Genomic DNA, 139,363 nt, shown 5'->3' on the forward strand with positions numbered 1-139,363 from the left:
CATGTTTGCTGAGGAAGTAGAGACAAGTTTACAAACAGCTTTGATGAGAGCTTGCCCATGTACAGTGTGTCTGGGGAGGGGATTTCTCTTTTCTCCTACAAAAGAAGAGGATACAAACTATTGTTGATGGCATGGTGAATTTAAAGAGTGGGTGAAGTTAAGAAAACTTTTACTTCTGCTTTTGGAATCAAGTATTGCAAAATTTCGTTGCTTCAGGTTTTTGGGTGCAAATATATTTGTCTTCCTAATAATGACATTTGACATTCCATTTTTTAATTATTAATAAAACTATATACTGAACAAAAATTAACATAACCTTATTCAGAACAAGTCCATCAGCACTTCTTTCAGCAGACTTACAATAGTTGCTTTTGTTTGCAGTATCAGTATCTGTGAATCTTGGATTAAATATTTCGCTAACCTTTTTCTTGTGTGATGGATGTGTGTGTTAATGTGTGCTGGGGAGCCTTTCAGAATGTCAGAAGTTAACCACCTTCCATGTTCTATTTCTAGTGTTACTTAGCTGCTGCTGCTGCTTGCAAGCTGAATTAGAAGCAAGATCATTGCATTTCACCACCACTGGAGCTAAGGGTACAAAATTATTTAAGTTCTCAGTTGGCCAAGTTCTCAGCTTGCCAAGAAACAAGTCTCTAATGGTTGGAAAATGTGCTGATGGATTCCTCCCCCCCTACCCCCAATTAATTGAACTTCACAAGCTAGAATATATTTCTGAAGTGAATTGAGAGCTTATTATTGGAGGAGATTCAAGTACTATAAGGAGAAGTTCTTCTAAGGGAAGAAGAAAAACAGGAGAAGGCTTGCTTTTACATAAGTAAAAGAGAAGGGCTGATACCTCCTCCTCACACCCCCAAACAAGATGAGAATGGTATTAGATTTTGCATCTCTGTTTTTAATTGCAAATTAATAAAAATGGCAGTATAATCTGCTTTCACATCTCAGGGCAACAATGACAGACTTCATATGTTGAGAAATTGCTTCTTTCAGTGCTGGAGGCAGTTGACGTTTTCCTTACAGTTGTCTTCATTAAAGTGAGTATTGTTCTCCAATATGCTGGGCAAATCTCTTACCTGCTACTCAGATTCTAGCAGATCATGGTGTGATCCGCTTATCTGTTATACCCTCATGCAGGTGCAGTTCCCTTGTTAATTCATAAGCTGCTATCTTTACAGGTTTGTAAATGTATAGTTTCTTCAATCCGAAGAGTTGCTTTATTTTACAAGTGTTTTCTACATACAGCTTTCAGAAAGCAGTTGTCTGTATCAGTCGTTCAGTCCACAGGTGTGTGTAGGATCTGGTTTTCTTGGTGCTTTCTGTGCACTGAAAAAGTGTCATTTATTACTGTAATGGCTTAGGCTTTTATAGCAGGTCTTCCAACCATGGAGGAGGATATCAATCAGACCCTTTCTTCATCCTTGTGGAGTTCAACTTGTGAACTTATGCTAAAAAAATGAAATAAATGATCTTTTTCTTGCTTGGGTAACTTGGGATCTGTTTAAAAGTGCTGAAAAGAGAGTAAGTTTTGATTTGGAGGAACCTTTTGGCTTATGTATGATTCATTTCTAGAAAGTAGAGAGAGTAAAAGGGGTAATCCAATTTATTCACATTCATTTTCAATAAAGAAAAGAAAGGTGATCATTCAGCTGAAGTTCTAAGAAAATTAATTTAGGAGGAACTTGTCCCCTGTCATTAGAAGTAGGTGCATGCACATGTACATTTCTCTGTGTGTGTATGTATGTAGAGATTAAAAAAAAAAACATTCACTTTGTATGTCTGTATAGCTACTTGTGGGTGTATTTGCGAGGGGTTTTGGCCATTGGTTTGCATGAGAACCAGTTACAAAACTTTCCAGTCATATTTCTAGAAACAAATTGGCCAAACCGCCATTTTGTCAAGCTGAGTGAAGTGTGATCATGTTTTCAGTCGGGGGGGGGGGGGGGGGGGGGGGGGGGGAAGGCCCTAACATAAGTATAATGTACTGTTCTAGGGAGGTGGGCAGTTTGGGGGATTTTAAACAAGGGGACAAAGCAAATGAAAGAAAAAAGCATATTTAGATTGGCCCATTGTTTGGACTAAAAGACCCATGACGGCAAGAGATGTTGCATTATAACTTTTTCTGGTTGAATTTCTTGAAAAAAGGCAAAGCTATTGCATGCTCCCCACAATGACAGCAGTGACAGTCTTCAAAAGTTAATCTCTAAGCTAATTGATAACTTTTACTCCCACTTTTTTTTTTCTCCCTTGAATTACCATGTTGGACTATTTTATCCTCTTCCCTGTGAAGTTAACTGTTAGTTTTCTTCCAGATGAAGTAATTTAAAGGTATTGTTTTAAATTCTCCTGCAAGCAGGGTAAGGGAGAACAATAACACTAATAAGGTAACACTTGATGAACATTCTGAAGTTTTACTAAATATGAACACTGTCATTGCTCTTTATATTTTTTCTGTATACTGGCTTTCTGGAAAAAAACAAAACAAAACAAAAAAACATATCCGTAAGGTGACAATAACAAATTTTATGTCCATTTTACATTACAGGCAGCTAATTAGATTTATTCTTTTAAAACAATAAGAAAGCAGGCAGGGAATATAGCCTATTTTTTACCATTATTCAGTATTAACAATGGAGAAGAGAAGGTGGCTTCTAAAGTTGGGTACTTAATGCAAATTCATTCTGTTGCATAAGCTACAGAGCAATAGAACATAACACTGTCATTAAAACTGACTCATAGCATTCGACAGAAGGTGTGTTTCAAGCTTTAAAAGTGCTGAGAGAATTACTGCAGTCTAGTAAATACCTTGCAGTGGGAAAAAATACTTTAGCTGCAATTTGTTGCAAAATGCTGTTGTGCAAATTGTCTTGAAAGTATTTTGCTTTTTTAAAAAATCTGAGCATGCAAGCAGAGAAGTGGAGTTGTTCTAAACTACTAAGTATTTTGATCAGTTGAAAAATGGATGCAAATAGACCATGAAATGCATTTAACATCCTTGTTTGAAATTCCAGCTCAGGATGGAGACTCTTATATTACTTGGTTGTCTTTTTAGTTCTGTTCATTGGGGGTGGGAGGGACATCTCCTATACATTACAAAAATCTCTCTCTAGCAGTAGGTATTCAGCTCTGCAAATTGGTGTTTTGGTGGGTTGGGTTTGGTTTGGTTTGATTGGCGGGGTTTTTTTGAGATATGAGTAGATGGGAATAGGAAATGCATATCTAGCACTAGAAGAGGCATAAGTGTTAAACTTGCATTTAAATTGGTTTAGTATGCAGTTTCAGCAGCCAAGAAAGTGGTATCATCCCAAGAAGATTACAAGAATTATTTCTGACTTTTTTGTCTGAGTAAATAGTGTATCCCCCATTCTACCTGTGTTACAAAGGAAAGTGGAGATGATTCTTCCAGTGTTAGAAAGGCGCAAGGAGAATGTTAGTGGAAAGAAATAATACAGCGCGGTTAAAACTGTAATCTTAGCTGTTGCCTCCCTGCCTGGGGGGCAGTGGCTTCTTCAGTTGTGTGTGCTGGGTTAGGGATGGGGTCAGCGTGCTGCTGCTTTGTGATTGCTGCCTGTGGTGGATGATGAAATGTCTCGATATGTGCCCATTCAGTTCCAGTTTCTTGATGACGAATATTTAGGCCTGTCATTATATGTATGTGGTTTTGTACAAGTTGCTTACTGTAAATAAGAGACGGGTGTTTCATCTTTTTGATTGAAAGAGTTTTTCACCTCGGAAGCTCCCTAGCAGCCTCCGTCGCTAGGTACAACTGAACTTTGGGAAGCTCTCTTTAATCCTCTGAGACACGGTATGCCCTGTACTGTTGCCAGCCCTTATTTTCTTAGGTTATTTTACTTTCCTTTTACAGGAAATAAATAATAATGATTTGCTGGAAGTAGACTTCTGTGTTCAGATGTCCCAAATTACTTCTATTTCCCTCAATGTTACAAGACTATTTGTACAAGAAGTAACTAGATATATTAGAAACAGGAAAGTCAGTTATGCAAATATTGACTTTTGACTGCTGCAAGTCTGTATTTTTTTTGTAAGCTAATATAAATCTCAAATCTCATGATGGACTCATTGCTCATGCCTGAAGCATCTTCTTAGATTTTTGTTTTCTTCTTTTCTTTCATTCCAGCACTTCCCCATATGCCAGCCTTTCACTGTCTTCTTCCGTGACTCCCTGGAGCAGCTTCCCTTCCCTTCCCGTCCCTCCCTCCCTCACCCACCCTTCGTGCCCTTTGCCAGGGGCATTGCCTTGCCTCTTTTTTCCCTTCTCCTCCTCCCACCCTCCCCACTCTGTAATTAAACTTAGAAGGCTCAAAGGACAGAGAAACGCATGAAGGATGAAATCAGGATTATGAGTTTTTTTTATTACCTCTCCTTTGATAGGCCTGCCAACATTGTTTACTGTTTAGATGCATCTCCCTTTTCTTAAGACCTGTTTTTCAGGTCCTCTTTTGGGTCACTTACGTATCCAGACATGCTTTTGCTGCCATGGGAATCTCCCATGCAAGAAGCCAGAGAGCGTACCACAGAGAAGCTCTATTGGCACTTGTGAAGCAGTCTGCTTGGGAGAAAGGCCATGCACCTGCCATTTCCTATTTATGTTTAAATATTTTTCCATTGATACATAACCTTCTAATCTGGATGATCCTTCACTTTAGATTATAGTGACTAACTTGTAAATACTAGTCTTTCACTTCTTTTTTTGAGGTAGCTCATGCCTTTCAGTAGAAAACTCTTCTATTTAGTTTAGAGACATTTTTGCCAGAAGAATAATTATGTTGACTAGGGCTGTGGCATTCTTTCATTGGGCTCTTATTTTAAATACTAAACTTTTTGACAAAAATACTAGTTAAGCATGGTTGGTTGGATATGTATGTTTTGCCAGTATATTGATGGTGGTGGATGAAGGTATAGAACAAGTACAGGCTGCATTTGTGTTAAGGACGTTTGTCTGAACAGTCATACTTTTAGTTATGAGGAGAGTTTTCATGTTATGTGAGATTTAAAATATCTTTTTTTCTTTTAACTATTAAATGGAAACCACTAGGCTGAAATTGCAGGAGAAGCTATTACTTCATTTTATTTTTTAAAGTCATTATGGAGGCTGGCATTGAAACAGTGTTGTTTAATAATAATGAAAAAAAAAATTGTTACCACATCCTGTTTCCAGAGATGAATCAAATTGCCTCCTAATGTTTTTGAAGTTTTTTCCTGAGTCATCTGATGAGATTTCCATGTACCTCAAGACTCATATTTTACTATAGCAATTCTGTTCATGCGAAGAACCAGTACCATAGCATGGTTTCAAACATTATGTCTTTATAACTTATTTTATAACAACACCCAGAGGCCTTCAACTTAGCAAAAAAGTTTCCTTATCAAAGAGCTTAACATCTAATTAAAGACAAGACCCAAGAATGCATCTAATAGTTGAAATAAACAGGAGAGGAAAAGTGAACATCGTAAGTGATTACAAGTCTTTGCAGTTAGGTTTCATAATAGGGGTTTTGGAGTCCTTTAAATTTGAGAAATAAAAAAACAATTAGAATCTCATCTGTTCTAATAGACAATCAGAGGTACCAAGTTTAGAAACGGCAAATAATTTTTCTGCTGTAGCTTAAATTCGTTGTGTAAGGGGGAAGGGTACACAGGGAGAATTAATCTATAAATTCCAGTAGTAGTCTCGGTCTCTTGAAGTCTCTGCAGTGCTCCAAGCCTGGTTGCAGGGTTCGCATTCAGCCTTGCTGTGATCCACCTCAATCCCTGGATAATAGGTACAGGATAGCAGACTGTTAGCCTTTATAATTATGTTACTAGTTACCCAGTTTATCTTTATTGAAGGTGGTTCTCCTGCTGGTTCCCTTGCAGCAGAGCCGCCCCCCGTGTTGGAACACCCTAGTACAAGTGTGTGTCTTCCAACCTGGAGCTCACTTGCAACTTGGCCGTTTGAAGCACAGTGGGGGCTCACTTGCTTCTTTCTGAAAAAGAACTTCTGCTTTAGCTAATGCTCTAGTTGTTTTAAATCCGCAGCCACTAGATGTTATAATTTTTAAGCTGCCAAGCTCTGAACTATCCTGATCGTAGTAGTTCTATTTCATGCTGTATGAGATGAAACTGGATCTTTTGATCATTGAAGAGATTTTTTGAGTACAAATATTCAAAAGCAAATAAAAATCGCAACAGCCTGTTTTCCCCACCACCACCCAGTTTCACTGTAATTTCAATGGAACTTAAATTTTGTGTTTAAGTAAAACAAATGGTACATGAGTGAATATGAATAAGTGTTGCTCCCAGCGTGTTTTTTCTTGTATACAGATGAACTTTAGTATCCATTCACTGATGCAATTAGCAGTGGTGGAGATAAGCATACGATCTTGTGCAAAAGATAATATTCTGGTCTTCATTGCTTTTGCCTGACTCTATTTTCAAGTTGATTTTTGCTGCTTTTGGATGAGATCACTAAATTAAATTTGTGGGTTTGTTGTGTGTGTGTTTTTGGTGTTTTGTTTTGTTTTTTTTTTTTTTTTCTCCGCTAGAAAGCCGGTTACACGTTTTGCAAATTGACTTGGTCACCTTAATACGCATTCCAAATATGTTTGCAGTAATTTACGTAGCAGACTGAAGTTCCCCTACCTGAAGGTGTTCTAGGTGGCTCAGCATGAGGGCGTCTGTCATAACAGCACAAGTTGATCACTCTGTTGCTGTTCTCTGCAGTGGGTTTGCACTGAACACAAAGTTTATTTCAGGGTTTTCAGTTTAATGTTCAGAGTCCTCGCTAGAATTGCCCTTGGTACCTGATACATGGCTGCTTCTGTGGCGCTGCATTCCAGAAGACTCAAAGCTTTCATCCTCTGTTTCAAGGAAGTTTATGTTAATTGAGAGAGGAATTGTTGGGATTTTTTTTTTCTTCTTTATCTGGAGTGTGGATCTTTTTTATTGAACTTCAGCCCAACACTCCCCCCAAAACCCCCGCTGTACACCGTTTGCCCACCATGAGGTTTAATCACTTGTAATGACTTTTGTGAAGGAAGCTGCGATAATGAAAATCCTTTGAGTTGTTTCTTTAAATGCTTCCTGCACATGTGCTTGCGTACTAATGTGAATTTATTCTTGAAATGACCTGTCTTTGGGTGTTAGGACAGTTAGTAATTAAGTGGCTTCTTTTTGTCCTTTATTGAAAACTTTTGGTGGCATTCTTTGCAAGGTTAGCTTTGTAAAAGATGGATCAGTAGTATTTAAATAATATGCCTCTGACTATTTGCCTGGAAAACACATCAAGAAGAAATGATAAATAATTTGATAGTGTAATTAGAATATAATTCTGTCCATTTAGCATGTATTGTATTTTCTTATTAATTTAGTATTAAATTTTGGAGGGGCTCCTCCCTCATGTTTTTATGTTTGTTTCATATATCTGGTATGTCTTTTTAAAGGAAGAAGTGATTTCTTGGGGTTTTTTCTCTTTACTTCAGATAGTGAACTAGTAATCTGTATTTAATGATATGTTTGAAGATTACAAGGAAGAGTAGTCATTGTGGTTATTTTGATCTGCATTGAAATGCCCACAGAATTTAGTTTCAGCATTCATTTGCTATTTATAAATACTTTATATTCACCTTTACTTTTCTGTTCTCTTATAAGAAAGCTCCATCCCAGCCAAAGCCAGTGGAGAGAGTAACATCTGACTTTTAGAATGTGAATGGGAGTTATTTTTAGAACAATGAAGACAAAACTGGGTTGGTAGGAGGGAGAAAGTTTGTCAGATTAAAAGAATTTCAATCTTTTTGTGTTAGGAGATAGTCTTTTTAAATCACCGGTGTGCTTTGTGTGTGCACATAGGAAAGATTTGGTGGCTGATCCAGTTAGGAATGCATCAGAGGACTTGTTTCTAAGTGGCCAGGTCTTCTTCATCTGTTTTGTCTGCTGACAGCATAGTGGTATAGGATTGCCGGTGCAGAGCTAGGGGTTGCTGCCATTGTGGAGAGGAACCTAGCAGTGCGCTTTTTGACAGTCGGCTGCCAGAGAACAGAGGGGCCAGAGAGCATGATGGAAGAACTGGAGAGGCCCTTTCTTTCCAGAAATACCCTGCTGAGCTCAACCTTTAGAGCAGTCCTTCAATTGACTGGCTGCGCAGTGCTTCGAACGTGTTCCCTTTTTTGTGGTAAAGGAGGAAGGCTTGCATGCTCCATGCTTTTTTTTTTTTTTTTTTTCTTTCTAAGCATGAATCTTCAAACATAAATGTGGGAACTGAGTCATAAAGTGAGTCCTAATGTGCAACTCTTTGAAATAGTAGCTTTTTTGGTAATTATTAAAGATTAAAAAGCTATGCCTGTAATATTATTTTATAGCCTGGAGATTTAAAGTCCGTGGCAGATTGTCAAAGATAATATGGGACTAAATGGAAAGCAACCTGACAAATGAATATAGGATATTACTGGAGACTGGTGTTCTGAGAAGAGAGAAGGAAAGATTAAAATCAAAGAACCAACTTCCAAGGAGACCTCTACGAATATTGTGTCAGATAAAGAAATATTAGAATATCTTCCTGTGGAAGAAGCTATTATGAAATATGACCATCTTTTATCTAAAAAAAAAATTTTTTTTTTCTTTGCCCCCCTTTGCCTAATGGTATTTCAGTAAGCAGAAGTGTGCTTTTACTTCAACTACAAATGTTGGGCACTTCCATTTGATAGAAGTGAATGCAAAAGTATCAGGCTCCTTGTGCCAGATGAAACTGCAAAGGCTTTGGATTTAACAGGTTGCTGTTGAGAGTGTTATCCTCTGAACTCTGGTTGTTTTTCTTCAGAACTGCTACAGGTATGGCGAAGACCACCCAGCAGCATGCGTAAGGACCAGCATAAACTGCGTAAGAAGCTGTCACACCCACAATAGACAAAATTGTTAAGGTTCTTATCGGAGAGGAAGACTAAAATGGAAGCAAAATTGTCTTTCCTGTCCTTCTGTTATGACTCATGGGAGCTGCTTTTGTGCTCAACACTTTGATAATCAGTCTGCTTATTTGTCACTGTGGTCTTAGAAGCATCCTGCTAAGCACCCACTCTTTTGAGTTGGCCACAGCTGTTAGAGAAGCGCATAAATCCTGCATTTTAACTAGAGAAGTGAATTTAGTTCATATATCCAGGATGAGCTGAATTTATTTTTGAGTCTGTACTTGCATACAAAAGGAAGAGCACTCACAGAAGAAGATAAAACAAACCAAATCATTATTGGTGCCCTGGTCTTCAAGCTTAGTTTTGCTTTAGGAATTTAACCAAACAGGTATCTTTAATAGTTGGGAGCTGATTCAACCCTTTTTCTAGTTGTGTGCCTGCTGTGGGATGGGAACTTTGTTCGGGTTCTTTCCCCCTGCACCCCCAGCCATGCTGCCATGGAGGCGTGCTGCCATTTAGGCCAGTTAATGTGACGATGACTTCTCTTGATGTGTAACTCATCCAGATGAGCTTGCAGCTTTTAGCTATTAAAAAAAAAAAAAAAAAAAAAGGCAAAACAACTCCTCCAAAAACCAAGAACAGTGAAGTCAAGTTCCAGTGATGATATTAGCAATGTCAATAAAAGCTTGCTGGAGCTGAATTTTAAAACCTGTGAGCTTGTGCAAGCAACCTTGGTGTTTTGCTTTTACATAATTTGTTCAAGTTTGACAGTTTTCTAAATTTTGTATTTATTTTCACCAGCTGTTCTTTTCATTCCTAATTTTTTTTATGAGCAGAGGAGGATAGATTGAAGCTTGGAGTATGAAAAATGGCTTGCATAATTGCAAGTTCTTGCTGCTTTTTATCTCTTCTTCAGCTTTTTCTTTTTTCAGCTTCTACATTGTGGGTTTATTCATATTATGAAATCTTGATGGCTCTTCCTCCAGAACCTTGTCCCATTGGAAGGTCTACTGTCCCTCCGTAAAATGGGAAAATAACAAGCGGTAGATTTTTCCAAATGCAGTAGTGAGATTGACAAAACTTCACTAGCATTATGATTGTATGTTTTTCTTTCTCTCCATTCTTGAAGTCAGACTATTACTACTAGCTTCCTCCTCATAGCTGTTGAAATACTGAATTGGTTCTTCCTAATCTGTAATTCCTCATAATACTCCTAGCACATCCTTCTGGCTCAATACATCCTGAAAAATTTCTCCCATTTTCTTAACGCTGTCAGTAGTATATTCTGCTATAACACTGAATCAGGTGCTCGTAACTTTAATTAGGTTTTTCCTGGAAAATCTCAAGAAATAGAACTACACATATAAAGGGGAGGAGAAGGAAGAGGTGCTGTAGCAGTGATACATCATGACTGATAGAGGCGGTTAATGCTTCCTTTCATGTGTGCACCTTGTACAACAGAAGACGTGCCAGGGTTTGGATTAATGCGTAACCATCAAAGGCAGATACTTATATGGTTATGTTCTTTACATTTGTTTACTGACCCACTGTTTTGTTAGTAAACTGATGAAAATGTACCCAGCCTCTAGAAATTCTTAGTTGTATCTTCTCAGTGAGTAAAAATTATAAACAAATAAATAAAAAGATTAAGTTTAGTTCTTGTTTTAGGAGAGCAAGAGGGATGTATTACCTACTGACAAGAAGCTTGTTTAAAAGCTAATGAATGACTTTGAAGTCAATTAGAAGTTTGTAACTGACTTCAGCAGGGTGCAAATTGCACTCTTTCTGTCTTGATGTATGAAGTGAACTGTATAGTTGATATATGATATACTGATATATGAATCTGACTGTGTATTTCTAGAACAGTTTTATTTCTCCAGATTTTGTGAAGAAAAATGTCTACCTCGAGTTTTTTATAATTCTTGCTAAATGTCTCGACTGTATAAAAAGTGCTCCCCTGCCTTCCCCCCCCCCCCCCCGCCCCACCCCTGCTGTTGATGATTATGAAGTAATGAATAGCATTTTTATTTAGGATTGATGCCTTGTAGCGAGTGGTTAAGTTGGATGCTTTGGGGTGGTGCTCTAGGATTCTTAATGGTCATGAAGGGAAAAGGAATTGGGGAAGAGCTAGGGGGTTTCCCTGTTGTTTTAATTTAAATGCAAATGATCAGTTACCATAATGGTGTAACAGTCTGTATATTCATTCCCAGAATTTTTATACAGTTTTTGGTTTTTACATATAAGCCTTACATGCTGTTGCGAAACAGCTACATTTGTATTAAAGTCTCACACTGGTACAGTTCTGGATTAAGTAAAACCAGTTTGTTCTTGTTCATTTCCTGATGTTTCATTTTGCTGAATTGGCTTTGTGTTTTGTAGAACGCCATGGTAACATTGAGACCATCTCAGAGATCTGTTGGTTTAATTCAGAAGTTGTTGATGTGCTGTGAATCTGGCTGCCTCAGAAAGGGATGTTAGGAGAATGAGTGCTATTTCCCTACTGAGAACCTTTGAGAGGTAAAGAATGGCCTTATTTCCTCTTCTGCAAGGGTTATCATTCTAGCCAGCAGGCAACTTATTAAAACAGACCTATATGGTGCTCAGTGCAAAGAACAAAATTGTGGTTGCTATTAATAAGGTTTTCCTTGCTATTTTCAGTGTTCAGCTTGAAAGAACCCAGCCTGTCTCCACTAAGTTACAGAATAATGTAATTCTTGCTATGGATAACTTTCTTAAAATTACTTTTTTGGTTAACACTCCTGGATTTTATTTTTTCTTTATTTTTATTATTACAGTTACTCACTCCACCATTCACAAGAGTGTTGTTCATGGAGTTTGAGTTCAGGTTCCCTGCAAGAATCAGTGATTTTAAGAACAGTCCTAACAAGGCCAGTGCCTTTCGAAAAGCAGAAAATCCCAGAATGTTCAGTGGGTGCTGCCATGGAGCAGGTATTTTTAGCGGTTTCTTTTCAGTGTTTCAGGAGCTTTTGAAGGCAAAGATCTCAAACAAGTACACACATCTTGTCTAGGGATTAGATGGGTCTAGCTGGTCTGAGGTCACTAATGTTGCGGGAGAGAACTAGTCTGAATTACTGCCCTGCTTGGAGGTGTGTGGCAAAAGAGCTGGAACAAAAAGTGTTTGGGTATGAATGCATACTACTGCTGCATGCCGCTTGTCTTTTCATTAGCTCTCCTTTTCATTTCAAGATTAGGTTCTCATGAAGCACTCTCAGCAGCGTTGTGCACGACGATGACGCTGGAGCTAGCACAGAATAGATGGGTCGGTCACTGTGGTGCAGTTTTCTTTTGGGATTCCCCCTGTATGTGCATCTGTATTACCTTTGCTGTCAGTCATGATGCACTTTGGGGAGAATTTGAGAAGCTGATTTGTGCATTTCTTTGGGCCGGTCGAAGTGCATCACTGATGGTGAACGAACATCGATAAGTGAGTTGACAGGCTTTTACCTTTAGGGAATTACATGTGAATGCTGCTCTAGGTGCCATGCGTCCAGGAGCACCAGTGTAACAAGCAATCAACTTTCTGTGGCTCTTACTTTTAATAAAGTGAAAAGGAGAACTGCATGATCGGTGGGGAGAAAATGATGTGTAGTGCTGAATTTCAGAAAGGAAGGTCAGCTGCTTGCAAATCTAACCTTTATTTCCCAATAAAAAAATACGGTACGTCCTGAATACACTTGCAGAAGTCTTAGGAAAAATAAAAATAGTGGATCACAAGCTGCAGGCCTGTATAGCTTTAAGTAGTTTATGAGAAATTTAGAAATTATGAATGAAGGAAAGAGGAAACTGCATCTAAATTTCTTGTTGAGTTTTTGATACATTATCTCATAAGCTTCTTTGCTGTTTTGTCACAGATCCAAAAACTATTGTGTACAGTGTAAGGCAGAAAGGCAATGTACGGTAATAACATAAGTAATGAATGTTATCGCAAACTAATTTCTAGAAAGACTTGTCAATAAATGATGTTGGGAACCAAAGTAGCAGATTTGGTGATGTTATTGAAAGTGTTAATAGAAAACGGAATATATGTTTTCTGACTGTTCCTTTCTTTCCAGCAAGTATTTTTGCTGTTAGGAACGTGGCTCACCTTTTTTCTTGTGTCTTGTTTGTGTTATGGCATTAATGGTTATTTCAAGGCCTCCATAACGGTATTGCTGTCACTCAGCTGTGGCGTGGGGACAGCCGGCTGTGCCCGTGAGCCTGGCACCGGCCTGTTTCAGTAGAAAGCTGAAGCAGCTTAGTGCAGGCTCTGTTCTCATGCCGATGGGTGCAACTGAGCAGATGCTCCTGCTTTTCCAGGAGCTCATTTTTTTTTAGTTCATTACTGTAACCAGAAAGCCTGGACAAACAGCACGAAGGCTTTTGTGAGAAGGTGATGCCAAATGCGATAGGGGAGGAAGGGAAAGGAAAGAGTATTTTATACAGTTCACAAGTGAAGAAAAAATTAGTTAATTAAAACAGTAAATTAGGCCACTGAAATAACCCATTAAGGAGTGGGTAACTTTTAAAAACAAAAACAAACAAAAAACCCTACCCATCCCTTTAATTTGGAAGTTTGGTTTTTTTCAAAGTTTGTTTCCAAAATGCTGCTGTTGATTAGCTCTAAAGTTGCTTCTAAAATAACAAAACCCCCCGAATTATCTCCCTATGTCTTGCTGAGGCTAGCATCACTGTGATTTCCCTCCACCCTTGAGTGTCCTTTCTGTTATGTGTGACGTAGTCAACACAGGGCTTTAGGCCAGCACCCCTAGCTTCTAGTGAAATAGCAACAAGGCTTCCCGTTTGTGTGAGCTGAGCCCAGTATCATTAGGTCACACTAACCCATTACACGTAAGTTAATGAAATGAATTAAATTCTGTCCTGCCATCTTGTTTCTCATGAGTAGTCCTGTTCTCGGAGTACTGGAAACTACCTATTTCCAATTCGTGGTGAAGCTATTTTAGTTTTTTTTTCTTATTTTTGAATGTGGGATGTATGCCTTTAATGTTCAGGGAAAAAATGCAGTCTGAATTAGCAAAACCAAACTTCGGTGTGTTTAGTTTATCAGATTCCTAAGATTATAGGAGGGAAGCGGTGAGCCTATAACAAACAGACACAAAAAACTTTGTTTTTTCCCTGAGTATAGTTGCTTGACTTGATGGATTACTTCAGTGTGTGGAAAACATGGACAAAAAATGTTTGAAAACATTTTTTTCTGTTTATTACATTTCCATTAAATAAGCTGATAATGGAAATAATTTTCTAAATCTGATTGCTAGTCAGCCTAGTAAATAAATTCTTTTTTTTTTTTTTTTTAAACAATCACAGAAAATAGTAATAGAAGATTATTTTCTGTTGGTTAGTGTTCTTTCTACCTTATCCTTTTTGTCATTACAGTGGACAAATAATAAATTGACTAAACACAATTTGTTTTTATACCTAGCTGTCAACATACACCAAACTGAGAACATAAGTAATTATAAGTGTATTTTTACTCACTGAGGTAGTTCCTATCAACATTTTTGTTTGCTTCTGTCCTGTAGAAATTAACTTCATGTAAGTTGATTATTATTGTAATAGACATCCTAAGTATGGGATTACAAGGCCAGCTGTTCTGTCAGATATATGTTCTCAATAGGTTCCGTCCATTATACATGCTGCTAAGCTCCCTTGATCGTAAAATGAAGACGTAAATTAATTTTCTGTTAGACAGTATTGGTGTGATCTATATATACCACTGCGCTCTCTTACTGAAATAAAACAAAGTACTAATTACATTATTCTCTTCTTTCCCCAGGAAGCTACTGACTGCCTAAAAATTAAGAAAGGGTGTGAGAAGTCTGGTTGATCAAGGTGGAATTTTTTTTTTCCAAGAGCTTTTTCACAATTGCCTTTTGCAAAATCTTTGGACGCTCCCCATTGTGCCATGTTTTGTGGCTCTCACCGTAAGAGGAATTTGTCTTGATGAAGATTCCTAACATTGGTAATGTGATGAATAAATTTGAGATCCTTGGGGTTGTAGGTGAAGGTAAGTAGTATCTTAATAAAAAATTAATTAGAATTTTATATAGGTTTGACTTAGTTCTCTTGATGGTAGTAAGTTTTCATTTGCAAAATATTGGTTGTATGCAAATCTTAAGAAACATCAGTTTATTCTCTACAGCTCCTTCTAATTCCGTTCTCAGATGGAAGGAGAAGTTTGGAAGATGAAAGAAAAGGAAGAGAAATGGGACAGCTTTGTGTTTTGGGGAGGGGTTGTTTGGTTTATTTTAAAAGTTTACTATATTAATTTCTCTGTAGTGATAGTGGGGAGATGCAAGTTAGCAAACTTCTCTGCAAGTATATTTAAAAAAAAATAATTTCAGCATTTTAAAATCCATTTACTTTCAAGCAATTTTTATAAAATTGTTTCAGTGCACAGAAATTTAGTATGGTACTTGTATGTGCAAGTTCTGCATAATAATACCGGGAACAATATTATTTTTATAGCCAGGAAGTGACTGAAGACTGTTTTATCTTGCTGCTTTTTTGTCTGCTTTGAGATGGTTTATCTCTTTTCTTCCTTGTTTCAGGAGCCTATGGCGTTGTACTTAAATGCAGACACAAGGTAAGTAAATTGCTTTAAGTCAGAGATGAATGTTCCTATTTGGGTGAAACAATGACTTGATGAGAACTGAGATGTTACTGTGTACGAGATTCGGCAGCTGGGCTGGGCTTTTTCTTGCAGTCAGTTACTCAGTTTTTTAATTGCAATACTCTCAGAGGAAATGGCTACATCTGGTACCAAACCTCCATTTTTTGGTGTTTAATACTTGTCTGAGATATATGAAGTATTACTAACGTTTCATTAATCTAAACTAAGAGAGTTGGTTTTTTAAAAAAAAAAAAAAGTAGTTGTTTTGGAATGCAGTTTATGCTCAGTCGCAATTAGAATGTCACATTAATTGCCAAATACTACTGTATAAGCGCTTACCTGTCTTGTGGGGGAAGGGAGTGGGATCCATGTGGAATTTCTACAGCTGTTGGACAATCAAACTGCGGTAAGAAAGCACTGACTTTTATGCTTGTTGGTTTTAATTTGGAAGTAAAAAAGGAAAGAAAAAATCCTGTTTCAGACAAAAATGAAGTCTGGCAACCTGTCTACACTATTTTAACTACTGTGTAAGCTGGATGTATCTGAACTTGCTGCTCATCAACAGGGAACTCTGATATGAAGTACTTGGCTGTCTTTGAAGCTGCAGTGTAGTCATGTAACAAAATAACTTCTACTTCTCTGAAGCAAAACATTTCAGAATCATAGAAGGATTCATTTGTAGTCATCCAAGAATATATAAAAGTTTTTGTATGTAGTTCATACCTTTTTCTAGAAAAAGTTAACACTGTGCAAGAGGGCCTGCGTTCCTGTGGTGGCTTTTAGCATGTACACAGAAGGATTTTTACACTGGACATATATTTGGAGTGGTTTACACTATTACACTGACTTAAAGTTTAAAAAGGATCTTTCCAAGTTCTAATTATCTCAAGCTGATGCCTTGTCAGGCTTGGGGGAGACTATAACACTCAATAGAATGGCTTTGGTAAATTGGATATTTTTAGATAGTTATGGAATAATAATTCAGAGCAAATAGTTTGAGAGCACCTCCGTAGTGACAATACAGTTTATACTAGGCAGCTCTCTTCTTTATGGAAGGTAACCTCACCAAAACTTAAGAAGTTTCTAGGATTTCCTGCAGTGCTGAGTGAAATTTAAGCTCTGCATGTCTTTAGTCATGTCCCCATCCGAAAGAGTTCAGTACTCTAAGAGTATAGTATAACAGCAGGGTAATCTGTGGTCTGAGTTCCTATAGGAATACCTTACAGTGTACTGTACAGATGACTAGAAAGGAAAGGCTTTCCTTTACCAGAGGGAGGGGAGGTGCTTCTTCCTGCAGCTTACAGTGTAATGGCGCTGACTTGCTTGTGAGGATCTAAATTTTTAGGTGGTCACACCATTTTTTTCTGCAGATTCAAGCTTAATCAAAACAACTGTATTCAAGTTCTAAAACAAAGTGGTATTTATTAAAGCTTTGAGCAAGGGGGTTTACTAAGACCTAGAGTTTCCAGTATTTGGAGATCTGAAGAAAAGGCGAGGTATGTTGCTATTTTAAGTTTACTGATTTATGATTCTCACTTACCTTAAAACAAGGTGCACCCAGCCTCTAAGAGCAGATGACTTTAGGGGCTATCTGTTTTACCAAAAAAGAATAACTATCTAAAAGTTAAACTTTGACATGCGTCTTTTTTTCCCATCCTTCCCCTGGCTGTTTTTCATCTTAACTTTTTCCTTTTACACCTTGGTAAAATATGGTGAGAGAGACCTGTCCCCAGCTCTTTTGCAAGGTACTGCAGAGATTCAGAGCAGACACATCCTGCTTGTTGCCTAGATATACAAGGTTTGTTAAGAAAACATTTGATAATTGCCACAAGAGTTTAGTTCATGTTTAATTATAGGCACCATAATAAATAGAATTATTTACTAGTTTCTACAGTTTTGATGGATTTAATTATTTTTTTATTTGGCTTATTCCTTTTAAATATGGAGGAAAAGTGGCTATAAAGGAACAGAGTTGAAGGGACAGTATAAATTGGAGCTTCAAGATGTGAAAAGATGCTGCCCGTTTGCTCCAGATTTTCATTTACCGTAAGACAGAAAAGATCCAAAATACAGACAGAAATTTTAAGGCTCTGATAGCAATCATTGACTAGAATGAGCATAACAGAACTGAAGTTGTAGAGAAGCACCTTTCTAATGGGAAGGGGAAGGGAGGAAGAAAAGGGGAGAAGATTCAAATTCCTGTGACATCAAAGATGTTATAAACTAAAGGGGCGGGGTTTAGGTGAGGCCTAAACCCAGTCACTAATTAGCTTAAAATGGAAATTTCTACCAAACCATGATAACAAAGGTTGTGCGTTAAGAAAAACTACTTGAATACAAAGGAAGAAAAAAACGTATTGCAGGATGGTATATGTAGTTGTTCTCCTTGATCAAGATCTGTTTTTTAATACAACTTTCCTACTTCTATAGGAAAACAGAGATTTAATTCACTTTCATGAAGTCTTAACAGAATTACTGGGAAATGCAATGATATGTGGTTTTTTTTACTGTTTGGCTGCTGATGGGCATACTTTTTTTAGTACGAATGAAGAAAGTAAGAAGTTCTTCCACATGATCTGTCTGCAGGTAACACAGTTGAACTTTGAGTGCATAACATAGTAAGTCTATTTAGCACCACCTAAGAAGCCCAGAAACAGCATAAAAACTAGAGAATGTTGCAGTATTTTTAACATCTGTATGGTATACACCAGGCCGTCCTTGGTTATGTTCCCTCAGCATGTATTGCTTTTCTTTTTGTGCAAAGCTAGCAATTATGTCTAAGAATTTGAATGTAGAAGTATTCATATTCATCTTTGTAAATAGTGGTAACATGCCAGGATCAAATTCTCAGCTACTGTAGGTCAATGTGTCTCCATTGTAAGAGGGTAAATCTTGTGTGAAATGAGGAGCTGGCCCCTAATTGCAACAATTTTCCAACATATAATCCACTAGTGCTTCAATAAATATGTAGTTTTTTGCCCCAGTGCATTTCATTGGCGTGTGTATATGGATTTAAATCGGAGAGAATGGCATAAGGAACAAATACCTTGTCATTATTATATGTGTTTTTTTCTTTGCTAAGGGAACATTATTAGAAAAGCTAAAGTAGCTCCTCTAGAATGACTGTGTTTACATTATTATACAGCATGTTTTTATCACAAATCCTTTATTGCTAATTGTGGTTTGTGCATAAGGATTACTTGTTTATCTGTTTTTTTTTTTTTTCTGATGTGAAGCTAATACAAATAATGTTGAGATAAAGCAGATCTGATGTTCTGAAAAGCTTTTTTCTGTTGTGGTTTTTTTTTTTTTTTCCTTTTAATGAGAGGACTTTTCATAAGGAGATATACTGGAGTACGTTGTGTTTGAAAGTACTGGAAATACATTTTATATTCACAAACTATTAAAATAGGCGGTCTTGGCTTATTTGCTGGACCTCAGCTATGTTTTCTGAAAAGAAAAGCCACTTGAACAGTTCAGTCAGAGATCATGGCTGAGGAAAAGAATCTTTGCTTATGTTTCAGACTTGTCAAATATTTGCCTTTTAAATAAAACCACTATCACCTTTACTTTGCAACGTGGGCCTGCAGCTTCATGCAGAGTTATCCTTTGCTAATAGGGACTTAGGCACAAGTATTAGGAGGACTCTGACATCAGATACAAAGCTAATAGGGCAATATTGTGACTTAAAATCAATAAAATGATAGGAAGGTGCTGTGGGAGAGCCATAGGTGTCCAAAGACAGGCACACTGAAGGAAGAAGCCTAGAGGAAAAAATTAAACTGAAAGTGTGAAAAGGGAAGGTATTGATATACTGAGAGATAATAAACTGTGTATATAGGGGAAACATTGAAAATTGTAGCTGCAAGTAGGAGGAGTTTGTAGAAATGAGGAGAATACATCCTTGGATGACCAAGATAAGTGGAGACTGTGTCTGGGTAGGCAAGATGATGACACTGGCACAGGGGGTCATTTGTTAGGATGAGGCAGAGCTCACCACAGGGCCAGGCTGGAGAGGAAGAAGGGTTCATACTAGCAGGCAAACAAGCCAAAGGTGTTCTACTAATGCTTTGAAAGCAGTGATTCTAACTTCTTCTTTAGCTCCCATCCGCCGAGCATGCATAGTGGTTTGCTTTATCTAACCAGGGTTTTATCAATGTTCAGTTAAATGTTTGAGAAGGACACAGGTGGAAGTCTGTAAAAAATAACGTTGTTTTTTCCTTCAGAGCAGGATTTCATTATTATCTGGTAAATAAGGAGTAGACTGCATCTTAATAAACGAGCATAAAACACCTAGACACCTAAAGCTGATCATTATATAGATAACAAAGTGTGGTAGCTGATGGTTTTCCACTTTTAGACCTGCTGGTGTGGGGAGCTGACAGAAACTTGCAGGGAAAACACACTGAAAATATGCAAAAGGGAAGATGCCTACATACATATATCTGTATGTATAAATTTATGGGTTTTTTTTAGGTTAGCTAGGTGTGCAGGAAGGTGTGTGGTGATGCAAATTCTCTAAAAGCATGGTAGAAATTTATGAATTCTCCTAGGCTTATCCTTTCTCTTGCTACGTGCTGTGTGTTATCAGAGTCCTTGGAGCCTGAGGGGATACAGTTCAATGATTTAGAAATTTAATGCCAGTTGTTCTTATATGTACAACATCTCCTGCCTAATAAGATGTTTTTTCTGGTCTTTTATTTTAGAAGCTTGTCTGGTTTTGGTTGTTCTTTCTGGTATTGGTATTTTATACCTTTTTCTTTAGGAAAAACACCATTGAATTCCCTTATTAAAAACAAACAAAAAGAAACGTTAGTTTACAGACTTATTTGGCCACTTCAGTACATTGAAGAATAATGAAGAATAACCTTTTTAATAGGTTTAATACTTCCAGGCAATTTCCTCTTAGCCTAGTATTTAATTTTGTCTTGTTTGAGCCTTCGGTAATATTCTTGCATTGTCTTCTGATAAGTTTTGTGTGTGTCTCAGAATATCCGAAAGAAATATTTACTGACATCTTAAATAAACGTATAGTTTACTCATTAGAAAATATAGTGCGTATGCGTATGTAGCAATCATTAGATTTCATTTGAGTGTATCAGCCTTTTCCATGTCTTTTATCACTAGATCCCCTACTGACCAGCAGGGTCACGGTTTCCTCAGTTTTCCCTTTGAAACCAATGTTTTTCTGTTCCTCCAGGTAGCCCATCTCTACTTCTGCACTCTTTGCAGTACTTGTTTGTATTTCAGCTCAGTCAGGAATTCCCCATTTACCCATACTGGCCAGCTCAAGAAACTTTTCCCAGCTTACTGCGTGTTGGAGTGGGCCATTCCTGTGCTTTGAGGAAGCCATCCTTGTAGAACAACCAGCCCTCCTAGGCCCCTTTACCCTTTAGGGCTGTCTCTAAGCAGATCCTTGAACAAGGTGAAATCTGTTCTATTGAAGGTCCAGGATTGTAATTCTACTGTCCCTCTTTCTTAATTCTTTCAGGATCTTAAATTCCACTATATTATGGTGTTTTACATCAGGAGATGCTGGTCAGTTGTAATCCCAGTAAGAAAAGCACTCAGACTCTGTAAAATGTCATTTGAAGTGCTATTTTTTTATAGCGTTAGCTTTAATAAAGTAAAAATGGTAAAGGTAATCTTACATCCCTTTAGATGCTGGGAACCTTGAGTTGTGCAGCATCAAATGGGCTTCTGGTCGGGGCGCAGCACACTGTGCACACTGTGTCTGTGAGAAGCGGTTACCCCATTTTCATTATTCAAGCTATTGGAGGATTTTCTTACAAGAAAACTCTATTCATCGTTTCTACTGTCAAACAGAACGGGTGTTGATGTGCAAACTTCTTGCTGTGCTTTTAGATTAAAGGCAAGGCCACGCAGGTGATGTAATTGCGGGTGCTGAGTGGGAGGCGCCTCTGTTACGGTGAGCTGGCTGAGTTTGTCCTGCGGCCAAGGGACTTGCGCAGCACAGGCCTGGGCTTCCCCAGGCGAACTCCTCGATGTACAGTCGTCTTTTGGTCAGGGTGGCTACACATTGTCACTGCCTCTTAGGTTATCATCAACCTTCACATTCCCAGTGGTTTATTGGTCAGTTGTGTGAAGAAATTGCCTTCTGCATCTTCCAGAAATCTCCTGATTGTCTCCACTGTGCTGTATTGCCCTTGCAGCAGATGTTGTAGTGCTCTAAGTCCTCCGTGGATACTGGACTTTAATGTAAGACTTCCCTTAAGAAGGCTTTATCTATTTTGCTCTCTTGATCAGATGCTTTGAAGCAGATGTCCCTGTGTTGTTCTGTGACCTGTGTTGTTCTGTGACCTGTGTTGTTCTGTGACCTGTGACCCTAATGTCACCTGTGTTGTTCTGTCCTCTTAACCCTCACACAAAAACTTTTGACTTTTTTCATACCTATTTCAAAGCAAATATCCATGCATTCAAGCTTCCCTTTCCTTTGCAAGAATCTCCTTGCCTTCTTAGCTCATCCTCCTCAAAATATCCTGACTCTGTTCGTGGTCATGCAAGCTATCCCACCACATCTGTAATCCTAATGAGTGATTTCATCACCTAGGATGACAGGTAGTTCAGATAACGCATATTTCTATAACTGCACTGACTCCTAGTTCCTCCTGTTTGTTTCCCGTGATGCTCGCATTTTGTGTGCAGGCACCTGGGACCTGGTCATGCTGCTCTCACAGAGGGAACGAGAGCTTCATACTCATAGAAAATTTGGGGTCTCCGATGTTATCATAAAAACGGAGTTCTGAATTTGCCTGCTAGATGTTAGAATCCCTTCTCCGACTCATATATCTGCTGATGATATTAACATTGTCTTACTCTTCTCACTGGACATCTGCTAACCCTTCTTTTTATGTTGATCAGTTTCTCTTTAGTGTCAAAATTAAAAGGTAAGTGTACTTGTTTGTAAAAGTTGTGTTTATCTTCAGTGTGTTGTGTTTTCTGACATCCTTGCTTTAGATCTGGCTTTCGAGGTTCCTTAGCTCTCCAGCATGTGTTAAGGCAAGTGCTTGGACTGAAGAATACAGTCTTCATTGCAGTTTATCTTCGACTTTTTTCTGCTATTATCTTCTGTACTGAATTGGATGCAACTCTTTTTTCTTTTACTTCCGGATTGGACTGATTTGACAGTAGTTCTTGTTTGGATGACTGAGAAATGAAATGATGAGTAAATGAAAAATCTGAGTTCCCAAACTAAGTACAGATTGCGGTATGCATTTTTTTTTTTTTCCCCGAACATTGTAATCTTTCGTATGACGGAGGTAGTGTAAGCTGATTTCAGATTTTGACTACTCAGCTAGAGAATAAACTAGCACTGTCTGGTATTTGAACCCCAGAATACTAGCTGTGCTGATTGAGAAGTTTCTGGTTCTTGGTGTTTGTATTTCACTAAACTTTTTGTAATACTGTGAGTTAAGGAGAGGTATTTCTATCTGCTTTTGACAGAGATAGATACTAGGTATGATATTGCTATTCAACATTTTAATGACTGATCTGAAGGCAAATACGAAAATAGTGCTGCTAAAAGTTACGGAAAACAGACTGCAGTGGTAAGCAATAGAAGATAATAATGCAGAGCGCTTAGCATTACGTGACAAGTGATTCAATTCAGGTAAAGCATATTTTAAATATTTGTATTTCTTCATATACAATTGACTTTCAAAATTAGAACCTTCCAGCAAAATTTGAATTATGCTAGGAGCATTTTGAGCACTCAGTTTTATCATTTCAGAGTAAAGCTGAAAGCTGAGTAATGCGTAGACTTTTTCCAATTTACTACTCTGATATACGCAAGAATGGTCATTTTGAGTCAGTTGAGTTCAGCTAGCTCAGTATCTTAAAAGTGACTTTGTTAGAGGTAAACAATAGATTAAGAACAGGGCAGGCATGTTGTAATACTCCCTACAGTATTCACAGTCTCTAATTGGTACAGTGCTACTGGAAAGTCATTATCACCAGAATATTCTAGTACAGATTATGCCAGCAGTGTATTTTTTACTACCTTATCCTGTGCTTGAAGGCATCTCTCCTTTAAGTCTTCTACTTGCCTGTGCATACTGTTTAAAGTATTAACTGATATTTCTGTATACTGTGTAAAGTATTCTGTCTTTACACATTTTTTAATATATCATCAATTTGCATATAACTATCCTTCACCTAAAACCAGGTAAAAAGTACAGTGCCAAATCCTACTGATTTATGTCACATATTCTCTCACTGTTACTATTGCTGTCTCGTTGCTGCCTCTATTTGGTTATGTCCTAAAAATTTTGCTGATCTTTTTCTTTGAGTTTTGTATGCAATTAAAAGCAACATTGCTAATTTTCACAACTAATCAAATGTGTTTTGGCTCTGTGGCAAGATTTTTGTTTTTAATCATGGCCGAAGGCAAATCTCTGGGCAGCATACCATTTTCTTTCAGTCATGCCAGCTTACCTATGGAGGATTATTGCACTTAATGCTGTTTTTCCTCAGGCTAAAGCACCAACTCAACGGATGTGTTTTTGTGCCAAAAACATGTGTGAAATGCATACAGTGAACATGAGACCTGTATTGAGCTTCTGAAGTAAAGTGTGCCAGTAGTAAATGTTTGCAGTAGTCAGAGTTAAGATCTGTCTTGAGTATCACATGAGGAAAATAGAGCTATTAGGCAAGCTGCAGTGCTGAAAATCATATTAACTCTTTAATAACCGTTTGCTTCAACTTCACCATTAGGCAATGAATAACCTTTTGAATTCCTTAGAGAATTCTGGTTTGAAATATTAGGTATATAGTATTTCTTTCATGGGCTTCCATACTCTGCTTCCATGGCGTTCCCTTGAGTGCAGCAGTGAGAGGCGAGCTTCATCAGTGCTAATTCACTTCGGCTATCAGTTTCCTATATGTATATATAAATGACATCAATGGACATCTATAACTGCTTACTATGCAGGGTAGATGCTAATGTGGTATTGGAAGTTTCTAAAGCTTTCATTTTTCATTGATGCGTTGTGGCATTTGTCTATACCTGAACCTGAGCCTCTTCCATAGCCCTCTCAGTTCCCTGTGGCAGGGGGAAACAGGCAGTCAGATTAGCATTATATTAATAAGTTTTAAATGTCACTGATGTCAATGAAGTCCTGATTTATACTAAACTAAGTGGAAGATTCATATGTGTACTGTTATTGTTCCAAAGATCAGATAGTTGTGCAGACTGGGGGGTAGAAACTAAGTTGCTGAGATCCCACCAGTTGAGAAGACAGCTGACTATGTGGTCTCTGCTCCCCTCCCACCCCCAAGGTGGGCTATAATATTCTCTGTATCACAAGATTGCTGCCTTTTATTTCTTTTCTTCACAATCCTATTCCCAAGTCTGTCTCTTTCTGCCTTCTTTTTTTAAAAAGAGTTGTTTCTTAAGTTATCTCTTAATAAAAACCATTAAAGCATTAATTTTGAGGAAGCTCTCCAACTCTCAAATGATTTACCAGCTCCAGTGGAAAAAAAAAAAAAAAAAAAAAAAAAAAACAACAGATCTCTGGTGTTGTCCCAGTTTCACAGAAGTCTGAGTCCTGGGAGTAATTGAAGTAAACACTTGTCTTTCACACTTTTAAGGCTATATAGGATGAGAGGATAAAGTAAGGTAGTCCCAGGTCTCCTTTTGATTGCTTTTGTTGTATTATGTTGTCTTCTGTCTGTTACTTCTGCTATAGATTGCTATGGTATGCTCTATTTCAAGGATTTTTTTTTTTTAATTTGTTTTTATATGAGCCCTCGCTATCTTATTCAGTCATGTACAATGATTTCTTTAAGAGGACCGGGCCAGGTTGTACAAAGTAGGCATGAAAATAAATGCATTAAATGTAATGGTTTTCATTATTCACGTTGATCAGTCCGTCTGTAGCCACGTCAATGGAACGGTGCTGCTTTCATGTCCACAGTTGTGGTGTTTCCCTTTGATTCTTCTATGACAATCCAGGCTGCTGTATGAAAGGTCCCTTGTAGGATACTCCATTCCCTTACCTCCTCCTTTGTCCTTGTCGTGTTATGAGCCCTGCGCAGATGTGGGCGGTATTCAGTATTCAGAATTGGCGTTCCCTCCCTCCTTTCTCCCCAAAGGCTAGTTTAGAAATGGAAGGTGCAGGGGAAAGATGAGAGAGAGAGAGCTTTCGGAGGGGAGAAACTAACTTGCTGTGGAAGGGGATACTAAGATTTTTTTTTTTTTTCCAGGTGTGTTGAATTTAAAGCAGTACAGTGCAAGGGTGTTACTTTCAGTGCCACAAATAAGGATGCCTTAAGTTGGCTTGGCCGTTATAACGTTGGGTAATGGAATTTCATGCAGCACAAAGCTGGGATGCAGAGACACCTGATGCTGCAGAAGTTCTTCAGAACAAGAAGGGGGAGGGAGAGAAACAGGTGATCACCCTTATACTCCAGTAATGCAGGAAACTGAAGAAGGCATAGAAGCCTGAGTTAAAAATAATGAGTGGTTCATCTTACCTTGGGGAGGATATGTGAAATGTATTACTGATGGTTTTCAATTTAAATTAAGTCAAAGATAAGTAATTTGTAACAATCACAGTATCTCAGATCAGTATTTCTTTTAGTCACACAGCTTCTTCCAGTTTGTCGCACTAATGGCTCTAGATTAACGAGATGTCTGTTGCACTTCTCTTTTTCTTCTTAAAGAAACTCTGTCTTTCTTTTACATAGTATGTTGCATGAATTCCTGCTATGGGTACTGGTTTGACTAAGTGAAAGGTTACTGCTTATGCCGCGAATAACGCTTTTCCTTGGAATATTGCCAATAAATAAACATACTCCTTAGTAGTTGCTGCATACTCCCATCTGCAAACGGATTATATGTCATTACACTTGTAATAATACAGGAATCATTTAGACCTGCAGCAGTGTGTTCTGTGGCTGCCCCTAATGGCTTTCAGTTGCAAACAGCTTGTAGTGCTGTATCTCATTCTACTGCACTTGTAAGTGAAATCTTATTTTTAAGTGTAGATGTGATGAGCACACAAAGCAAGAGTATCCATACAAATTATTCTTTCTTGCAAAAAGTTGAAAATGCTATGCTGAAAATGAAAGTTTAAGAACCTGACTGCAGTATTTCTTAGAAGCAGTAGCAGAAGAAATTGAAATCGATGAGGATTTGAGACCTCATGTATGGTCTTGGGTCATTAGGAAAGTAGTGGTGCAGGCTAGGGAATTTATAGTTAATGCAAATTAATATATGGGAGAAGGAACAACATATGGCTAATTATAGGACTGCATCTGTAGTAGTATGAACTTGCTTGAATATTGGATTACAGTGTAGCCTTGTCATCAAATTGCGAATTACTGTGTAGCGTAATTGGTGCAAAGAAAATTGTATTGCTAAATTTTAGGCTAATTGTTTTCCTGTGAGGGATTCTTGTGGACTTCTTAAACTTTTGTAGGACATGTGAGCAGCTCTAAGAGTATTAGGTTAATCAGTGATCTCTGAAAGCTCCATCTATCTAAATAAAGGCCAGTAAAATAGAGCACAGTTCAGTGTTTGAGAAGATCACTAATGTAGATTATTAAATGTACCATGGGTAAAAATGCATCTGGATCACCTAGCGGGCTTTCAAAATTATTTGTAGAAGCCACATTGGTCTAAAATGTTACTACACTAGTGTCTTGAATATACCAATTACATTAACTTATTTTCTTAATTGTTTTTATGAATTTAAAACCTTTTTTTTAAGCCAGGACTCCTGGAAAAGCAACATTTGACAGTGTAGGTCAAACATTGACAATAATAGTGAGAACTTTCCCAGCATTTCACTTCGTCTGAAAGCTATAGGCTCTTCTTGGCACACGTATTTTTTCATCAGTAAGGACTACAGTGTGTTTTTTAAATAGTAAGGTGTCCTTCTGAATGTCCTGGTTAAAGTAATTCAGTTTTCCATGATTACTCAGTTCTGTGTAACTCCTAATTGGTGGAATGCCCTCCTAAAAATGTAGAAAACTTTATATTTTTTTTGAATAAACAGTCCTGAAATATGTAACTTCTTTTCAAGTATAGCACTACTTACTTCTCATTCAAAGCCTGGACAACAATAAATGGGGGAGAAAAGGAAAGTCGTTTCCATTTATAACATTACAGCTGTTTGAAATGTGTACAAATGTGTAAAATTTCGTGCAAAGAACTTAATAATTGCACTTATCGTATGTGGTGTTTGATCTCAGCTAGAAGCCTAAGGGACTAGACAAGCCTGGCATCAAAGCATGGTGATCAAGAAACCTTGGAGACAGTGGGAGGCCAGACTGAGCTCTAGAACAGAGGCTGTTTTGTTAAGACTGCATAATGCTCAGTCTTTCTTCAACTGACAGCAGTTGTTACAGGTTTGCACAGAACTGGAAGCATTCTTTATGCTATCTAACCCTTATACATATATTACAATTCTGAAACTCTCCAGAACACATACTTCTTTTTTGCTATATTTAGCTGCACCTGGACAATACAGCTCAGTGAGCCTTCTGCTTGCTTTTGATAAAGAATAGTCCGATTGCATGCTAGCTTCTCTTGTTCTAAAGGGTATCATCAATTTAAGCTTCTTCTAGTTTAATAGGAAAACCAAAACACCCTCTGGATTTATAAAGTATTTGCATTTTTATTATATCATCCCTGAATTATTTTAGCTTAGACGGCTAAATTTGGCCGATCCTCATGCAAGTCCCTTTTAAATCCTAACACCTTACAACATAATGGCTTAACTTTGCCCATTATGAAAAAATCACCCACTTTATGGAATCCTATTTTCATTTTTCCAGATGTGTAGCAAAGTGAGGATTTGTTTCTGAACAGCACAGGCAACTCTTTGTTGGAAACAGATACCAACAGTGCTTTCCGGTTTATAGTTGCTTGCGCCTTAAAAACTTTGATAAAGCATCTTCTATTTCTTCTTCCATGTGAATAGTAATTTCTGTAGAGTACTGCAGCATAGAAAGATTAGTATAACAAAATCGAGTGTAAGTCTTGTGGAACGGGAAAGTGAATATTTGCAGGATCTTGAAGCGGAATGATTGTACTCACCGACACCCATTCTTTCATGATTCCATTTGCTTGTACCCTCATACCCCTACTCCTAGAAGTATAAAGGTGTGTGTGTGCCCACGTGGGCAGTATTTCCAGCGTATAGGATGGAGGACGAGGGTAAGTAGCTGTCAAATCCCTGCTACATCTCTGGAGTTCTTCTTGGTGGTGATGACAAACTAGTTCTTACATCTTTTGTATGTATTTTATGTTTAGAAGTTGTCCGTTGTTATGGGATGGTCCTTAGCCTCAATCTGTCTTACTTCAACTTCCATGAGTCTGTTATCTGTTTTTCCTTGTTTGGAATTTGTGTTTGAAAATTGTGTCTACAATCTGTTTCCCTGATGGGCTAACAGGAGAAAGGCTGGTATATGTATTAGCCTTTCAGTACTTAAAGGGGGCTTATACGAAAGATGAGGACAGACTTTTTATCAGGCCCAATAGCGATAAGACAAGGGGTAATGGTTTTACACTAAGAGAGAGTAGATTCAGATTGGATATAAGGAAGAAATTTTTTACAATGAGGGTGGTGAAACACTGTAACGGGTTGCCCAGAGAGGTGGTAGATGCCCCATCCCTGGAAACATTCAAGGCCAGGCTGGATGGGGCTCCGAGCAACCTGCTCTAGTTGTAGATGTCCCTGCCAGTTGCAGGGGGGATGGACTAGATGACTTTTAAAGGTCCCTTCCATCCCAAAGCAGTCTATGATTCTATGTTATAAGCTGCAACCTTGTTGCCGTCCTGTTGTTAGGATGCAGGGTCTGCCTGTGAGTCAGCTGTGCTGCAACCTTCTGGGCTTGGCATAATGTTTTACTCAATTTTACTATTGGAGCACCATCCTGGGAACAATTTTCTCTGTTATCAATAGAAATTATTCTTGAAACCTTGTTGTGCAGTTTCTTCTCGTGCTTGTGCATGCTTGTGTGCGTATTCTCTCAATGCCTCCCCCAATATCCTATTCATACTTACCCTGATCTGTTACATACTTCTGCAGCAGAAAGAAGGTTCACAAATGCGTATGTCCTCTGAAAAGTTTGTTGTTATTCTGTTTTCAGTTCTTAGTATAGAATTGTGCTGCCTTGTTGAACAACTAAGTATCGGTTGGCCATAAAATGCTTTGAGAGAGAAAGCTTAGTTTGGGTGCTGCTGTATCTCCTAATCTTTCAGTCCACAAACAGTCTTTGTAATATTGAGAAGAACTCCTTCCCAAGTATGTGTTACGAAGCATATTTTCACATGCAGTTCTAATAACAGAAGATTACCACAGGTTCCAGTGTGCTGAAAATTAATTGTGAAGCGGTTTTCTTAGACTTAACCTTGGCTGAACAAGGTTACCATCATTATCAAATTTCCTTTTGACTGTAGACAGACTTTTTTTTTAAATTGTAAGGTTTTCAGGTACAACAGAGGTAGGTGACATTTATAAGAGTAATCATGCACTGAGGTGTGGAAAGATGAAATTCTATAGGACCAAAAAAACTTGGTTGGCTGGTTACACCTACCTCTTCTTTTGACAGTACACATCTTGACCAGGAGGCAAGTTATCTTCTTGAAATCAATTAACATTTCCAACAGAGATGGAGTAATGCCATGTTTATGCACAGAAATATGTTACAGGCAATGCCATCTGCAGAGTAAAGCTGACTAGCTGCTTCTTCTACGGGATCAAATTCCCTGTGACTGTTTGTGTGAAAAATTCATCCGAGTGGTGCGTACTTTTTTTTTCCCCCCCTCAAAGCATCAGCTAGTGAAGAGTGATGTTAAGAAATGTATACAGGATACTATCTGGTGGAATTGCAGCCTGGGCTCTGAACCTGCTCTAATTTTTTAAAGTCTTCGTGCTTCCACTGCTATAAATGTTGCTGTAGGGCTAAGGAATCAAAACTATTTGGGGAGCAAAAGAGAATCAGTAGGAACTTCACTAGTGACCTTTAAGAAGGCTTAAGCGAGGCCAAACATCTATCCCATGGACTCTAGCAGGTTTCAAAAAAAACAAACTGGGTGGGGTGGTATTTCTATTTAGAAATTCTGGGATGTAGTCCCCCCTTCATCCAGGTTCCCCAGATCACATAAAATAGAGACTGCAAACTGGATCTCTCGGATGATGTCAGTATCAGAGAAGCAAATCAAGGGAGATCAGCCCCTCTGTGGTATTTCTCACTTTCTATTCAATATTGTTCTCAATGAAATCGCTAGTTTTTAATTTATGTTACTGAAGATAAGCTTCTGTTGCTTGACCAGCGTCCTTCCAGTTTCATGTGTGTACGTGTACAGAGCCATGCGCAATTGTATACGCACACACATCTGTTTAGTTAATGAGTTACCACAAGTAGTCTTTTCTGGTCAGTTTTAGAATCTGGTACCAGCCCATTCTTTCTGTTGCCTCTTAGCACATTTTTATATGTACTAGTTAGCACACTGTTATGCTGGTCTTTTTTATTTTTATGAATATGAGAAGAACTGAACACTTGTGCCTCTCTGAAATACGAATGACAATGATTCTGTTGTTTCATCAAAGTATTCAGCAGGAGCATACAAGTCTTTAAACAAAATCTGAATAAAAAACTTCACAACTGAAGTCTTGTGATTATATTTTCTCAGCTTTTACTGGTCTCTTTGTCTTAAGATCATGTTTCAGGAACTTTCTGAAAAATTATCCTCATTGCTAAAGCATCTTGGGCTTTTTCCCTAAGCATGTTTGCGTGACGGAAGGCAATCTTTTACCAGTTCTGAGCTATTCAAGAAAAAAAGTGAAAATGAAGGGTCTATTTAATTTTGATAGCTCTATCTCTACAGTAAACAATAAGTCCCAGAACTTTTCGATTGTAGAACATGCCTTTTGTGAAAATACCTGGCTAGGAATCAAATTATGAGGGCATAGCTTATTCTTGCAAAGAATAAATCTGTGGAAAGACAAAAGTAAAGTAATAATTAGGTCCAGGGATCTTTTGTCCATGGCTTGCTTTGGTTTTTTTTCCTCTTGATTTTTAGGTTAGAATAGGTTAACAATTAACTTTCTGCAAGGCCACCTTTTTCTTTTTTGAAGAGGTGGCAATAGTTGACTATTCATACTGTACTACCTGTACAATGAATGAAACCTGTGTGAGGAGACTGATTCATTTTTTTTCAATGAGGATTTTAACTGGATTTAGAGTAACTAATGATTCACTTGTTAATGTTCTTTTATATTACTCGTCACACCCAGAGATTTGGCTATATAATCTTATATTGTAATGTTGTTTTAAAAAAAAAAAAAAAAAATACTCGCATCCGGAGTCATCTTAGAATGAAACCAAGTCAGATTTAGTACATTCAAACAAAAATGCTAGTCAACAAACTGCAGTTAGAGCTACTGTTTATGCTCTGTACCAGCAGAAGGCTTGCTACTATATCAGTTTACAAAGGACAGAAGGCATCCTTCCTCTGAAGAAGCTTTGTTTTTCATATCTGCATCTAGTTTAGACCAAGTACTGCAATGAAGCTCTAAGCCTACTTTTACAGTTTTAGCTTCTGGATTTTTGCAGTAATCTTAAATGTTTTGTATCCCCCTAATCCCATCTGAAGTAATAGTACTGTTATTAAATATTAATGAGAAATTTTACTAAGTAAAAGATTTGAAAACTTTACTCCACAAAGAATCCTAAAGCTTTTCTAATTGTTATTTTTTCTTTCACTTCCATTTAAATGACTCTTTATAGTGCCTTGGAACTGAGAGAAATATAGCTCTAGGAGATCAATATATAACATACATTCTAAATCCATATTTTTCTTATGACAACCTCTCATGTTAATCTTTGTGCTTTTACTCAAGGATCTTATCTGAAACGTTCTCCTGGAAGCTTAACATAAGGAAAGGAGCTACTTCTAATGGGGCCTTCTTTGCAAGTTATTTAAAGTTTTATTGATCTCAGATAGTACCTTCAATTATACCAGGAAAAGGAAATGCAAAGGTCGTAGCAGAGATATTTATAGTTTCATGAAGATACTCACCAGGGAACATGTACTTTATTCTCTAATGTGCAGGTTAAAGAAGAAAGATGAGCTTCAGAAATTCTGGTCTTGCTGCTAGCTATGCCAGATTGCTTTGTGGGATGTGAGAATTGATGCTGCACAGTTACATTGGCAATGGAGATGTTCTTACTTCAGTAGCACAGTTGGGAATACTTTATTTGTGTTTCTAGCACGGGTATTACCAACACAATCCAATGGACTGTGACGATATTAATGTAGCAATGGAACTCAAAGAATACTGATACAGAGAAGGTAACATCTCTGAAGTTACTGGTGTTGATCACTATTTCTGAAATGCACCTTAAAACCACATGCATGCATATAAGTTTGTGCATGCGTGAAAAAAATAAAACCTACAGAGAGACGGGTTGCTAAGTCAAGTAACTTGGGTGGAATTAATCGCACCCGCTGTTCAGTGCATAGGTCTTGCATAACCAGTCTCCCAATTTTATATAAATTGAGAGAATCCAACATCCAAAAAGCAATTCTTACCATCTGGAAATGATTAAAATCAGTAACCTTCTGGCCAAATCTTCTCTCCCTCCCCTGCTTTTACTAGCTGTGGAGAAAGCCTTGACAACACACATTCGATATGTAACTCTTAGCTGGCTAAAGCTAAATGAGATGGACTCTACCTTAGGAAATATTTGAGGTTTTCTGTAGATTTACTGAGTCTTTTTAAACACAGAATATACTTGTCCCCAGTTTAAATTTAGCTTTGAAGATTGCTGTTTCTATTTTAGACCTGGAGAAGGGCTTCAGTTTCTGTTGCGTGCACCAGTAGTTCTAATAAAAGAATGCTACCTTTGCCCCTCAAATACTGCCTTGCTTATGTACACTGTGATAAACTTACTTTTTTGCATGTAATTTTCTAGACTTCTCAAATACAAAATTCATCATATAACACCATATGGGTACCCACGCAGTTGTCACACAGCTGTCAGCTTCTAGTATTTGAGATGGTGTAGCTAGTAACCTGTTGCCTTCATCCCCCGTGCATGCCAGAACGCTGTGGAATGAGACTCATCTGTGGTTTTAGTGGGTTTGCAGCTATTTCTGAATTCTCACCATTCCTCTGCTTTCAGTAAAATTGGGTTGCAGTAATATTTTAGATGTTCACAGATTCATTTGCTTATTTGTTATGCTGGTTTTAATACTAACTTCTAAGTCCAGGTACCTTATCCCAGTTCTCTTTTCCAATCTACTTTCAGTCTGCATTTGTCTGCCTTCTTTTCCTAGTCTCTTTAGCCTATGTATTCCCTGGCCCTCAGCTCTTCATTCTGCACTTTTTTATCCCCTCTCCCCACATAGTGTTTCCAGTGTTTGGGACAATAAACTTGGTGAGATCAAGGTGCTGTTTTCCTTCCCCTTTTTCCAAGAAGTATTCGTTTGTCACGTTTGGGCAAACTTTCACAGTGTACCTAAGTTCTGCATATCTTTTTTCCTGGCTCAAAAGCGCATGTGTGTGTGCAAGATCTAAAAGTGGGATGTGTTACATAGGCTTATCGGTAGGGGCAATTTTTGTTCGAATAGCTTTTTTTAATCTTCCTGAAACTTGTGTGATGTTTAGACTTTTTTCTCCTTTTTGAGGTAGAAGAGAGAATATACTGATCTAGTCATGAGTCTTTGGAAGCTGTAGAAACTGCCTGAAATAAGTCCACAAATTCTCTGTCTCAATTTAGCTTCAAAACTGAAATTTCATCTTAGAAATGCTGTTTTTATGAGGACTTAGCTGCCATTTCTTCTTCATCTATTAGTAGTAACAGAAGTCTTCCTTGGGTGCAGATTCCTGTATTTCCTTATGTATGTTCTGCTTCTCGAGTTAGCTAAATTACCATGCAACTTGTGTAGAGGCAGCCCTCCTGTTCTTCTGACCTCTGCAACAGCGATCAGTAAAACCCGTATGTGTTTGAGGTATGAATCTTGCCTGCTGTCTTTTTTTAAGCGGTTTGGACTGAATTTTAATCCTTAATGCTATTCTATAAAGAAGAGCAAATCTCTAAAAGGAATGCAGTTTTAAATGCTTGGCAGAGCAAAGTGGCAGTTTTCTTAAGAGGCAAGAATTTCTCTCTTATTATCCAAAGAATGCACAGTCTGTATAATCCTAGAGAAGAAAAGCCTTTCTTTCTCTGCAAACCTGAATGTAGAAACTTTGAGAAGAAATGAAGGTGTCCACTGAAACCCATATCAATATACAGACTGGAAAAAACTTTTTTAAAAAATAGCTAAATTGAAAGGGAAGTAGGAAGGAGCATTGATTTAGTATTCTGTAGAGCATCCATCAGGCTGGTGGGGAAGGAGTCGGAAGTGAGGAGAACTGATCAATAAAACATCAGGAGAAATGATCCTGCTCTACTATAATGCTAAAACAATTAAAAAATGAAGGACAAGAAAATAGTACCAACTTGTACCTATAGAGCTTTCCCTGTTATAAGATTGCCCTAGAATTTTGCTTTGATAAGAGCATAATGTCAGCAAAAATATCCCTTGAGGAAACAAAAACTAGAGAGCAAAAAGATGTCTTTTTGTAAATGCCACAAAATCCTTAGGAGGAAAAAAGAATTATTTTCTCTCCTCTTTAGAGGCTAGAAAATACAGGTGGCGTTTCCCATTCAAATTTATCATCCCTTCCCTAGAGAACAACACAAAAATATTGTCATTAAAGATCTGAAAGAAGTGAAAGGGATGTTTGTGAGCCTTAGTGCTACTTGAGGGGAAAGGAGATACCGTATGACAGAGAGGACATGGAATGGCAAATTCTTGTGGTTAATGTAGACATTTGTGAAATCTTCCATAGCCAAACCTATCAACAAGCTGAGACCAGATTACCAAAGGTGTTGGTTACATTCAGTAACTCCTTTTACTTACTAAATTGCATGGACAAGACAGTGTTACACTATTTTGCCTGCCTAAAATGAGGGGCGGGAACAAAACAGTTTTAAATTTAAAACTTTTTTTTTTTAATTGGAAGCACTAAACATTAAAACTTTCCATCTTTGGGATTCTAGATAAGAAGAACGTTGTAGCTTGGGCTTTCCCTCAGATGCAGAAAGCGTATCATTACTAACATATACGCTCTTTCAAATTAATGTATTAAACCCCAAAATAACCTCAGTCATGGCTCTTGCTTCTGCTCCAGAGCAGATCTGGAATGGCTGCTTGGTATCTGAATAGATGATTACCACCTCTGGTGGTTTATGGCCCACTCCACAATACGGAGGAGTTGTTGCTGCCATTTGCGCATGAGAGGGAAAGTTAAAGTTAGGGCAAACCTCGTGTGTAAATCTGTAGCATGGAAATGACTAGCTGCTGCTATTTTTAATTTTTTTTCTCCTTCAGCACCAAGATAGGCAATTTTTCTCGCTAAGATAACGGTAAACTGAGCAAACTAGGTTTGGAAAATCCTATTCTAGCTTGTGCTCTGAAACAAAAATTTACTCAGTATTTAAAAATTGTTAAAACAGAATTAATACTGGAGGTTTATGATTGTTGCGTACAAGCACTTCAAGAAAGATGGGCTCAAAAGACAAAGAGGGGTGAGTATTTCCTGTGTGTGAAGGATATATGGATGACAGTGTGGTTCAGAATTAGAGGTGAGACCAGAAACTGTGGCATTTTATTGGGACTTTGTTGTAGACCACCTGATCAGGGTGAAGATGGAAATCTAGTCAATAAATAGAGGGAAGTTCAATTTATGCTTCTTTGGGGATGAAAGGTGCGCTTTAGTTGCCTAAGCATAATCTCCTACTGCTATTTGCAATACCTGGGATGCTATGCCTTACCTCTAGATTCTCCTCTAGGAGGTATACGTCTCTATAAATCCTCTGTCATTTCTGCCAATACCATGTGAGTGTTGTAGATCCCTAGGAAATCTTATATACTACTAGATGCCTGTGTTTAGACTACTGAATCATGTCTTGAGTGAGTGGTCACCTTAGAGCTCTCCAGCTCTGCTTGTTGTAGCAGAAGCTTGAACACCCAACTCACATGCAGGTATCGGAATTTAGATGTCTTAACCTGAAACTGAATTCCACCTGAAGAGTTTTGGCCTCAGGAGCCTGCTTGACAAGTCTGCCTTTGGTTCATAGTGGGTCTTGTTTTACAGAATAAAAAACTGCCTGTGCAATTCTTGATAAGAAAAAAGACAAAAATTTAAAATGTGAAAGTACCAAATAAAAAATAGGTTGTATCAGTTGCAGAAGTAAATATTTCAAAATTAAAGCTTGAAGTTTAGCCAATCATGCTGAGACTATTTTGATGCTCGAAGTTGGAATAATAACACTGAAGACTTTCATATTGATGCATGTTTTAAAAAAATAAACAAAAAAAACCCCAAAACAAAACAAAAACACAAAACCAAAAAAAACCCTAAAGAAGTATTTTCCAATAAGTTTTGCCTACTCTTGAGTTATGCGGTGCCCAGGGAAGGAGCATTACATTAGTAATAACAAAGAATTAAGAAATACAATGTGATTGCAAACATCTTACTGACCTCTGCATTTATGGAGTCAGCAATACCTTAAGAGAAGCCATAAAGGTAGTACAGGTTGCCTTCCTGCCTTTTCACTTTGTTATCAGTTGTATTCCCAGTGTCAAGATTATGCTATAAGTAATTAAATAATACTGGTATCTGCCCAATGCAGTATTATGCTATTTATAAACAGCTTTATTTTTATTCCCAAATCTTTCACAATTTCCAGACTTACAGGCAGAAATACCAAATCGAATTGGAAAAAGATTGTGTACAAAACCGAAATGACTACTACTGACTTTTCAGAATCAGAAAAAATTTATAGCCATTTACCGAATGTGGGTTCTGTTTTACACCTAGGGTTGGGATTAAACAATATTGTCAAATTGTAAAATTATATAATTAGTGCTACAATAGTGCTACAATAGGATGAAATGAAGGCCGGATTATTAAAAAATTGATACAATAATACTAGTTTACCATGAAAAGCCAGAATAGCTGCATTTATAGTATTTAAAGGCTACTTTTTAGTCCAGATCCTTTTCATTACACTATTGTACAAAATCTTTGGGAATACATATTTGCTTTTTTTGCTTGGAGAAAATTGTGAATAAATACGAAAACCCATTTGGAACAATGGCAGTTTCAATGCTAACCACTATCATCAGCCTAGTAGTTAGTGGAAAATACTGAGTGGATTCACTTCCTTCAAGTGTTCTTTTCAGGGTAGTATTTTAGGGTTGTAGGACTGTTCAAATGCTAATGTTAAAACCTTGGGTTAAAGAAACTGCTAATTCTCAATGTTTATGAAAAGCCAGCATTCAGCGTAATGTAAAAGAGGATGCAGGGAGAATTTGCAGAGAGCTAACTTCAGTCTAGAGAGGTGAGCCCCCCTAGGCTTCCTTGGGAGTCTAAGGAAGTCGCTTCCTCCATTTACGCAGAGGTGACTGGGAGCGCCTTAACTTAAGTCCTGCTGTGAATCACTCTGTGAACCGCTGCCGATCTTAAATGAAAGTGGGAGGGACTAGCCTGCAAGGCTAAGGTTAGTCTTTGTAACATTTGTGGAAAGTGGCAGGGCAGGACATAAATTCAAGTTTTTGAAGACTATAAAATGCATACATTATAATGCACTCTTCTCAGGATTCAGGTGTGTGACCTAATAACTGCTCAAAGCAGAGTCAGCACCAGCAGGTTGCTCCAAATCTTGTCCTCGTGGATTTTGAATATCTCCAAGGCTGTTCAGAATATCCCCAGGGATGGGGACACTCCAGATCGGTTGAGAGGTGCCTTCAAGCCCCAACCCTCCTGCGAGCCTGTAACCTTACTGCAGTCTGGAGAGCCTCTGCCACCCGCGGAGGAGGGACCCTTTCAGACGGGCCACTCGTTTGGCTTACGGACTTGTCCAATGGCTGGGTGAGAAATGCTTGCTGTTTATGGTTCCCTCAAATTACACTTGATTTAAACCAGATAAGTAAAATTGGTCATGCAAGCATTTATTCGTAACATTTGAATAGACAACACAGTTGCTGCAAGTGTTTATGAAAGACATAGAGAAAGAAATGAAAGAAACTGTTTCAATCTGCTTGCATTTTTTTTAAAAAAAAGTCTCTTTCCATCATTGTACACGCTTACTGGTTGTTTTCTGACAAACCGGTAGCTGCAGGTTTCAGCCCTTTCTTATGCTTCTTTCCCCAGTGGAATAGCTGAGCTTTTATAGCTGTGCCTCCTTGGAAATCTTCTAGTGGGTTCAGAGTGGTTTAAGTTTTCTCTAGTCCTCCTGTTGTTCTTCCTCAACTAGGAGGCAGTATGGCCATCTTCTTTAAAATGGGCATGTGAAGTACATAATTCTTGGTTCCATTAAGAGTCTTTTCCTGCACTTAGCTGATTAGTAAATAACATTCTGCTTTCAAGATATAAAATTGATTTGTGGTGATTCATTCTAGATGCTTCTTCGCAAGTAAACTGTAACATGTATGTGTTGGAAAAATTCCAATTTATTTTCCAGTAAATAAAGGCCTTGTGAAAACTCAGACATATACTGTTCTGTCATTATTTACCAGAGGCTTTGCCTCCCTAAAATTAAATAGGACTTTTGGATTAGGAAGTAATTTCCTGAAAGTTCTCCTATGCTAAGAGTGGTATTTCATAGATAAGCCAAGTGTGGGGTTTTTTTAACTGAAAATTTTTTTCAAGGGAGAAATACAAGACTAAAACAGAGAAACACCTCCTGAGGGAAATTCTCCAAAGTATTTTAGGTGTACGAGAATACATGGTGCTATGACTTCCCAATGTCAAACTGTTTGAAAAAAGAAATTGAATCCATCATCTTGCACATTTCTTTTGTCTACAGCGAATGTTCTAAGATCCTCCAGCAGATTTTGAAAGTAATGTTTCAAAACTGCTAGCACCTAATGTTGGAAGTCTTGAGAAGACGGGAAGCTGTGTTCTGCTCTGATAGCGCTGTCAAAGGTAGCAGTGTTTTAGGGCAGAATGCAAAGGGAGTCAGGACAGTGTCTGGACAATGTCTTAAGGACCTGATTTACTTGCAGGTAACAATGCCTGTTACCTCTCAGAATTTGCGTTGCGAGGTAGCTTGGCCTAAGTTTAAAGACCTCTGTAATGAAATATGTTACATTTATGATACACTGATCAATACTGACTAAAATGTTAATACTTTATGTTCTTGTTTTGAGAATAACTTTGAAAAATGAATTTGTTGGGTTTTTTTAAAGTTTCATTTTAAGGGACTCATGAAAAATAAATGCTTTACTGTCTTGTAATGGTTTCATGGGCTTCTGTTGCCTCACTGGTGATTACTTAATATTCTGTGATTTTTGCTAGAATAAAGATTATAGAAAGATCTATTCTAAACACTTAAATGTTGAAGAACATAATAATGCTTATGCAAGTCAAAGTAAAACTGTACTACTTTGTTTAGAAAAGACATTAACCGTAGGATATGTTTGGCTGAATTTTGTTAATTTTTTTAATGTGTGTCTTTGTTGTGGCAAACTAAATTATGTGAATATAATTATGGACTGGTGAGGATCAAATCACAGTTTCTTGCTTGCTTCTAAATTATTTTTATAAAATGTAAATATTATCTATACATGATAATATTATCTAAACATGAGCCAATCACAGAACATGCAATATCATATCTTAATATGCCACTTAATATTTCAGCATAAAACCGCCTGAGTAAAGGCAGCAACATGCTGCTTCTCCAGGCACATGCTCAGTATTGACTATCACTGTCTCTGCTCATGTTTGTTGATTTTTATAAATACTTATTCTTTTGATGGCTTAAAGAATCCATGCTTGAGAAATTCTTGTAATTGTATAGGGTGAGGCAGTAAAATTATAGCTGAATGATGTAACTTTCTGAAGGACATAATCTTATCTATTTTTCAAGAATCTTTTTATGTACCTATGCTTTATGTCACATTTTCCTTGATATGCAAAAGAAAAAGGAAGGAAAAATATCCTAACAGAAACCTTTGAAACAAAATAGGGGCAAACATTTGAGGATATTTTTTTTTGTCACGGAATATTTTCAAGAACAGCACACAGTTTGGTAGGATGTGTTTCTCTTTCCAGAGAAGAATGGTTATAGTTCTAAGATCTTGAGTTACGTTGAGGAGCACCTTTCTCCCTGAGCACTCTCATCATTAACGTCAATGATTTTTCTAGAAAACAGAGATACATCCCTGCACTGTTTTGGAAAAGCACTGTCACGTCATATATATTGTGTAGAGACAATGGAAAAATAGGGGACCTCTATCCTTTAAATTAAATAAAATGAAATGCTTTCGAATTGGGGAACTCTTCTGGTTTGATACTGGTGGCAGGAAATACCAGGTGCTACAGTCTTGTGAGGAAACCTGGGAGAGAAATCTGTGGGTGGCTAGCAGATGAGCTGTCAGAACTGCTCAGCTCCTGTAAGGTTACTCACCTCTCATCTGTGGCTAAGTGGACAGCCAGTAAATCCCGTGTTTTCTCCAAAGCAATTCCCATGCATATTTTGAGGTAAAGGATTGAGCCCTAGCATGAAGTCATTCCCGTCTCCAGGACTGGAGATGTCCTTTTCCTGTGAACAGCTATGTCCTTCCTCCTCTATATTAAAGCAAACGGAACCCAGATGGATTAAGAAATTTTTGTCTTACCCTTATTAAGCAGTATTAGCAGATTTGTACATGGAGAAGAGACATATTTTGCCCCATTTTAGACACATGTAATCCTGGAGTCTGAATCATCAGTTAGTGTACATCCGTAACTTTTACACAAAGTGTTTTCAGTAACATTCATCTGTTGTTGCATACTTAACTGTAAAACAGTGCTTTTCCTATAGTTTTGTAACACAGATTGTTTATAATATATGTGTTCAATAAGCAGAGGTAGTACCAATGCTAAGAGATATTAGACTTGTACATTTGCAAATTTGCTGTTTCAGAATGTAAAGTGAAATATTGAGGCCAGAATTATTTTTTAGTAGAGCAAGATAATGAGATGCTTAGTAATAAATGTAGCTGAGTGAAGCAAAACTACAGCTAAGTGAATACAAATTTTCATACTTCATTATATAAGCTAGGAGAAGTGAGTAGTAGAGACCAGAAAGGATATTCTGTGTTCCATAAAGAGCACAGAATATTTAGGATTACTTGATTTTTTTCTTTCCTTGGCATCATTGAAGTCTCAAACATTGAATCAACTAGTAACAGCTTATCTACCTAGATGATACATTAATTGGATATAAGAATTTTCCATGCTAGGAGTTGGATACTGAGCTATTGTCTGAGGAGGGTTTCTGCAATCAGACTGAACATTGTTTTCAGTACTGTTCTGTTTCAGAGTACAGTCTTGAAAAAAGCCTTTTGAAATGCAAAAAAAAGATATTTTAGAGAATGCCAGTTTTATTTTGGAGAATTGCAATTTGGCCTGTTTTTGAGGAGCAGTGAACCAGATCCACAAAAGAGCTCAGATCTCCAAAAGGACTTTTAAGTAAAGAGTTAAGTAACAAAGTCTAGATTTGATCTGTAAAGAACCTTTCAGATTCCCACAGGAATCTGAATTTTCATTGTTGAATTCCATCATTGCTCAAAGCTCTGCTTTTCTTTGTATCCCCGATTCTGTCCGTCTTCTCAGGGCTTAGCGATGTGGTGTCTGTTTGCTTTGCACCTAGCACGTGTCAGTCCTTGTCGGAAACTTGAGACTGGGCCTGCATCATCTGACAGCTCTACCATCTGTCTCCTAATCCAGGATGCATACTCTTACCACCCCTACTATATGTCTGCTTAATTGGTCCATATACAAAATGTATTCCATGTTTTCCAATTTCATTCTGTATTAGTTTGTGTAAATGACGGTTATGTACAATGGCTGATCAAAGGCTATGCGTGCTAGTTCACTGCACAGTCTACATATGTTGCTTGTCTGCAACATCATACAATGCATAGGAGATTGAGGTCTTACTGCTTTCTTCCTCCAAGGAAAGATGTTTTATATATGGCTGACAAATTTGAGATTTTTTTTTTTTTAATTTTCTCTTTTTAAAACTTGCATTTCTCTGTAAAATTTGGTTGAAACTGGACATCTAGTTCAAAATTACTAGTGGTGATGGCAAATGGAGAGACAGACAAACAGGGCATTTGAGATGGATTCTTCCTTTGGAAACTAGTTTAAAACATGATTGATGAGGAGCTACTATTTTTTATGTCACCTCGAATAAACTATTTAGTTGGTTTAGAGCACTCGACCAAGAAATGGGCAATATGTACTCACCTTCAATTTTCCATTCTGCTTGCTGGAGCACTCCCAAACCCTGCCATTTTGGAGGTGTTCCACATTACAGGGAAGTTACAAACCATTTGACAAGCAGGTGCATTGGATTTAAAAATCTATGCACAGTAATCTTCAGTGTCCTTGTATCCATTTCAGCTTTGGCTTGACTGCTTCACCAGCAGCTGATTCCCAGAGAATGCCATTTAGACAGGATGAGGTCCTCCGAGAAACCTAGCCAAGAATGTGCCTCCCAACAGAATGTTACTAGTGCAACTCCTCAAAGCACCTCTTGTCTAGTCTCATTTTGGTGTTGCTTCACTTCAAGTTGTTTAAATATATTATTTGTTGGTTTTGTTTTTTTTTTTCAAGATAGGGAACATGTTATGTATAAATTCTTGATTGCTTGATTATGACAACATTAGTTTAATGAAATGATACAAGTGATAAAGGTTTTCAAATGAAAATTTCTTAAACCTTATAGTATTTTGAATTGTCTGGATAACTTTTTCTTCCATATGTGTGTTGCTAAAGTCTCTATGTTCCTGTTCTTCAGAGAGCCACTCGTGCTTTAAATACTGTGAATAGTCAAAATCCTACAGGATGTTTGATAGCATATCTTGCATAAGTCTTTGCAAGACTGTGACCCAAGAGCTTTTAAAACTTAATTTCCAAAATAATCACATTCACCATACACATCAGGGACAGCAGCATATGGCAGAGAAGCCACATGGACTGGATTTCTTGAATGGTGAAGAATTGCTGTCTGTGTGAGGCAACAGCTTTTAATTCCTACATTTCTTTCAGTGTACTTAGCCATTACTTTGAGAACAAAAATACAGCCTTTCGATGGTTGCCGAAACATCTACAAATTTTTCTTTTCCTTCATGTGAAATAGGAATATGATGCTAATGGATAAATTTGGCTCGTCTGCAAAGTGGTGTATGCACACTGTCTAAACACAGGCATGTTACAGTCAGCAGAGGCTCTTGAGAGCAATTACGGTGTTCCTTTTTTGAAAAACCTTTCAGAGGCTTAATTAGCCAAAGCACCTAACAGTAGATACCAGAAGTCAAATGAGCTAAATGTACTCACCCTCTTAGCAGGGTTCTTTCATAGTGCTAGTAACTATTACTACTATAGTTAGAGTTAATAAATATAACAATACTATAACTTAGTAGTAATAATATAATTAGTAAAATAGTCTGTTCAGTTTAGTTTAACCATTCAGTTTATAAGCTTCCCGAAACAAAAATATATAGGAACTATATTTGGCATAAAAGCTATAGACAAGCCTTTCAGAATCACTCTGAACCTGAAATGCATATTGTCTCCTCAGTTCTGACATCCCTTTATTTTCTATTCTGTAAAATTGGTTGAGCAAAGACTAGTGCTTGGACATTTGTAGTATCTCAGCTGAATTTATGTGAAGTATCAGCCTTCAGATTAGACCAGTGTATATGAAGGGTAGGTTTTGGTAGCAGAAAAGCAATGCAAGTTCTCTCTAAGAGCTAGTAGCATGTGCTGCTTCTGCAGAACTAACCTTCTTCAATGCAGGGTAGATATAGTTTGGTCACTTAAATCAGTACACAACATAATGCTTCCCAGTTTTTCTGATAGATATTATGAGTGATGATTAAAGGATATTTTTTTAAAAAACATGAAAATTATACACACACACACACATATATATATTCTTATGTTTATTTTGGACAAACCACAGGGTTCTCAGCCTGGTGAAGTTCACTCTACATTATAATGCTTTCCAGCCAACAGATACGATATGAATATGCAAACTCATTTTTATTGATTTTTATTCATAGTAGTACTGATTTTCATTTAAAGGCCATTCATTTCATTCACTATCTACAGTAGTCTTTCAAGGTGCTTTTATTTTAAATGGGATCAGATGTTTTACAGATTCATGTGTCATGACGATTTGAAGTGAAAAATGGAGTAGACATTAGTGTTATTCAGTACTTGGTTATGCACATGTCATCAGGCATTCCAGAAGGGCTTCACTTTTTTGTTGCTGTTTTCTAATCCAGCCTTTTTATTAATGGTGGGATATTGTTATTCTTTTATTAAAACTGTGAAGTTTGGAAAAGGCGTGTAAGCTAGATCTAGCTTGTCGAATAACTCAGGTAACCTACTGCACATCTGCTCACACGCCCTTACTCTGTGACCTTAAAGCTTCTTCCCCGTCGTGTTACTAAAATTCAGGTGCTGCATCATTGTATGAACAGACCTGCACTAGTCGTGTCACGTTGGCTACATTTCGGCCATGTGCTAAATGCATTTCTGCTCACATGACCAGAGAAAGGTCTTCATTTAAGAGAAAAATGTAACCTGTGATGAGCAGGTTTGGTGAGAATAGAGAATACTAGAGGAACGCAAAGGCAGGCAGGCATTAAGAAGTTATCACCTATGACCGTATAGTAAGCACAGATTAACACTTTCAAATGCCATTAGTGATTCTGGATTTGGATAGGCTTCCCTTCAGACAACAACTTTTTTTTAAGGAAGCACAGAGAATTTACTTTCCTAAAATCATGTTCTTTGTGCATATTTGAACTCTGAAACCAAAAAGCTTTTTGGCAACAAAAATTGCAGGTCTTGTTGTAAGACTTATACACATGCTAGTACAGTATTTTCACTTCAGCTCACAAAGATAAACATTGGTCACGCTATGCTTTGGTCAGACAAAAGATTGTTTGGCTTTCAGAATAACTAACCAACAAGAGCCACAGGAACAACAACTCTGAAAAAGTAATTGATATCTGGTACAAGGTATTTAAATATGAATTTTTGGCATTTAACTTTGTTTTTTCATGCTGGGGTTCCTAATTGTGATGTATTTGCTACACATGTTTTTGTACTGCATTTGGCCTGATCACTGAGGTATTTACCAGTTTTTTAACTAATGTTGTTTTGCATTGTGAAATTTCTCTGAATGATTTTTTTTTTCTTTGTCTGATGCTCAGGGGAAAAAAAAAAAAAAAAAAAAAAAAACAAGAGAAGACCCACAACAGATCTTGCTCATTTCCCTTTCTTTGCTTTTGTTTTACAGGAGACACATGAAATTGTGGCTATCAAGAAATTCAAAGACAGTGAAGGTAACCTGCTGCGTAATCTTTCATGTCAATATCTACGTTGTTAATATCTCTCATATCAAGTCTCACATATCCAGACGTGATTTAAAAATTATAATGATTTATTAGCTCTGTGAATATTCAAGGCGCTTGATCCTTCATACCTGCCTAGGGACTGCATTATACACTCCAACTAGGTAACTCACTCTCTTTCTTGGTGCATCTATCTTAATATGGCTCAGATTGTGGTGCCGTACATGGTAGTAAGATCTGCCAGTTGATGACTGGATGTGTCCAGAAAATGGCAAAAACTCCTCTTGTAGTAGTGGTTTGCAGAGTCTTTGGGCTTTACCACCCTTCATCTGTGGGAGGGGATCTAAATGTTAGAGGGACTTGGAAGGGATAAATGGAGGAGACTGAGAGAAGTCACTGAGAAGTTCAGTGGTACGAAGAGGAATCGGGGAGCTCTCAGGGATCTGTGGGAGGATTTGAGGGAGCTGGATGGCGAGGTAGCTGCTCTGCCCTCCCTTCAGTAGGCTCCACTCTCCACAGAAACTTGCTTTTTGCCCCCTCACAGCAGCCTCTCTGGACTCTCCAGTCTTGCTGAGTTTGCTGAGAAGGAAGGGGGAAGAGCTGACTCCTGCAAGGCTTACTGTTGCTGGCAAAGTGGATGGCAGAAGGCAGGACACATGGAAATTATTGCCAGTGCAGCAGACACCTGTTCCTCACCCACAAGTAATAAAACCAGAGATCTGTACAAAACAAGACTGCCTCTCAGACTCCGCACTTGTTGGGGGACAGTAAATCCCAGTATCCTATCTTAGGCAAAACTGGCAATCAACCGCCGGAGCAACTGTCTACCTTGGTACATCAGAAGCTAGCCCCGATCCCTGATGGGCTAGCACAAACAGAAGGAGAAGCCAAGTATGAAGTGATAAGAGGAGTCATCCCGGTCTGAGGCAGTGCAGCTATGATTTGCCATATACCAAGGCTTTAGCTGAAAGCTAACGATGCGGTTTAAAGAAACAGCAGCTACTTTATTTTAGCAAACTTTTCTTTTTTGTTATTGTTACAGGATTGCTGGTGGCCATGGAGGTGTGGTTGGTGACAAGGACTGTAATTTTCAGAGTCAGTTAGGCACAGCAAAGTCAGACTTGTGTCTGTCATTTCATGCAATGCAAACTCTTGCTTTGCAGCTGATTTTGCCAGACACTTGAAGGGTACATTTGATTAATCTTTTAGCACTGCTATTTGGAAATCTGTTTTAAGTCCCTGTTAAAGAAGGTAGGAGATCATTTAATTGTGGTGATCATCTTGACCAGGTCATTAGAGTACTTCAGAATTGCTTCTTGGAACTCGATGTGGCTATTCAGTACAGAACCTAGGCAATGAATCTCAGTATTAAGCCCTAGCAGGATTATTATATTGGCCTGTCTACCAAAACCAAAAAATGTAACATTTTCATTAGGTCTGGCTTTCCAAGAGTATTATGTAATATCAGTTTACATGACTGATGACTGCTTTTCAGAGTTGCAGCTAGTTGTTTACAAGTTTCTGGAAATATGACAGAAGTTCTTTTGATGGATTTGATTCAGCCCATTTCACATCTGTCTCGTTAATGTGGTAGTTCATTACAAATCTAAATATACTGTAATTGTTTCTATTGCCATTTTTGTTTCACTGAATTTTTGCTGTTGTTTGACATATGCATGCTAAATACACTGGAAAGAGAGTGTCTAGTTATATCTAGGAGAAATTATGTAATCAGGCTGATGCAAGCCAACACCAAGCACTCAGTTTTAAAATGAAATGATTTCGATTGCTCTAAATTATATATTTTTTTAATCAAAACATTTGTGATGACAGTATTTTGTTTTCCTCTTCCCTCCTGCTACACTTCAATTTTTTTTTTCTCTGTCTTCTGATGATGATTATATGCATTTGCACGACCTGTGTTATGCTCTCTCCCGGGCAAACGTGGTTTTGCTTTTTGCTTTCTTGGAAAAACTATTTCTCTTCCTTGTTTCTTCTTCCTCTGTCTCTGACTGTCTTTGTGGTCCATGACCTACAAACGTGATTTGGCTTTGAAGTCATGCAATCATATTCCATTTAATATCCCTCTGTTGTGGATAACAGTTCTAAGAGATTAAGATCCCTGCTTCTACATGTGCATGGGCAAATCTACTGAATTAATGGATTTGATTTTACTATATGAAAAATAAAACCTAATATAATCTGGTATACTTGACATTTTGTTGTTAGTATCCTCAGTTCAGGGCCCCTTGATGATAAGCAGTGTATGAAGCTTTAGTAAAACACTCCTTCTTTCTTGAGCAACTTTCAGACAAGTAAATTGTCAAAACCACCATTGAATTTCTTGATTCCTCAGAATCGGATTCAAGGCTTCGTTGAATCAATACTTGCTCTACTGCCCTCTGTGGCCACTACACTGGTCTGCATTGCTGAATTTCCGTTAAAAGCCTTGTGGGGAAACTTACAGGACTTACAGATCAGTGCTTCGGTCTGGCTTTTGGGGAATAAAATTATTTTAGAATCAGATAGATTTCTTTGATTTTGTTCAAACATGAGCTTTGCATTCCAGTGTTTCTGCTGAGGAGATATTAACCTTGCCAGTGTTTCATGCATGTGACATATGTTTGTGGGGTGGAGGATGTGTCTGCACACATAAATGCATATTTTTTGAAGCATGTTAGTGCTCTTCATAATGAAAAAGATAGAAATGCAAATGATTTGTTTCTTACGATTTTTTCTGCCACTGAAAACCTAGATGGTAGTGACAAGAAGTGTGAGGGTTGCATAATGATAGCACAGTCCTCAGTTCCTTCTCTTACAGTGCAGAAGCAGCCAGGCAGCAGAGTCAGTTCACGCTGGATAATAAGTTTGTTTCTCTGTAATATTTAGAAACAGGGAATTTAATCAGGGGTTCAAAATAAAGATTTATAACACTTGTTACTTGAAGTTTTTGCTTTGTTAAAGTTTTACTCTGTCACTTTTACTTTGCACTCTAGAAAATGAAGAAGTCAAAGAAACTACTTTACGAGAGCTTAAAATGCTTCGCACTTTGAAACAGGAGAACATAGTGGAGCTGAAGGAAGCCTTCAGAAGAAGAGGAAAATTATACTTAGTTTTTGAATATGTGGAAAAAGTGAGTTGAGTTTATACTATCCTTGCCACAGTTAAATCATCAGCTTACTGGAAAAGTCTTGAAAATTACTTTTACTTTTAAAAATTAAGCGATTCTAATCTGTAAAGAGGAACAGCAGAAACTTTAATACAATCTGAATTGTTGGAATTAGACATTTATTGTGAGAAAGCAACACTGATAACTTCACTATTGTTTTTACTTCATGTGTTGGTCTTTAAAAAAAAAAAAGTTCTTCCAAATATGAACACAAACATGTTCAAATTATATGGACTGGAATACATATCATTTGAAGAAAAATTTGCATCCAAACTCTATAGTCCAGTTTAATTGTAAAGCTGATTAACTGTCCTGTGTTATGTTGTGTAACGCATCTTGGCATAGCCTTTCAAAACAAGATCATAGACTTTTGACTTTGGAATCTGTTTCAACTTTCTCCATCCTCCCCTGTTAAAAATGGGATTTGTTTGTATATTTCTGTAACGAGGCCACTATCAATAGTTGCTTAGAGGGATTTGGCAAAGATCACTGTCATTATTTCCAATCCTGACCTCATTTGAAATGATTCCAAAATTTCCTTAGATTGGCCTACTACTGCCAAGCATCCTGGTCTGTTTCCAGGGAGAAACAACCTAGAACAGATTGGTCTTTCATTATTTTTTCAACCTTCGTGATGAAGGTAGACCTTCCCTCTGTATTCTAACTACTAGCATCTCTTCATGGAAATAATTAGATGGTATTCAGATACATGTGATAAAAATAAATGCAAGCTTAAATTTATGTATCTCTGTAGCTTTCATGAGCTATTGTTCCCTCAGTTTAAATTTTCATTTAATATCCTGACAGTGTGATGTTGCAGTCTAGCTGTGTGCTAGTCCTCATCAGTCAATTCTCTCTCGTGTAAAGATTCCTCACCCTAAATACTGTGTCTCCTTTGCCTCAGTTTACAATTTACTATGTCATATAACTTTATTGCATAATGTGAGGAGACCTATATTAGCCCACAGTTTGGCAGAAATCAGTTGTTTTTCATGAGCAGATCAGCAACTTCTAATGTGGTAGATCTTACTTAGACCTAACATCCAAAGTTTGACGCGTTCCACCCATTGTTCCAGACGCGTGGAATCACACACCAACTTAGAACATAGATCTAATTTTGTGTTATGGTTGACTTGGCTAAACTTGCCATAGTGGTGGGTTGGAAGAGCAGCATAAGTAAAAGATATTTAATTGATCTGATAAGGAGTATACTTTAAAAATTGTTAATATTGGTAAAAACACCAGGCTGCGATATCTAACATTAATTTGCATCAGAATAAAAGAATATAATGATAAAGGTAGACATAACGTATAGGCTGCGCCTAATGTCATTTCTGTATTAATGGTCACCTTTATTTTCAGTTAAACTTCATAGTCCATGGACGTTTCTCATTTCAGGATATGTCAAATAGTTTCCACAATAGTTTCTTTGAAGACCAGGATGATTTCTGTATTTTTAGATGAGGAAAGAGTAGAAGGAATTAAATAAAATGTGGTATAGTAGGCTAATTTTTGTTTTAACTGGTGATGAGCACCTTGTGTCCTTTAGAGAATCTTAGCTCTGCAATACTCCAGATTACTTAAATTCACATTTAGTCTAATCTCCTTTATTCATCATCCCCTTAGCTAGTGTCTTCATATAGGATTATGTCTCACTGTGTTGATGCTACTATTTTGGTTTGTATTTGTAACACTAACTTCTTGACTTACTTATCCAGATCCACGGGCTTCTGCGTGGACAAGAGTCTAACTAAAATCAATATTGTTGCTTAACAGAAAATTCCTTTTCTCAGACTGAAGCGTATTTCTAAGGAAACTTACACTCAAGTGCATAAGTTCCGATATTTATTCACAGATTGCAAAACTTAGAAATGTTTTCAAATATTATCAAAATCTCCATTTGTTTTGTCTTATATTTGTGTTCATTAAAATATCTTACAAGAGAAACCTCAAAAATTTTATTATACAGCTAAAGAAAATGTTTGTCAAAGACAAGGTAAATTTACTTCAAATGAAAAATCTACAAATGCTCAAATCCATAATTAAAGGAGTTGTGTAAGGCAATATAGCCAAAAACTTATTTCTATTTCAGTATTCAGTAAATAAGACCTTTCTGTCTTCAAGTGGGCTGCTGCTGCCCATTATTCATTCAGGATTCAGAGTACAAACTCCATTGTACTTCTAATTGTGCAAAATTGGAGCCATTTGCTAACATAATGGGAATCTAAATGTCCTTTTTCAAAGAGGAAATATACTAATATAAACAATCAGTTTATTCTGTTCCCTAGGTATATCCATAAAACAGTTAATATTGCCATAGTTACTGTAGTGCAAATATGTCTTAAGATCAATATAGCTGATATATAGCTATAGGATACTCCCTAGGTTGTTATTATTTGTTCCCCTGTGAGGCAGTTTTATATCTGTTACTTCATTTGCAGTAACGTGCTTGTGTTGCTTTACCTATACCCATTCACTTACAGACATGGTTTGTGATTAATCATGGCCATGCTATGTCAAAGCAGCGGAACTAGCTTAATAACGAAGAAAACAATATGTTAAAGCACAGTCGGCTATTCACAAAATGCTGTGCTCTACCAAACTTTTCATATAGCTACACCGACCTGGTGTTTCTGTTCAAGCAACTTTTTGTAACTAAATGACTTTTTAGAAGTTTTAGGCTAAGTAGTTTGATTACGGTCTTTTAAGGACTTGTGGTGTATTTGTGGTTCACCTTTAAGGATTGTTGTCTTCACAAGTGCTTTCTTTAGAATGAAAACAGCTAGTAGTATGATTGTTTAGGTTGGATATGATTAAAATACACTTCTTGAGTGTTAAACTGCTGATTTTGCATAGCCAGGCTCACCAGCCTAAGTATGTTGCTTCAGAATGCTGAAAGCATGTTCTCTTTTAGCAACTATAATATAACTCTTTTAAATAATGTGTCTTTTAAACATTTAGAATATGCTTGAATTGCTAGAAGAAATGCCAAATGGAGTTCCACCAGAAAAAGTGAAAAGCTATATCTACCAGCTAATTAAAGCAATTCATTGGTGCCATAAGAATGATATTGTTCATAGAGGTAAGTCTGTAGTTCTCCACATGAAAATAAGCCCCGGGTAGGAATTTGCTTTCTAGAGGGAAAGATGTTACAGCTTGAAGTAATTTGCATTTAACATAAATATAAGCAATTGCTTTATATTGTGTCCAAAGAAGGGCAACGAAGCTGGTGAAGGGTCTAGAGCACAAGTCTTATGAGGAGCGGCTGAGGGAGCTGGGGTTGTTGAGTCTGGAGAAGAGGAGGCTGAGGGGAGACCTTATTGCTCTCTACAACTGCCTGAAAGGAGGTTGTAGCGAGGTGGGGGTCGGTCTCTTCTCCCTAGTAACAAGTGATAGGACGAGAGGAAATGGCCTCAAGTTGCGCCAGGGGAGGTTTAAATTGGATATTAGAAAAAACTTCTTTACCAAAAGCATAGTCAGGCACTGGAACAGGCTGACCAGGGAAGTGGCTGAGTCCCCATCCCTGGAGGTATTTAAAACAGACAGGTAGACGTGGTGCTTAGGGACATGGTTTAGTGGTGGACTTGGCAGTGTTAGGTTTACGGTTGGACTCGATGATCTTAAAGGTCTTTTCCAACCTAAACAATTCTATGATTCTATATCAACAGAAAAAAAAAAAATCTGTAAATTTGGCTGGGTCTTAAGTCTGCTGCGTGACTTCAGATCATTATAAAGCTTGCTGTCCACTGTCTTTGGGGTGTGAATAAAGATTGTGCCATATGCACAGCAAAGTGAAACTGAAGTACAGATGTTGCCAAAGGAAAAGGAATTTTTTTAAACATTTCATGGCACTCGGTCATTTCACTTTTGAATCTGATAATAGAATATTAGGAGAAAAATAGCCCAGAACTTAAAGCTTGGTCCTCTGTGTTTTACTTCTTAAGGCAGTTCCCATGCATTCAGCTCTGTATATTTACTTTCTCCCGTAAACTTTAAGCACTTATACTACATACCTCAATGTGTGACTTTATCTGGTTTTATGTATTTTATCCTGATTTAATAAAATTGTATTTTGCTTTGTGGCTTTGCAAGACTAACATTTCTAATTAATGTTTTCAATAAACTAAAATTCTCATTCACTATGCTGTTTATATTTGAGACTGATCAAACATAAGCAAGAACCTGAAAATATTTTGTAAAATATAGTTTGAAAAATATACCATGTATGGATACCACGATATCCATATAGGAAGAAAAAAATGGGCTTAAAACTAGACAACACATTTTTTCTAAACAAATGACAAGAGGTAATCAAGAAGATCATCATAACTGAAAATGTTGAGCACAACACACAAGATTTTATTGGTTAACTGGGTAATTAAATGTCAGTTCTTTTTATTATTTTGCAATATGCAATATTCTGCATATTGGTTTGCTGCCCAGGAATATCTGCAAGCACCTTTTATCTTCCCATATTTTGTTGGGAAACACTTTAAAAGATTTCAAAAGGCAGAAAATTAATTCTGCCTGTTCACAAACTGAATTGCTGGAAGCTGTTTCAGCAGTTGCTCTTGTAATGCTTCATTTATGATTCCATGAATATCTCTAAATATGTTATAATGAAATAATATTTGTTGACAAAGTTCGAAATTAAAAAGAGACGTTAACAGCCTTATTTTTTTTCTCTCTCACTTTGATACTCCAGATATCAAGCCAGAGAATCTCTTAATAAGCCACAATGATGTTCTGAAGTTGTGTGACTTTGGTAAGTTCAATAAATAGATACTTGCTTCTTACCTTTCTAAAGAAAATCTCTTGCAATGGAGTTTTGCCTTATTCTTATAAGAGTTCTACAGTATGTACTGTTTAAAACCCTTTCAGTGGTCAGAATTGATTACTTCTTCAGGTTTGTGGCTCATAATTTAATTTGAAAGATCTTTGGGCTTAATTTGCATACCCTGTGAAATGCCTGTATTAACATGTCAACAGAAATGTGATATTTATCTCACCCTATATTTGATGAGGTTTTTACTAGCAGTGTTATTGGCACTCAGCTGAGAACAGCACAGATGCTAAGCTGATTAGGACGCTAGCAAAACTGTAGGTTTATCTGGCCTGTGTAGTAAAAGAAAAGATAATTCTTCCTTGTTTAGTAAAGACACAATAAACTTACACTTTTTATATACTTTTTCAACCACTGGCTTTCATGGACAGTTATGTGTGTAGTTCAACTTTTATTGTTATGTTAATCAAGGAATCGTGTGTCCACATATGATTAACGACTGAATGGCTGGAGGATAGAGTTGTACGTGTAATGTTAACTTTGATGTTTCCTGACCTATCAATACCTGTTTAATGTTAGTTTTAAGGCTTTGAAGAATCAGCACCCCAGCACAAGGCAAACTTCGCCCGTGTGAGTAATCCCCAGAAGACAATGGGGCGGAGTGTACACTGTTCCAACAATCTGTATTTCTATTCTAAATGCTACATAAACACAGAATAAATTATTGTTCCCTCTAAAAAGCTTACAGTTTGACTTCGTAAATAAAAACCAATTCCATAGTGCGACCCATGGGCACTTCACAGTGAGAGCAGTTTGAAAGCTGTCATTTCAAACCTCTGCAATTTTGAATGAAGAGAAGAACTGCTAAAAAAATAGATTGTTTTTAAGAACACAAAAAAGGCATTTGTAATTTGCAGTGCTGCTTATTTCTTTTAATCCTAAAGGCATTTTTGATTAAGTATTCAGAAACAATAACCATTCCGGGGAAAGCCTTAGAAGATTTGGTACATATGAGTTCTTTGAATTAAGGGCAATTTATTCTGCAGTGTAAGGAACTGCACAGCTCTGACAGAACACCAGGGTACCCTTGCGTGGCACCCTCGGTGCCTTTGCCTTTTCGGTATCCGCAGGCCTCCTGCCTGCACCGCTGTGGCTGCCCTCCCCTGGCAGCTCGCTGCCCAGGCTGCCCTGGCAGCGCTGCCCAGAGCTGGTGGGGCAGGATTTTTCCCTTGCCCCCTCGCTTATTTTCAGGGCCTTGCCCCCCTAAAGCAAACCCCACTGGGGCTGGCAGGGCCAGGGCTCTCCCGGGGGATGGAGGCTGGTGTGGCGCATGCTGTGCTCCCTCTCCACCCCTTCACCCCCTGCACCAGCTTTGGGTGGTCAGGGGACCCAATCGCTGCCTTGCGCAGAGCTTACCCACCAATCAGCGGGCAGCGCCTGCCCCTGACCAACCTGTGCTCCAACCGGGGCTAAAGGCGTCACAAGCAGGAACAGCCAATAGGGGCGTGAGTGGGTCCTGATGGCAGCTGCTCACCCCCGCCTCCTTCCCTGGCCATGGCGAAGAGCCTTCCCTGGCCCTTGCCCTCTCTCCCTCTTCTTTTTTTGGGGGGGGGGGGGGGATGTCCCCCCTGAAAGGAACATTCACCATTAGAGTTGGCATATGTCATCAGCTAACAAATCTTTGTGCGTGTGAACTCGCGTCAGCATCCTTTGTGCAGCAGTATTACAGGAAAATAAAAAGCCAAACAAATGGTACAATCGTGTTCTGGGCAACAGTTTTCTCACTAGGTATAGATGACGTGAATTCTGTCAGCAGTGATGTTCTGGTCTGTTGGCCTGCATATGCTGTACTCTCCAGCCATGTTTTCTTTCTGCTGTTGGAAGAGACATACGATCACAATGTACTCACGGTGCTCGGCACAACCTCAAGGAAAGCAAACTAAGTTATGGGAATTTCTGTTGTTCTTATTGTTCACATGGGTTAGTTTGAATTTTGATCAATGTTTCAGAATTAGTTGAATTTAAAATTCCAAGCAACTCTTATAATTTGGGATCAATTTTAATTTTTTAGCCTTATTGCTAATTGACATTATTGCTAGTAGCTTAAGCTATTACTGTAAAACGTCTGTCAGAACAGTATTAGCCACAAGCGTTTCCTGAACATGTACAGATTAGGATATAAGAATTTGCCTTCTAACATGATTTAACGTATGCTGTCTGCCTACCAAACTTAAATCATGTTTTGGACACACAGGTACTTGTCACATACAGTGCCTCATTCCTCATGTGGTAACAAATGCAAAGAAAAAGTCTGCGCATCCATCCCAATGCAGATATTGAAGTAATTGGGTGTTTCCAAATAGCCCAGTGGACAAAGCAGTTTGAATAGAAAAATTCATAAATTTTTAACAAGATAGTTCTTCATAATCCTTGTGCCATGTGTTCTGTACATATCGTGCTGGATAAAAATGAGATTGAATGTGGTGCTTGCCTGGACACATGTTGTGTGGGTGTCATTTCTGCCAATAGAAATGGAAAAAGAGAACAGTACAAAATGCCGATTACAGCAGATGCATTTGACTGTTGGAAATAGTTAGGCTTTCTGACTAGTGTGTTTGCTGTTGCAACATGAGGGCTTCAAAATTACTTGTTTTAGCCATCTCTTAATCTCTGCATGATGCATAAGCATAGAAATCGTGAAACACACGACTGGAAAAGACCTCAAGAAATTCTCTAGTTCTTCCACCTACTCAAAGAAAGGATTAAGCATGTCTGTGTCATTCTTGACAGATGTTTGCTTAGCTTATTCTTAAAATTCTCAGTAACGGAGGTTCCCTAGTGTTCCTAGGCACCTATTTAAATACTTATATGTCATTAATGTTAGAATGATTTACTTTATGTCTAACTTAAATTTTCCTTATTTCTCTATAAGAACCTGACAATCTTCTCCTTTTTTCCTCACATCTTTTTCCTTGATATCTCCCCTACCCTGTTCTGAGTTGTTTAAAGTCCTTTCTTGAAATCTCTCATTTAGCTTGTTCTCCCTTCTTGCTTCGTGATGCATTTGCAAACTTTATTGCTTTCTTAGTTGTTCTCGCCCAAATTGCCTTCTGTCTTCATGTTCTAATCTATTTCTTCTCACTGTTTAGAGTTTGGTCTAATCTTCTCCCTAGTTACCTCCTTGTATTTTTATATAAAAAAATTCTTCACAGTATCTCAGCACAATTTGGAGGAGGGAACAATAAGCTAACTCCACCAGGACAAAAAAAAAGTAATTGTGCCCTTAGAAAGGTATTTTGCTTTCTTGAATTATTAAATCTGCCCATCATCTTTCACCATGGTGTCATAGAGTCAGAGCAGTAGTGAATCCATAAAATGGTTTCTTACATCACCCAACAATATATAGATGACACTGAAGCCCATGATGATAATTTTCCTTTCTGTCTTGCCACATCAAATCTGTGCTGCACCTAGTCTGTAAAGTTGGGGGCTGATCCTTTTTTCAGACTACATGAGCTGCTGCTGATCTCTGGACATAGTACCGGCTGACTGTGACCAAGTTCCAGTAGACTGGCCTGGAGGGAGGAAGGTGCATCATTGACTTGTTGATTCCTCTGGTGCACATGGACCGGTGGGCTGCCAGCCTTCTGCGTTACATTAGCACATGTGTTTATTTGTATCACGTAACACCTTCCCCCTCCCCTTCCCATCCAGTTTGGGACTTCCCAATGTTCATTTTGGCTGTCCCATTTCTTCAGTGTAGCTCCTGGTTATCGTCCCTCTCCTCTTTAAACACATGAATGAATTTTTCACTGATAAGATTAATCAGATGGGTCATGTAATTTGAAACAAAAACAGGGCAGCCTAAGCAGTTCTAAATATAGTAATGTTTAGAAATTTACCCAAACCCAATGTTACATGTAATAAAAAATTCCTTTCCAGCTTTTCTCCAGCAGCATCAGTAATGTTCATTAGACTTCATGGGAACAGGTCAGAATTATTATTATTTTGGGACAACTTTGAATTATCTGTTCCTCATCATACATGCCTTTGTTTACTAACTCTTGAAGGGAAACTCTAGGGAAAATGTGGGCCCGTTGCTGAATGAGGTGGGTGCCCTGGTGATGGAGGATACAGGAAAGGCGGAGTTACCGAATGCCTTCTTTGCTTCAGTCTTTACTGCTAAGGCTGGCCCTCAGGAATCCCAGACCCTTTAGGCAGGAGAGAAAGTCTGGAGAAAGGAAGATTTTCCCTTAGTCAAGGAGGATCAGGTTAGAAATCATGTAGGCAAACTGGACACCCACAAATCCGTGGGCCCTCATGGGATGCACCCACAAGTGCTGAGGGAGCTGGCAGATGTTATTGCTAAGCCACTCTCCATCATCTTTGAAAGGTCATGGAGAACAGAAGAGGTGCCTGAGGACTGGAGGAAAGCCAATGGCACTCCAGTCTTCAAAAAGGGCATAGGAGGAGGACCCAGGAACCTATAGGCCAGTCAGCTTCACCTCCATCCCTGAAAACGTGATGGAACAGCTCATTCTGGATGTCATCTCTAAGCATGTGGAGGAAAAGAAGGTTATCAGGAGTAGTCAACATGGATTCAGCAAAGGGAAATCGTGCTTGACCAATCTGATAGCCTTCTGTGATGGCATGACTGGCTGGGTAGATGAGGGGAGAGCAGTCGATGTTGTCTACCTTGACTTCAGCAAGGCTTTTGACACCGTAACATCCTCATAGGTAAGCTCAGGAAACGTGGGTTAGATGAGTAGACAGGGAGGTGGATTGAGAACTGGTGAATGGCAGAGCTCAGAGGGTTGTGATCAGCGGCACAGAGTCTAGTTGGAGGCCTGTAGCTAGCGGTGTTCCCCAGGGGTCAGTACCAGGTCCAGTCTTATTCAACTTACTCATCAGTGACCTGGATGAAGGGACAGAGCGTGCCCTCAGCAAGTTTGCTGATGATACAAAATTGGGAGGACCGGCTGATACACCAGAAGGCCGCGCTGCCATGCAGCGAGACCTGGACAGGCTAGAGAGTTGGGCGGAGAGGAACCTAATGAAGTTCAGCAAAGGCAAGCGTAGGGTCCTGCACCTAGGAAGGAACAACCCCATGCACCAGGACAGGTTAGGAGCTGACCTGCTGGAAAGCAGCTCTGCGGAGCAGGACCTGGGAGTCCTGGTGGACAACAAGTTAACCATGAGCCAGCAATGTGCCCTTGGGGCCAAGAAGGTCAGTGGTATCCTGCGGTGCATTAGGAAGAGTGTGGCCAGCAGGTCGAGGGAGGTCCCCCTCTACTCTGCCCTGGTGAGGCCACATCTGGAGTACTGTGTCCAGTTCTGGCCTGCCCAGTTCAAGACGGACAAGGAGCTACTGGAGGGAGCCCAGTGGAGGGCTACGAAGATGATTAGGGGACCGGAGCATCTCTCTGATGAGGAAAGGCTGAGAGATCTGGGTCTGTTTAGCCTGGAGGAGAGGAGATTGAGAGGGGATCTTATCAACGCTTGCACGTATCCTACGGGCGGGTGTCAGGAGGATGGGGCCAGACTCTTTTCAGTGGTGCCCCGCGGCAGGATAGGGGGAACGGGCACAAACTGAAACACGGGAAGTTCCATCTGAACAGGAGGACAAACTTCTTTGCTCTGAGGGTGACAGAGCACTGCAACAGGCCGCCCAGAGAGGCTGCAGAGTCTCCTTCTCGGGAGATACTCAAAACCCACCTGGACGTGATCCTGTGCAACCTGCTCTAGGTGAACCTGCTTTAGCAGGGGGGTTGGACTGGATGATCTCCAGAGGTCCCTTCCAACCCCAACCATCCTGTGATTCTGTGAAGGTGGAGGTATCTTGCAAAAAGTAACAGCTGTAACCTCCGTCAGTAATGAATTTATCATTGTTTCCTCAAATCACTAGCCTAACAATAATAATCTGCATCCAAACCTTTACTTCAACTTGCAGTAAATTAGTGTTCCAGAGGGGTGAGCAGGGCTGGGCTCCTTCACACCAAGCTGCCAAATGAGATACACTTTAAGAATACTAAAAAAAAAAGATATTTAAAAAATTACAATGTTGCAAGCATAGTCATGTGGGAAAAGCAATATTGGCAGCTTCTGCATAAGAACTCAGACATAAAGAGGAATGACTATTGCATTTAAGTAGCCCTTATTGATTCTGAAAATGAAATTATGCCTTACACCTCTGCAGTGCTTTGGAATTTTTATTCCTCCTTCATCATTCATGCACTAATGGAAACACTCGTAGCGATTTCACTGAAGTGAATTTTGGACCAAGTTTTAACGCCATATCCCAGTAAGAAAACATTTTGAAAATGTTGCTTCTGCATTTCAGTCCCAAAAATTTGCTCAGTTTGAGCTCTAGTAAGGAGCTTTCACATCTGGAGTCTTGCTGCTGAGATCTGTCTGTCCTGTCTCACCTTATTATTAATAATTTGTTTGAAAACAATAAGGCACTTCATACTTCTCTGAAAACAATGCCAGCATCTGCCCTAGAGTACTTCTGCAGTGAAGAATCCAGTAACATCATTACTGTGGTGCTCGGCTGACTTTTTATAAATGGGGGAGAATGAAAACAAAAATACCAATTATTCTTACATCTGGGTTTTCCAATGTATGGAAATTGTTATGCCTCAGGACAGAATTTAAGTTTTGGTACAATTGCAAGCAAGTATAATTTTTTTTTTTTTTTTTATAATTCTTAAGAAAATGATGTGGAGGAAGAAGTTAATTTGGAATTGGTTTCTGATCCTAATTCACTAAGAGCCTTGTTACGAATGTGATGATAAAGCAGGCGGGAAGGTGACACACGGAGTGAGCCAAATGCAGATTTAAAGCAGTTTTGCTGATCTTTGGTAGACTCCTGCCTTTTGTAGTTTTGGGGAGATGACATGTTGACAGGTAACTTTTATCAACCTGTTTTGATTATGGCGAAGCACCAAAAGTAAGAGCAAAACTTCATAGACTTCTGAGGAGAGTACGCAAGTAAAGTAGCCATTAAAGCGGACATGCTGACTTTCGCTGTCGTATCAATAAAAGCTTGCATTTCAGTAGACAAGCAATTGTTGGAGACATCATGCTGCACTAGGGGTTGTAAACAATTTGTTTCTATATAAATAGGTGTGACCTCTTATTGCCAAAATCAGCGGTGGTATACATATTGTATTTAAAATAGGATATAATCTTTCACACTGTTTCTTTGACAGGCTTTGCTCGTAATCTCTCTGAAGGAAGCAATGCTAACTATACAGAATATGTGGCTACCAGATGGTATCGCTCACCTGAACTCTTGCTTGGGTAAGTAAAGTTTGTAGGACTGCTGTGATAAATCTTGACTGATTCTTTACATTTGTTTCAAGCACTTTTTGTAAGATTTACCTATGGAAAGGTATGGTTGATTTAAAGGGAGGGTTTCAAGAGGCTTCCAGTAAGTCTGCATAAATCATTGAGATGTTGACCTGTCTTGAGCTGAGCAGTGTTTAACTGATTAAAATATGAAGCTGAATTATAACAGATGTACTTCAGATTCCTGCCCCCCTTATTCCTTTTAGAAGAGGTTTCCATGGTAGTCCTGTAGCCTGAAATGTTCCATCAGCCTCGTGGTGGACATCACATAGCGATGGCAATGCAGCTTTCACCACGCTACACTCCTGGTTCTCTTCATCCTTTGGGTCAAAACTATGATTTGGTTTTCATTCCCAGTTACCCTTTACCAGCACTGCTGAAGTGGCTCAGAAGGATGGTGCTAGCTTTTTACTAGTCAGGAAGAATTTATTGAAGGAGGCTGTATGAATCATTTTAATAAAGCACTGAGAAGTTAGTGTTGCATTGCCTGTGAAAGCAGTAGTTACATGAGTAGCCTCAGCTGGACAGTTTAGTTATACTATTTTATTAATCTGTAAAATTAGTGTTTCACTACCTCGGAAGGTTAAACAGATTTTTAGATACTATGTGAACAAATTCATAGGACCCAAAAGGGCAAAGGAAGAGACAAAAATAACTGGAGATCTACTATATGTGATCTTCCCATTACTATCAAGTTTAACAGTGCATTATTCTAAACTACATGATCACTCTCATAGAATACAATTCCTGCATGTATAGCATATATGTTTTTATATATACATATTCTAGAAATAAGGAATTGTTAGCCACAGGGTGAATCAAAAAAGTACTCGTCACTCATAAGATTCTTTAAGCAAAATGTTTCATGCTGCTGAGAAACAAGTCTTTGTTGGAAGCTTTGATTAACACTAAACTAGACATTTCTTGAATAGGTAAAGCATTAGGTAATAATTACTCTGTCAATAAAGTCATCCCAGTATTCCCAGAGCTGTGCTAATCTTAATCAAATTGGTAAGCGGTTGCATTGTTATATGTAGAACAGTATGTTAAAGTTGCCATTAAAAGCCTCAAAGCTCAGTTTTTCGTATTTTAGAGAAAACAGATATTATTAACCTTCTAGCACAGTGCGTGTGTGTATGTGTATATATAAATATAAAAAAAGACTTGGAAAGAAAGTATCAATTGTGGCCTTTTTAGTTGCACAACATTTTACTCTTTGTCTATAGTAGTAATGAGGATTTAGGAGGAAAGATATGAAAAGCTTGACAGACATAGTATTAATCTGACCTGCAGTTTTCAAAACTGTTTTGTTACCAAAGGAAATTTAGCAGGAATCACATCTGTTTGTAATTGACTAAATTTGTTTGATTAGCTTGTAGAGAAAGGAGGGGGTATGTGTATTTAATGCATAAGACTTCAACTTTGCTGGTGTATGTTTTTAATGCCAAGTTTTTCTGGCACAAAGTGATGTCTGTTTCTTGGCAATCCTGTTCTATTTCCCAGACACTCATCTTACCCATTCCCCCTTTCCCTGCATTTACCAAATCTTTATAAGCATCTAATATTCATAAGTCTTCCCGGGATTATTAAATATATGCATTTTACCAAATACAGTTGTGCTTTTTAAAATGTGTCCCAGAGAGGTTTCTGTTTTGCGATAAAGTTCAAGACTTAAATTTCAGGAGAGGAAAGAAATCGCTGCCTAATTATTCACAGAACACCTGAAATCTACTCACTTTGGAGAGTCTCAGGTAACTGTGAGTGGAGTACTCTGTACCCTTTGATGACAAAATATTGCTAAAAGCCAGATTTTAAGGCACACTAAATTACTAGATGAAAATATGTTTTGGAGAATCTAATTTGTGCGGGAATAGACTATAGTACTTCTGCTTTGTGGTCTCTATTCTATAGGAGTTATTTCATTTATCCAGCCACACCACTCTTGCATTATTTACCTGTTATGATCTGACAAGGCTGATCCTGACAGTCAGCAGAACAGGAGTCTTGAGCAGGCCTTTTCAAACAAAAAAGTTGCAGTTTATTCTGCCACTGCCTTAAGAAATGGGCATTTTCTGACTTGTTTCTGTTTCACTGTAGAGTAAATAGTGGAAACTTCTTAAACTATGATTCAGCTTCCTTTATTCTTGTGAGCAAGGAAAGGTGATGGTCCCTGCCTCAAAGGAGTTTTAGCCTTCCTCGGTTGTAACCCTAGCTTGTTCTCCAAGGCCCCAGCCTACAGCAGCCTTTTCCCCATTTCACATTTCAGTGGAGAAACTTACCGATTAAAGAGGTTGCAAATAAAGATGTGCTTGTTTTTCTGTTGTAATAAAAAGGTAGTTTTTTTTAGTTGCACTCTCACAAACTGTTTTGCTTACAGAGCCTCAGTTTTCCAGTACAGGCACAAAATATCTTAAGAGCAGATCTTTGGCTTTGGAGTCTGTTCTCATCTGTGTTGCCTTTTGCAGCGTGGAGAAAAACTAGTCCTTCCTTGGCACTCAGATGTGACCTAATGGGTGGGTTGGACTAGCAGCATCACAGAAAGAACAAACATTGAGTAGCTCAGCACATCCACAAGTAGTAACTACGCGAGATTAGTAAGAGAATTATGAACCCACAGAGCCATTGTAGTAGTAGTAATTCAGGAGTTTTGGCATGCTCTGCTTTGCCACTGATGGTTCCTTGTCAAGTCTATTCCAGTAGGGCAAACTTTGATTTTGTGATGATTGTTTGAAAGGACTGCAGTGTCTCATGTCAGATTCTGAAAGGCAAGTGCTTCTTGAAATTTTGGTGTCCTACTTCAGCTTTCCTAGCTACCGTAGACTCCTGCACTCGGTATCTCAGTGGGCCTGTAGTTTCACTCAAGCTATTGTCCAGCTAGGAATGCTTTCTCAACATCATCTAACTAAATCATCACAAGGGTTAGAGGGTCCAGGTCAAGTGCCCTCCCCGTAAAGTGAAATAACTAATCATGAGTAATCAATGGGGACAAGTCAGATTTTTTTTTTTCCTTTATTCTGAAGGTGTTCTCTCTCTAAACATCTTTCATCAGCAGCATAAGGAAGGAGCAAAGGGAACAGATTTAGGATAGGATTTGTCACCTGCAACTCCTGGTGCTGTCTTATTCCAGAAATAGGCAAGCCAGCTGTAACTTAAAAATCTCTTGAAACAGAGGTTGAGTTGTTGGATTACAAGTTTAAAAAAGAAGAGACTCAGTGAAATATGTTTTCAGATCAGTCTTTGTTCCAGTCTTTATTCTTTTTATATGCTTTTTCTTTGACATGAGAAGAATTTTCCAGTTGTTCTGCTCAAAACCTAAACATCCAAAAGAGATTCTTGGAGTAAGTCGGAGGCTACAAAATTTTTTTACAAATTCAGCAAGCAAGAACTTGGGCATACAGAAAGAGTTGCTTCAGTCTATAGTAGGAACAATGAAAAGCCAAAAGTATGTAATGTGTTAGCTGTTGCACAATTGAGGTGGGGGGCTAAACAAGCTTGCCAAGGAACAGAACCTTAGAGTGAAAATCGGAAACTGTCCAAAAAGATTCTGTGTTTCTTCAGTGTTCATGCCTTTAGATTGAATGTTGCAGTAGTCTGCTACTCTCTCCTCTTCATACAAACTTCCATTCTCTGTATTCCGATTTTCTGCCCTACGTGTCCTACAAACCATCTTCAAGCCCGTCATCTCTCCTGACTAAAGCACCCACGTTGTCTGTTCTTCCATTGAATACACTTGTATGTAGTCTCAAGAAAAGCTGGTATAGCCCTTGCCAGTGTAACACTCACACTATTTAGTTTTGTTTCTGATTAATTCCTTCCACCTCTTCATTGCTGACCTAGCTTCTTTTGTCATTAGCAGTTTAAAATACCAGGTGCCATCCTCCTCACCGCACAACGTTGCCTGCATACATGGAGACCACCCATTAGAATTTCTCCCAAAACCCCACCTGCGGCTTTGCTCCAAAACAGGAATTACTTATTTTATGATGCTTTCATTGCTTCTTCACCTGTGTTTTTTAAGGAATAGTTTCTAAGGGCATTCTGCGTTCTGTCTAATTAAAATTTCACTGCATGAATGCTGAAACAAAGATTTCTTCTCATTTCTGTTCTCCCAGTGGCCAGACTCAGTATGCCTATCCGCCTATTAAGCACAATGGAAAAAAGAAATGTAATGCAGAAATAGGGCACAGTCATTAACCCCTGGAGAGAAGGGAAGTTAGTGCTAGTTTAACTTGGAATGGTAACTGCTTTGCAGTCAAAAAAATTATTCTTGTATGTAAGATTTTTCACAAAGGTAACCAGATCCCTAGGGGTACTTGAGAATTCCTCTCCTGCCTTTTCAAGCAGTGATACATGAGGCAATCCAGGGCAGAAACAGAGGGCTTGGTATTTGAGGTAGTTTCTTTAGTGTCAAAGTTTATCTTTCTGTGTTGTAAGGAAGTGCACCATGGGAAATATGACCACTAAATTGAAACAGTGTCAGTGGGTGAAAAACATTATACGTTTACTTTACAGAGCCCCTTATGGAAAGGCTGTGGATATGTGGTCTGTAGGCTGTATCCTGGGAGAGCTGAGTGATGGGCAGCCTTTGTTTCCTGGCGAGAGCGAGATTGACCAGCTCTTTACCATTCAGAAGGTGCTAGGCCCACTGCCAGCCGAGCAGATGAAGCTCTTCTACAGCAACCCACGCTTCCATGGCTTGAGGGTAAGAGAAAGCTTTGTTCTTTTTTTCTAATTTACTCACACGGTATTTACACTGTTGTCATTGTTGCTGTGAAGGTCCTTTTCATTTATATTGTGCGCTATCTGTTGCATGTGTTCCTGTGTAATTATAGGTTACTTAGGTTATAAGGCATTCATAATTCAAAGTAAAATTGTGATTACATCAGTACTGAGTTGTATAAATATGTTTGTTTTACTGTTAAAAGTTGATTAAAAATTTTCTTTCATTTCTTTGACTTTTTTGGCATGCAAGTTAGCATTTACAACCCAGCTTAGCATTACACTGCCAGGTTTGCACTGTGAAGTTTAGTGGCATAGCTCTGTCAGTTCGGGGTGTGGAAAATTCATGCCTGCTGTCTTCAGGCTCCTGTGTTGGAAAAATCCGGGCTATGGATGCCGCTATCATGGCAGAAGAGCTTTCTTGCCTTTTGACTTATATTCCTGGGGAGTTGATGTAAGCCATCTGAGTAAAAAAGTTCTTCCTACTGACAGCATCATTCCCCTTTCAGGGTTTGCCAATACCATGTAATGACAGAGACTCACTAGTGTGGAGAAGCTGCTCAAGTTGAGATGTGCAGTATGGCAAAATCCCAGAAGCAGTATATAAGTAGTAGCTCTGTTATCTTAAACAGTACCGCGTCAGTGATTGTACTCATGTTTTCTTGTAATTCAGTTTTGGTTGTCATTTTTTATTAATGAATGTTGCTTAGAAGGGTGAATTTATGATCTTGATAAAATGGTTTGAAATCGTCAGTGTAAAATCCTATAAAGAGACATAGCAAGGCCTTAGGAGACCTGACCTGTGGTAAAGACTCGAGATTTGAGTTTTACTCTGTAAAAGAGAAAACTTAGAGAATGAGAAGGGGAAAGAGGGGGGACCTAGTTGTCTAAAAACATGTTCAAGGTTGCCGTAAATTGGGTTTAGCTGATGATGATAAGAAAAGAAATAGTTGGCTTAAGGTGTTAGGATATTTAGCTATAAGGATAGCTAATTCCTAAGAGTTTTTGTTGAAGTATGTAGACCCTCCATCAGTGGAGGGTTTAAAAAAAGATTAGACAAGCATTTCTTGCAAGGTCCTGTGTGTATCTGATCCTGTTTAGAACAGTGGGCTGGATGGGATTTTCTATTTAAAAAAAAATTATACCCCTTATCAGGAAAACAATGCTTTAAAAGTTGTAAGCAAAATAAGTTACTGCCTCTTCAACATTATTTTACAGCAGTTCTAGTTGTGCAGTGTAATCTTATTTGGATAAATGCTCTGTAGTGTCTTAGGATGAAAATGAAGTACCTTTATTTTGTAGCTTAAAAATACGGTAATTCAAAAAGACAGCATGGACCTAATGTGATTAGCACAGGGTTGAGAGTTATGAGTCTCTGTTCTTATCCTGAATCAATGGTTTATTATTCGGCCTCAGACATGTTCCTGCCTTCTTAGCCCCATCTGTAAAGTCAGGATACTAATGATGACGACAGTGACATATGTCTTCTAATAGAGAGTAGCTTTTGAATATTCAAGTAAAGTCTGAATAATAGCTTAAAAATGAAAAATACTACAAAAAATGTTGGTTTGGAATGTGATATTCATTAGTTATTTCATGGGAAAAATTTATTCCATGCTATAAGACAACCTTAAAAGTACATTTTTCTGAATGTAGCATAGTGCTTAATAGCGGAAGATTTTCTGTTGCATAGCGGATAGAAGGTATGCTGTGATCATGCACATTACTATTTACAAGCTGGATCTGGTGCTGGGTGTTCACGAGATAAAAACTAGCCCATGATGTGGAATTGTTTATCCATATGCTTAGGCTTCGTGAATTTCTACATTACTGTAAGTGTGAATACTACCATATTGTAGCACAGGATTTTAAAAATTCTAATACACACACTCCAGCACCACATGCACATGTATATAGATGTGCATTTGCAAACCTTGTCTTTTCTTCCTGCTCATTTCCTCCATGCATATATATATATATACACACACACACACACACACACACACACAGTTTTCCTCACTCCTGAGGTTTAGGGAGTATTTAGTGATCTCTCTTCAGTCCTTTTGAGGAAGAAAACCTCCATAGTATGTTAAAGGCCCAAGGAAATAAAATAATATGGGATCAGAAAGTACCAATAGGCTCATGCCTTTATGGAAAATGTGAGGGGTAATGTAGGGCTATAAATATTGTTCTACAAATAAGTTATAAATAAGCTGGAGAATCTGAACAATCACAGTGAGTAGCCATCTTGTATTACTGCTTTGCATGGCTTTGGCACATTTTCATGTTTCCCTGATCATTCTAGGTGTAAGATCTTCTTTATGATGGTCATTCTATATGAAGACAAGAATATTTTGCCATTTGGTTCATGTTAAAAGTGGACAAAGCATGGAAACCTTGGTTCATCTAAATTACTATCTAAGATCAACGTGACAGACTTGGACTTAAAAAAAATTCTCAATCATTAGTAAACCATTTCAAAAGAAAGAAAAGTAAAAAGAAAAATACACTATTTAGGAACAAACACATTCAAATGAATGTTCTTTCATTTTCCTTCAAAGCTCATATAACGTAATTTATGAAAAGTAATGCCAATACAAACGATGGGCAGCAATTCATAGTGGTCTAACACTTATACACATACGGTGCATTTTGCTTCCAAATAAAACATATTTTTGGAAATGGGTGTTTGTACTGGGTTGCTCTTTAAAGCATAAGTTTGAAGCTAGTACTTAATCTGAGGAAGGTGAACGTGTAAATATACGCACCTTCACTGTAACAATCCCTAGATGTAAGTGAGAGCTGAAAAATGCACAAGTGAAAGTAAAGGAATAAAAGTCTTTAAGACTTCCTGCTCATTGACATTTTAGACCAAACATAGTTCTCATATGTTTTTATACTACAGCAAACTTACACATAAAATGTTCATTTATCTTCATGTTTGTTGGGTTTTTTTGTTGCTGTTGTCTGTCTTAATCACTGACTTGAATGTTGTTGTTTTCTTGTATTTTTAGTGATTTTTAACTGTAGCTCAGTATTTTATGTGGGTATATTTTATGTATGACTTGAGCCCATTTGGACATATGGTGATGGCTTTTATGTACCAGTAGACGAGAACACTGCATGCTTCCTGTTGTCAGTGTTCTTGCTTTGATGTGTTAGCTTAAGAGGACTCTCTAGAAAATACATAGGATGTGGATGGGATCAAGCCAGGCTGCAGCTGAAACACTTGCATAGTATTAGGCAAATTCCACAACTCTGGGAACTGCTAACAGAGTGTTTGGATCTCAGTTGCCTAGTTTTGGATAAACTGATTAATGCCAATAGGCTGGCTGATTGTTGTTTTGCTTTCGTTTGTTTTTTTCCAGAGGCTTCTCTGGTACTCAAATGTGTAATTTTCTCTAAAATCAGCATAATTTGGATCCATGAGGGTTTTTTATGCCTCTGTTGGAAATCCAGCCCTAATTTCTAATTCTGAAAACACTGGCATATATGTTTAGTTTTTAAATTTGAATCTACCTCACTGAAATCAGTTTATCTATTTGTTTGCTGTCAGTTCTATGCATGCCGCGGTCTGGAAATGGATCTTTGTTGTCTGTTTCTTTTCAACTCATACTTGACGTTACGTTATAGCAACGAAATATTGAGCAACTTTTCTTCCATTTGATGAAAAGAAAAGATTCTGTCTCCGTTTTATTTGACGCTTGCCTTGTTTACAAAGCAAGCAAAAAGCCCCAATTCTGTGCTTTATTTTTTCTTTCTTAAAATCATCCCTGTCTGTCCTGTTCTTCTTTCCAGACAGGGCTAGTTCCAAATACTGCCTTCATCGGGTTTTGTCCAGACTCTAGTTGACAAAAGATGCCCTCCAGCAATGTGCACTACTTCTCATCGTGTTGCCAGTTCTTACTGCAGCATGACCACAGGAGTAATCCTGATCCTTAAACCTTTGGGGTTTTGATGTTTTTCACTACAAACATTTTGGAATTGTCTGTTAATCATTGGTATTTAATTAGTACTGTATTTGCATTCTCAAATTATTTCCAAGCTATTTTTAATCCTTTTTAAAAATACATATTACTTTTTTTATTTCTGAATCTATTTTAAACCTCCCACCTCTTGTCAATCATAACACCACAAACACATTTATAAATCTAAGTTGATTATTTCTCATTTGAGAGGGGTTCCTTCACTTCCCTACTAATCAAGAATACTTTCTTTGGTTGATGAGGTGCATATCGTACATCAACAGTTATTTGTTTCATTGTAATGTTTTGTAATGTTTCATAAACTGCTAACTTTCAGTGCATAGGATTCCCATTAATTACATGCCTTTATTCACTGTGTGGTTTCTATTTTTTGAAACATTGTATTCATGTATACCTTGTTTACATTCTCAGTATATTTATGCTATATTATTTTTACAGTTTCCAGCAGTCAATCATCCACAGTCTTTAGAGAGAAGATACTTGGGAATTCTGAGTGGTGTATTGCTTGATCTTATGAAGGTAGGAAAACGTATTTTATTTTCTGTCTGTAGTATGTAGGGAAAGATGTAAGTGACTTTTTATCTTTGTTTCCTAATATAGTACATCTCAAAAGTACTTGTGTACTTCCTTCTGGGATATTTTGATATCACCGTTGTTTATAGCAAGGCTTGATATTTCCTAGGAATCAGGAAAATACCCCTTGCAAATGACAGGAGAGTCTGTTCAAATTTGACTGATTTGATAAACAATACATAGTCCAGACAAAAGAATCGCCATCATTTGCAGCAATATGCATTCACACTGACATACATTCAGATGCACAGGTTACCTTAGTAATGCTGGAGTATGAGCTCTCAACCCATAATAAGTTTAGATAAATCCACAGAGTATTAGGCTAACCTGAGTTATTGTTCATTTGTCGTTGGATAAGCACGAGGATGTGGACAGCTGTCAAAGACAAAGTTGATGCATGGTATTTTTTTTTTTTTTTTACCCGAGCACTTAATCTGTTGCTATCACTCACGTCTACACAGTGTGTATGTTAATTTACTCTTCAGTCCTGTTTTGGAACAAGTCAGCTAGTTACCCATGACCAAACTAGGATATGGTCCTGAGATATGGTCTCTTTTTCTTTAACACAACCTGTTCAAATCACTTTCATTCAATCTCCCTGCCTTATGAAAAGAGTCAGCATAGCTTTTATCTTGGTGTCATGGAGTCTGCAAAATTAGGTACCTCAGTGCATGTAACTGCTTGGTTTTGGTGTTATACATTCTCCTCTATTTTCTAATTCACAGAAACTTTTTTCTGGCAGCTGTAGCTCAAGCTGTAGTAGCATATATTGCAGAACAGCAATTTCAAGATCATTCTTCAGACCATTGTTACATGTGCTGGAGTGGGCTTTATTTTCATTTTATCCTAATTTTTATGTTATATCTCAATGTGCTTTGGGTTCTTTTGGTGTAATTTAAAAGTTACAAAGTTGTGAAATGAAGCACTTGAATTTTAGGGAAACACAGGTTTCCAAATAATTCTATTCCACTTTAAATAATTATTTTCAACTTTTCTGTCTGTATTTCTCCCTACAAGGTAAGAAAGGTCAAGGATTCTGTAGAGGGGATATTTTGTGTTTGACCTACATTGCTTAACTCAGGATTTGGAACATTGTTAAAGAATGAGCAAAAGACTACAAGAAGAGATTTGTGGTTAAGTTGCATGCTACAAATGCTGCACATACTTTGCTGTATGCCTGTCTCTACTCCAGACGCTGGACAGTCTGGCACATGTCCGCGCTTGGTGTGTTCCTCATTATCTGCATTCTCGGTGACCTCAGGTCTGATTACTAGATTACTGAATAACCCACACTTCAACTTATGTCAGCTAAAGTAATGAGTTCTTGATTTATCTCTATTTAGAGAGCATTTCTGGACTAGCTTACTGAGGCAACATCCGTTTGGCCCCATTGCTTTGTTGCTCCTTTCCTCCCCTCTCCTTCACAAATCACGCTGGTTTGCAAGCATGCATTTGGGAGTTGGGAGCTGGTTTTGCTTGTGATGACTTGGGCAAAAAAGGCATTGAGTATCAGTCTTTTTTATATCATCTGTCATTCAGTTGTCTTCCCCCATTCAGCAGCAGACATGCATTTTCTCTGAGCTTCCATTTACTACTAGAACACTTGTAGAACCCCTTCTTTTTACCCTTCACGTTCTTCACTTGCCTTAGCTCCAGCTGGACTTTGGCCTTCCAAAGTGGCCTATCCTTTGTGCTAATGCAGTGCTTTTACAGTTCTCCTTTGTATCTTGTCCTTGACTCTAGTTCTTATACACTCCCGTTTTGCATTTTTGTTCATTAAGAAACTCCCTGTTTAGCCAACCTGACCTTATGCAAAATTTTGTGGTCTTCTGTACAATAAGATGCTTTGTTCCCAAAGTCTGAAGAAATTTTCTTTAAAAATCAAGTGGCTCTCCTGGACACCTTTCCTCTGAAGGCAGTTTTTCAGGGAATTACTGGGCAGAATCTCCTATAGAAGCTGAATTTTGCTCTCCTGAAGTCCTGGGTCCTATCCCTGATGCTTATCTTCCCATCCTTTCTTTGAATCCTAACTGTAATCATCTCATGGTCGCTACAGCTCAGACTGTCTTCTCTGATCAGATTTGTCACCAGTACTTTACTGTTGATGAGCATCAGGTCAAGTAGAGTGAAGTCCTACCCTTGGGTGATTTGCCTCTCCAGCAGCTGCGCTAGGAAATTGCCACCAACATAGTCTAGAAATCTCCTGCATCATCTACACAGGCTGGGTGTCTGGATAGTTGAAGTCTGCTGTGAGGATGAGGACCTGTGATCAGGAGACTTCTGCTTGTTGTTGTAGACAGTTATCCTCTTCATCTTCTTCATGCTCTTCCCTGCATACTTGGTAGCAAACCCCCACCATAACATCACAAATGTTGGTTTCCCTTCTAGTGCTGACCCAGAGACTGTCAATGGGTATACCTTCTGTTTCATGCTGGCATTTGATACCATCCAGGAACTCAAATTATATGGAGTGCCACTCTTCTCCCTCCCCACCCCCTTCTTTCTGAAGCCAGCTGTACCCATCAGTGACCGTGCCTCAGCCAGGAGCCCTGTCCCACTACTTCTCTGTGATTCCAGGCAGGTTCACAGCCTTGTGATTCCCTGTGGACTTTCAGTCCTCCTTGCTTGGAGGACCAGGAAAAAGGGGGAAAGAAAAAGTTAATCGTTCAGTACACCGTTTGTCACTTGAGAAAGAAAGATACTGTAAGACCAAACTGCATAGGAATGTAGTTTGCCACTTGCTTTGTTTCCTGAGCATTTTCCATTTTGAAGTGCAGAGATCCTGTGAAGGGAAAACCAGTTTGCGATCAAGTGGCTGAATACTGTGTTAGTGCATATACAGAAGGCATTGTGTGTGTGTATACACGTGCATATATACACATAGAGTTGTTCTCTATTCAGACTGTATAACCCTTAAAAAATAGCTCTTCTTTTTACTTAATAGCCATGCAAACTTTTATCGTTGCTGACAGTCGTGCATGTTCAAATATTCCAAGATAAGTTTTGTATTGCCCTGTTCCTGCAAGAAACCTTTCAAACATATCAAAATACCCAACCTACTGGTTTTCAATTTTGTGATATTTTCTACATGACAGAAAGTGTCTTTGTTTAGAATCACAGCAGATCTAACAGAATTATAAGGCAAATGTTATTCTGACTGCATTGTAAACAGTTTCTTTAAAAAGATGGGTGGACTTAAACCCTAGAAGTAAAAAACAGAACTCTTATATTCTTATATTTTTGAAAATACTAACTTTAAAACACTATTTTTGTTTGTATAAGAATGTTCCCATATGCTTGTTCTGTTTGTTTGTAAAGCCTGTTTAATTGTAGCATTTTATTACTGGTAAATTTAATATTTTTCATTCTAAACAAATTGTTGTAAGCTGTATCCTGAAAAATACGTTTAAAATACATATATTTTAAACATGTATAGGTATATACGTAAAACATTTTAAAAATTTTAGATATTTTTTATTTTAAGCATATTTTAAGCACACATATAGAACTATATATGTATGTATATATATATTCATTATATACATATAGCACATATATATGTTTCATAATAAGCAAGGCCGAGGCCTTCCATCTCTTAAGTAGAACATACGTTTTGTAAGTGTTTATTTTGTATCATATGTATTTTAATGCAACATGAAATTATTCTAGCAGTTACATCTAAAAACAGAAACTCTGGAGATTAAAAAACTATCCCAATAATGTTCTTTATTTTGTTATGTGTTTTGCTGATGCAAATACAGATACTAACATTTAAACTTTGGGATTTGTTTTCCAAAGAACTTACTGAAGTTAGATCCAGCAGACAGATATTTGACAGAACAATGTTTGAACCATCCTTCATTTCAAACCCAAAGACTCTTGGATCGCTGTGGGAGCTCACCTTCACGGTCAGCTAAGAGAAAACCTTACCACGTAGACAGCAACACCTTATCTAACAGGTAAACGTAGTCATCTCACCGTCATGACTGACATTTGCTCTGCCAATGGGTGAGTTCCTATCATGCTTACATACAACATCATCTACAAGAACAGAAAAATAGTTGTCTGACAGGTGTTTAGGCACATGGAGACATATATACTGTTCCATGTTGCCTCACTGAATAAAGGAAGTAGACACAGTTTTACTGTATTATAGCTATTCAAGCTGAAATTTTTGCTAACGTTCTGCATCAAGCTGAATGCGTCTTGAAAAAAAAAAAAAACAGAGGCAACGTTCAAGCCATTTCTGCATATGACAAAGGAAAAATAAGTTGGCTTACTAGTCTTAAAAAAATGTTAGCCTTTTTCTTGAACAACAGTAGGAATTTTGTGGCTTGGAGGATGCCTGAGATTCCAAAGGAATGCTCTTTTCTTTGGAATACTACCATTACTGTACATGCGCAAATCTTTCCAAGGTTTTGATATTTGAAAGTTCAAAATTCACACAGATTTTTAGCAGCTAAATGTCCTGAAAATTGTGTGCATTGATCATGTTCCAAATTGGGGATGAACAGAATTTTGTCTGCAGTTGCAGTTATGATTCAAGTCTAGTCTACTTGAACTTAAAGCAGGGTGTATTTGCTCAGTGACTCCCTGGTTGGACCCGCATAGCTTGAGAGAAGCCACTTGATATTAATACATCAATGAACCAGGTTTACTGGTGAATAAAATACTTCAGTACAAAAAGGCTCATGGTATTCCTCTGACAAAAGCTTTCCTGAAGGTCGCCCTCTGAAGTATGCAGAATGATAGTGGCTTTTAATCCTAGCCATGTTTTTCTTTAGCTCTTCCTGTGAGATTCAAAAACTTACTCCTCATTTTAAGATTTGGGATGATGACATTTACCATCTATACTTTTTTGGAGATAGACACTAAAAAGTTTTAGCTGCTTTTATAGATATTTAGGACAGAAGTTTTACCATTAGAGATGGGGCATCAGAAAGGAAAACATAGATCCACGGGAAACTTCCTGACTAATACAAAGGCTTGCCTAGCTGCTTGATTTAAAATTGCTAGGTTCCTTGTATCTCTAAGTTTTAAAAAAATATACTTCCTTTTAACTAGCAAAGATTTTAAACTGGCATTAAAATTGCTAAATTTCTAGAAACTGTAATACAGTACATAATTAGATCACTGAAAGTGGGTAATGCAAAAATCCTGAGTATAAAAATGGCTAGCATTATCCAATTATAATTGTCAATAAGATCAACAAAGGTACAAACTCATCTGTCCAGTGAGCTCTCACTTTAACCCTCAGTAATATATCTGAGTTACATTATCATAGATTTGATACCAAAATAAGTTATCTGTTCATAGCCAGCCCAGGTCCATCAAGGCTAAGAAGTACAGCTGCAGCACTGCTCAGTCATGGCTCGTTTGCAATGCAAGCATAAGTCCAGAAAGCAGAACTGGTTTTATGCCAGAAAACCTGAAAAAATAAAGCCTGCTCAAATAAATTCAGGCTGAGTGTCTGCAGAATCAACTCATATCTCAGTCCTGTAATCCCAAAACCAGGGGAGCTGGAAAGTAGAGTAGAGGTTAAGGGCATCACCAAGTGGTTCTGCACCAAGTCAGTCTGGTTGCAGAGCATTTCGGGTGCAGCTTTGGGGATGAGTTAGCGTGCCGAGAGCTGGGATAGTGCCAAGTTCCACAGAAGTTGGGGTTCCTGTGGTAGACCTGGTTTTGCATTTGGTGTTAAAGGGCTTGCTTTGCTGTACTGAGCTCAGGCTTGCTCCATCTGGATGTCTTTACCAGAACAATATACTCTTTTCCCCCTCCTCTCCTCTTCCCTCCCCCTCCAAATCAGACATACATTAGATGGCCTGGAGCATTGATTGTATCGGGTGTTTTTGACAGTGCTGACATACTTTATTGTTCTGCCTTCACTTTGATATGCCAGGTGTATTTAAGACTTTTTTCAATAGATATACAGCTAATTTTCATAATGTAGTGCTTACATTATTGATGTGCACATATAATACTCACACACATGCATAAATGTGTAAATGTATGTTAGAATTTCTATGATTGGATTTTATATCCTTTTTTTTTTTTTTTTTTTGTCAGCAAAATCCATTAACCAAAGCTGAGTTTGTCCATCAGGATATAACCAGAAAGAAACAACAATGTACTAACACTTGCAAATCTGTTATTTTAGTGGAGCTTCTGATGCCTAGTTGGCAGTATTTGATCTTACTGCAGTTAAATTTTGTGGTTTTAAATGGCAACTCTCTTCTGAAATGAGTGTACTTTTGTTGAAGTTATTAATACATGAATACGTAATCTGGTATATTAATGCTTCTTTATGCATTTTAATGTAGAAATCAAGCCAGCAAAAGTTCTGCTTTGCAGTCACACCACAGATCAAACAGCAAGGATATACAGACACTAGGGGTTGGCGGGCCAAGAGAAGAGGGTCTTCCAGCAAATGAAAGCTTTTTAAATGGAAACCTTCCTGGAGCTGCACATAGTCCAATGCATACAAAAAAATCAAGCAACACACCTGGATCTGGCAACAAGGATCTAGCCAATAACAACATGCCACATCTTCTCAGCCCAAAGGAAACAAAGGCAAAAACAGAATTCGATTTTAATGTGGACCCAAAAAGTTCTGATGGTCCAGGCACAAAGTACCTGAAGTCTAACACCAGATCTCAGCAGAACCGGCACTCATTTATGGAAACTTCTCAGAGCAAAACTGGGACACTGCAACCTGGCGATAAGCACAGTCGCCACAGCTATATCGATACTATCCCACAGTCTTCTAAGAGTCCTTCGTATCGGACAAAGTCAAAGAGCCATGGGGTTCTGACAGACTCAAAATCCGTGGGCAACCTTTCTGAGGCCAGGGCCCAAGCTGCAGAACCAAACAGCAGCAGGTATTTTCCATCCAGCTGTATGGACTTGAACTCTCCTACCAGCCCAACTGCTCCCCGACACAGTGATAACAGAACTTTGCTCAGTCCATCCGGGAGGAATAACCGCAGCGAGGGTACGCTGGATACCCGAAGGCCATCAACAAGACACTCCAAAACAATGGAGGAGTTAAAACTGCCAGATCACATGGATGGAAGCCATTCCCACTCTCTATCTGCTCCACATGAATCTTTTTCCTATGGTCTAGGTTATACCAGTCCTTTTTCTTCACAGCAGCGCCCTCATAGACACTCTATGTATGTGAGCCGGGACAGAGTGAGGTCAAAGGGCTCAGAGGGTGGCTTAAGCATAGGGCAAGGGATGGCAGCCAGAGCAAACAGCCTGCAACTGTTATCTCCACAGGTGCAGCATAAGTCACTCACAAGATCTGTTGGCTCGTCACGAGAAGACTGTACGGAAGATACTAATAGGGTTAGTTCAAAATATTGCCTGTTATGGAAGGCTTACCTTCCTCTGTTTCATGTGGGGACAGTGTCCTGCTTTCTCTCTTCTGTTTGTCTGTTTCTTTGCATAATTATGTATTTATTTGTCTTGTTGTAAGGCAAGGGATGTTGGGGGTTTTTTCACAAGTGCAAAATGAGAGGCCCTTTAAAAGATAATTTTTAAAAATGGACTATGAATACCGTTCTCTTAAAGTACTGAAACGCGAGAACAGAAAAGTTTGTCTCTGAAGTTAAAATTTCACTAGTAGTTCTTAGTCTTTGGTTACATTGTCTGATGTCATTTTTATCATATTGTTTTGCTTAATTAACCTTCTCATTTGTGTTTTTATTTAGCCTTTCTTGTATGTCTTTGTTATGAATGCTAACGTTAATTTTTGAAGTGAGCTTTTCACTTGCTTATAGCAGGACATTATTGCTGAAATGCCGTAATGTGCCAGAGGAATATCAAAGCTTGCAATATTTCTCTTGATTAGTATGATAAATAACTGGGGTAGTCTAGAGATTTTATGTTGGAGAAGCCACCGGTAAATTGACTCCTTACAGTGATTACTGTCACTAGATACCTTGTTGTGTTTTACTGTGACCATTATTTAACGAGTAGGGAAAGGGCTAGTTCTGGTGTTGATTTACATTCCTTACACAACACTTGTGAATTATCTGATGTTTTACACGTTTGTCCCCAAATCTTTAAATTGCTATGCCATTGATCCAAATTGGAGCAAAATGGTGCAGAGAGAAGTACAAAAATGAGTGCTTGTTTCTCTGTATGTACATCTGTGATAAAGTGACCTCAAAGGAAAGAACGTCTAGTTCAGGTTTGTTGACAAATTGAAGGAAGTCAAAGAGCTGCAAATATTATTTAAGGTCTAAAAATTATGCTTTACTGTGAGAGACTAAAAAACTCTGTCTACTTAGTTCATGTAAGAAATATATGTAGCTGACTTGATAGTGGTCTACAAGTACCATAAAATGTGTTTTGAGGTAGTGGTTGCCTCTTCAGTCCAGTAGGGAAAAAAAGGCATAATACATTTTTTCATACTTATCACATCTCCTCCATTCAAGATTATGTGTATTCACACATGAGAAAAGATCTCATCAAAATAGGAGAAATACAATGTAATTTTTTTTTTTAAAAAGAAAGCTGCTTAGAAAGGATTACAGCAGCTCCATTTCAAAACCATTTTTTTTTTTCTTTGTGTAGTCATTTTTCTCTCTCTCATTTCAGTCAAGTTAAATGTTACTTATTCTTCAGGATGTTACTGTAGAAGGGCAATAACACCAACATTTGAGTTTTTGCTAATGAAAGCCCATGCTATCTTGTATTCTTCAGAGCATTAGGATCTTTTTCTGCACTATGTAGCAGATATTAATTTGATAAGTAATTTTAATTTTATTTCATATTATGTAGAGGCAGATTGGTTTTATTAGATCATTCTTTGTCTTTTGACAATTGTTTGACAAATTTTTATTTTAATTAGAGAAATTGATGTGTATCTTAATGCTTATGTTTTTGTTCATTTTGGTTTGCTGCAGAATGCCTAATGATTTGTAAAGAACTTGCCTTTATCTCTTACAATCAGTGTTTTTAAACTTAAGCCTTTAATTAATGCTTTTAAATCTGTATTTCAACCATCAGAAGTCTGAAAGGAAAAATACTCTTCTGAAATAGATGGCAAGTCTGTAAATTCACAATGCTGTTTTTGTTTGTTTATACTACTTTCAATAACAAATCAGAATTAAATTGTCAATCATCTTATGCCTCGTAAAGGCGTTTTCACAAAGAAGTCATTCTTTGGCTCCTTCTTATCCTCCCCCCCCCCCCCCCGCCATTCTGCATTAGAAATCAGAAATTTTAGCTTCCCTCAGGATTACTGAACTAAAAAAATCAGGAATAACATAAGTGTTCTCAAAGATTCTTTATTGTTTTCCTATTTTTTTTTCCATTCAGTTTTACTGGTTCTCCTCTCCGCTCATATTTTGTGAAGTTTCCTCACTTCCATGTTTCTATTTTCTCATTGATTTTCTCTTTAGCTTTACCAAGTCTTTTTAAAGAAAAGCATTCTTTGTTTGCCAGACTTTAAATCTTACTTTAAAAAAAAGAAAAAAGATTTGCATTTAGTGTTAGTTTTGAGGCTTTTCAAGTCTCAGTGCAACACTTCTGTTTTAAGGGTTCTTTTGTATTTTAAATTAAACATACACAAAAGGGGACAAGCAGAAGAAAATCAAGTACAAGTTGCTATTACTGTCTCATGTTTGTAACTTAGCTGCTGACAAAGAAGAGGTATCTTACACAAGTAGTAATTTAATCAAATGCTTCAGCCTCTTGTAAATTTTAGAAGAATCATACTGTGGTTTAAAGCATTGTTTTAGCTCCATTTCTCGTCTTGGCACAGTTTCAAGGGTTGTTTTATCTGTGACAGTGAGGCCAGATCTTCATTAATAAAAGACAAAATAGATTTTGCAAATCACTCATATAGTGAATTGCAATCCCAATTTCTAATTCTGGTTGGGTTTTGTGTGGTTTTGGTTTTTTAATCTTTGTCCTTCCTGGACATTCTAGATTTAAATTCACATAGGGGTTTCAGTACAGTTTCCTGTGGGGTCTTGTAGAGAGCTGTGGGAAAAATTGCAGCATCTGGTTCATTTAAGAGTGGACTTAAGTCATATTTGGTGGCAAATCCCATGCATATGGATGTTTCTAAGGGTGTACTTAAACTTTTGCTTGAAGTACCTTCCAGGAAGTACTGTATTCAGGAAAATAGAGTAAATTAGATGTAATGATATTCTCTTTTTGCTATCCTGTCTGACTTAACTATTTAGCTTATAGATTTCTTAGTTCAGGGACTACCTCTTATTTTCAATATAGTAGATTTTGTGACTGTTAGTACCTCTAGGTACTACTGTATAACAGCTGATAAGAGGTACTGCTTTGGTGTTGCAGTTATCACAAATCCTATGCATCTCCCGTTTGGTTTTTAGAATTTGCCAGTAGCAGAGTGACCAGATTCCATCAGAAGTTAATTTAACAACGCCCCTAGTAATAGATTCCTCCAGAGATGTTACAACTGCATTTCATTCATGGCAAAAATCTGAGCGTCTGAATCATGCTCAAGTCTTTAAACTTAAAACTAAGAGGGAAAATTTTGTTAATGCCATTTTGGAAAAAGCAAGCGAACAGCAAAGCTAAATAATTATTGATTACATAGTCTGTGATTTGATATTGGCAGTTATTAATAACATGAAAGGAAAATTGTGTGTGGTTAAGTTCGGGGTTTCTTGCTTAGGTATGTTGGTTAAAAACTGCAAATCACTTTTTAGTCTTTCATTTTAAATAGTTGATTGTTCTTTTGTTTAGGGTGGAGCATATCATGATCCACACACAGAAGATGGAGCATCTACTAAGGAAAATAGAATTCTGTATAATGACCCTGTTCCGAGAAGAGTTGGCAGCTTTTACAGAGGTAATTTTATGGTGGATCTTTAAGAATTAGACAAGAATTTTAACATGGAATATAAATTAAGTAGCAGAAATGGATACAGAGAACTAACATGAACAACTAAAAAGTTTATTGGAAAAACAATTGTGCAGTAACTGTATTATTATCATATTATCTATTTGCAAATGATAACTCACTTTGATTGAAAAGTATATCCAGTGCAGTACCTTGTAAAGCAGAAGATAATTTATCGGGGGAGCTGAACAAAATAAATTAATATTACCACAGTAAACAGTTCATTAATGTTTTTAATTAGTATTTTAAATTCATATTAATATTATATCTAAACACCTTTGTACTTGTAACACATGGACATACTTACTGATCTATTTCAGATACTGTGGTGCATGGAACTGTAATACTAGTTTTTCATTGCTTGAAACCTATATTCATTTCTTTTGTTCAGACTGACTAAAGATCAGGGTTTCCTACAAGTAAAAGCACACTTACATAATCCCAGTTCAGAATAAATAACAACACAGCACTGTGTATGTGCATATATGTGTATGTATTTATATGTGTGCATATGTGTGTGTATATGTATATATATATATACACACACACACATATAGATATTGTTCTATTATGGGTCACAAAAGATGGTGATTTCTGAGCAGCTGCTTCATGTCTAAACCTGAGTAATCCTTTTGAAAAAGACAAGGATGATAAGCTTATTACTGTCCTGCAAGTGTTAGGAGGCTTGTGGGGCTTCCCTGAACCTTAAGAAGTTCCAATCAGCTAAAATTCGATTATGAGTCACCTAATAACCCTAAGTAGAGTCACAAATCTCCCTCTCATCCTCTTCAGGTTGATCAGTTGGCTGATGACCTGATTTAGACATGTTAAAATCTGCCAATCAATCCTTGCAAGTGTCCCATTGCAATACTAAAACCTGTGAACAATATTAAAGCTTGTACTGTTTGGAGCAGTGCTTTTGAGGGTAAGGTTTTGTAGCACATGCAACAGAGAATCCTTAAGAATCCTCAATCCTGAATTGCTTTTATTAATCCTTAAAACACTCCTAAAATTGGCCATGGATTATCCTTCTTTTTTATACATAGGGTAACAGAAGTCCCAAGGAAGAATGACTTTCCATAAGTCATGTGCTAAGGAAACTGTAGGTCTGGGGTTGCATTCAATTCTTTATTATAAACTAGAGGTTTCTTCCTCTTTAATTATATCTATGAAACAAATATATTTTAGTTCACAGGCTTAATTATTGCATTGGAAAAAGGATACTATATTTAAATAATACATAGATAATATATGCAAAAGCTATTGAAAGAAAAAGTAAAATCGTATTTATGCATTCTGAAGTACTGCCTTAATACAAAGGTTATTAGCATGTACTTTTGTACTACAGCTTGAACAAAAACTTACAGATTCAAGTTTGATAAATAATATAGTGTCATTCTGCAGTAATGCTGCAACTAGTGTCTGATCAATTTTTAATCCAGTGCAGGTATTTCTGGTGATATTCCTAACTCTAATAAATTTATGTTCTAGGTATGTATAACCTATTTTCAAAGCCATAGTATGTCTGTTTGAAAAATATATAATATCTGATTTTGATCCTTTCATTTTTTCAGGATTGGTGCTATTTTTTTTAAGGTCTAAGTGAAGACAAAGTGTAAACTGTAGTATTTTGTGTCTTTAGTAACAGTATTCCAACCTTTTATTCTATTTCCTGTTTCTAAATATAAATCACATTTGTGGCTCCCTACAGATAGAAATGTTCTCAAATCTGATAACAACTTACTCAAGTTCTGATGATGGTCTTATTTTACAACTAATGTTACCTTGCAAGTATCACAAAACAACAGCTATCCAAATGGTAAAAAAGTATGCTTTTTTTCAATCATACATAAAGTACAGCTGTGCCTTCACTGTCTTCTTTCTGTAAAAGAGGTAGAGTGGAAGCAGACAACTGAAAGATGTGCTTTTTGGCAGAGCTCAGCATACATTGTTTGCTATTTCTCTGTTCAGTTCCATCTCCGCGTCCAGAGAGTACGTACATAGAAAACAATGTGTCAAACAGAGCCTCTGTGTTACCAGCAGACAGCAGCACGGTGGCAAACCACTCGAAGCGACAAACCACCTTTGACACCTGGTAAGTTGTTATTTACGCAGATGTGTAGAGAATGGCAGGAAAAAAAGGGATTTTTAACAGGAGGGGAAAAAAAAAAACACCACATTTTTTTTCAAAATTTGCAATTGCCTGTATGTGCTTAGTTGCTTCCTCTGACTATACTGACATAGCATTGCATGTTTGCTGTCCCCTTTTGAGCAACAAGAAATACTTCATTACACCATCACACTGAATGCATTAAAGATTATACATGTTTGCCCAGACTTTCCTGATTTTTTCCACTATTAATCTTTGGTTAAAAATAATACAAAGTGCTTGTGTGCGTATAGTATGGATAGCAAGGCCGTAGCTTCATCTGTGGATTCCAGAAGCATGAATTGTCAGACAAACGGAAAAAATATCAAAATGCATGTTTCCATATATAAAATAGGACTGTATTAATGAAGAATATAATATTCACCCTACAATGGGGACTGCTGCTCTTTTTGCTTACGCACCACAGAAGGAAATGCGTACGTTCTATGGGAAAATGGACTAAGCAACATCTTAATGGTTTATATTGATTTTAGAAGGTTAAAAGCATCACATGGCTCCATTATATAACATAGAACAATTAGCTATAATTATGCTAATAGAATGACAGCATATGCATAGCTTTGCAGGACTTAAAGGGAAATATCTTAATTTTGTTGCTCTGAGAGCTGTTCAGCTCTAAAATACTCTTAATCTTCTACTTTGTTCAATCACAATAAAGCACACTGAATAAAAATAAGCAAATGGAGCTTCAAAGGATTGGTGGGAGGAATGGACTGTATGCATTCGCACGGTTCAACTCTGCTTCGTACCACTATCTGAAACACTGCTCTCTGAAAGTTTGCTAAAATCATGCTATCTAAAGAACTGTTTCAGTAGTTTGTTGACTTAATGTGTTTTCACCTGAACAACCTGTGAATTATCTGCTTAAAAAAGAAAGGAGGTGGAGGGGGTGGGGAAGGGAAACAACTGGTATTTCAGTTTGTGTTCAGGTTCTATACCCGTGTCAGTAACAGAAGATGTTTACTCCAGAACCCTGCTCTGATTCACTAGAGTCTGCTTCCTGTCCTTCAGTAGCTCCACCTACATCCATTTTGTGGAAGTTAGCTGAGGAATCCGATCATTTATGTAAAAAAGTGGTACTTATGTTGTGACTTATGTGGCTAAAGAAGGTATTTATTCCTGCTGTTGAACCCTTTTACATATTTTGTTGTCCTTCGTATCTGAATCTTTCTATCTTGCATATAAGATGAGCCAGCTAGGATCTTGTTTTGCTTTATATATCATTCGGCAATATATTACCTTTTATTATGTGGTCACTGCAAAGAAACATGTAATGTTATTTTAACTCTGAACTGAACTAATAGCCTATGTTATTAGAGCTGGTTGGGAATTTTTTGACTAAGTATTTTTTTGCTTACAATGCCAAATTATCAAAACCAAAACTTTTCAAAGGAACCAACTGATATCCACTAACTTTTTATTGGGAAGATTCTTCAGCTCCAGGATTGAATTGCCAGTCAAAACCAGAGATACACTCAAAATAACAATATTCTGGGGTCGGCATTATTTTTTGGAATGTGAGGAACTCGAGTTCAGGGCCTCCAGTGCAGGGCCTTTGTTCTTCGTTATTTAAACCAGAGGCTTGAACCAAGATTTTAGATCTAACAAGTGAACACCCTGAACCAGAATTTAGAGGTTATTCTGGAGCACATTCTGTTTCCCTCAATATGTTCTCTTGAAGCTGTTTCATCTTGTTGAAATAGTGAAAGGACCACAGAGATGCTGAATATGGCCTAGTGAATAAAGCCCTTCATTAACTTTGAGACGGTTAGATTTAAGTCCTTGCTCCAGTTAATGTACTCAAATATTTTCACAAAGTGGAACAGCTCCTTTGAGTGAAGAACCCACAGAAGAACAAGCATTTCTTCTCGTGAAATGGGAGGAATGGCAGTGCCCGCAACACCAAGTTACTGCTATTTTGGCATGCGTTTCTCTTTCTCTTTGCTTTTCCTATTCCCTATTTTCCTGAAATGTTTCCTGCCCAGCTCTACATGTTAACTCTGTGCAAGTTGTCCTGGCAATGGTCTAATGTTGTTGCAAAATTGTTCTGTGCCATAAATGCAGCTTAATCAGGTTCCTGAGTGATGCAGAGTCTATGTTCCTCTACTTAATTTTCTGTATAGAAGTTGTGTAAATGCTTATGAAAATGTTGAAAGCTCTAATGGAATGTGATACTGCTTACATCAATTTTATGATGAAGTAAATATTTGATGTTGACTGACATACGTAACTGGTACATGACAATTCATCTTGAATTATGAGTGACATGTATTCCACCTGGACTTGCCACTACTGTAAAATATTGCTTCTCTCATACTACTGCTCTGTGTTGCCTCTCTTCTGTCAAAGATTTTGTGAATGTTTGCTAGACTGAATTGTCACAGATGTTCCCTTGTCTTTGTGTGCATTTCTTCACTCTGTCCCCACTGTCCTGCCTCTTTAAAAATAAAGATGTTATAAACTCGACTTTTGTCATCAGGTTTTACTCTTAAATTGCTAGATCATTTCTGAACTTTAGACAGCTTGACTTGAAAAAAGGCAAATTTTTCATTCTTCTAGAAAATCTTTTATTTGCTAGAGTTTAATTTCCTATGAATGACCTTGAACTTGCTCAATTTTTCCTTTTTGATACAAGAGTAGATGTTTTACCCCCTTTTACTTGTACAAGCTTTGTCTTGTGCTGGGCAAAATCAGTAGGTATAGGCAAGATGCTTAACCTTGTTCTACCAGTGTGCCAAAATGTTGGCCTGAGTTATCTTCACCGTTGTTATAGTTCTAAATACCTCTTTGGAATAAACTCCAACATGCAGTACTTTATCTCACATCATATTGGAAGTGTTTGCCTTGGTTGCTTACAAGATACATGGGGGCTTCTGGAAAGCTTTGTTGTTTAGACCTTTTATGTCCATTTAAATGTATTCATTCTATGACAAACAGCTTGTCATACCCTCTCTAGCATGTGTCATACCTTCCTGCAAAAATAATAAAAAGGGGAAATATATAAAATATTTATTATTATTTTTATATGTATCTAATAGATATAAACACACAGAAACTATCATTCAAGAAAAGAACAAAAAAAAAAAGGACATCCTGCTCTTAGGAGTGTCAAAGGCTTACAATTATCTATTTACCATTGATTTTCGACTCCAAAATAATACAGTATTTTGTAAACATGACATGACTGGCTATAATATTGCTGTATTAGTGTAACAATGTAGTCACACTTAATGTTCCTGAAACTAGAAGGTTACCAATATCTGAGCAAGCTATTTTAAAGCTTGTTCGGCGGTGTCTGCAGTACAACTACTGCTGCATTGTAAATACTTTCCAGTTCATTTACAGAATTGTTGAATTTGTAAAAAAAGAATCATGAAGTTACAAATTTGTAACCTGCAAGCTTAAAAATCACCTGTGTGTGTTACACTGGTTGAGGTTTTAGGAATCTGCTCTGCACAGCTTGAAGATGTTCACCTTCCTAATGGTGTAGCTTTCCCTCTGACATTTCCTGCACAAGGCTCTTGCATATGCATTGTCATCCAGTACGTTTGCTTTATTCATATATTTGGCAACATCTGAGCCTCCCTACCAGGCTCTTCTAGTAACCAGTGCCTCTTCCCTGACCCTTCCCCCGTCATCGTTGGTTTTGTTTTGTACTAAAACCTAGATGATGCAGCCTAATGTTATTTGCAAGGAAGCTTTCCAGAATTTGTAGTCATCAGTATTCTTTCCAAAATACAAGTCTACTGAAGTATATGCTTTATAAGTTTACGAAACCAACCACTTCCAAATTTTCACGGTTACTAATGTTTAATGATACTGGGGGCGAGGAGGGGGAGCGGGGTGTAAAACATATGTGTGTATATATACATATATATGTGTACTTTTTTTAGTCATGCCATAACCTCAGGTGATGTAGTCACTTTAGTGGCTTCTGGGTGGTATTCAGATCTGGGGTTTATTCCAGTTAATAAATCCTCCTTTTCCACATGAAAAAAAAAAATATGTGCAGCTCCAAGCAAAGTTCAGATTTGATCTCTGATTTTTAAGCTTTCAATGCCAGGCTTTTAGACCAAGAAGTTTTACTATGGGCTTCAGCTTGTGAGATTAAGATTCGTACCTTAAATAAACCATCTATTTGAGGTGCTTCACTAGTTTCTGACATTTTCTTGCCTTCGTTTATGGTAACTCTATAACTGCCAAGGGTTTTACTTTAAGTAAAACCAAAAGCTAACTTGGAGAATTACTGTTTGTTCATTTATCTTCTGAAGAAAACTTCAGACATTTTAGTAACTCCTCCATTAGACCAAAATCCTTACTCATGTCATTGTGAGCGATTCAGTAAAGGGCATAGTATACTGGCAGTTAAAGAGGATTTCCAAGCCAGGCTACCTGCTGAGATTAGGGTTGCTGAAGAATAACTGAAACAAGGATGAGGAATTGCCTCACAAAAGAGCTGTCTGCAATACGAATCTGTCTATGGCAGCATGAACGCAGCATGCTTCGTATTTATTCTTTTTAGTTAATATTAAAGCACATCAGCTTGCTTGCCCCGTGCGTGTTTGCTGCTAGACGTCATTGTACCTGCATGAAGTTGGATACCTTTCCTGCCCACGGGCAATAAATGCTCGTGATAACCACAGAATTTCTGTTTATACCTATGCCTTTTCCAAATGTCTCAGACCAGAATAACCAATGTGATCTATGTTATGTGTCCTAAGCACGCAAAAGGCACACAAAGATAAAATAACAAAGAACAGCACATTTTGCCTTTGGTTTCTGCTTGAGCTTGAGCTCTCTGAGTGGGGGCTCTTCTCTAGGGCTAGTCTTACTTGCTAGTAAAAGAGACACTGAGCGACGGATTCTGGTGTAACTGTTTGCTTTCAAGAGCTGAAGCTTTATGCAAAAAACCAAGATACTTGCAGTTGTATTGTAAGAGTTCAGTGTTGAGTGACTATACCATACAGATTTTTTTCTGATAATCCTAATTTTTATCTGTGCTGTCCATTGTCTGAAAATCCTCTTTTGGGATGCCTAAAATATCCCAGTGTTTCATCTCATCAATCAAAATGTTCTGCTCTATTTTTACTCAGCACAAAATCCTGGTGTTGAAGCTTCCTGCTATAATGCTATATATGTTCACTCTCTTCACATAATGAGCATGTGTTTTGAAGCAGTTGCTTTTCAAGGTCAATGCTTTTTCAGACAACTGTACTGCAATATGAGTCATGGGAATTAATGACAGAAACCAGTCAGTGTAAAACCACTGGCTCTTGGGTAAGCAGCAATTCAAAACGAGCAGAGTTCTCAGCCCCTTATTTTTCTCCTCTGTCTGGTCACTGTAGTCACAAAGAGGAAACGATGGTGCAGAATTTCACTTCTCTCTGCTCATCTGCTGTAGGGAGCAGTTTTCTCGTCCAGGTTCGCTGGGCCAAAGAAAAGAATTTACACATGAGTGAATCTCTGTCTAAAAGTCTGGCAAAAATTGTCCCAAGCTTTATTCTGAAGATTAAGTTCACTTTTAAAAATACAGCAACTAGACTTCAGAACAGAAAAACTATAGCCGGACATTGAAAAATTTTAAAGGACAATGTAGAGTAACCATATGGGGCCTTCCTCATGATCTGACACTGGCTTCTCAGCCAGCAACATAGTCGCTGGCTTGCTAATTTGTACTGGGGCTGTGATTTGGGGTATGTTTGCAGATGTGGGTGCACAGCAGCTCCTTTGGGGAAAGGCTCAGAAGATTCTCAGCCCCGTTCACATGACTTTCAAGAGTACAAGCAGGATACTTGGGTGCGTGCTTTCCTCCACTTTTCTAACAAATTAAGTAAAAATCATTTAGTAAATAATTTGTTAAGTCAGTCTCAGAAGTTCACCAAATCTGCTAAGCTGTCAGTAGTCTTTACTTTCAGGTGCTTTAAAGTGACTAATACAAAGACTGCCTTACTGCTGTTACACAGTGGTACCAAACACAGGGACATGACAGAAACAGGAATCTGTAGCAATCCAGTATACTTAAAACGTGTTATAAATGTAATAATTATATTAAACTAGAGGTTTTTCCTGTAGCATTGTAATTTTCACATTAAATCTATGTTGTGCACCTGAATGGGTTTCCTGGATCTAGATATAAGTTCCAAAAATCTGAATTAGGAAAATTTCCACCGTCCTCTCTGCCTATAAGTCTTTTTCTAAGCCTATTCTCTTAGTCAACAATTGCACTTTAGTACAGCATTTAAACACCGCATGCATTTCTATTTAGAACGAGGTAGCATTTCAAGCTTGAGGTGGTTTTGTGTAGAAATTGAGGAATGGATGACACCACCTATCAGAGTGAAGAATACTCATCAATAAGGAGGATGACTCCAGTGATTCCTACCCCAATTATGTGTTTCACATTTGCTTGGAAAAAATGTCAGCTTGGCATGTAGTAGCAGCTGAATCACCAGCTGATAGCATAGCATTTCAAGCCAGAATTAGAAGCCAAAGATAACTATAGCAGACAGCTAAGTGTTGCTACATTACAGTTACTCCAAGAAAAGCTGCTCCTGTTTGTCATCCAGAGCCCTTAGAACTGTGGCTTTCCTTTAGGTTTTTCATCAAGACAATGGAATCATTTCATTTTTGTTTTCCTACAACTTAAGACTGGAAAAAGGACTATTAAATCACCCAGTATGATTTTGTGTATGTTCGTTGCCATTAAATGTCATCCGTTCTCTGGGGTCCAGGCCCAGTAGCGTACGTGACTAATGTGTATCTCCCAGAAGAGTGTGTGGTCCCGATTGGAAATGTCAAAGATGGGAGATCCACTTCTTTCATTAAGGAGCTGGTTCTGGTGGTTAATGATTCTCATTGTTAAAATCAGTGCCTTATTTCTAATACAACTTCTCTGACTTCATCGTCCACCTACTTGTTCTTGTTATGGCTTTGCCCTTTACTTTAAAGATCCTTCTGGTACGCTGTAATTTCTTCCTGGATGAGTACTTGTGCGCCGCAATCAAGGAAGCTAAATGTTGGAGCTGGTTTGGCTGTGTTTTTTAAAATACTGAAGAGATTGAAATCTCTGACTATTTTAATGTAGGCCATTCTTTCTATCTCTGAAATTATTTCTGTGACGCTTTCCTGCACCATTTCCAATTTTCAAACCACTTTAAAGGGCACTAGAACTGCAGTCAGTTATGTCTCACCAATGTCCTGCGTAAACCATCTTTTTACCCCGTGTCAGTACTTTACATACATAGTTTACTGTGTATACTTAAAGTAACCTGCTGTTTATCAGCTGTAGTTAATTCAGCTGTGTAGACAAGTTACAAGGTGGACATTCAATCTTCAGGCAAGTCACCTGTTCCACTTTCGGGTCATCTTCTTTTGCCAGCACTGTCTCACCCACGCATAACAAACTAACTGAAGTTTTTAAGTTGAAATGGACAACAGTAGATCCCCAGCTTCCCCGGTGATAAATTTGGAACCATGTCAGCAAAGGTCAGGAAGTTCGATTGAAATTGGTTCTCTCTGATGAACTTTGCAACTCTTGGCGCGCCAGCAAGCAACGGATAAACTGGACCTGTGCTTTTATACCTCATCACCATTTGTATGTTCTCTCAGATACAATTTTCATTTTTCTAAAAGACCTTGTGTGTGATATTTTGGTTTGAATATTAAATCCTGGCTTTAAAAAAAAAAACAAAAAAAAAACCATGCATGCTTTCCTTTTCCCTAAATAACTATTCACTGGTTTGACCTAAACATTTTACCCTAACACTGTGTTCCTCCTATCCCATTTAATAAGACTATTTATCTGGTATTTGCATAGTAACCCTTGAACCAATGAATGCTAAAACATTCAGAAACTTTTTGCTTTAATAATTTGCATTCTTTGGCATAAGATCTCATTACACAGAATGTATACAATATTAAAATAAAATCTCTCTTACAATACCTTATTTCATGTTTAGGAAAAGTCCTGAAAACCTTAACAGTCACTCAGAACAGCTCAAGGAGAAAGAAAAGCAAGGTTTTTTCAGGGCAATAAAAAAGAAAAAGAAGAAATCTCAAACCGTAAGTATACAGTATTTCTAAAAGAAGATGTTTATATCACTTTTGAATTACACCATTCTAATATACTAGACTAGTATAGTACCTTTGTATTATTTGCGATCATGCCTGCATGTATCTATTTGTTCTTTTATTTTCTCTCCTCACTATATGAAAGTCAAATTCTTTCCCTGTTCAGAGTTTATTTATCTGCCTTTTCAAATATTTCTTCACCTACTAGTCCTGTGCATCTTTGTTTTCATTCAGACCCTTTGAGAGCCAGTTTTGATGCAAGTTTTAAGCTGATGTTGCAGCAAATTCTTTTGCAGGATATGGTGATACCATGCCAAGGATAGCAAATGCATTATTGTGTGTCCTCAGAGCTTGAATAATTTCAGACACCCGTTAGATGTCAAACTGTTATAAATGAGAATTCTTTCCAGTCTTTTTCATGGCAGTGTCTTGATAACAGCCTCCGTCTTCTTGCTGCACCCCGTGGTGGGAATAAGTATGATGTGTCTTAACCATTCTTAATGTTTCATGTTTGACTCTGGGAACGGATTGTGGCTTTTTTTATTCAGTATAAGTCTTTGGTGTCTTTTATACATGTTTACGTTTTCATCTAGTTTTTCGGAGGGAGAAGGAACTTACTTTTATCAGAGAGCAGTGGTATATTAACATTTCACAAAGTTTTATAATGAAAATCTCCCTAAGAACCGAAGTAACCTAAGCATCTCATCTCATTCTTGAATGTCTGGAAACAGTGAAATATTTACAATTTCATTTATACAAAGTTGCAATGTTTCTGTAAGTGTAACTGCGGTTACAGTTTTGAAGGTTCTCAGAATGGAGTAAATCACGCTCACTCCTGGCGAAGGGGAGTAACTACATCAAAAGGTCATGAGGTGGCATGGCTCTGGGTATGGGTGGAGGGCTGATCTGTTGAAAATTGGGGGAGAGGGGTGATTATCAGGCTTTTTTGTTTATTTGTTTCTTTGAACTGTATGGAACACGGGCATGTGTGTGTTAACTAGCACTCAAAAATGCACCTTGCCTTCCTGCTGGACAGGTTTTAGAGCAGTGGCATCTGCCTCTCCTTCTGAACTTGTTCATCCTGATACCTGTACCCAGTTCAAATATGATCATTTGCATTACACAACTGAAGAAAATACCTAGTTTATAACTCTGGGATTATTTGATATCAAAATGTCCATGAAAGGATAGCACACCTAACAGCATTGGTTCCAGTGATGCATTTTCTAAAAAAAAAGGTGTTAAATTTGCACTGTTCTAGTCTACTCTGATTCCAGGCATTCAGACGTGGTGGCAAGGAACACTTTAAAAGCCCAGCTGACAGATGGAGTATCAACTACTTCCAGATTAAACTGTGTGAAGGAAATATAGACTGGATTGTGTGGCATCTCAAAATCCAGCCATTTCCAAAATGTCTAAATCACAAGTGCCTTGATCTGTAGCTACCAAAGACATCACTGATTACAAGACAGGACAGATTTATACATAATCCTTACTCCTGTTTCTTCTCACTCTTAAGCAGAGGGATAGAGCGGGAGGGAGGGAGAGGTTTTGCATAAGGGAAAATTATGTTGGCTAGTTAGTGCTAGTAACTCACAGGAAGATGAATAAATTAGTAAAATAAGATAGTGATAAAACTCGTGCATCCTCAGCTAGAAATTTGTTTAGACATCAGCTTGATTTTTGGACCCAACCAGAGACCGAAAAACCTCTTTTCATTTCTTCTTACAGCTGTCTAACAGGACAGTATCTAGGGACAGACTGTACCCACTGATGTGTGTACAAGTGTCTGGTTCAGCCACTGTTCTTTGTTCTTCTTCATCTGTTAGTCAAGGACATCTACCTAGCAAACACTGGGATGTTCATTAGGATCTTCCAGCACAAACAAAAATTATTACCTTCAGTTCAGCACCAAGTTCGACTTCAGTAGTAAAAGCTGTTAACAGCACTGTAATATTAGCTCTTCAACTACAAGAATAATGTTTTCTATGAATTCCTGTTAAAAATCTAACATGTAGCCAAGTTTTTTTCTGAGGCTTATAATTCTTATGGAGTCCTAGAAGTATGTAACTCTACTTATTTACTCTGACACAGACTTTCTGCAGCAAATAACAAACTAGACCGGAGAACTGTCACAATGCTGAGAGGCACGTCATAGAATTAGAGTTTGTTAAGAGAGTGATAATATCACATCCGCTAGCTACTATTTACTTCTGATATCCTTTGGCAAGTCTCATTTTGCTGGTGATCATGATAAGAGTCATAAAAGATACCCGAAATTGGATTGAAGACATCTTCTTAATAATGTCATTCTCAAAATCTCTAATAGCCCAGAACTGATCCCAATTCCTGACATTTCTGCCTGCAGTTGTTCCCGTTAATCATTCTCCCTAGACTTCTCCAGGTGCAGTTCCTCATGGGATAACGATCACTACTGCCTGCAACGGGAATTCTTTGCAATACTGTTCTTGCAGAGCTGTTTTTACCCATTCTCCTTTTCATCTTGTTTGGAGTCTTTTAGTAAGGTAGCAAAGGGTTTTGAGGATTGCTGGAGTCACAGTTTTTTCTGTCATCTGCCACCAAACAATTAGATCTCCATGAGGGTTGTGCACAGTGTCAATAGGCACTATCTTCAGAGGAGCCCGAGTTTTTGCAGATTTTGGCACCTATTGCAAGCTATGGGTCTGAAGAAATTATCTGCTTTGGAAAAAACAGTTGCAGGTGAGCATTTCTGCTAGTGATGCTTTGATTGCTTTTTGAGTTACTGAACTTCAAACAGGAAATTCCTCTGACCATAAAGTTCCTAAACAAGCTATGCTGATCAGTGAGTCTCTCTTCCCTTAACTTGGATGGAATCTAGAAGCTGAGCGAGCTGTTTGAAAACCCTCACTTTTGGTAGTGCACCCATCGTTCTCTTTAGTCATATAATCATTATATTGTATTATAAAGTTTTCTTTTGGTAGGCAGAATAATGCTAGACACGGCATATGTGTCCTGTGCTTGTTTGTACCTGAGCAGGGGAGAAATAGTCCCATTCATAATTTTAATACCTGATAGTTCTGTTTGTTGTTTATGCATCCATTGGTATGCTCTTTGATTGTGTTACAGAAATAAAAATAAAACAGCCTGTGCCCTTGCAGTTATACATTAAGTTATTGAAGGAATACTTTTGTCAGAACTGAAATAATTCATCTTGGAGCCCTAACTCTTTTTACAAGTTAAAAATAGAATACTTTTATTTCTTCTAGAGGTAACTATCAACAGCTCATTCTAAAACTGATCGCTATTATTGCTACTGTATCTTTGATATTTTACTTATATAAAAATAAGAAATGTCATACTGCTTTAGGTCATTATCGTAAGTAGCAAAGGATTGCCAGAATTACAGGATTCGATCCAAAGCTCAGTAAAGTCAACAAGACATACCAGTTGTTTCCAAAAGGCTTGGAAACACACTCCGCGTTCCTAGTGAGCATGTATATAAGAATAGGTGTACTGATCTCTTTTTACATGCTCTATATGCATTGAGTTCCTTGAATTTCTTCCATATGCTTTTTTCATTCAATCACTATTGTATTTTCCCAAAGCAAATTATAGGATTGATACCATATATTGTCGGAATTAAAAAAAAAAAAAAAGGAAAAGAATTAATATAGTAAGGACAGATCTCTTGAATTGAAATACTATGCATTTAGTTTTTGTATCTTATATTGCAGACAGACTCAACCAACGGGGAGAATCCAAGCATCAAGAAATCCCTCTTTCCTCTTTTTAATTCAAAGAATAATTTAAAGCATAGTTCTTCTTTGAAAAAGCTTCCTGTAGTCACTCTACCCATGGTATTAATTTTTAAGTACAGTAGCACTGTAAAATGCTCCAGTAAACTTGTTTTACTGACTACAGCAGCATGTGTTTTATTTTCATGGGATCACTTTCTCTTCATGCCAGTTAAGTATCTTGGGCCAGTTCGATAAATTTAAGTAAAATTGGCAGGTCTGTTGAAATAGATTGTGCCTAAAAAAATTTTTTTTTACTATTTGATATACTGAAAATGTGACATACACAGTTCCAGAGAGAATGAGCCCTGGGACTAAGACTAAAGGAGGAACGTAGTTGTGAAATCATGTATGTTTAAAATTGAACTGTCTCATTCTGTTTCAATCAGGAAAAACAATAACCTGGTTTGTTTTGTAGCTATATTGGAAATACACATTTTTTATGCAAACTGCTCCTTTATATATAAATATAATTAATCAAATATTAACAACAGATTATCTGAAAACTAAATTTTAGCTCATGCCTCTGCTGTATTTTTGTTTGTCCTGGTTGTTCATGTCTTTTAAGACAGCTTGCATTAAAAATAGGTTAAATTTTAACTGTCCTTTTTTTTGCTTAGAATTCTTGAAATGAGGTAAAACTCTACATATAAGTTTTAAATTATCCTTCTGCATAAATTTTTTTGGATTTTCAGCTTGGTTTGGGGGGGAGGTGTTGGGGACTTTCTTAATTTTTTGCTTTAGTTTGGGATATTTGTGGAGGAGTAGAAAGATGGGAAAAGGAAAAGCTCTTGGTTTTGTGATGACAAAATCAGCCAGACATCAGTTTAGAGGAATTTTGGTCTGCTTCACTCAGGAACAAATTTATAGAACTGATCCATGGTCTTAACTGCAGTACGGAATGCTTTTTAAATGAAGATGAGGCTCAACAATTTTTTTAATTTTTTTTTATTTTTTTGAAGCCTTGTTTAACTGCTCTCTCTTACAGCAAATAACACTAACAGCATGCGAATGCTTTAAGGGCTAAGGGTGTATATATAGCAAATCTGCATGATATCCACAGCCACTTGCTCTTACTATGGGGAAAAATATTGAAAGGTCATTGCAATTCTGCTGCAGTAATGGGCTTCACTTGCGTTCTGTAATTAACTGGGGGAAATGATTTACGGCTGTTCTTAAGAATATATTAGGAAACCAGTATCTAATATTTTGTTGCAGATGCCTAGCAGTGATGGTCAGGATCTGTTGGCATTACAGAAAGCCATTCATTCTTCTAATCACCAGAGCAGCAGGCAGAAGGATTGGCATCCTGAGAAGATGACAGAAATCCAGCCTCATGTAAGTGGCATTATCAATTCCCTGGTTTTTAACATCAATGAGGTATCTTGACAGCTTTTTCCTCCGGTGAATAGAAAAATTGTATTTGACATTATTTCCCAACCTCCCCATTCCCTGCTCATTGAATGTGAAAAATCACGTGCCTGCAGTCCTGCATAATTCTTTGAAAATCTAGACATGAATGACAAGGAAAAGAAGAGAGACTAAATGTCCCTGTGTCAGTCTTTGAGCCTTTCAAAATATTGGTTATGTTTTTGTATTAGAGGCAAGCAACGTTTCAGTCCGTGTCTACAGTAGGTTTGCAGCGCTGCAGAAAAGCCCTCAGGTTAGCTCCGCAAGGAATGGTGCCTGCTGAGGGCGTGCGGCTGCTTGGCACAGTTTGATACTTGATGGGGTCACCAGAGCATTGTGACCACGTTACGGGGCGGCTGTGTCTCAGCTGGCACAGACCGCAGTTTAAGCGGGCTGCATTATTGGAGCACAGCACTGCACTAATGCAACTTTATTTTCTCCAGTTCTAAAGCCAGCTTGGGGGGCAGGGTTTGGGAGGGAGCGTCAGTGCCGTGCTCTGTTGCCATTACAACACTGAAAGCTGAAGAAGAGGGTTCGTTGTAGCTGCAGGGTTTGAAGAAGCAAGTTGCTCTGTGCGCTGTGGAATTTAGTGAGGCTGTTTTCATACCACTGTGTGTACTCGGGCTTTCCCAGGCTCTTGCTAGCCATTTCAGTAACCCCATGTCTCCATTTTCCTTCAGCCTGCTCACCAGTTAAAGAAGCTGTGAGGGACTAGAGCAGCTTATCACCCAGCTGCTGGCAAACAAAATACCTAACTGCTGAGTTCTGCCAGCCCTTATTTTGGTGCAGATGATTACTCAAGACTCTCTCTAACCCCTAACTGATGTTCACAAAATTTTTAGGAACTTTGTATTTCTGATATCTGTACCTCATAAAATGTGGCTGAGGTTCTAAAGCTAATAGCAGGAGTAGTGACAGATGGACAGCTAATGCAGTTGTCTATGCCTCCATTTTCATAGGCAACAAGGTTAAAATAATTGACAGGAACAATTTTTTTCCCCGATATAGAAAGGATTCCATCTTTTCAGGTAGCTAATAGACTGAATCATAATGAGAAGACATTTTTTCAGGTGTGTAGTCATAGCTTGGAATGAAATATTCCAAATGAATACAAATTAAAAGCAAAGGAGTCCTGTGAAGTTCAAGATGTTCAGTTTAGGATATGACAGTTTTGCTATAGGAAGTCTGATAAGATGGAGAGCAGAAGGTCAAGTGCTTTTCCCCGTGTCTTTCAGAGCCAGCCATTAAAATCTCTCAGAAAGCTCTTACACCTCTCCTCTTCAAATCATCCTGTCCCCGCTGAGCCTCGCTTCCAGCCCTTACCAAGTCAGCCAGCCAAAGCTTCGTTTTCTGAGGTGCGAATTCACCCCATAAGTCAAAGCTCCGGCAGCGGCAGCAGCAACGCGCGGCAAGAGCCTCAGCCGAAAACCAGGCCGACGCTGCAGATACCAAGCCAGCTGGAACCTACCTGGCACGTCTCCCCGGTGAACAGGAGCGCGAGTGACGGGCCTCCCTACTCCGACCAGCTGCCTTCCAAGAGCGGACAGAACGGGCACACGTATAACCGAACAAACCGATCGCGAATGCCAAATCTGAATGATTTGAAAGAGACAGCCTTGTAATGGCACTCCAGAAAACAGGCCAGTTCAGGTGGAGATCAGCGTAGGGGAGGGGAGTGGTGGTGGTTCTGGTGATGGTAAGACTGCGTTTTCAGCTTTATAAAGGTGTGCAATGTGTACGTGTGGAACTATGCTGTTTGGCGCCGCAGGGAGAGTCAGGGATCATACAGTAAAACAAGTTGACTTGCGAATTACCAGTCATCAGAAATGTCGCTGGATGCCAGGCAGAGTGTGCCGGTCAGGGAGAAAAATGCATTGCCGTTTTCTCTCATTTACATTCCAGCTTAGCGCACATCTCTGTCTGAAAGCTGGGAGACTTCTGGTATGTATTGGCACTTGGAAGGGTGAAAACATTCATGTCTAGACCTATGCCCTTACTACATTTTTTGCTGCCTAGTTAAAACAGTGGGGTTTATGTGATAAAAGTGTATCCCTGTTAAGGGTTTAAAGTTAAATTGTATGTCTTAAATTTGTTTTTTTAAACTTCCATATTTGATAGGATTTGTAATATTTATTTATGATGACCTAATATCGTACTGTTATAATCATATCTTTTATGTTATAATGTAAAGTTATTTTGAGCTGTTTGAAACATTGTGAAGCAGTGCAACAGCTACAGTAGTTTCTATAAAAAACTAACAGTAACATTTATATATTGCATCAGGAGTATTTTATTCTATATATAAATATATATATAAATGGGAAATAACTGTCTGTTTTTTAAATATACTCATTTAAAAGAAAAGTATTGTTATGACACTATCTGCCATATTTTTATACATTTGTGATATAAAGTGCAGTATTATACTTCTAATAAAAGGAAGTTGAATGTGGATATAAACGTGACTGTAACAGTATGAATCTTGCTCAGCTATGAGAGCCCGGTATTATAGGCATTATTGGTAACAAACAAAAGACAACATTCAATTCCAAGCTTTATTATGGGCTAGTTGTTGGAAGTATTGGCTAAATGTAAGAGACTGCAGAACTGTACAGTAATCTAAATGTGGTATGTTCTCCCCTGTGTCCTTAGCTTTCCTAGTAATATTAATGGGATTTCTGCATCTGCATCAAGAGCACAGAGCCCCAGTACCAAATTTTTGTTTCCTCTAAAGAGATAAAGTGCCCCATGACTACAAGCTAAAGCAGGTGCTCTTCCACTTAATAGCAGGGGTGAAAACCAAAGAAACATAGCATGAATTGCAAGTGAAATGCCGAGCTTTGACACTTACGCATAGCATGGCACTGCAGATCATGGTATAAGCTTTTATGCATATGTGTATTTTACATCTTGTTTAGCAATCTATTAACTAATAAGATAAACACTGTATTTAAATTTAAACTACTCTTGCACTTTTTATTATATTTCAGGATGTATTTAAAGCTACAAATCTGATATTTGGATATTGAGGGAGGAGGTTGCCATGCAGCTTAGTTTCTCCTTAAGTCTTACTATCCGAATATTCCCGTACACAGTTCAGTTACCAGTCTCAGCAAAATACTAGATCTTAGGTTCCAGTCTCCTGTACAGCGTTGTTAAAGCTGCCTTTACGTTGGTGAACGTCAAGTGTAGCAAATACACAACCTGATTCCTCTGTTGCTACCGGTAAACTAAATCCAAGGTGAGCCAGTAGGAGTCAAAAGAGTTATGCCAGTCTAAACTTTGTGCAATAAGAGGAGAGTCAGGCCTGTAGTGTCAGAACAATACAATCTTTCCTTTTTAAACACATGAGTTCAACTCCCTCATTACTCTGCAGCATAGTTCGTTTTCTAGATGCTGTCCTCATAAGACACTTGTACTTGCAAATGCATTGTCTTTTCCAAAAAGAGATTAACCTGAATGGAAATTTGATGATTTAGCCATAGATGTAGTTAACAGAAGCAGCCAGGCAGTAAGAGCTGAGCTTCCTACTTGGATAGCAATGCAAACTGGACATGCTGTTCAGTACCTCTCGAGTCATACCAAAGTTCTAACAACGGCAAATTTGGCACCACTACTCTAAAAATCTTTGTCAGAAAGTACGTTATGGAAGGATGTTGCATCAGGTTTGTCCAGGGCTAAAAGTCAGTCTAGTCAATTTGCAAAATTGCAAAATAAGGATTCTTTCTTTGTCAATTGCCTGCAAGAAATGTGCATGTGATTTTCTATAGATATATATGATATATGATATCTAGATATATATGATATATACTGTGATGATATATCATATATATAGCATATATAAATACAGTAGACGTGAAAGGGTATTCAGTTTTTGATAAGTTCAGTGGGCATCAAGGAAAGACATTGTGATATTTACTAGTCATCACTGTCAGCGTTTAGCAACGTATTTTAGCAATCTCTTTAGGATTCACCAGTTGGTGACAGCTAGGCTAGTCCTGTTCTCTGCTTTGAAATGGGCTGGTGCCACTGAAATCCCTCACAAAAGCAGTGTCCGAGAGTGGGGCTCTAAGCAGTACTATTTGAATGTCTCCGAGGGAGCGTTCAGACTAGGCTCTTCTGTACCTTGTGGATATGTATCCTTTTGCCTCTGCAAGACTTTTAGCTTGCTGGTAAGAGCTTCACGCCGGGGATGATGATACTGGGCTGTATGTGGCTGTTCTGACTTCTAGCAAGCAAAAATGTTTCCAAAGGTTTTTGTTTTTTTTTCTCAGTACCCGTTAAGTTAAATCAGAGTAATCTCTGACTGTACATATAGCTGTTTAAAGTAGTTAGCAAAGCTTCAAGGGTGACCCAAGGAATGTTCAAGTATTTGGTGGCCCATATTTACAGAAAGTTGTTTCTACTTCATACTGCATTTTCTTCTCACATTCAACAAACCGCAGTAGATTTCAGTTGAATACTAAATTGTGTTGAACGTATGTAGTATTTTCCTCCTTCTGTTGGAAAGAACTTCCAGCAGCTTGGCCAGCTGGTGCTGGGATAAATTGTGTATTTTTAACCTGGTATAACTTCCCAATATTTAGAATATTGCTAATGTAATTTTGCCGAGGCTTCCAAAGGAGTCTTATTATAGTGACTGAGATTTGCTGGCTCAATAAAGGGGAAGAGAATTACAGAGCAAACGATTTCGTAAGTGTGAGCTTTCCTCTTCACTGGTCTGTGAGTCTTGTGCTACATGTTCTATAGATTTGCTTAGTATAAGGTATCGTAGTTAAACTGCATTTTATTCTTTGGCAATCTGGTTTGCCTTATGGCATCATTAATGATGTGAATAGAAAAGAAACTACGTTTCAGAAATTAATTATAGTCATTTTGCAGAACTCGAGCTGCCTAAACTTGTCTGTATGTTTTTACTATAGCTCTTGAGCTCTTGTTAACTGAAAAAGAAGCACCTTAAGCTCATCTTAACTGAAACTGTATATGTTTAAGCTGTCCTTTTAAACTGCCATATAAATGTATTAACCTAAAACAACATACTTTTTTCAACAGTCCCTTAGAGCTATTTAGCACTTTTTGCGCCATTTATCGCAGCCCAAGATTTGTTGCTCCTCCGAGAGGTCGCCAGCACGGAGCACCGGGCAGAGTTCTTGGCAGGAGGTCAGCGATCTCAGATTTGGTCCCTTCTTCCTAAAATGTTCCCCATCCCACCGGGCTTGGGACTGACACCAAGCTTTGATTTCTCACACCAAGTCAGACCCACCTAAATGTGTGGGTCCTGACGCCACTCCATTTACAGATACTCACTCTGCTAGATCTATATTACAGCAGGCTTCAAAACTCCAAACGTGTGAGACTTCCTCAGGTCGTCCTTAGGCCTGACGCCTTTCTCTCTGCTACACCTGCTTGTTTCTGGGAGCAAAGCTGGAGTGATTCTTCAAGAAGCAGTGTCCTGTGATGGGCTTGTAGCCATTCCTTGTCATTGCAGTTAAGTCTTTTAACAGATGAATCTTACTAGTATAAAAAGCTACATACCAACTTATTTTTCTTCTTTCTTCAAAAGCTGCTGTTGCTATTAGCTGAGTAGACTCCTGTGTTCACCCAGAAAAAGCTATGACTTCTTAACAATTCGGTGCTGTAGACCTCCCTTTTGAGAAGGGGAACGCAGATTCTATAGCTCTGAAAGCCCTGTTGTGATCTGTTTAGCTAAGGCAAAACCCAGCCGCTTTTGAGGGGAGCTGTGCTTTTAGAAGTCTTTGGGGTTTTTATTCATGTTTCAGTTTTTTGTTGTCTTATAATGATTTGGTAGTGAGACATGCTTCAAAAATATCTGCATGTAATTAATTCTGTATGTGTTGAATGCTGTCAGAGTAGAGCTGGGAGAACATTTGAATCCCAGTTACACAAAGAGTTTGAAAAGGATAGCCATATATAATATACTTCAAATTGTGGGGTGGCAATGAATGTTTATTTTTTCCATTCCAGCTAGCATACATAATACATCTGTTAATGGGGTTATATCATAAACCATGCATCTGGGCTGTTGTTCATGTAAGTAGGCCCACCATTCGAAATAGGAGTGTCACAGAAGATGATTGGAAAGGTGATGTGCCCTATTTAACCATTTTTAAATGACCTTCAAATCAGGACACTATTTAAGAACAGGTGCCTTTCCCTACACAGCTCTCTCTAGTGGTGTCATGATATTAACCATTCATTAACTGGGTTTGTAGTGAATGAGGAGAAAAGCCATTTAACTTCTGGCCTTTGTTAAAAAGGGAGCTATTTGAGTAAGCCCTTTTAATATAACACAGCTTGGAAGTTCTAGATGTTGGCTCCTTTTTCAAAGGGTCAAACAGCAGCAGTGCATCAATGCTCAGGCTCATCAGGCAAGTGAAGGCTTGTGCACATCACTTGGTTCAGATGTTGTACTGAAACAAGATTTTTCATTCTGCAATCAGGAAGCAAATTTCATGAAAATTAAGCAAAGCGAATTTTGTAGGAGATCCTCTTTCAATTTGAAGAGAAAAGCTGTGGTAGGTCATCCATTCTCTCAGTGGACTGTCTTAACAGCTGCTGCATGAGACAGCATAGGTAAATCTTGATGGATGAGGTCCGTATTTTACTTGCTCCAAGTTCTGCTTGGCTGCTTATTTGTTACCTTGTGTCCAGCCAATTATTTGGTGCAAAAGTTGGCTTTTGACAAACTAAGTGGAAGATGCGTGCGAAGTGTGAGAAGACCAGCCCCGCTATGGCTGGAGGCTTTCGTTCCCCCGAATCAGATTGCTTCTCAAGCTCTTTTAGAATGTAACTCAAAATATGCAGCCAGGCAAAAGTGATTCTTAAGACATGGCCCAAGCGTCTGAACATGGAATTTGTGACTTGGGCTCAGAGGGACTCCACGCATCTCGTCTTCTCTGCAAGCCAATCTACCTCCTCTCTCTTGCAGAATGTGGCTAGGTTTGGTTTGTTTGTTCTGAGTTTATTACTGACTCCAAATTTTGAAGAGACATATAAAAAGATTCTTCCTCTAGGTACTGTTAGCAACCAAGTAATAAAATCTTGATGGGCCTTCATCTGATATACTTCTGAAACCTCCAAGCCATCTGAGCTCTCCCTCTAGAATCCCAATGCCATCCTTTGCACTGCTTTGCAGTCTTCCCTTGCCCTTCCCCTTGTGGTTCTCAAATATTGCAGTTGCCTTGTTCTTTGTTGTTTCTCTAGTGCAGATATTATCAGGGAGTTAGAGGCCTTATCTACTACTCCACCCTCTTTGCTGTTTTATTCAAACAGCTATCCTTAGACTTGCTCAGGATATTCTTCGTTTTAATTTTCCATTTCATCTGGGTGAGATACCTTACCTCATTGTGCCCCCACCAAAACTCACTGCCTACCAGGCGCTTTGTTCCACCAGGCCTCTGTTTTCACAGGGCATTGTTTCTCTGGATCCATTCTGAGAAATGCAAGGTGGCATCGTAATTGTACAGGCGTAGAAATGTGGTGTTGTGAAGTGACTGCTTTCGTAGAGCTTTCCATTAGCAACGTTAAAGCATGTTCATAGCACAAGCTGCTATTCAAGTTTCCTATAGGATATGAGCCTCTTGGTGTAAACTCTTGACACGTAAATCCAATGGCAGAGATTTTAATTGTTTAGTAACAAGGCAAAACTTTAAGTGTAGGTAACTGTCTCGACTTTCCTTTTCTTCTTACTTTTTTTTTTTTTTTGCTAGTGCACATCTTAGACTCGTGCTACTGAAGGATATGTCTAATCGAAAGGAGTAACATCTATATATATTTGGTTTATATGGAACAATAAGCTAAAATCTTCCATGAAACCATAATTTCGTTGGAAACTCTATGCAGGCATTTTAAAATCTGGTTAATCTGCTAAGGACTTCCAGGACTGCTTAGATCTCCACTGTGAAATGCTGAATTCTGAACTTGTGTCATTTGGGAGAAGGAAGGAAGAACGAAGTTTAGAAAAATGCGATCTTTTTACACAATCTGCCAGTACAGACTATTCCAAAAATAACAGGCTGGGGAGGTAGCTTTCAAAACTTCTAAATTTATGGATAAGATTCCCCGATGTTTTTTAACAGCTACTAGAAATCTAAAGCGCACAAACTTTTCAATCTAATCTACCATGGTTTCTGTTGTGGAAGGGATGTGATGTGGTGTTAACCTTTTTAATCCTGGAATACAAATTGATTTTAAAATGTGTTGAATATTTAAGGATGACTTCATGCAACTTAATAAACCATTTGTAAAGTGTTTGTATACAACCCTTTGTATCATGTTGTTGGTACACCTTACCAAATTTTTTTTGGGCATGTATTCCATTCTTAACTTCTGTACAATTTCTATTGTTGCTGTAAATATTCTAAAAGAGAAAAAAAAAAAAATCCTGTGGTAACCTTAATTATCAGCATGGAAATGGTTAATTTTTACTGAGCACAATGTATTTTTGAATGGGCCTTCCAAAATATGTCTTTAATAAAAATGCAGATTTTGCACTAGAACACTGGCATTGCTCAACGGCTGATCTTATTCCTGACACGTCTCCTCCACAGCGCCTCTCCGTACGCTCGCGTGGCTCGGACGAGCAGAACAGGCCAGAGCCGCACCAGGACTCCTCTGCCCGGCAAGTCGCTGCCGGGCTGCGGCTACCTCCCCCGCTGAGAAGCCGGCTTGCATCTGTCCGCAAGCCTGGCGTTTCCACAGGAGCACAGACAAAACAGCTCTGAAGCACTTTGTTGCCCACCATTTCTGTAGTCTCATTGCAGATGTTGGGGGGGTTTCTTCCTTTCAGGGCAAGAATCAACCCAACAATCCCCTCAGCAGCCACTGCCCAGAAATTATACAGCCCTGAAAGTTTCCAGCCCTTAAATTATCTTTGCTGCAGAAGGGGATCCACCTCTTGGGTAGCACGTTGGCATTTCAGCATTGCCACACATAAGATGAGACTCTTCTAGGCAAGCGTTCAGGTGTCAGTGATACAGTTTTTGATGGGTTCCTCTCTAACGTGTCCTAGCCATGACTGTTTTTGTTATTGTGTGCAGCTTTAAAAAACTAAATATTTCTCTGCTGGTCCCTCATTCTTCAGGGTAACTGGAAACAAACTGAGGAGCAGGGACCACTTCACCTCGGCCTCCCTTCGTTCCCTCTGTGCTCCAGCAGCAGACGTGCTGAAAGCCAGGACTCCCAGTCTGTTCAGATCCTTGCGAACCGGCTGCCTGGTGGGGTGTGCCGCAGCCACAGCCGCTGCCTGGTGCCTTCACTGAGCGGCGCCCATCGCCTCCCAAGCAGGGGAACTGCTGGCCTGAGCTCCTGGCTTCAGCTGCCACCAGGACAAGCGGTCCAGCATTTTAACAGTACCAGCCAGAAATGCGTTTGAAATGCCCGTTTCCTTCAGGTGCCTAGCTCTCTGGGGACCTGGCTTTACTCCTACAACCTCACTTTGCTCTTACTCTTTCAAGGATCTCATTGTAGTGATGCCAGGCACTCAGTGCCCTTTTCTGTACTCCCTGCAGGGCTCCAGAGAATGAAGTGGCCACCTCTTTGAGGAGGTGGAGCACCTCACTGTGGTAGCCCCAGCATAGTCAGCGTTGGTCTCCCATGGGATGGGGAACCGAGTGGGTGTGGGCATTTTTCTCTCAGAAAGGGGTAATTCCTGCAGGTACCCACTAAGAGAAAGGGGCTATTGACTTACAAATGGTGTGGCTGGTCTGGAGGCCTGAGGCAATCTCTTATCACATCGTTTAGATTAGGCAAGCTTGATTTCTCAGCACAGTTCCTCACTTCTCTCTGGAAGCATCCCAGACTGAAAATTCAGGTCATGAAGCTGAAGGCAGCTCTTGGTCCTGCCTCCTATTTCAAACCTAATGTGTTTTACCCAGTTGCAAAGTCATGCATTAGTCTCCCTACCTCTGCAGGTCAAGACCTGCAGGATTTTCACTCCTAGAAGATGAATGCTATTCAGCGCTGCATCATCTCCTGCAGCCTCAGTTGCTGGCTCTGTTCCAGTGCATTGTGATTGGAGGCATCTGTGCCGGTAAATTAAAATGACAGTGATATGCTAGGAAAAGTTAGACTTCATGAGGAAAAGCTTTGTATTTTTGTAATTGTATCTTGGCTGGTTCTACCCCGCTTTCATAACGCCCTCAGTCGCACTGTTACTCCAACACTCTGCTTTTATGCAGAGGTGGAGGTCAAGTGCAATTCTGAAAGCATTTTAGCACCACTTAATTAACTAAGCCTCTCAGCACCCTTCTTTTTAGATAAGAGGCAGAGGTTAAGTGAATTTCCAAAGGTCGATTAGCAAATGAGCTACATAGCTAGGATCAGAACAGAAACTCCTGCTTTAGCAGGAACCATTTTGACATTGCAGATCAAAGCCAGAAGTAGGTCCTTTCCCCATGCAAGCTCGCAAGGTGAACGGCAAGCAAAAGACAGGGAGAGGCAAGAAGCAAATGCACTGTGAAATTCCGTGTATGCCAGTTAGTTCCACCTTATTTATCGCTATACATTTCAATCTGGAAAAAGGGTCTACTGACTTCTTTGAAACTGGGAGCCTGGAAGACTGTAGCACAGGTCCTTTCTACCTGGACAGTCTTTTATCTCTCCAAGGTTTTATTATATCCTATATCTTGGATCAGTCACATGAAGATACATAATTTAGTGTCGTGCCTTGGTGTATAATGGCACGCAGCCCATCCATTCAGGCTGTGGATTAGGCTTGCGAGCTCTTCCAAATTACGCAGAACTCCTGGCCCTTGCCGCAGGGTGCATTTCCAAAACCAGACAACTTGCGAAACCCTGGACCGTGCGTGGGAGCTCAGAGACCAGCCACAGCCAAGGCTCTGCGTTGTTACAGTCAAGCTGAACTGCTTTGGGATGCTACAAATACTCACCAGCTGGTGCCCAGTCCACCCTTTCACCCCTCCAACCCCACCCCACCACTCCTCAGACATGCAACTAAACAGCAGCACCAAGCCTCCTCCCCGCTAGTCACCATCCACCCGGCATGGAGCAGAGCTGCCCAGGCTGCTTTTGGGGAAGGGAGAGCAGCGTGTTAACATGATGGCAACCGTGTCCAGGGGCTGGAAACACTTCAGCTTTCAGCGTTGGTGTTGTTACTAACACGAGAGCGATGACGGCTGGTGGAGAGCCCTTGTCTCCCTGTTATTGTATGTGCAGTGCCTCCAAGGAGGCTGTTACCCCATGCCGGTCCCACAGCTCGGCTGCACGGAGGAATTGCCTCGAGCTCAGTGGACATTCTCAATAGAGCTTGCCTGGACTGATAATCGTTAGAGAACCACATAGGTTCGCTGCTTTCTCATGAAAAAAACGTGTCCCTACACCCATTTGTGGACAGGCAGAACTCATTTGGGGTGGGGGGGAAAGCAAGGGAGTCATGGTGACGTGATAACAATCATCTCAGCAGATGGGGCTTGGTCTTTTCTACATCTCTGTAGACTTCATACTGTTGGTATAGCAGAGCAGAAGCTTTCAGACTCGCCAGAGCAGCATATTTTTTCTGACAGTTATTATTTGTCTCTATATACAGGAAAAAACAAGGCAGAAACATCTGCCCTCAAAAAGTAATAAAATGTGACAAATTGCACAGACATCCAAAGGTTTTTCTCATGTTTTTGGTCACATCTCATTTGGTTTTAGCCACATCTCATCTCCTGCCTCGCACACCAAGCGTTCGCCTCTCTCCCCATAGGGGCAGGCAGAGGGCACGAGAGGCAGACGGCCTGCCTTGGTGCCGTTGTCTTCGTGCCTCTCCTCTCTCTGCTGACACAGTTCGGGTGCCAATGCCGCCACTCTTTGGGACGGATGCACGGATTGTTAAATAATAGGGAGAAGGCCTCCAGTCCCTGCCAGGTTTCTGCTGCAGATGCGTGACAAGCCAAAGAGTGGCTGCCATCCCAGCGCCCCCCCCAGCCCTCCCACACAGGAGCTGCAGGGGCCGCAGTTCCCACCTGGGGCGTGCTGGGCATCAGCTCCCGCACAGAGGCAGGGACATGAGCCATAGCACCCGGGTGGTCGCCCCAGGGAGATGGGTGCATCATCAGAGCCTCCACATGCCCCAAATTCCTCAGGCACTCAGCACCCGTTAGGGACTGGGCCATGGAGATCAAGGCAGTTAATGAGAGTGAGTCCCTGTTCCTCTGCCCAAATGCCCACCGGGAGCGAAGTGCCCTGGGCTCCCCAGGATGCGTCAGTGCAAAACCAGGGAGGACACAGAGGGAGTTTGGCCTGCCGGTGCACGAGGGACCGATGGCTGTCCCAAAAACAGCCACAGCAGCTCAGGCTGGAGAAGACCTGATACAAGGGGACACAAGATGATTTAGAGTGTGAGATACAGGCAGGGCCTGGCCAGATCTGGCCTTGATCCTGTCCCAGGGATGAGGGAGACCGGCAGGAGGAGCATGAGGAAAAGCAGGGTGAGATGTCTCGTCCTAGTGGGGCGGCAGGCGGTGCCCAGGCTCCGGGACAAATAATCACTCGCAGACCTGCCCTCCTTGAGGGAGTCCAAGCCCTGCCTTTGGACCCTGCCTGCATTTACTTTGGCCTCCACAGCACGCTGTGATGATCATTTCCCCAACCTAACACCCAGGGCCAGAAGCACCACATCTCACGTGATCAAAGCCGTGGCAATGAACCCTCCTGCCTTCCCCGATGTGTGCCCCATAAACACCTGTCAGCTTCACAGCAGGGTTCAGCTTTATCACCAGGCGTGGTGCAAAGCAATGTTTTATTCAAGAGAGCCCTTCCCTTTGCAGGCTGGGCATTTACACCGCAGGACCGTGGCTGCAGCCGGCGTCAGTGGCAAGGTGAGGCGACTGCACAGGTGGACGCCTACACATCTACCCCAGGAGACGGCGTGGGGCGGGCGGGCACTCAGCCGCACTTGCCCAGGCACTCGAGGAGCTCCATGCGGATGGCGATGCGCACGTGCCAGCCCAGCGGGATGAGGCGGATGTAGCGGGCCACGATGGGCGGCCGCAGCAGGTTCTGCACTGAGGACGAGCGGTCCGAGTTGCCGTAGAAAACCTGGGGAGAGAGGTGTGGGTGGGCAGTTAGAGGGCTGAAAATCCTGCCCCATGAGTTTGGGGTGCCTGTGCAGAGCAGAGGAGGAGGAGGAGGGTCCCTCTCCCCCACCCTCAAAATAAGAGACTTTAAAAATAGTCAGACGCAGACAATTTTTGTCACACTGACTAGGTTTTCTGAGTAAGTCACTTTCCCCTCATCATTCCTCCATTTTTCTGGTTAGGCTAGACTTAATCTCAGCCCATTCTCTCTCGTTCATCTTCCAGCAGCAAGGCACCATGCGTTCGGGGTGAGCGTGGCTGACCTTGGCTGTTTGCAGTTCACGAGCCGGGCTCCCAGACATGCCAATATAGACAAAAAAAATGTATTTGGGGGCTCTTCCCCACTGCCTGGCCATGCTGCCACGTCTCCTGCTGCCATGATCTGTTTTTTTGGGAAAGCTCACCATGCCCCAGGGCTGCAGGAACCGGTGCTTTAGCGAAGCCACCAGAGCTTCCCATGCTGGGATGGGGCTATCTCCATGGATGGACACTGACGATGCCTGGGAGGCAGCAGCCATGGCATCCCCTAGCCCACCTGGGCTGCACGGGGACCACAGGCACCACTCTAGGGTCCCCTGCGCAATTTTTTGCTTCAAACCAACCACTAAGAGGTGCAGCATGCGAACAGTTTGGTGGGTTGTGACTTAAATAGTTGCAGATTTTGTCTCAGGGGTTCTTCTGCATCTTTACCACCCTGGACTTACAGCAAAAGAAGGAGCCCCCATTTTGCAGTGCCCAGGCACAGCTGGCATAGTGTGGCCCCGGCCAAGAAAGGGGGTTTATCACGGAGGTGCCGCTTCCCCTGCAATGCCAGCTAATGCCTCTGTTCTGCCAAGTTTAGTCTAGAAACCACCGTCATCATTAGCAAAAAATGTATTTTGTCCTCCTGCAGTTGGTCAGCGTGGCACTTGCTCTTACCACGGTGCGGGGACACCCCTCTCCATGCTGTCCCCGGACATGGGGTGAGCGCCAGGCCCCATCCACCCTGCTGCTCCCACAGGGACCCCTCTTGGGGCACCTCCCTGCTGAGACCCGATGCTTTTGTGTCACCAAATGTGCCCCCTACTCCACCAATGACCAAAGCATAAAGTCCACTGACCCGGTTGTTCCCGGTCTGATCCTTGTAGTAAACCCAGTTGAGGTTTTCGTCGGTGCGGTACTGCACACTGTACTTGGTCATCCACTCATCGGCATCGCATCGCCCTTGCGTGAGGATCCCCGAGATCACCTTCACCTCCTTCAGGTCTATCTGCAGCCACTGCCCGTTGTCCTGGTACTTGGAGAGCCACGCGCACCTGGGGGGACACCGCCGGCCCCGCTACATCCTCCGTCCCTGCCCTCCCGGGCGGCCCCTCCTGCCCCCACGCTGCCGGGGGTGCCCCAGCCCCCCACACCGCCTGCCCACGGGACCCCTCGGGGAGGCATTTTTGGACTCACCCAAAGCCTTGTCCATTGAGGCGGGCCTTGTTGGCTGTCCAGGAGGAGTACCAGCCCGTGTACTGCTCGGGGTTGGAGCAGCTTATCTGGTCGGGAGTGACGGCGCCGGACTCGAAGCCCAGGGGCTTGTGGTAGGGGCACTCTGCAGAACAAGGGAAGAAACATGCGACCGTGAGGCCATGAGTGGCTGCCTTTGTTTCCTGGTTGCATTTGTACGCTTGTTGTCAACACCCTCTGTGGTTTCGCTGCTCCCTGTCCTCCCTGGCCAGGATGCTGGGGATGCTCTTAAATCGAGACCACAACCCCTGCAGTATTTGCTGCCCAGGGGTCATGGGGTGTTCATTTCTAAGTCTTCTCTTGTATGAATTTCTGACTCTTCTTTCTCTCTCTCTCAAACTTCCTAAACCTGTGCTGCCTGCAGCATTTTGAGGGGAAGGCTTTATTCAGATGTTGCAGTCCGAATCTCCTTGCAAGCACGTGGAAGCAGATCCAGACTGGATCTGTCAACCTGGATCCAGCCTGCAGGCTGTCAGCCTCTGCCTGGTCCTTGGGAAATGCCTGGCATGGCTTTTCTTGCTGGGTTTTATCTCCTCCCGCTCCTCCACTCACTGTCTTGATTTATGGCTATGCCTGCACGGCAAAATCGCTGAGCCTGCTCTGATCGTCCCTCCACAAGCACCCTCAGATCTTCTGCATTTTCTGCTATGGGGACTGTCTTTGTATCTGGGGATGGTCTTGTCTTGTGGAAAACCTGCAGGTACTCTGGTGCCAGTGAGTAATTTGCTCTGGAAGGCAAGCCTTTGGTGATGCTGCCATGCAGAGTGCGTACATGCTACCTGGACCTAGTTGGTGGTTTTTTGTTATGACCATTTTTTACGTGAGCAGGTTATCACTACGTATCTAGGTACACATAAAGAAGGTGCTCACAAGTGTCAGATGGGAATTGCCTGGGCAAACATCTATATCATGGGCAGCACTTTTCTAATTTTGCAGCCTGTGCAGTTAAAAATGACCAACACGTGGGGAGCATCAGCAAGTGCCCAGGGCCTGGCGTGACCATCGCCTCCCTGGTGCAATGCCCCAGCACTGCAATGGCATGGTCGATGTCTCATTAACAAGCTCCACTAGGTCGATATCATATGCATCAATATCTCATTAACATATCTTGCTCAGTTGGTACCTCATTAACATGTTTTTCCCCATGAAAACACATAGCTGCTGTCCTGCCTTCCTCTAGGCACGGAAACATCACACTTCTCCACCGCGTTAAAAACCCTTGCTCCCCTTGTGCAAGGGGGTGGCGAGGCTGGGGTGGCCCTGTGTGTTTACTACTCAGCAGGCTTATCTCGAACACCATGTAACTTTACTTTTAGCAACCCTAATCCGCAGACCACACAACTGTAAGGCAATTAGCAGGTGACCTTCTGGCGTGTCCGGCTGTGCCACACGCAGGGACCCAGGAAACAGATGCCTGGTGCCTGCCGGGCCAAACCAGCTAAGCCATTTAACGCCCTTGCTGCCGACCTGGAGAAAACTCATGCAGCCGTTGCGAGGCCGGCTGCTCCCCTCCGGCCGTGCCGGAGACAGCTCTGCAACACCTCAGCACGGCTGCTCTGCAAACCATCCCCAGGCAGCGGGGATGCCGGGCCACACCGCTGTGGCTGGGCTGGGCTGGGTGAGGAGAGTGCAAAGCCCCCCCGCCTGGGGAGAGAGATAGCTGCGAGTTACGATGACAGCATTCATTATTCAGGAGAACAGCCTTCGTTAGTCAAGGAAGATGCCTTCATTACTCAGTACATAATGCTAATGCGTGAGGGCACCCCTCACACCTAGCCGGGCCGGGAAACCTCGAGCCGCTCCTCTCACACACATGGCCCTGTTTGTGTATGCCTGCAAGCTCTACCAATGGTGTCGTATCTTCTTGTCAATACACATTTTTATTTGCTTTGTAGCCCATCCTGGTTTCCACTCAGAGCTCTTCCAGGCTAACTCATTTAACCTCCTCCTGCTTCAGGGCAGCCATGCCAAACGCTGAGCGCTGGGGTGATGGTTTTCCCTGTGTATCTCCCCCGGGGAACCCGGGAGCAGCAAAACACACCTCAAGTTGTGGCACAGCCTCTTGCAGGAGCAGGGAAGAGGTGGTTGCTAGTGAGCATGAGGCAGGTATCGCTTTCAGCACCCAGCCCCAGAGAGGGTGAACGCCTCTGAACATCTGCGTGACAGAGGCCTGAACAAGAGCGCAGCTTCTGTGGGACACATAAGCTCAACCTGAGGATCAGCTGGGCACTGATAAAGCCTTGCTGGGTAACACGTCAGGGAAAATGGGGCAGTTGCAGAGACTAATGAGAAAAGAGCTTCATCAGAAACCTGTAAAACATGATCTGTGAGGAACAGCTGAAGGAGCTGGGCAGGGGCAGCCCAGAGAAAACTCTAAAGGAAACAAGATTGTGGTCTTTTACTGTTTAAAAATATGCTGCAAAGAAAGAATAAACTGTTTCCCTTCACCCTTGGGGAGAGGAGATGTCACGGGCTAAGCTGCAGCAAAGGAGAATCAGCCTAGGTTGTACGAAAGGTTTCCCACAGCAAATCCTGCACACAGCAGTAGCTACCCCAGGCAGTTTCCGGGAGCACCAGCGCCGGGGGCTGTAGGGACAGGGCAGGCAAGCGCCTGCCAGCACCGGCCAGCCTGGGCCACCCTGGGTGACCTCCCAAGGCCCAGGCACAGCCCCCACTGCTGCTGCTGCCCCTCTGCCCGGCGGTACAGGGTCACCACGCACCTCCCACCGGTGCAGCTCCCCCGGCCCCACCAGGAGCTGTGTTTGGAACAAGTACCAGCGTAAGCTGCCACCTCTGCAATGCAGGGTGCAACGGGGGAAGCTGCTGAAGGTCACCAGACAAACATGGCTAAAAGCGCCCTGGCCCATTACCTGGCATGCACTCTAAGCTGTTAGTCCCGCTGGACCACACCGAGTTAGGACCTCCTTGGCAATCACATTTGCAAGCCTTGCTGTGCCACAGCTCCAGTCTCTCATCCTGAAGGGAAGGTAAAAAAACAATAATAAATCAACATAGTAATCGATAATAGTGACACGAGGCTAAATCTGAGTCCTGAGGCTTAGACAGACACTCGTGCCCACCCAGGCTGCTGCACCTTCTCTGACTCCCTTTCTTCATGCCAGCCCGGCACGAAACGTGGGATGATTCCCCCTTGGATTCAGAGGTCAGAGCAGGTGCCTGGGCTTGGAGGCAGGTGCCGTGCCTCCTTCTGCCCTGAGGCACCGGAGCCAGGCAGCGTTGGGCCCCCAGCATTTACCTGGCAGCCAAACCAGCCGGAGAGACTTACCTCTCCCGGGGAGAGAGCCAGCACAGCTGGGGCAGCAGGCATGGAAGGAAGAAGAGAGAGAGAGATCAGAAACAAAGATGCTGCAAGCAAACATCAGGAAATGCAATGAACATTTACTCCTGAGCTGGGGACAAATAAACCGAGGAAGGAGTGACAAATCTACTGCATTTCCCCAAGCTGATTGCCAGAGGAAAGCAAGAGGACGTGGGCAGGAACAGGGCACTGTGTGTGCCCGTGCTGGTGCTACTCCCCTACTGTGTTTTCTTTTCAATGCCTTTGGCATCTCCTCTTTCTGATCAGATACGCCTGAAACATCCTGAGGAGAAACCCATGCCAGCCCCCTCGGCCTTTGCTTTACAGCTAATTTTGCCCCTATCCCTTTTGGCCGTCTGCCTGCCCCACAGCTTCCCTTTTCCCTTTTGCCCCTAAAACGTGTGAGCTGATGAGCCCCAAGGGTGAAATCCCAGCCTGGCGCCACCGCAGATCCCCGGTGCCTTCAGAGGGGATGGGACACCCTGCGAGGTGCCAGGCCCGAGAACACGCCCTCTGGACAGGATGGAGGAAAACGAAATGTAAATAGGTCTTCCCAATCCATCTTACAAACTCCTTTTTTTTTTCTTTCTTAGAGAAAACCAGTTGTTGTGGCTGTAGAGGAAGAGCTGCTATTATTTTTGTAACATCTGACCTGTTTTATATCTCCTGCCTGTCACTGAGCAATGGCTTTTTTATGAGCCTTTTCCTTGCTGAAAGGGCTCTCATACTTCCCAGTGAAGTCCAAAGCAGACTCGCATTTGGACTGGCAGAATAGTGCCCAGACAATTATGAAAATACTTTAACGTAAAATAAAATAATTTTAAAAAAATAGTCCCGTGACTGCTGGTAACTCATCAACACAAGTCAAATGTCAAACACCATGTCTTCAATACCAGTAGGGAATCTGCAAGCCACTAAGGACCAAGCTATTGAGCAGGTAAAATCTTGCATACAGGAGCCATGAGAAACCCACCATCTCCAAACAGAGGTTTTGTGAATAGAAAAAGAGGATCTTTACACCAAATGAATTAGACTCTGAATTATTCACTGAAATCTAGTTATGATTTATTCATTCATACACTGTCACTTTGCTGAGCCTAGGAAGCTCCAACTAATGCTGGGAATTTACATCCCGCATTTCTATAGCAAGTTTCATCTCAAAAGACTCACAAACACTGTGCAATTATAATCAGCTGAAATATAAACTCTATACAAAGCTCTGTTTATTACTGAAATGCAACTGCTCCTTGGGTATGACACTGAGCCTGAATGTATCAAGAGTCTGAAAGAAAGACCCCAGCAAAGAACAAAACGATAAAGAAATGTAAAAAAAAAATCCTTTCTTTAGTGCAGAGATGGTTTCCTTTGCTTCAGTGTCCCCGGGCAGCATTTCTGGCATCAGGAACTTACTGCATTAAGCCAAGGCATCAGCCCTGGCAGAAGAAGTAAACGTCTGTCTACAATAAAAAGATGTGGCTTTTAGTCAGGCCCAAGAGGGAGGCAGGGGGGCTCCCAGACCCCATTAAGCTCAGCAGGAAGATGTGGGTGCACATCTCCGGATCTGGCCTGTCGGAAAGCGTGGGCTGGGGGCCACGTGCAACACCACGCTCCACCTTTCCCAACAGAGATGCTCCCCAGCCAAGTGACTTCTTGTGCAACAAGAAAACCAAGGTGGAGGTGCAAGCCCAATGCCACCTCCGGGCTGTGCCACACAGCATGACAGTGGTCATGACCCTGCCTGTCATCAGATCAATAAGCTACAAAATAAGGCATTATAAACTATCAAAACTGTACTGCCTTTGCCAATAAAAGCAATGCAGGGCATCTCCTGTGCACTTGATGGTCTGTTTGATGCTGATGCTGGAGCGGCACTGGCACGAGGGGCATGGGAGCTGGGCTGGCGAGAAGCTCTCCTGCCCCTCCAGCCCAGGTCACGGTGGCCTTTCCCGGCAGGACATGTGCCCTGCTCCAGGAGCACCGGCTGCAAGGACCAGCTTCATTACCCTGGGATTTGGGAGCCTGGCTCCCCAGCCAGCGCAGGCCACCATGCATCCCCACCACCCAGATCTGAGCTCACGGGGCTGCAGCCTTGGCTCCTCTGGTCTGCAGGCGTTCAAGTTTCATTTAGAGATGTGTGCTTGCTATGTGTTTCTTAACCTCTTTATTTTCACCTTTGGAAGACTATTGTTGTGGAAAACCTTTTGTGGGTTATTCCGTGGTTAAATGCACTTTGGCCTGGCAATGACCTGCCGAGTAAGTGGAGCCACGCAGAGGTGAAAGGAAAGGTGTCTGCACCTCTCTGCACCCAAGATGCTGCAGGAGGACTTTAGGGGCTACAGAGAAAACCTGGTAAACAAAATAGCAAATGAATATATAGGAATAAAATATTTCTCTTTTCCAGTGCATACCAGCAGCCCACTTACACATGTGTCAGGTACATTTGCCCAGCGTGAGGAAGACTGTATTGTGGTGAAGCCTACTCTTGTGCACCCTGTGCCTGCAGTGGGGAAAGGGGACGTGAATTACCAGGCTGATGTAGATGCATTGCTTTGGGTCCATGCTGAGCCCTTCAGCAGACCTCCTGAGTCCCTGCCCGGGTATTTGAGAGCCAAGATCACAATTTGGCACCTCATTGACAGAGGCAGCTGGAAACCCAACGGCCGTGAGTGAAACAACAGAAAAATAAGGAATAGTTTTCAGGTGGGTGGGTGTATGGTAGCACCTGCTCAACCACCAGGAATAAACCCTCCTACCCTGGCCACCCTGGCATTGCTTGGGTGGCTGCACCCGGCCAGCAATCCCTGCTCCTGAGCTACAGGAGCGGCTTTTAGGGTCTTCAGGCTTGTCAGCCAGGGGACACCACTGCAAATCAAGAAAGGGTGTGAATTTCAAGCACAAAAGCCATTTTTTCAATGAAATGTGTTATTGGGTCAGTCCTGTGACACGCAGCGGGGCAAAGGCAGTGCTGGGGCAGGGGTGCCGGCATGCCGCCCCTCTGGCTGGCCCCAGTGGGCCGGGGGCCTCCACCCCTCACTGCATGGCTCGCTGGCATCTCAAACAGGAGGTCAACTTTGCCTTTTTGAGCTAGAAGAGGTTAAGTGCTAAGGGCTCGCTCCCACAAGCCACTCAGCCATCCGACCACCGGCACTGCAGGGGAGCGGCAGGCTTGGCTTGGGGTAAGCGTGGCAGCAGACGGGCCAAACATCCCGCCTGGGCAGCACGGCCTGATAACCCCTAGCATCGGGAGAGGAAAAGATGCCCTTGCCTGCCGTTGACCGGAAAAAGTAGTAATGGATATATTGGTGTGTTTACAGCTGTGACGGGCCCTGTCCTACAAAGGAAATGAAGAGGAAAGCTGGCTGCCAATAGTCTAAAAATGTGATGGCCAGCATGCTTTTATAGCAAGCATGTTTGCCTTCAAGGAAGGTTACAAAGATAATTGGTAATTGTAGGTCAGACAGAACGAATTGCTGCAATTCGTGGGAGAGTCATAAGTCCCTCACACCGCCGGGGGCTGTTGTGTTAAAAGTACAGGACTGAAAAAAACCCAAAACATTAAAAAGGAAAGAGCCCTATTTACAGCCCCCGCAGTGCCCCAGGACATTCAGCAAACCATCAGTTCAGTGAAATAAATTATTATCTGTGCGTATTTGTGAGAGGCAGGGAGATACGGCACGCGCCTTTCCTGTCCCTCCATCCCGCCCTGCAGCGTGGCACGGCCAACGCACTGCTGCGCACAAATGCCACCCCGTAGCGCAGGGTTTGGAGAGCGGGGCTTGGGCAAGCACCAGGGGATGATTTTGTGCCGGAGCACCCATGCCGGTGGGGCTGGGCTGGAGCACGGACCCCGGGGCGGCCCTGCTTGGCACCTGCCACTGGGCAGGAGGGAGGGAAGAGAGACCCCAGGGACTGGCCCAGGTCTGGGGGACAAGGAGAAGAGCTGGCAGAGGCAGTCCTGGGATGCCAGGATGGGAGGACATGGGTTTCCCAAGGTGGAGGTGGGATAGAGCAGCGGCCACAACTTGGGCTACCTGGGGGAAGGAAGGGGCAAGCGGTAGCGAGGATGCTCAGCTGCTGGCATTTTAATGACAGGAACAGGTAACTGCGTGACTCGGAAAGTTTGAGGTCATTAAGAACGTGGTTAAACAAGAGAAAGAAAGGAGGAAGGTAAGCGTGGGCAGAAGTAACACTGCCAAAGGCTGCGCACATTTTGATAAGGTTAACTCTGAGAAATCATATTGGATATCCTGACCACAGAGCCTCAACAGCAAGCCATCTTTTTTTAGTGTGGCTAGAATTAATGACAGATGTACAAGCATGAGAAAGCACATTATAAAATAAAACAGAGAAATAAAATATAACACAGAATAAATGTCAGTCACTCAGTTTACTGGAATAAGTTCACATAAACCTGGTCATTGCAGGCAAAGTATGTGGAAAATGTTAATAACTCTGTTTATTTATTGACTTTACGATTTAGGTGACCTAGAAGCTTCAGCTGGAAATTAGTTAATTTTGCCTCTCATCTCTGCAAGCAACACCTCAGTTTAACAGAGCTCAGAGAGATGAGTAAAATTATTTTCTCTCCGCTTCTCCCAGTGGAGAGCAGTCCCTGCGTGACCCAGTGCTTTCCCGGCCTGGTGCCTCCTGCTGCACAGCTAGTCACCTGCTTCCCTTCTGCACCTGTGGGCCACAGGGCAGGGGAAAGGAAAACAGCTTAAAAAAAAAGAAAAATGTGACTGGAGCCCCAGAAAAGTTGTCACAGAAATGAAGAGGTGACTGGAATGAACGGCACTGGTTTTGTCACGTTTTCTGAAAGGCACACTGTTGCAAGTCCCTGTTTTCCCTGAGCACCACGTTAGAGAGCATCAGGAAACAGAGTTAGGTAAGGAGGTATGTAAGCAACACAGAGGGTCGAGACACTGAAAAAAGCATTGCGGTACCTCTGTGCCCATTGGGTGCTAGTTTGTGGGTTGCTATATTATTAACCTAGGCTATTTTTACATTCCAGCCCTGGAAGTCGTGCCAGGCGAGCGAGGTGACTCACATCAGGCTGCACCAGGTGCAGCTGGGGAAGCTGCCATGTCCCAGGCCACCATCGCACGTGGCATTTTCCCCATCTCTCCTTGCTCCTGAGCCAGTGGCGATGGCCCCAGGGACCCCTGCTGCAGCCGTGGCCGGTCCCCAGGTCCCCTCGGCAGGCACAGCCCCCTGGCCCAGTCGCTTCGTGGTTGCTTTGTTGTTTTTCCCCCAGGGCTTTTTCCGTGGCCACGCTAAGCACGCTCTGTGGGACCCTGTCGTGCAAACAGTGCCTTTATTTCTAAAAAGTTAAGGCTTTAAATGGTCCTTGGGAGCTGTGCTGGCAGACAGAGACGACCAGGGCATATGCAGATCTGTGGCCACCACAAGATTTTGGGAGCCATGCTGGCCGGGTGAAAGCAGGGCATTCATCCAGGGGCTCTCACCACCTAAAGCCACACTGGGCCAAATGCTCAGCCTGTTTCCCCTGTAGATGATATTCTGGCCCTGGCACCTGCCGGGAGGGCACCCCCGCCCTGGCGCACATCAGCCTGCGAGGACTCATCTCTGCTGACCACTGACGGGCACGGCCAGAGCCAGAGGCTGAAGGCAAGAGAACCAGCACCAGCATCAGCCTGCGGAGGGGAGAAGGGCTCATATTTCGTGTTAAGGTCCTCTCTCGTGCTTTAACACGGCTGCTGTTTTCCTCATTCCATTTTGTGGGGATTTTTCATGGTTTTATTATTTGCATTTCCATTTCATTTTTTTTCTTTGAATGATTTTTATTTGGTTTCCATTTTAGTTCATTTCTATTGTGTCTCATTTAATATTTACTGGTATTTATCTGAAAGTGATAAAAAACATATTAAAATAATGACAATTATACCTATTTAATTCATATTCATTTCTCTTTTACACCTGCTGTCTCCATAATGTTTCTACAAATTCTTTTTATGTATGTTGTGAAAATATTTGGAAAAAAGGTAAATAATTTGAAAAAAATCAACCTTTTCCCCTTTTCTTCTCAAGAGATGTATAATTATCTTTTTTTCCAAAGTGTTCCTTTGAAAATTTTTGGCAATTGCTGATCTTACTGACATGTTTGTTCCTTCCTGCTTGGAGCTATGCAGAACATTGCCTGCATAGTAATTTCATTAGATGTATCGATTATGCCAAAGGGTGGCACTAAAGATGTTATTTACTGTGATCCGAAGGCGGGTTTGGGCCTTCTTTGATTTTTTTTTTCCCCCGAAGCTGCAAAAAACAGAGGGAAAAAAAGAAATCCACTCTTTTAAACTGCTGAGATGTGCTTATGCCTCGACGTGCAGTGAGCATGGATGGAGTAATGCGGCGCAGGCATGTCACATTCAATGTGCTAAAAGTATATTCGTGTCAATCCGGGGCTCGGGGTGCTCCCCCTCACCATATGGAGGGGGGCCGGCAGCTGCCGCGGCTCTCGTCGCAGGAGCCTGCCTGCTGCACCATATGCTGCTGCCGCGGCTGCGGTGGTGTCCCCAGCAGACACGAGCCCAGCCAAGGCGCGGGGGCTGGGGGTGCACCTCTAAGCCACTTGCTCTGCCGGAGAAAATAAGCTAAAAGGAGCTTATCCCGGCATCAGCGCACGTGGCTCGGGGGACTGACCTAGCGACACCTTCTCCGTGGCGGGAGAGGCAGGAGTGTGAGGGGGACCCGGGCAAAGGGTCGTTGCTCGCTCTTTATCCAGAAGAGGACACTTGGACCATGAAGCAGAGAAAAACAATAAATTAAGAAAACCAGTACATTAAGAAAATAAATTAAACACCAAAGGACTGATGCCTGGAAAGTGATCCTGCAAGTAATTTTTCACTGCAGGCTCTCCGAAAATATCCTTATGTGTGGGTGTCTATTAAAAGCAAGCTGTGTCTGGGATTCAGAGCAAGGTATGAACTCATTCCAAGGACTAATTGCAGTTATGCCACCCATCGGGAAAAAAAAATGCTGGAGTCTGGGTAAAAACAGCCTTCCAAGAAGCTCAGGCACCAGTAACCTTCCCACGTGAAGCAAAGGAGAGTGAAGAGATAAGGTATGAGGAGAATGCACAAATATTTGCTGGAAGATTAAAAGGAAGACCTATTAATTAGACAGAGCAGGGTACAGCCAAGCATAACAGGATGAAATGAAGGCATGGCTAGTTGAGGAACACTTTCCTATCCATGAAATTTGGTAGACCAAAATATTCAATGGAAATAGAGAAGGACAGAAAAAACTAGACAAAGCAAAACACTGAAAATTCAACATCCAGGAGGGAAAAGCTGGACTGTCTGATAAATCTGTCCAACACTGACACATCATACTCTATTCACACATTAATATTGGTAGATACTGCCCAGCACTTAGCAAGAGCAACCTCAGCCTTGATTAAGATAATAGCAGCTTTGCCGTTGGCTGCAACGAAGCCAGAAGTTCAAACACAACCCAGAAAATGATCTCCTCGTTCCACAGCTGGGTTAATTAAAATGGAAGGAGACCGCGACCCTGAATTTTCTGGCTTCTTCTATCTCCTGCTTACCTATTAGCATTGCTACTTTTCTGAAAAGCAAATTTGAGAAAGCCTCAAAATTGATAAATACTTTTCCCATTTTCTTGACTTATGATTGCTTTTTGTTCTTAAAGTGCCTTTGGAAGTCTTTTCCAGACGAAAATACCTGAAAGAGCCTTTAAAAAAAGGCAGATCTCCACCAGCAATGTCTTGCTGCTAGAGAAAATGATCAGTTTTTGATTAATCAAGAGTTTTGATTAATGAAGGACTAGTCTTTCATGTTATACTGTACCTCATTTTTCAAATCAGCATTATTATTTACTCACTGCCTCAGCTGCACTACAATTTTCTTTGCAAATTCATATTTTGACAAATTATATGGCAATTTTTTTACACTGCAATTATTTTGTGAAACAGAGTTTTACTACTGAATATTCATAGAGCTGTAAGAACGCTGCTCACTCATGTACATAAATTACACATCTCCTCCACAATTTTGCTTTTCCCCAAATTATTATGCTTCCATGAGAACGTAGAGAAGAGCTTGCTCTGTACCCCACAGCCCCTGGCAGAAGAAAGAAGCGTGAATGAAACAAGAAATACACAGAGGGACATCTGAAAGTGCCTCTCAGGAGGCAAAGTGCATACCTTTGTACCAGAAAAGAAGAGACAGCAGGACGCTTCCCATCTTGAACCGCATCTTTCCCTTCCTCTTTTGGGAATAGCTCCTTAACATGCTGCTTGGCTTGCTGGGAAGGCATGAGATTAACTTAAGCATTGCCTAAGCACCTTACTCTCCTCCATTCTCATGATTTTATCAAGCACCATCAAGCCAACCACACAATTATTACTGTCAAGCTCCATCCTAAAGGATGTGTCATATGTAATAGTTTTTAAAAGGTAAAAAGTACTGAGGTACTGACACTCCCAGTGTGATTCTGATTGTGTATGCAGAAGTATGTCCAAATAAACAAGGATATACCTACCTAGAAACCATGTATACCCCCCCTAGAAATAAATGCAGATGTCTAATGCTTATAAAATGTAGGTAGGATATATTGTCTATTGTATGTATGATGTATTCATTATCTTCCACCCCAATTATTTACCTCTACACTACCAATGCCTTTCCTAATAATAGCTGTGTGTAGAAATCTGCCCTGGCCTTACTGCTCTTTCAGTCACCTAATTGCAACGGGCTGAAAACTGCAATTAGTAGATCAAACAGAAATAGCACATTTCAGTTTACTTGCTGAGCTGTAAAAATCTCAAACCAAAGAAGTAAACCTCCCTTTGCTAACAGCTCTACCTATAGTATCCTCTCAACCAGTTTACATCAAAGAGAGTTATACATTTGATTTTAAAATGACTGAAAGATTCAAGACAACAACAGACTGCTAGTGATTCCAGTGGATCTTGCACCCGTTCCTCCAACCTCTGTTAATTATGTGCAATTAGCAGTGAATTTTTAATGGAGGTTTTTGAAAGCAATTGCTTCAGAAGCAGCTTTCTTTGTTTCAAAAGATCTCGGATTGTATGCACAGGGAACAGATTAAAGCACTGCATAGATCATGTGGGCTGCTGTTGAACTAAGCTAGACCTGTCTCTAGTCTTCTGGTCTAGATCCATTCAAAAAATGCTGCACAAACAAGGATGCTGACTTTTCGGAAACAGTCGCCTGGGCAGGGTTCATCTCACCTGCCTTTGGATGCCCACAAGCTTGGAATGCCCCGTAAACGGGAAGGCAGCTACAGCATCCCTTTGCAGCCGCACCTCCAGCACCGATGCATCCCGGCCTCGCCAGGGTGTGCGACATGGACCGGACGAGTCTCCTGCCAAGGGGGCTCATTGCTTTGCTCAGCCTCAAGCAGTTTAACCTCCTCAACCCAACACTTTAATCAATCAATCCCACTTTAATCTACCCTTAGGGAGAGGGTGGGTTATCACAGGCAGACCCCCGCACGGACACTGCAATCCTGCTTCATGGGCCTGGGCCAGCTCCCCCCAAACATGGGGGAGCATCAATGCATGGCAGGGCGAGCAAGCAGGGCAGCTCATCCCAGGCACCAGGAACGGGGTCATTTTCCTAAGGGCAGGGGGCTGCTCCTGATTTTTTCTCAGAGGCTTCACGCTCATACGCAGCACCCCTCTCAGGGCAGCGAGACCCACCAGAAGGTCCAGCCAGGGGGTGAAAAAACGTGAGTCTCGTTGAGGGTACCAGGACAGACTCTGGGCATCCACCGCAGCACAGCATCTTGCTCCAGGCTCTACACAGTACCCGCGCAAGGCTTGCTCTCTCCGTCTTTTTGCCATTCGGTCTAAAATGGGCTGCTACGGAGACAGATTTCCAGAACTGCTGAAACCACTCAGGTATCTAGTCCTGCTCTGCATTGATGAGCACTGGGTATCTAAATCCCATGGCCTTAAAAATCCCAGCTTAAAAATCCCTAAATACCTTCATCCACATATCTCTTGGAAAAACAGACAAGGGCTTCAGCCTCTCGCCTTATGGTCTCATAAGCCCAGGTCACCAGGAGGCAGAGCTGCCCACACAGAGAAAAATCACCTACCGTATTTTAAAAAGGCAAAACCAAATTCTCCCCCATCACCCCAAGCAGTTTAAAACCAGCTTGGTTTATGGTCAGCTCCACCCTTCAAACAGGTCTTGATTTTGTGTGAGAAATGCAATAGCTCAGGGATCGTGTTCAGAAATAGCACAGCTATCATTTCATCCAAAGGGACACCCTCAAGACTGGTGGCTCCCCAGGTATAAAATTCCCTCCCCACAGAAAAAACGGCAGCCGTTGTTTAAAAATGTGTCTGTAGCATTCAAAAGATCAAATTGGTTCACATGAAGAGTAAAAAGAGCCTTAAAATTAAAGTCTCTGTATAAATATTATGCAGTTCAGACCCTCTGTGTCTAGTGGTGTTGATGGTCCTTCATTTTAATAACTGTAAACAGCAAAACTGTGCTGCCACTGCAGACAACGTTGCTCAATGAATCACGTAGCTAATTCCTGGCAAGCATACAAATACTTTCAGGTACAGAAGGCAGAAAACATTTTAAAGCCAGTATACAACACAGCACCAGAAAGGGCTACATTTGCCCTTTATAAAAAATAAAATTTTAAAATGGATAAAAATTAGCCTGGCATTGATTATGCAAGAAAACTGTGGCTGGTACAAACGCTGCAAAGTAGGACAGTGTGGTGACATCCACACTGCTACGTAAAACAGGGGCAGGAACTGCCTGGGCAGATTCACTCTTTCGGTCACACATCTTTTCCAGGTCCAGCACATGTCCCATTGGCCTTAAGATGTTTTGGTGTGTTTTCATGGCCCTCAGATATCTTGGTGTGTTTTCTTCCCCGAGACTGTTGAAAATAACACAAAGGCCACCCTGTGCCATCGGGATGCTTTTAGTCGTGAAGTTGAGAGTACAGCTTGTGTTTCCAGGGCGCGACGTGAAGGCACGGGGGTACGTAAGGGTGCAAAGCTCCTGGGATGGCAGCAGGAGGAACAAAGCTGAGTGGAGGCTGTTCAACACCCTGCCTGGGGACGCTCCGTGGCACGTGTCCTTCCCCAGCTGGGCCAGCTGGCCTGAACCACAATTTTACCAGGAGTTTGCTAAGAATTAAACAGCACGGATGACTGGAGGCCAGTGCTCCAGTCCATACCTTAGCCTTGCTTTGTTAACAGATATAGATATAGCCCAGCACCATTTGAGGAGCCCCATGCCAGCATCTTATGGAGACGGAACACTTTCTGCCTGTAGCTTTCTCTTTATGAGAAATTAATTTGCTTCTGAGCATGGCAGAGCTGTGCATCCACAAGCTCTCAAAACACACGCATAGGCACGGAGCCCTCCGCGGTGCTTGATCGACTGGCAGCATGCGTGAGCACGTGCCCTCAGAGGAGACGCAGGAGGCAAAAGCGCTCACGTGCAAGAGAGAAGTGCAATTCCATGTAGCAATTTCGTGTTTCTCCCAAAGTCAGAGTGCCAGACAGCTAAATCACAGTGGCACGCACGGATTCATGTGTATGGGAGCTGAACACTCACGACGTGCAATGTCTCAGCGCAAATGTGTGACTGGCATGCTTTGGTTTTAGCACAGCTAGGGAACGTACACATTTATACATGTACGTGTGAACCACAGGCATCTCTCAGAAGCAGGATAATGACGTGCCGAGAGAGCAAGACTGCCAGCGCTTTCAGAGCTTGAGTCAAACCATCAGGTGCTGGATCCCCTTGAAATGGATGGAGCTACAATGGTCTACACATGCTGAAGATCTGGCTCTTGAAATAAAATATTCTTTGCATGAGTCTGAAGTGTGAGCTTAAGTCCTCTTCTGAAAAGGAGGTTTTTTCCTAAATGTAAGAAAACACAGTGCAGATAGTTAACTGGTGCTGGCCACCAGGATCAGGTCCACTCCCTGTAATGCATGCACCTGGGGGAGCTGTGGCTGTCGTCGGCATGGCAGACATCATCCCTAGTAGATGGGAAGTAGCTACACTGAAGGCTTGCATACACTACATTAGGAGAAGTCTGGCTATAGCTGATTCGGCTTTGAGCCTGTATCCTTGAAGGAGCCCAGCTGTGGAAAGCAGTTTACCTGAGACTTTGGCTTCACCTCCTGTGGGCTGCGCACACCCTGCTAACCAAGCTAAGCAGAGGAAAGCCAGACCTGCGTACATCTGCACTTCCAGGCTGCAGGACACACAGACCCTTAGTGTCGTTATGGTGATTCATGTCATGACCTTATCCTGCTAGGTCTCACTATGTGATATATGGGTGCTTTCTGCCCAAAAGACCTTTTACAGCCTAGCCTGGGTATCCCTGCATTGCACTGCAGTCTCTGACTGCAGCTTGTCCATACCCCAGAGTGTTTCTATAGTAAGAGCAAGCACTGACAAAGGTTAACAGTTTTCTTAAGATGATGATGATTAAGGTAAGTTCCTGAATAAGATCCTGATTAACATAAGTTAAGCCAATTTTTCTTTCACCTTTAAGATAGGCAAATCACACCCTCCTGCAAAGAGACTCAAGAGCTAAGGGACCCTCCTCCTGCAGAGACATCTTGGCCTCAGCACTAGTTAGGGCTCCCACGCACAGACAGGCGCCGTGGCAGCATCCCTGCCCAGAGGTTATCCTTTTCTAAAGGCTTGCACGTGCGAAATGAGACAACACGTTATAATTCAAAAATTAAGCTGCTCCGAGGCACGCTGACACGGCTCTTTTTCCCAATTAATAAAAACGACGATACATACAGTACAGAGGAGAACAAGGACGGAGTTACCCGTGCTTGCTAGCTGTGCGCTGTGAAAAGTGCTGGCCTTTCCCCAGTGCCCAAACGCTTCCCCAAACACAGAGGTGAAAGCACCAGTGCTCCAGTCTGCCCCGGTCAGACATCCCCTTGGGGATGGCAGCCTTCGCCACCGCTGCCTGGGTGCACAGGCTGTGGCCTCTCCCCGCCGCTGCCATGGCTGCCTCTGGTCTCTGTGGTCTCCTTGGTCGCTGGCAGGGAAAGGCTCCTCTTGCAGGCGGGCGTTCAGCCCCGCCAAGGACGAAGCCTCTGACCCGTGGCAGGGAGAGGCCCCGTCTGCTCCTTCCCGCAGCCGCCAGCCCGGGCCTAAGCTGCGCCAGCGAGAAGGGGCCCGGGGAAGATGCAAAATGGCCCCCAACAGCCTGTACATCAGGCAGGCTTAAAAGGAGGGGTGACATGTTTTTATTAAGCTTCCAGCAGCCTGTTCCCCCTCCCAGGCGAGGGGCAGCTCAGCAAGGCCTCGGTGCAGAGCCTTCCCTCCAGGGAGGGCTACTGGCCACCACAAAATGGCGCCCAGGGAGTACGGTACAGTGAGCAACCAGATTAAAACCTTGTAAATCCTGCCCCGCAGAGCCCGGCCGGGCAGGTGGGTGGAGAGAGCATTTTGGTTGATGTTCTTGCGGGAAACGGAGCTTTTTAGGGGAAAAAAAGCAAGTGCTGCAGCAATATTGTCTAAGTTATGCTCAGACTCTTAGAAAAATGTGTTATTGCACAGGGCTGTGGAAAGGATCCCGCCAGGCCGGGGTTTCCTGCTTGAGGGGCCTTTCTGCTCCCCTTGCCACACACCGCTCCTCCTCCACCCCAGGCTTTCTGTACGTGCTTATGAGGTTGCCCGTCTTGAGGGGAAAAAAAAATAAACCGCAAACTGGGCCTCATTGCTTTAAAAGAAATGATGAAAAACGAAGGTGGCAAGGAAAACAAAGCGTCTGGCGCTGGTTCCACTGGGGCTCGAACCCAGGACCTTCTGCGTGTAAAGCAGACGTGATAACCACTACACTATGGAACCGCCACGTAAACAGGCTCCGGCGGTGTTGCCCTTATCGACAAGAGGCTGGCGCGACTCCTCCTCCCCCGCCCGCGCGAGGTGCGGCGCGTGGCGGGGGGGCGGCGCGCGTGGCCACGCGCGCCGCCCCCCCGCCACGCGCCGCACCTCGCGCGGGCGGGCAGCCGTTGGGGGTCAGCTCTCCTCAGCTGCAGCCCGCGGGCTTTTCTTTTTTTTTAATTGCTGGTTAATTTAAAAAAAAAAATGTAGTAATTAAAAATTACCTTGACGCGTTTTCTGCCCCTCAGCTACAGAGGAGCAGTGAAGGGGGTAAATCACTTTAACGGCTCCCGTGGTATGGGAAAACGCAGGTAAGGGCTTGCGGCGACGGCCGCAGGCCTTCGTCTGCCTATTACGGGCCTTTCGGCGGGCGGCCTCCGGCCCAGACGGGCCTCACCGGACAGGGTCCGGAGAGGGAGGGAAGGAGCCCAAGAGGGCGAGCGAGGGCCCGGCGCCGGGAGGCGGGCGGGGCTGACCGCGGCCGGCTGCCGGAGCGGTGCCGCGCCGCCAGGAGGGGGCTCCCCGCGCTCCCCGCCTCACCCCCGGGAGAGGCGGGGGGGAAGGTTTCGTTACGTGTGGATGTAGCACGAGAAGGCCTAAGTGTTCCGAGGTCTGTGTCTTTGCTAAAGGGAAGCTGGTGGAGCTGCTCGTGCTATCCACTCACCCTCCGTTCCCATCCAGCAATATCCAGGATTACTCAGGTTGTGGATTCACGATGTAGCTGCCGCAGAAGATGGCTCTTTGTGCGGGTAGAGAGCAGCTCAGCTGTTTCTATGCAGTGCTGTGCCCATCTGCATCAGGTATTCATTCATTCAGGGATTTTGGTTTTGTCATCTGTTACACCACACGATAATTGCCATGTTTCATCTATTGTGTTTTACCTGGAGTTTTGCACTATTTGCATTACCTCAGTCCTCATCATACTAAATCCTCACATCCCAAGGGGATTGGCTTGTAGAAGTACAAATTAAGGCACCTGTACAGTGTTTACAGGACTGTGGTTAAAAGTTGCAAACAGAAACTATTATTTGGAATGTAAAAGATAAATTTGTTAATTTTCAGAAGCATGCGGTGCCTGTAAGCAAAACAGTGTATTGTTTGTAGCTAAATATTGTAGTTGCCTTGACTCTTGAAATCAATATTATTTTGCTGAAGCAGCAGATGATTTCCTGTTACAAGGTAGAAAATTTTGTCTTTTTCTCATTAGAAGCAATTTCAAAAGGATAAGATGAAAATAGAGGGGAAGAAAATTATTTCCATAGACTTTGCTGACCCCCTTCCATGTATGTGATGGCTGCTCTCAGTAGTTGGCAGTTCCCAGTCTTTAAAAAAACAATTAAAAAAATTTAAAAAATCATTTTACATACTGATCATTAGTGTGTGAGTCAAATCTGTGTACTCTCCTGAACTGGAGAGCTTGATTTAACCCAGAGGCGCCTTTTGGGCAGAGACAGTCTGGTAGTCTTGAGACTTCAGGATGTAGGTTTTGCACGGTCTGTGCAGCTTATGGTTCACCAGACCAACAAAATGCAGATCAAGCTGTCGTTAGGTAATTCTTGTGCCTATTTCTTTTTCCTCATGTTGCTTTACTAAGATTTGGCAAAACCTGACTCCCTTAGATAGCTATCATCTCTATAGGCCCGAAGTGGAGGGTGAAGCTAACTTGTGAGGGAGGTAGAGTTGTGCAAATTAGGTCATTAATCATTGCTTCCCAGAATAATCTGCATTCAGCTGATAATTTTGGAAATTTTCCTTTTTTAAAAAATTTGTTCTCATTTTTAGAGGAGGTATCCTAATGCTTTCATAGTGTTCTGGTCTAGTTTCTTGGCCTTCAGGAGTTTCGAGGCCCTACAGCTGCCTTTCTTTCACATTTCTGATTTTGTGTTCTTTTTGTCAAGGATGCTGGTTTTGATGTCTTTTATTCATCATCTCACCCAGAACTGGGGGGGGGGGGGGGAAGATTTATTTTCCTGTTCACCCACATTAACCTACTCCTTCCGATTTGTGAGAACAGATTTCTGTCATCTCACTGACTGAGACAGAGTTTAAAATTGTTCTGGACATTTATTTCTCTCTTCATTTCTTCTATTCTTTTTATTCTTTCTGCTTGTGACTGGACGTCCAGGTCATTCAGGCAGGGACTTGTCCTGTGGTTAGCACTTTAAAATACTTTGTTGGGTCATGTTCTTTGCGCTTGGTAGGGTAAGAGGAGGGGAACCACGGCTCAGGGCTCAGAAGGAGCACACTCACTTTGACGATGATTGTCTTCAGTCTTTCTGGAAACTATCGGTTACATCACTTTGTAGCGGGTGCTTCTGAGAAACAGGCCTGAAGCAGAATTTGAATTATGTATGTGGAATGCCTGCATGGAGGCTTGGTCACGAGGTTAATGTTTCCAAAGTATTTGGAAAACAGAATACGTGCTATTACATCAAGAACGGCTGCTTGTAAAGGGATGTCCCGATTTCTGCACTAGCAACGTAACCGGGTTTTTTCTTGTCATGCTAGACTGCGCAACAACATACTGTCAGAATTTTTTGGCCTACTTTCTGTGGCAGCTGTTGATGCTTGCTAAAGCCCTTTTCAGCATCTTAAGTGTGTGTGTTTGGCACAAAAAAAAAAAGTGGTAGTATGTGTGATGTTGTTGGTGGGAGTGGTGTGTTCTCTTGGCCCTATGCAGAAAGGTGAATGGTCTTGTTTGGTACAGCCTGTGTCCTTGGACTTGAACGGGAAAGGTTAATTTGGAAAGCACATTTGTGTTTCCTCGAGTTGCATGTTACTGTGATCCCCATAGGTAACTGGAGAGGTGGGTCAGTCCAGCAAGACTGACTCTTTATCGGGTTGCTTGGTCACATCAGACCACTGAGACAGGGGACAAACAACTTCCGTGAATAACAAAAGAAAACACACAGTGGAGGCTTTATGTCCTACAGAACCTAACAGCTAAGGGTTTCATCCCTCTCCCATTGATCTTGGATGAAACGTTTCTGATGCATTTGTTGGCCGTTGGAACAAACCTTATAGCCTCTCATTATGCAGAGATCTTGGTAAATGCCAATGTAGATGAATTTATCAGGTACAGTAAATGTTTTATAAATAATGTGTATCCCCAGAGGGCAGTGGAAAGAGGTTATGATGTATTTTTGCTTGCATGCTTTTTGGCAGAACAGCGTGATCATACATAAATGATTAGCTACTGTAACTCTGATCAGGGGAAGTGCATCCCGCCAGAAAAACAAACATCAAAACCCTTCTGGGTCATGCAGAATTATCGCGCCTGGTATGTGTTCCATTTACTGCCTCGTCTCACAGGAGAGGAACAGCTTTGAAAGTGGAAGCGTGTGTCTGGGACTCAAGAACCTCAAAGGACTACCTCAGTCAATCAAACCAGTGCATTCACACAGTGCCTTCTGCTTTGCTGCTCTGGCACTTTAAATATCTTTTGCACATTAATAAACGTATCCGTTCTGTCGCAGTAAGGGCAGTTGTCTGTCTGTCCCAAAAGACGATTTGATTGCTCTGTCCTTCATAGTGGTTGTTGATGCCTTTAGAACTGTCACCAGACTGATGGCAAAAATTTCCTGAAAATACCATGCTACAGTATTATTAGACCTTTGGGGCAGAGGCAGGAGGGAGAAGATCTTGCTTTGCTTGTCTCTGTTCTCAGAAATCTTTTGCTCCCTATCCAGTCCTGGTGGGACTCTGTCATGTGGAGAAGCTGCAGAGCAAGGGGCACGGAGAACCCCATCTTGTGCCCATCCATGTGGAGCTGCCTCCCACCACAGCATGCTTTGTAACCTGCGGTCCTCTTTGCACCCACAGCCCCCCGCACGGACCCCACAGAAGTGGCTGCTGTGCTCTGTTCCATCACTTTGCACAGCAGCAAGCAGCCCCCGCCCCGGCTTTCGGAGAGGGGTGGAAGGACAGACAGGGGGTAAAGGTGGTGTATAGGATGAGTGCTGCTGAGGACTGGGCCCAAGACTATACTGGTGATATTACAATACCGTACTTCTAGTGACAGCTAAGATTTTGAGTGGTTTGGGGGGTGGGGGGTGTGTGCGTGTGTGTGTTCAAAATGGCGGTGTCCTGCAGCATGCCAGAAGCAGCACATCCGTCAGGGGCTAGCAGCGGGCAGTAACAAATCCCCTTGGGTGTGACGGCTCTGCCCTTCCCCAGGCACCTGTGCAGTGACTGAGAGCCCATGGTCAGCATGGCGAGGAGCTAGGTCAGAGGCACAGGCCCTGCTGGCAGGGGTCAGGGTTTGATTTCAAAGCATGCAGCGCCACGGCTTCCTGACCACACAGGGGAGCAATGCTGCAGCGTTCTCAGCTTGTCCGATCCCTTTCCAGTAGACGAACAAGGAGCAGATGAGCTGAAACATGAACCGAGTCCACTGAATTCTAGTCACACATTTACGGGGAGAACATGTGCATGCACATGAAGAAATTAAATGTACAGGCGTTAGTGCAGTGCTTCTGAGCGCAAGATTTGAGTGCTTCATGCTTGTCCCATTATCTGGGTATGACTGAGTGTTTTGGAGAACACCTATATCGCTAGCATACAGATACAATGCCTCGTGGTAAATTCAGTATTTTTTTTTTTTCCTTAAGGGCTTTTATAACCCTGCCAGTCACATCAGATAACCAAATACCTGGACAGCCCTTATGTGGTTTTTCCAGTGTGCTAGATCTGCCAAAATGCAAATCATTCATTGCCTCAACACAGCAAAAAGGCCGTTCCTCTTGAAAGAGATCATGTGACTTTAGATAGAAGCAGATAACTTCAGTCCATCCCTTTCTCTGCCTGAGATTCAGGAGGCATGGTGGCAAAACAGCTCTTCAACAGCACATGTACAGCGCAGCTGGAGGGCTGCAGCCATGAGCTTTCACATCAGGCTGGACGATGAAAACGGCATTTCCCCCGACTGTTTCTGAAGAGCAGTGCTCAAGAAATTTCCTCTTGGGAAGCTGTATAAATAGGCGGAGAGCAAGTGCATTGCAGCTCCTGAGCTCCAGAGCCCCAGAGAGAATTGGAGCACCTGTTCTGCAGAGCTGCACTCCTCGTTGTGCAGTTCTGCTTCCAAAAAGGTGCTGCTTTCTCTTAAAAAAAGAATCTTCTAAAGGTACTCTTGTGGAAAAAATCTTGGTATTGCTGAAGCAGAAAGAAAAAACAGGTAATATCTTTGGGTGGGGCATATATATATATATTTTGTAGCACACTTTTAAAGAGCAAATTGACTTCATCCTAAGTCTGTGTAGGGAATGACAGATGTATATGCGACTCTTTATGATTTTACCCTGAGAAAAATCAGTGTGCTTCAAGCTATAGAGTTTGACCTGGACTGGATCAGTTATCCAGAACTTCTGAGTACAGATGCGATCAAACAGCTTTGAGACTACTGTATTTCATGTGCTTTTTGTTTTAGGAAAAAGTATTTTTAGGATGATAATTTTGAACCTTGTTCTGATGCTTAACCTAAACTTTATTAAAACCAATATGAATTTCAGCTGAAGCATGAATTTCATTTTTAAACTGGCTCAGATTTCAACACATATTTAATCTATTCTGGAGCTTTGCTTTTTCACCACTTTCCCTCTTCAGGTAAGGAGAATTAAATGGGATGTCATTAAAACCCTCCTCATTAACTGCAGGATAGTGCGTGATTCAGATTTTCCTTTTTCTCCAGGATAATAAGCTACAACTGTTGTTGACTGTTATGCTCCGGTTGGGTCCAGTTTACTAGAACTAACTTAGCTTCAGGATTTTTAGTTTTCTCCTTGCTCCCTGAAGGAATCTCCCCCTAGAGGCGTTTAACATTTCTGGAAAGTGACATGATGGCTTTGCTTATACTGCAAGGTGATCTGTACCCCATTTGTGCATTTGTATTTGCTACTCCCTCTCTTTTTTAAAAACACTCTCTGCAAAGTCTTGCTGCACAAAAAATGAGGTTGCTTGCTTTGTTTGTTTATTTTCTGCACAAAAAAGTGCAAATGTTTTGTGTAAATGTATCCTTTATTGATTGTCAATAACATGAACTGGCATTCTCCCATCTTTTTTCCACAGATTTTCTTTGGATTTGCATGCAGTTCCTGAACTTGAGCATTGCTTGAACAATGTCTGCATGTTCACACCTTTGCATCTCTTTTCTTTCTTTTTGTGGTGCATTTTTTGGCTCAGGAATAGAGTCCACCTTAATGAGCTGGTGTGTCTTCATCCTATTCTCTTTCAGGCTTTGCTGGCTTTCTGGTATCTTACTACATCCATTTCCTGTTGATTCCTGGCCCAAACACTGAGATCTATTAACACAGCCATTGCTAGAAATTATTCCTTCAGTTCTGTATTGAGCTTAGCCTTGCTTCTCTGAGCAGGCTGAAGAAACAGCTGTAATCAAAAGGGCTTTCTCATTTCTTTCTTTCACATATATATAATCACTGAAAGTCACTTAATAGAAAAGTCAATTTGTCCCATGGATGTAAAATAACAGAGATCTAAACACATACTGCTTTGCCTATGTTTGATATTCTCATATCAGCCCCTTGGCAGACCAGATTCAGTGTTGGTGTCAAAATTACAGTTCTTGTGTGCCATAGCCAGGTTCTCTTTCACTCTGTTAGTTGACTGTTGCTGCTTCATCCCGTTTTCTGCAGGGTGGGTCTTTTAGCTGATGAAATCTTTAACTCCTCTCTAGATTCCCGTCCTTGACAATCCCAGCTCTGGCAGCAAGACAGTTTTGAAGAGTTGTCCCTCTGCAGGTGCTAACCTGGGTGTTGTGATTTAATGTCTGGGTTCTCTTCTCTAGGTTATTTTGCTCTTTCCTGCTTCATTCCCTCAGCAATGCACAGAAGCAAATCCATCATAAACCCATGTTATGGTGTCTGTTTCTCGGTCCTTTGCAGCCCTCATTTCCAAAGGAAACCAACTCTAAAGGGAGTCTGTGAGTCACAGAAAATTAAAAAATTGATAGCAAGAAGGTATCAAAGGAAAGCCCCTGTTATTGGAAGCATCCGCCCATCCATCCATCTGATCTTCATGGAGAAAACTGTTCCTATCTCATCACCTCCTCAACTACATGTACCTTCTAAGACACGTTATGGGAGGAGACCATAACTACCTGTTCACAAATATGGTTGAGAAGGGGTTGAGTAGGGAAGGCAGGTATGTTGCTGGAGATGATAGCTGTTGAAACAACTTGTGGGGGAAGTCGCGTAATTGTGGAAATCCCATACCAACAAAAATAAAGGGAGGAACCTTTCATTCTTTGCTTATCAAAGGTAAGAAACAAATGGAATGAAGCAAGCATAAGAAGTTGAAGCCTAGTGGCTCTTATTTGTATGGCTTCCTTATCCTCAGGTTTGACCTAGCTTACACTTGTCTGCCAGTAGCACAGCTCATCTAATTTTAAAAGATAAGGTATGCTTGAAAGGATGGCTCTCTGCCCAAAGGACCTGCAGCCTGATTTCATTAAAAGTCAGCTATAAATCTTTACAAGATTTCCATTATTCTTGAGGCAGCCTGGTCTTTACGTGACTGACAAACTGAAGGCATGATTGATTTTGGGCAGCACCTATTACATCCGGATCAAATGGTGATTCATTATCTCTGTAAATCAGGCTCTTGACAGCTCAGGTTCTGAAACCCAAATTTCTGAGCACTTGCTGCAATGTAACCTTCAGTGGCACCTATCCAGAAAAAGAGCAGCGTGTGCCACTCCGGCTTAGCTTGGTGCATGTCTGTTGGCGTGGTTGGAATGACATTTTATTTTGCTTCAGTGGATGGGCTGTGTATTCAGTGCCTGTCCATCGCAAAATTGCCTTTTTGCTGAACTGAGAGAAATGTAGCAATTTCTTGGAGTTGTATCGAAAAATGGGACAGATCACCAGCTTGTAGAAATTTGAGTTATTGCCTGCTTTTTAGTGAACATGACACATTCTCTCTTAAGGGTAAATCAGCGGTATAGTATCCAGAATGCTAACACAGCATTATGTCCCAAATTCTCATCCAGCTATCTTCTATCACTGAGGCTTTTTTCAATACCTTGGTAAAAGCCCAGCTTTCCATTTCATCGGCCAACACTTAAGGGAATTTTGTAATGGCAAATGATTCTTCATCAGACATTGCTACACTGCGTAGTAAATAGCTTACAGAAATTACTGTAATGTTTTAAATGCTTGTTTTTCAACGTTCCCCATGGAAGGCCTTCATGGCCTTTGCCTGGTATTTTTCTACACTTTGCCTAGGAAGGCTGGGTTGGGCATGGAGTGGGAGTTGGCCTGAACCAGCATGCCTGGGAGGCGGGACGGGAGGGATTTCTTCCTTTGGAGCAGCTCAATTAGGAGCAATGGAGAGCCCTGGCCTGGGGGAGGCACTGGCTCTTTCCACAGTGGCTTGTTCCCCTTGTTCCCCTTGTTCCCCTTGTTCCCCTTGTTCCCCTTGTTCATGGTTCTTAAGTCAGACCAGAAGGGCAGAAAGTGAATTTGCTGGGCCTGGGTGGAGACCCTGCTTGCTTTAGTCTTCAATAGGTGTGGCTGGTCTGGAGTCTGGACATGCAGGTTGGCAGTCAGGGTGGCTTTGTAGCCACCTGAGAAGCCAACAGGAAATAGGAAATATTTCCATCAGGAAATAGGGTAGTAGTTTGAATGTTTGCCCTGTCCACTTTAGGATGCAGACATTTGGGACTGAAGGGGATGATTATTCCCCTGGATTAGCTCTTTGATGGCCAGATTTGGCCTTTTTAAGAGGTTTGATGACAGAATATATTTGTGCAAGGTTTCCTCCAAACTTTGATTTTACATTTCAGGCTTCATTTACTGCTGTCACCATAAAATTTCTGTTCCTATGTCTCTATCTTTTTTATTTCTTTGCTCAAGGAGGTGCTAGAAGTCCATGAATTTAGAGGTGGGTGGAGGGAAGAGCGGGGATGACTGGGAGAAAAGCTTAAGTCGTTGAAAGTAAGGTGCGATAGTGATTCAGATCCCTGTTTCTTGGGTCAGCCCGTTGTTTGCTATGGCTTGGGTGGGGTCCTGAGAGGTGCGATGGTTCTGTTTGGGGCTCCCGTTGCCTGGTTGCTGGGCACACGCTGACCTGGCCTTTGAAGATGGTCTTGCTGCAATAGGACTTTGACTGTAAGCTCTACTTTGCTCTTGGTCCTAGTCTTCAGATCACAATTCAAGTCATGGCTGGCTGGTTTGAGATGGACTAATGAAGACTTTAGATTCTCCTAAGAGGGCAAGTGAGGAGATGGTATTCAGGAAAACAACAGTTGTTTGGAGAGAAGACAAATCTGAGCTATTAGCAATACCAGTGCTGTATTTGATGCTGTCAAAGCCATTGATTGGCTCAAAATTAATGTAACAGCTTTTTTTTTTTTAATTTCATGATAGCTCCTTCAGAAGGAAGAAAAGCAGTCCATTGTGGGGAAAAAAACCTAAAGTCCTTCTTTCCTGAAATAAATACTGACTCAGAAGGTGGCAGACCCAGCTCAAATGTAGGATACCCTTGTGTTGTGGGACCCTGAAAATAGTCCCACAACTATAAACAGTTGTGCGATATTAATGTAATGTAATATAATATATATAAAAACTGTAAATAGTCCTACAACAATAAATGTATTCTAACTATTGAAATTGAAAATAGGCTAGTTATGCATTTGTTTTCTCTCTCTTATCCTCCTGTTATTTTTACTTCTGCTAGTAAAGCCAAAGGAAAAGGATAGTAGTTAAGCATTCACTTTATGCTGATGATTTTCTTCTTTGATTTAAAACTCAAGTTAAAAGAAAATTAATATCAATGTAACAAAACAACAAATGCAATCATTTAGACATGTCAGACATCCTAGAGAGAAATATGTATCCCTGGAGACAGGGAGAGAGACGGGTCAGTGTGATCATATAAGAAATCTTTAGCTAAAACAAAGTTCAGTCTCTCTAAGAGCATCAGTGACTTTCTTGTTACTTAGAAATTAACCCATTTTGTATCTCAGGGGAATTGTATTAATTTCAACTTGTTGTTTAGAAAGTGCATTGCATTAGTGAATGATGCCAGTTGGTGAAGAGCTGAGCAAGTGCCAGGAGAAAAATGCAAAAGGCCACACTGCAAAATGTACTTTGTTCATTTATTTAATGAAACCGAATTTTTTATTTAGAATGTTTCAGTAGAAATGCAACAAAAAATTGGATGTTTTATTTAAATGAAATCTGATAATGGAGCAATTTACTATGGCACTGTCTCTCCTTGTAAATTTGGTGGTGGTGTCACTGAGGGATGAAGTGGTAAAGGGGGTGGTACGGCACCTTTTCAAATCAATAGAGTGTTAGGAGGGCTGAGGTTTGGGGGTTTTTTTAGCAGTAGTATCAGATGTAGTTTAAAGTCCTTAAAATTCTGCAGTTCTGATTTTCAAATCACAAGAATGAAGAGTAATATGCCTCTGTAGTCCTTTGTCCCTAGTAGTAAGGCTTTAAATAGCTATGCTTCAGATTAAGAAATCACTGGTGCACGTTAACTTTCAGCTAACATGTAAGGAGTAAACTGTATTAATTGCTGAGTTCATCCATCTTGAATGCAAGCTGATAGTGATCAGATGTGAAAAAGAAATCTAGTACGGTTTGTCAGGTCCAGTTTGTGTAGGACATGTTGTACAGTAATTTGTTATAAGCTGTAGG

At 40.6% G+C, this 139,363-nt stretch overlaps 2 protein-coding genes across 4 annotated transcripts; one reads left to right on the forward strand and one right to left on the reverse strand.

Annotated features, from left to right (window-relative positions):
- Positions 1-14,873: 14,873 nt before the first annotated feature.
- Positions 14,874-98,510, forward strand: CDKL5 (cyclin dependent kinase like 5; the record flags this gene model as incomplete). 3 transcript variants are annotated; one of them, XM_082304496.1, is made up of 18 exons in its annotated part: positions 14,874-14,937; positions 15,482-15,516; positions 45,937-45,982; positions 48,988-49,124; positions 52,122-52,242; positions 53,866-53,925; positions 61,155-61,245; positions 65,806-65,995; positions 70,437-70,517; positions 74,370-74,530; positions 76,892-77,918; positions 80,943-81,044; positions 81,306-81,411; positions 83,434-83,557; positions 91,591-91,693; positions 95,419-95,541; positions 96,697-96,816; positions 98,124-98,510. In XM_082304496.1, the coding sequence occupies 18 exons, from the start codon at positions 14,874-14,876 to the stop codon at positions 98,508-98,510; spliced, it is 3,078 nt and encodes a 1,025-aa protein (XP_082160622.1). The 3 variants fall into 3 exon arrangements, with proteins under 3 accessions (XP_082160622.1, XP_082160623.1, XP_082160624.1); XM_082304497.1 differs by having other exon boundaries at positions 80,946-81,044; positions 91,591-91,697; positions 95,423-95,541; XM_082304498.1 differs by lacking the exon at positions 80,943-81,044.
- An 11,287-nt stretch (positions 98,511-109,797) lies between these two features.
- On the reverse strand, positions 109,798-123,038 carry RS1 (retinoschisin 1; the record flags this gene model as incomplete). Its single annotated transcript, XM_082337452.1, has 6 exons — positions 109,798-109,950; positions 111,088-111,283; positions 111,426-111,567; positions 114,353-114,458; positions 114,769-114,794; positions 122,987-123,038. 6 exons carry the CDS (start codon positions 123,036-123,038, stop codon positions 109,798-109,800), a joined length of 675 nt encoding a protein of 224 aa, XP_082193578.1.
- Positions 123,039-139,363: the final 16,325 nt, after the last annotated feature.

The sequence above is a fragment of the Platalea leucorodia genome, assembly GCF_965183815.1.
Source record: "Platalea leucorodia genome assembly, chromosome: 2".
In the NCBI taxonomy this organism is placed as follows: Eukaryota; Metazoa; Chordata; class Aves; order Pelecaniformes; family Threskiornithidae; genus Platalea; species Platalea leucorodia.